This window comes from Ochotona curzoniae, unplaced genomic scaffold (genome assembly GCF_017591425.1).
Source record: "Ochotona curzoniae isolate NIBS_2020 unplaced genomic scaffold, NIBS_Ocur_1.0 scaffold_4701, whole genome shotgun sequence".
NCBI classification, from domain to species: Eukaryota; Metazoa; Chordata; class Mammalia; order Lagomorpha; family Ochotonidae; genus Ochotona; species Ochotona curzoniae.
In genome coordinates this window covers 33,180,754-33,324,932 of record NW_024467122.1, presented here as the reverse complement: position 1 = coordinate 33,324,932, position 144,179 = coordinate 33,180,754, and the positions used below count along the sequence as shown (strand labels likewise).

The 144,179-nt window shown below is 39.2% G+C and overlaps 1 protein-coding gene and 1 pseudogene across 3 annotated transcripts; one reads left to right on the top strand and one right to left on the bottom strand.

Moving 5' to 3' along the window:
* Positions 1-68,479: 68,479 nt before the first annotated feature.
* ARHGAP5 (Rho GTPase activating protein 5) lies at positions 68,480-142,588 on the top strand. 3 transcript variants are annotated; one of them, XM_040970288.1, is made up of 7 exons: positions 68,480-68,534; positions 86,974-90,859; positions 108,796-108,943; positions 129,151-129,228; positions 130,907-131,038; positions 132,949-133,054; positions 138,055-142,588. In XM_040970288.1, exons 2-7 carry the CDS (start codon positions 87,143-87,145, stop codon positions 138,380-138,382), a joined length of 4,509 nt encoding a protein of 1,502 aa, XP_040826222.1. In that variant the 5' UTR covers positions 68,480-68,534; positions 86,974-87,142; the 3' UTR covers positions 138,383-142,588. The 3 variants fall into 3 exon arrangements, with proteins under 3 accessions (XP_040826222.1, XP_040826220.1, XP_040826221.1); XM_040970286.1 differs by lacking the exon at positions 68,480-68,534 and adding an exon at positions 68,850-68,919; XM_040970287.1 differs by lacking the exon at positions 68,480-68,534 and adding an exon at positions 80,076-80,156.
* Positions 91,904-92,406, bottom strand: LOC121149500 (annotated as a pseudogene).
* Positions 142,589-144,179: the final 1,591 nt, after the last annotated feature.

Sequence of the window (144,179 nt, the reverse complement as noted above, 5' to 3'; positions counted from 1 at the left end):
CAGAGCTGAGCTGATCCAAATCTAGGATCTGGAAATTTCTTCCTGACCTCCCACATGGGTGCAGGGTCCCAAGGATGTGGGTCTGTCCTCTACTACTTTTCCAGACCACAAGCAGAGAGCTAGATTAGAGGTGGAGAAGAATTAGTGCCATGTGGGTTGCTGCAACCAGCAGGCAGAAGATTAGCATACTACACCACCACACCAGTTCCAAAATGTTACCATTTTAATATGCAAATATACACATGAGAAAGAAAAAAATCTTTTCAGAAAATCCGTTTAATGGATTTCATAGCAGTAGTAGCTGGGTGATAGTGAAGGCCAGCTCTCCTGGATGATGACTGCCTGGAGAAAACAAAGTTTGACAGGGACACAGAGGATGACACAGCAAGACAGGTGTGACTACTTGTCACCGCTTCCATATCTTTGCAGTGATCAATGACAAGGAATGAGAATGGCCTTTACTATAACAGGTTAAAGTAGGAACAGTTTCTGGGTAAGAAGCTGGTATAATGAATCCAGAGAATCTTCTATTAGCTACAAGCTACCAGCCAGCACGTGAATATGTCCATCAAGTGGGAAGTGACTAGTTCGGGAACATATTTCCCAGGAAAGGACTCTGATAAAGAGCTCAACGTAAGTTATGGAAAATGGAGCTGTGAGCTGACTCTGTGTCTTTCCCCCTCTTGGCTGCTGTCTATGGGCCTCTGAGGCAGAGGAAAGCGTCTGGTTTGCTCGGCTGCCCACATGGTGTCTCTACATTGTGTGTTCTCCCTGAGGTGCACTCCTGGGGACCAGCAGTAGAAGGTAAAGTGTGGATTCCTCTACAGAGGAGCCAGATCTGTTTGCTTCTAGATGTCCAGATGTGTTATGTGTAAAAGGAACAAGCTAGAAAACTCAAGTTCTTTTTTAGCCTGTCGAGCACAGGAAATAATTGGTGTGTCTGTTGGAGTGGTGGGGAGAGTGGGAGGGAGAAAAAAAGAAGCAGGAGGAGGGAAGAGAAACTCATGATATTTTTAAGAATGTGGCTTTCAAAAATTTGTTTGGAAACTATGGCAAGAGAGAAAAGAAATCTTGCCCTGCTGGTCCACTACCCCAATGCCTATGACAGCTTGGACTGGGCCAGCTGAAGCCAGAAGTTCAAAACACAGTCCAGATTTTCCACATGGATGGCAAGGATCCAAGTGCTTGTGCCATCACCTGCTGCCTTCAAGAGTGTGTATTATCAGGAGACTGGAATCGAAGTAGAGCCAAGATTTGAATCTATGTACTCTGACATCTAAACTGCTGTACTAAATGTCAGTCCCTGCTATCATTTCTAACCAAATTGTTTCCACAATAATACTGCCTCTCTTGAAATGAGCATAAACGAGTGAATGAAGAGGTGGCTGCTGATGCAGGAATATTTCAGGCAGCAGTGTTTCTACTCATTCATCAGAGTTGTCATGAAGCCAGACACAGCAGCCTTTCTCAAGGAGTCACACTGGCTCACCCCTGAAACAGGGGGCTTCAAAATTAAAGGGAGAGCATGCCTATGACATGCCTAAGCAGGAGTTAGAGAGAGACAATGCCTAGAGGGAGTTAGCCATCTTTGCTCTTGTCCAGAATCTGCAACTAACTAATGTGTGACCTTGGACAAGTCACTTCCTTTCTTCTGACCTCAAGCTGTTACATGCAGCAGATCTCTTCCAGCTCTTGTTGGAATCTACTAAAGCACAGAGATGTGTGGAAATGAAATATCATGTGAATCATAGCTGTCCTGTGCCTTCCTTTGTATGTCAGAACTGTGACTCCACATTAGTCTATCTTCATCCGGGTCTAGACAAATATTTAGAAGGGTTCTATAGACATTCTCTTTCCATAAAAGCTTCCTACAAGGAAAATTGCTCCATCATTTTGAAACATACACACATCAGTTGATGGCATCTACTTCAAATGAGGAATTTTACAATGAATACCTTCAGCCAGTGATTTAATAATCCTATTTAATGTTAACCATATGCCTAGTGCTGTCCAAAGGAAGATAGCAACAAGACCACTGGACTTAGGAAACCACCGCAAAGTGACAACCCCATAAAACAATATTAGTGGCATCTTGGACTCTGTCCCGGGACCTGACGTGTGCATTCAGTCTGAGGTGGGCATTTACATGATTATTTCAGTTCCAGGCAGCCAGGCCAGAGTGTGCAGCATCATAGAAAGCGCTTTTTTCAGTACCGTGTCAGCAGAATTTGTATTAACTAACCTGAATCGTGGCTTGCACCAAATGTCACACCATTTGTCCAGGGGACACTGGAAATATATAGGGAAGATCCCACCTAACAAAGATAGGACCTGGGACCTGTGAACACTTTTCAGGGATGATGATGAGCTACCACTTGAGTTGGGACCATTTGTTCACTGTATTTTTGCCTGTAGATATTTCCCTGTTTCTGTGGGGCTGTCATCAGGCCTATTGGTGTCTATGTATTATGAAGATCCAAATGATTAACCTTGAGGGATACAACAAACAAATGAAACAGTAGTCCTCACAGTGTCCAGAGTGAGAAGGGATGGTGTGTGGCTACAAACTTGGCAAACATTACAGAGCAATTCTTTTTTTAATGGCTTTGTAACTTAAACTGCTAAGTCACTAACCTCACAATAAGTGAGTGAGTTTTTGTGTGTATACATGTGTGTGTAAGAATGATTTTCTCTGTTCTTGCCTCCTGAGGTTTAGGGAGCCCTGTGGTTGGCTCCGAGCTGAGTGTCAGAAGTGTTAACACTGCAGCCCTCAGCAGTCATTTTATGTTTTCAGGAACTTACTGGATGAAGAATTTGTACTAGGTTCTCCAGCAAACTGGACGAGTCTTAAGAGAGAAAGATCTATACAATACTGAATTGCAAGATCTGTGTGGTCTCTCTGGTGGGAAATTTATCTACAGGGGAAGAAATATTCTGGCACAGTGAGCTGGCTTAGCAGTAACACTTAAGGATCACAAGGAGTAGGGAGACTTGGTTCAGCACAGAGGCTGTTATTAGAACCTGTTCTAGTCTGCTTGTCTTGGTGTTGCATACCAGTCCTAGGAAGAAGAATAAAGAATGTGGAAAAGCAGTGTCACCGAAGTCTGTAGCTCCATTGGACCACAGCCACTCCACTGCAGGCTGAGACTTATGCCCCAGCCGAGCACAACACAGGAAGAATGACATGGCCTTTCTTTGCCATGGTTTTTATGTAACCAGGGCACTTCTTGGTAAGGCTCTGCCTCTGGAGCTAACCATTAGCACAGGTAGGGTCCACATACTGCAGAAGCAGAGGCTGTAAGTATGGGAAACAGGATGCCTACAGAAACCTTGTCACAGTGAGCACACAGAAATCTTAATGACTTTTGAGACACTCCCAGGACTTCCAAAGCTGCCCATAGCAGGAGAAATCATGGAGGGAATCAGGCACATGGAGTCTTTTGAATCAATGAAATTCCATAGAAAGGACCAAATGGCTTCACTTTCTCCTTTGGCCTGGAGACAGCTGACAGCTAGGTCATACTTCCTTGGCAATGTGCCGCCTCATACAGTCTCATCCTCCCTGTCCTATTTAGACCGTGGCAATGATTGACTCTACTTAAAACCAAGGAACTTAACAGAGGTGCAGACTGATATGAGCTAGTCCACAGCTACACTGTGATCCTTCATCTACTTCCAAAGGCTTCCTTGTTAAAATAAAGGCAGAAAACTGGAACAGCATTGTGGCACAGGGCCAACATGCTGTATGAGTGCTAGTTTGAGTCTTGGCTGCTCTACTTCCAATCCAGCTCCCTGCTAATGCAACTTGAAAAACTGTAGAAGTTGGGGCCATCATTGTGATATACTAGTTAAGCCTTGGCCTGTGATGCCAGTATCACATATGAGTGCTCCTCTGGGCATGCACTATATATTTTGAGCTATAACCAATGTCTGGTTTTAAATGCCCAGAAGTATAGCTCAATGTATTCTAACATGGGTCTGAGAAGCAGGCATGGCCTTCCTCTTCATTACTGCCAAAGATCTTATGGAATTTGTGTCTTCTATCCTCAGAAACAGAATTTTCTAGATCTAGAAGCTCTGGTTTTCAGACATCTGTAATGTTTCTATGAACTTGAAACTGTAATTGCTTCTGGGTCAATTTGGGCTCCTCATGCTGATGGATCAGCAAGCAGGAGTTACTAAGGGGCTCTGATTGCTCTGCAGAATCAGAGCAGGAAAAGTACTGTAACCCTCATTGGATTTGTGAAGATGTATTTTGGTACATCCTTAGATAATATGTAATTATGGCAATCACACCTCAAAGGGCAATCACATCCAGACCCTTTGATGGTATGAGTCTTGATCACCCTCCTAGACAAGTAGTGCAAATGAATAGCAGGGAGCTTGCCAAAGAAATGGCAATCTAAAAAGTGGGCATGGTAAATGTCATTCGTGGCGTCAAGACCAGCTACAACTGTAGAGCCACATAGTTTTACACTAATCCTTCTGGCTTGGATCTTTTAGGAAATTTAGCTGCCACAACCTTAAGGGGCACTGTAGTGACTATAATCACTACACAGAGATTTGACTTTTCCATTCAAGATAAAAGTGAGGGTATCTTGTTTTAAGGGGAAAGAATAGAGGTTCCAGAGTATACCCAATGAATCAGATAGCAAAGGGTATAAGCTGGATGTGTGTTCAAGGACTGGATCCCATTTCACTGCACATGTCTACCACTGTGGCTTTCTCAGTCATTCTCTCTTGTTCTGGTGTCTCTAGAGCCAACAGCTTCCCAAGGGCACAGCCAAGTAGTGCTCTGCCTCATGCCTAATCTGTGTGTTTCTCATTTGTGGTTATCCTAGGATTGCTATGTTTCTTACCAAGACATGGAAACTCTCAGCAATGCCTACACAGTACACACTGGGTGTGTAAGACTTTGAACCCTGTAAAGTTATGGGAGCAGCGAATACATTCTTTCACTTTCCTCCCCTTGAAAGTCATTCTTGAGACATTGTTTACGTGGCTTCCTGGAAGATGGCTCTGTGATATCATACCATCAGTTTTGCTATAGCTTAGCCAGGTCAGTACATTTCCTTCTGTTGATTTTATCTCCCTTCCCTTATCCTTCTCTCCTGATTGCTAGTGGGTTCCTTCTAATAAAACAATGGCACATAAACCCTTGCTTTAAGGTCTGTTTTAGAAAGAAACCAGCCTAAGGAAAGGAGAAGAAAAAGAGTGAGATGTACAAAAATGAAAATATTCTGCTTTGAGGAAAGCAAATCAAGCTTTAAACCTAGACAGAGATGAATAGCACATGGCACCAAGTGTTTCCTACACAGATAAGTTTTGGGCTTACGTCTTTAGTATTAAGTGGAAATAGTCATATAAATGCAGTTAAAAAGCACCTTTTAAATGGTTAAAGACCATTTCCATTTTTCATATTAAATTCAAGAGTGGCAAACACTCAGATTAGGATTTGGGTTGGCTCATGGTAACCTTGCAAAGAAGATAAGGTTGATCATTAATGTGTCCCCAGATAGTTTTACAATGTCTCCACTCCTCCCCTAAGATGTTCAGTGCTTATGTTCTCTTTTCTCTCCCCCATATTCCAATCCTTTTAGCAACATATTATTTGGAAGTGGTCACTTAAACTGATTTGCAGTTGAGTGGTAATGACTAATGGAATTTAATCTGGTAGTTCTCCAAGAATCTCCAGAGATTTTAGAAGAATAGCCATTTAACTTAAAAGTCTATATGTCTCATCATGGAATTTCTGGCATCAACAGTTGATTAGTGGGGCTATATGTAAGGGTTCCTCAGAAAAAATCACATACACAATTATACTTTTCATTTACATCTATGACTTAGCCTAAGTTATTTCATTTCTGTGTTTCAGATAATGATCTTGAACTGGTAGAAGAAAGGACAAAATAAACCCTTGATTTATTTTTTCCCATCATATTACGGAAAACTTAATTGCAAAATTGAGAATTGAAATGACTTTATACGGATACTTCTATAACAAGATGATCTCATTAATATTTTACTGTACTTGCCTTATTGCATCTGTGTATCCTTTTAAAACAAGACTTATTTATTCATTTATTTGAAAGGCAGAGTGACAGAGACATTTTCTATTTTCTGATTTACTGCCCAGATGGCTGCAACAACAGGTCTGGGTCAGGCTAAGGCCAGAAGTCTGAAACTCAGTCCACATCTCCCATGTTGGTGGCAACTGTCTAAGAATTTGGGCCATCTTAGTGCTGCCTTCTGAGGTGCAACAGCACGAAGCTGTGTCAGAAGCAGAGTGGACAGGATTCCAACTGACACTAGGATAGAGGATGCTGGATCACAATGCTGTGCTACAGTGCAGGGCTATATCTGTATATCTCCACCATCCTGTCCACACAAATTAATCTTTTTAAATAACTATTTTTTAATTATTATTTTTAATTTTAATTGTTCATGATGCAATTTCTTAGGTTCAGCATTCCAAACCAAACTGCAGCCATCAGTATTTTCCCATCTAAATTCTTCCTAGACCTGATTTTCCTCTGAAATAGTCTGCATGTCAGGACAAAGCAGGAAAGAATCCAGCGACTGCTGCTTGAAAACTCATCCATCACTCTGGGAATCAAAACAATGTGAAGTACATAGCTATAGTGAATTCAGTCTTTCCTTCCAATTGTTTTCTCTAGCAAAGTGACCAAAGCTATAAATGTTTGTTTCCTAGAAACTAAAGTCCTAACTTGTCATGTCTATAGTGAAAAAAGATCCATCAAACATATTAGTTTTTATATGGTCACCTGCTTTGGTAAAATCAACTCTCAACTGTTCAAAGATTCAAAGTGTTCAGCACTGTCTTTGACACCATAAATCATACCCTGAACCAGACCTTGAGTCAGACCAACCAGAGCTGTCTGATTGCATTCCTGATCCACACAGATACCCCATATGGGTAAAACAAGTTCCTCCATTTTGATCCTTTCTAATTAGTGACTTGCCTGACAGGGCATCAGCCACTGGGGTTGTGTTTTCTCCACCAAGTATCACTTGACAACTTCAGTCTCAGTGCTCTCTCATGCCTTTGTGGCACCCTCAACTTACACTAAGGGGTTAGCACTTGGGTTTCTTGCATATGGTAATCTTGTCTCCTTCCTGGAGTCCAAGTCCTTACAGATCTTAAAGCTTTCCTAAATATTCTTGCCTTTAAATTTAGAGTATGGTCAGTTGTTTGGCTGGCTACTTACCACACCACCCCCCCCCCCACCACCACCAAAAGCAGTTCTGGGTACTTCTAAAATATTTCTCCTGGGGTACATAATCATGGCAGTTAACATCAGTCAGAATACTTTTCCAGCAAGTCCCCAGGCAATCATCATGAACAAGGACTTAGAGACAGGGCTTTTCTGTGTGAGAGCCAGAATTCAGAACTGCTCTGCTTTTCTTGGTTAGGAGACCAAGGGGTTTTTCTTTTCAACACCCATTTATGCTGACCTCTTTTTCTAGTTTCTGTTAAAGGATTAAGGACTCAGGAAGCTTGGACCAGGGAGAATGGTTTGTTTAGCCGAGGAAGGGGCTCAGTCAGGTCTGACACTGTGAAGTAGAAAATGCACACAGCAATTGTCATTGCTGTTTCTGGGCATTCTATAACCCAAGTCACTGTCCAACCCTGAGTCAACCTCCAAGTGAAAATGTGTGGCATAAAATCTATTGTGTGGATTGAGTCAAATGGTTGCCTCAAGGAAGCGAATCCTGGGAGTCAGCAGGACATAGGGTGCTGATGCCTGGAGCATTCATTAATCAACACCCTGATGACCTAATCATTTATGCAGGCTTCCAGAAGGGTCCAGTCTCTTGTGAAAATGTAGCCCATGGCAATATGCTGATCCTCATGTGTGACATGTTGGGGGTCTTCAGCTGAAATGCTTTAAAAATGGAACAGATTCAGGCAGTAAATGAATGTGCCTTTCTTCTGCATTTCCCTAGAGATGCTGTCTTTGCATTCTGAATTTTATGTGATGGAAAAAAATCATCTGCAAGTGCACCTGAAATATTGAAAATAATTTCAATGAGTTCTGATTATAGGTGACAGTAGATGGGTCTTGTGGCTTATACCCGACCTGAGCTGGATTTAATTCCAGAACCTGAGTTGACTATGAAGTTGTGCAGTTCTCATTAACTGCCCCCCCTTTTTTATTGGAAGTTTACAATGGTTTCATGGAAGAACAGAAAGAAAGATGAGGAACCTCAGTGTTTTCTGCTTTTGTGATTTCTGCCTTATTTGCCTGGCTGGTGGGACTGTTTGAATGCAAGGCCTGACAGTCTATATGACACCTGACAGGTCACACAGGCAGAGCACTCTTCAGGAAGGAGGCCCCTCATGTGCTTTTTAGATAAGACTTGCTCACTACCCCACAGTTTGTACTATTTGAAAGTTGCTTGCTTCAAACCCACCTGCCAACTTGCTCTTTTTCAAAGTTAACAGTGAAGCTGACCAGTCATGACTGTGGAATTGTGTGGAATTGGCCTAAAATGTATATAACCCTGTGCTGTCCAATCTTGCTCTTTCTGCTGCTTCTACTGCCTCCCCCCACCCCCCTTTTTTTTTTGCTGCTGATGCTGCTTTAGCTGCTGCTGTTCCCCCTGTCCTGATGGGCTGGGGTGATGGCTAGGATCCTCAGCTTGTCTGAATAAACCACCCTTGTACATTTACATCAACTTCAGACTCCTGATGATTTTCTAGGGATCTCAAAATCTGGGTACAACAAAGAAATCCCTGGAGATCTATCATAAAAGTTAGAGAAGTAAATAAAAATATAAGACATGCAACAAACGTCTAAAGAGTGAATCCCACCAATGCTCTACTTTTGTATTTTTTTTTCTTCCTTTTCTCATTTCACAAACTCATGATTTGTAACATTTTTAGGAGAATTCTGCTCAGGAGTGATGTGGATAACAAAGAAGCGTGGAGAACACACATACCAGAAGAAGCAGATATGCACTGGATTTAGCAGAAATAGGGCAGCTCTGCAATGTTCTTGGCAAAGAAGCACATGTGATCTTTAGGGGGCATTTGAATCTGACCCTCCACATTCATGCATGGATGCTCATTGATTCCCAGCAGAGCCATCTTGCAGTGGCTCCTGGAGGTTAAAGAGACCCCTGTGAGACACCTACAGTTACCTTAAATGGTGGTAACCGGCTTGCCAGATTAGGATTCTTGTGGCCCATTAACATGTTTGAATACTGTAGCCAGGCTTCCAGACCTATTCTGCAGCTAGACTCTCTGCTCAGTTTAAGTAGGAGAGAGGAGTTTAAGCCCTGATTCCTACACAGGAGGTTGTTAGTAAGTCCACGATTGCTCAAACAGGACTTCTGGAGAAAATGAAAGAAAATCATTCTCAGAGCTTTGAGAGTGAGCCTGCCTTCCCTACCAGAAGAGAGGGCAGTACGTGGTGAGCAAGCCAGCAGCAGCTGGACACGCAAGTGGCAGGGCTGAAGCCCTACTTCCATACTGACAGGTTTAGATGAGATTGTTCAGCAGTTAGTAATAACAAATCTTCCTCAAGAATGCCTGCTGTTTACTTAGGATTATCTTAAGCTAGGTAGTCCCAGGGTTGGGCCAGCAGCACCACAATGCAAAGATGCTGAGTCAGAGTATTTGCAATTCTCTTGACTTTCAGTTTACAGTCACAAAATGGTTGCTATAATTCCAGGCTCCTGGACCTCACAAGCTTTTCAGGACAGGAAGCAGAAATGCTCATCACATACCTTCCCCCTTATAATTAATTACAATGGTAGCTTTTCAAAGCCTCTCCTGTATGTCAGGTATTGTCCTACGTATTTTGTCTGTATTGGTTCATTCAATTCAAAGCAAATATGGAAAATGAGAGCACAAAGAACAGGATTTTTGCAACATCACATTGAATACAGATGGTAGATCTGAGTCATAAGCTCTGGTAGTTTAATTCTGATATCAAAACATAGTCAATCGGGAAAGAAGTTGCTTTCCAGAATGCCCTACATGGACCCTAATTTGTGCTTCATTATTTAGCCAAAAATCACATGACCAAACGCTACCCTCCATGCAAAAGAAGCCATGAGGGTGCTTAGAAAAGATCATGGCAATCTTGAATTAAAAGTTAAGTGTAGTTTGGTCCAAAAGTTATTTTTAATACATGCATATTTAAATTTAATATAAATGCATATTCTGAAAAAACTATATATAAATTTTTTGCACCAAAATAAACTTTTTTTAAACTCAAGATTTATTTTACTTGAGTTACAGAGAGAGAGAGAGAATCTTTTATCCATTGGCTCATTCCCAAATGGCCGCAATGACCAGAGCTAGGCCAGTCTGAAACCAGGAGCCAGGAGCTTCTGAGTGTCCCATGTGAGTTCAGGGACCCAAGGATTTGGATCATCTTTGCTGCTTTCCCTGGTCCTTTTAGCAGGGTGCTGGATGGAAAGTGGAACAACCTGGACTCGAACCAGTGCCCATATGGGATGCCAGTGCCACAGGCTAAGGAATATTTTTATAAAGATTTTAAAGTACTTTCAGCCTCAAGGAAAATGAAGGCTGGCAAGGTCAGTTGAGTAGTCAGCTACCAGTGTTTGCCATCCTTACAAGAGAAACAATGGCCTTTGTTACCAGGAAAGGATCTGCACACAAAGGGCTTAGGTGAGAGTCCAAGGTCATTGGGTTATTTGCTTAGTGCCATTGGGGCAGAAATCCGCACTTGGCTCAAAACCAGACAGAGGTACTGAAAATGCCAGCAGGCTGACAGTTTCATCTTCTAGCCAGTAACTGGAGTGTCTACATAAGCAGTTCCTATTCAATTATTCATCATGATTTAATGGGCAGGAAATCAACTGCAACAGGTATGGCCCTTCCTGCTTGTTGAATGGCTTTAAAACAAGCTTTCAAATACCAATAGCCTCAAGGAAAGCAGCAGGAGGGCAAATCAACTATATTTTAGGCTAATTACTGAAATGCTACAATACCTATCAGATGGGGACATTTAATTCTAGTGTCAGTGGTCATAGAATAGAATTCTGGGAAGGAAAGGAAAGGGTTTCATAGGCAATTTGCTTTATATATATACCAGAAAAACCTTTCAGATGCAAGACATGGTAACATTCCAAGTGTTATAATACTAGCATAGGAACTCTGGTAGAATCTCATTTTTACAAGCTTGAAGAGACTTCCCAATTGCTACATTCGACTCAAAGCTCATTAAACTTGAAGCCTATTGCTATAATATAATAAAATATATTAGGTTGTTTCTTCGGTTTAAAATTCACTGTGCAACATAAATGTTACGTGTACAGTTCATTTGCAAATGACATGTGGGGAGAGGTAGAGAAGTTGTAGGTGCCAAAGGAGGCACTTGGCTTATTGTAAAGCATCAGTGCCAGAGAGAGAGAATGATGCTGCATCTTTTGGCAATGATTGCATTCGAATGCAACAAAATATCCGAATGAAATCTGACATGTTTTTTAAATGCTAACTGATTATGTTGTAGAGTTTTATAAAGTGCATGATTGGTTGTTTTGCCCTGATATCTCTTTCTTTTTTTGGTAAGAAGTTCATTGTATTAGTATTAACAGCTCAAGAGCACTATATTTCAATCAGTGTTTTGAATTGCTGTACTCTGTTCTGAAAATAATTAGAGTTAAACCAATGATAGTCTGTAGCTAGAAGACACTGAGCATTCACAAGACAAACCTAAAAATCTACAAAATTATGTTTTATTCCTTAAAGAACCATTCTTTTCACTGTGTCTAATCTTTATTTTTTTCAAGATGTATTTTTTATTTTTGTTGGAAAAGCAGATTTACAGAGAAATCATCTGCTGGCTCACTCCTCAAATGGCCACAATAGCTGAAGCTGAGCTGGTCCAAAGTCAGGAGCCAGGAATCAATAATCAAGAGCTTCTTCACAGTCTCCCACATGGGTACAGGGTCCCAAGGCTTTGGGCCATCCTCTGCTGCTTTCCCAGGCTACAGGCAGAGGGATGGATGGGAAGTGGAGCAGCTGGGACACAAGCCAACACCCATATGGAATCCCGGCACTTGAAGGGGGAGGATTAGCCAATTTAGCCTAATCTTTCTAAACCTTAGTTATCTCAACTGCAATGCAATGAACTACAGAGTCCCTCACATCTGAAACCTGTGGTTTCCAGGGCCTCTGAAGTTCCATGATTCTGTGCACTGTGAGTCAGGATTTAGCAAAATCCCCAATTTTATAAATGCCTTTAAGTCACATACTGACAGGCTTTTCTATACGATGCTGATTTTTAACAAAACAGATAAAGTGCTATGTGAAAAGGAAAAATATCTTCCTTCAAAAGATGGACTTTACAAGGACAAATGCTTTGTGTGACTGGGATGGGATTCTTTTGTAGACTGTTTCCTACGTCCACACTGACAAATAATGTTAATATGTGAAACTCTGTTAAGTCATGGAAATAACCTTATTCAGTTGGATGCTAAAATGGCATTCTCCCTCCATTATGCTTTATGAATGGGAGGTTAATGAAATTGTGCATGTCTCAGTTTTCACCCTGCAGTTTATTTTGTAATAGGGATGAGACTTTCCTACCTTTAATTTGGTATTTTATTAAATTAAATGCATTTCAAAGGAAAGATCATTTTATTCCGCTATTCTGTCTTTTATTCATGAGCAAAATGGCATTCTAGATGCTTTCTTTTGTTGATTCTCTTAAGAGTCTCCTGTTTCCAAGGAATTTAATATAAGAACATATTTTGCACACAGAAGACAAAATTGTGAATTTCTTTGAATCAAATATCTTTGAACTGAGACCCGGGCTTCCTTTTAGATTCCCTCAATGGGCTCTCATCTCATAAATGTATATATATATATATATAGGAAGAGAGACAAGATTTGAAGTGTCTCTCCAACTCACCGGCTTTCAAATACAGGTTAGTTAATTGTTTCAACTAGGGTGTTTTTGGCATGGTGTGGGACAATACTCAGTTTCATGATTATCCCATCTGTTTCAAGCTATTTGCATCCTGGGTTCGTACCCACTATATGCCATAAACACTCCTTAATCATTTGACAGCCATACCAACCCCATACTTATTTTTGCAAATGCTGACTTCTCTAAGAGCAGAAATGTCCCAAAAAAGTTGATTTGCAAAAACCCAGTGATACTCTTAGTCTGTGGAGAAATGGAATCAATCCTCCCAGCCCAGGTCTCTGATCAATGCACCTTGGCAATGTCATCGCCTGCTAGATGATGCCACTTAACACTAAGACAGGAGAAAAGCACGAGAAAGGGCATTTGAGAATCGTGTGACTTATTCCAAAAAGTGTGTATTTTCCCCAGACTTTAAGAAAGGATTAAATCTTTCATCATGATATTCTATACAAAATGTAGACCCTTGCTCTTTCCTGGCCTGTAGAATCAGTTAAGTGTAGTCCACCATAAAATGAACCTTCAGAAGGAAAGATCCTGCCTCGGAAACATGTGCTGGAGAGTAAGGAGATTTTGTTTTCATGTTTCAGATTGCTCTGTGGTATCAGAGTTTTGAATTCCAATACAATTCAACATTCATGTATTGCATGCTAAATGCAGCAGATGTTCTCCTGGGCCCTGGGATTGTAAAACATGAATAAGATGTGTTCCCGTGCCTGGAGACTCACAGCTGAGCCTCAGAGACCAACTTTGAGATAACGAGGATGTAAACTAACATACACTGCCACGGAGGTTTGCTTATATGCTTTGGCAGTCTGGGAGAGGGGCAGGTAATTTCACCCACGCATAGGGAAGGAGATGAGGAAGACAAGGGACCAGCTGAAGGCTCAGTGGGACCTGGAAGCATAAATGGACAGTTTGCTTCTTGGGAGTTGGGTGAGGAAAGGCATTCTAATCAGATAGCAGCATATTCAGTCTCAAAAGTGTGAGGGAGTGGAAACATCTAGAGGTGTATTGGTGGAAGAGTGCTGGAGAGGAAGGTGGATGAGGAGTCAGGGTCAGCAGACAAAGTCAGAGCTGACCTGACTTATTTATTTATTGTAGATAAATGGACTTTTAAGAAACAAACTAGAATATCATAATAAGATTTATTTGAGAAGAACTCTGATGGCAGTAAGGAGATGGGAAGGCATAGACAAACTTGAGTAAGGGTTATCAGTTAAGTGACAGTGAAAGAGAGGTATACTGTGTAGCTAGGTGGACAAGGACCAGGGAGCCCTTCACCACCATAAGACATGAGAAAGGGGCTCAGCACAATAGTGTAGTGGTTAAAGTCCTCACCTTGCACGTGCTGGGATCCCATATGAGCGCCAGTTCTAATCCCGGCGGCCCTGTTTCCCATCCAGCTCCCTGCTTGTGGCCTAAGGACAGCCCAAAGCCTTGAGACCCTGTACCCGTGTGGGAGATGCAGAAGAGCTCCTGGCTCCCGGCTCCTGGCTCCTGGCTCCTGGCTTTGGATCGGCACAGCCCTGGCCATTGTGGTCACGTGGAGTGAATCATCAGATGGAAGATGTTCCTCCCTGTCTCTCCCCCTCTCTGTATATCTGCCTTTCCAATAAAAATAAATAAATCTTTATATATATATATATATAGATATATATATATATATATAAGAAAAATCAAGTAGCTGGCTCTGTCAAGTACTTCTGCAACCAGGGACTAAAACTCTTACCCAATAAAAACCAATCAAAGCCATCACTGTGGCTCAGCATTGTGGCACAGCACATTAATGTACCTGCAGCACTAGCAATTCATGTGGGTGCCAGTTTGTGTCCCAGATGCTCCTCTTCCAGTCCAGCTCCCTACTAATGTACCTGGGAGAGCAGTGGAAAGTGGCCCAGTTGCTTGGGCTGCTGCTACCCATGTGTGAGACTCAGAAGAAGCGTCTAGCTCCTGGCTTCAACCTATCCCAACTCTAGCCATTATGACCATCTGGAAAATGAATGAACAGATGAAAGCCCTCTCTCTTCCACTATTTATTTATTTATCCCTCTCTCCTTGTAATTTTGCCTTTCAAATAAATAAATAAATAAATAATCTTTAGAAAGAATCACTTTTTAATGCTTCTCCTGAACCAATCACAGTTGTGGCACTCTAGACAGGCAGCTCTCAATGGCTACTTCCCTCAGCAACCCTCCCAACTGTCTGAAGCTTTCTTGGCTTTTTTTTTTTTCAAAGAAATCTTCTTCACTTTGTTCATGTTAATGCCTGTGCCCCTCATTATTCATGAATAAGAGACAAAGAATCCAGCATAGGAAAAGAATTGTAATTTAAGAGAGCTATAGTAATTCAAAACCTAGTGGGAAGAAAAACCTGCAACGTACTTCACTCTTTTGTGTACAATTTTGTTTGAAAGGCATGGAGATTGAGGAGAGTTGGAGTTTCCAAGGACTCTCATTCCTTGGAAAGCCAGAGTTGGGCCAGGACAAGAACAAAGCAGGAACCAAGAACTCTACCGAGGTCTCCCAGATGGGTGGTAGAGACTCATGCACTGGAGTCCTCACCTGCTGCTGCTTATGGTGCACACTAGCTGGAAGCTGGATCAGTGTGGAGCAGCTTGGACTTTAACCACTCACTCAGATATTGGATGTGAGCATTTGAATCAGCAACTAAATGACTTTCCTGGGAATCTTGTTTTTCAGTATTATTTGATGTAAAAGTTCCATAGACTCTTGGATTTCCCTCCCCACCCCCAAATTTTCATCCCCCCACCACTGATTTCTCCTATATCATTTCAATAATATAGTCTTTCATAAACAGTCATAAGATATTCCAAGGTAATAGAAGGTAAAAACAAGCTGGAATAGCTATTCTTATATTAGATAATATAGACTTTGACATGAAAAACATTAAAGGAAATGATGGACACCAAATAATAAAGGATTCATCAGCAAGAAGAGCTCACCGTAATAAATGTATATATGCCCCCAAATGCCAGGGCACCTAGCTACATGAAACAAATATTAATGGATTTAAGGGGAGAAGTAGACTCCAATACAGTAATAGTGGGGGAACTTAATGCCCCCATTAACACGAATGGACAGATCAACAGGATTAGAAGCTCAGCAAGGAAGCAGCAGAGCTCATCCAGTTACTAGAGCAAATGGACTTAATTGATATCCACAAAACCTTTCATCCTACAGACAGAAAATATATTTTCTTTTTTCATCAATATGTGGAAATTTCTCCAGCATTGGCCATGTTATAGGCTAAAAAACAAACCTTAGCAAATTTTTAAAAATCAAGATTATACCATCTATCTTCTCAGTCCATCATGCAGTGAAACTAGAGATGAATAGGGTGTTGCTCTTAAGCAATATTTCACAAGCAGATGTAGAAAGCCAAGTGAAGCCATAGAAAATGAAAGTCCGATAATAAATCTGAACATTGAAGATTTCACTGAAAAAAAAATATTTTTTAAAGGCTTATTTGTTGGGGCCAATGCCATGGCTTAATAGGTTAACCCTCCATCTGTACACCAGCATCCCATATGGGCACCAGTTTATGTCCCAGCTGCTCTACTTCTAACCTAGCTCTCTGCTTATAGACTGAGAAAACAGCTTTGGGTGTCTTAAGTCCTTGCACCCCTGTACCACATAGGAGGCCTGGAGGAGGCTCCTGGCTCCTGGCTTTAAATCAGCTCAGCTCTGACTATTGTGGCATTTTGCAGGTTGAAACAGAAGATAAATGATACCTTTCTCTCCTCTTTGTGTAACTCTGATTTTCAAATAAAAATAAAATTAATCTCTTTTTAATCTTTTTTTTTTTAAAGAAGATTTATTTACTTGAAAGGCAGAGTTACACAGAGAGGGAGAGAACACTTCCATCTGCTGATTCATTTCCTAAATGACAACAATGGCCACCCTGGCTGGGCCAGGCTGAAGTCAGGGAGCAGGAGCTTCTTCTGAGCTTCTTACATGGGTGGCAGGGTCCAAGCCCGCATTTCCTGCTGCTTTCCCCTGGCTAATAGCAGGGAGATGGATCGGAAGTGGAGCAGCTGGGACAGAACTAGTACTGACATAAATGCTGATGTCATTGGTATCAGCTTTACCAGTTATACCCCATGCCACCTGCTCAATGAAATTTGTAGTCATGGGCTTTGTTCCTCATAGTCTGGGTGCCAGTTCCAACCACTTTTCCTTTCTGAACAAGGAAGCACGTAGCTATTCCTTAAAGCAGCTCACCATGTTGGCACGATGTATTCCTCCTACCACAGTCACAGTTGGTTGAGTCACAGATTCACACTAGACTGAAAAACGGCCTCTAGTATCTGGAGAAGTCTGGTTCTGGGTTCTGGCCAATAGTGGGTGCTCCTTATTGGATAAAGTCTGTCCTCCTAGGGTAGCTGAGCAGAAGGCAGAAACAGTGATGTGTGGAAAACACAAAGCAGAGCTCCTACCAGCCAGGAGTAGGGAAGGACCAGGAGGTGCTAAGCAGAGTGAGAGGCAGCAGCAAAGAGGGATGTGGAGGCAGGCAGGGGCCGAGTCCTGTGGATGAGGCCATCAGTGCCTCCCCTGACAGGGGTTCCTGAGCATCCAGGACAGTTGTCCCACAGATATAGCCCTCCTCATCACCTTGGCAAGACTCTAGTTTCCAAGAAATTGGCTGGAGTGCTTGCTCAGATTTCCACCCTTCTCCCCACCTCTTTCAAACAACTTTATCTCAAAAAAAAAAAAAACACATTCAAATTAACTGAGATTGATTTATTTACCATTTCTGGCAAACTGAAGGAAACTGACACATCTTACCCAATGTGCTGGTGGCGTTGCTTCATAGTGATGAAAGCAGCTATGATTTACTGAGAGTTCATGATGTGTCAAGCGCTGTAAAAAGATTGACATTTGTATGATCACATTGAAACCCCACAATGACCCTACGAAGTGGATTCTTCCATTCTCCCCATTTTAACAGATGAGAGAGGGGGGAAAGGTTAGAGAAATGAAATTATGTGCCTGAGTTTATTTGCTAGGAGTGGAAAACTGGGGTGTGAACACAGGACCTCTGGGCTGGAGAATTGACCTGGTTGAAGATTGTCCCATTGTAGCAAAGATGACAGCTGCTCCCTGTTGGCACTCCAGCCTGTAGGGCACAGTCATTGTTTTAGGAAGTCACTACCTGGCCACTTCTCACTTGATGTCCCAACCTTCCTGGCTTTAACTGGTTCTTGCCAGTAGAATATGAGCTTTGGTTCTGAGTCACTGTCAGCCTGGAGTGCTTTCTTCATCCACTCCTCTTCTGCCAGCTGATTCCTGATGATCACACAACAACCCCACAGTGTGGAGGAGCCCATGACCCTGAGCTATACCTGGCAGGTTAACTGCTGAATTGCTACTGTGCTGAGTGTTTGCATAGTGTTATTGCATAAGCAAGAAATAAGCAGAGATCAAGCAGTGTATTCATTTCCAGTCTAATACAGCCACACTCCCTTCCTGTCTTGATTTGGAGGCCAAGAGCAACCCAGCAAGGTTAGGCTGAGAGTTGTGCTACTCTTTTTTTTTTTTTTTCATTTTATGACACAGTTTCATAGAGTTGTGCTACTCTTGCATGCTATCCAAGGACTCGCTAGACAATTGTGGGGAACTCAGATGGCACGGGTTTCCCGCATCAAGAGTGGCTTTCTTTCTTTTTTTTTTTTTTAATTCAACATAACAGTAAAACCAAAAGGTGTCATAAACACAGAGAATGTTTGTAAACACATTATTCTCGTGCCTTCCCCCAAATCCTCACAAACTCATCAAAGAAAAAAGCAGCAGTGCATTGAGCTTAGTAGCACCTCTCATCTGTTAGAAGCCTCCATTTGAATTCAACTTATATTTAGATGTTGTTTTCTATTTTACACCTCTGCCTGCTAAATCGCAGCCACCTTGGGTGTGAAACACAACACCTGTTTAATGGGTTTACAAGAGAGGACACAGATGTTTTCAATAGCAAGCAAATGAGTAACACACCTGGGAAAAGACAGCATGACTGCAAAGGAGAAAAGTTAAGGATTCCGTTTGCCTAGACAGCTACCCAGTTCTGAACTACGTGACTGATGTGGATAGATGGAATTGTTCCCCCCTGGAACACTGAAAGGATATAGAATGCATTGTAGAATTATCTGCTTCAGGGGTAGAAAGGGCATATATTTACCCATTAGATGTTATCTCCTACTAACCAAGGATTGCCCTCTGGGGGCATGTAGACCCTTGCATTTCCAAGTTCCACATCCAGTAGAGTTCGTTCCAGTTAGTTACTCTGCCCTACATGGGAAGGAGGGGACATGAGGTTAGCATCTGGAGTGTCTGGTAGAGATTTCAGTGCTAAAAAATTCAGGTGGATTTAAATGTGATATCTCCCAATGCCAAAGGACATGTTTGTTGCCCACACAGTGCTGCTTGCCCAGCCTTAGGGAAAGATGTGGGTATCAAAGATGGGATATTTGCCATGTAGTTCTGGAAATGCTGTTGCTGGATCCATTTAATATCTAGGACTCAATTTCCTTAACACTGAAAACATACAGATATTAGACTAGTTAATTATCTCTCAAACAATAGTCCTATACTATCATTGCAGATTATTAAGTAATAGGTAAAGTTGAAAAAAAGAAAGATTTGTGACTAAAGGTTGGTAAAGGAAGGTTTAAAAAGTTGCACAAATTACTTCCCTGAAAGATATCTCAGAGTCTTTGATATTTATTGCACAAGATCACAAGATCCTTTATTGAAACATATCCCACAGAATTTAGTTTTTAAAAATAGTTTGTAGAACACTGACTGTTTTGCTGGACATTATGTTAAGAACTTTCCGTGTGTTCTTCTGTTCATTCATTTTAAGATATTTGTTGAGCTCTTCCAGGTGTACAACTCTGTGCCTGGCACTGGGGACATGTGCATGGAAAAGGCCAAGTCTTTGATTTTTACTTTAGGGGTGAGGTAGAGGGAAGCAAACTAAACAAGAGATACATGAACAACAACAACAAAAAATGGACATGCAGCATCTTGTCTTATTCTCACAAAACCAGTAAGACAGAGACTGCTTTTATCATGTCTGTTTTATGAACAATGAGACAGGGTTTGCAAGGATGACTTACTTATCCCACAGAGGTGGCTGATCTTGACATCGTGTGCACAGAATTCATCAGGACCTTTGGTCCATTGCATAGCCTGCTGCTCTGGTCTTTTCTCTCTTCCCTCATTCTGAAGGATAGTGCTCTGAGGAACTCCAGTTTGAGAAACAAGGCCCCCGGTCCAATGGAGGAAGAATCTTCTAGCTCTGATGAAATAAGCAGCAAGAAAATATTTCATTCACGTGGGTGAGAGTCAGAACTTGAATGATTGAGAGCTGACAGTATTGTGCAGTACTGCATAATGTCTTGTAAATTATGCCTCTCAACACTTCTGAGCAAACTCACGTTCTTCTCTTCTTACCATAGTAATTAAATTTCTCTCTATAAAAAATGAGTGATGTTTGTGGAACTGCTTGTGACTTTAATGATCTAAGGAGTTATTTGTCAGTGATAAGCTGATTTTAAAAGTATGCACTTCATCTTGACGTTTTTCTTTGAAGGAAAGAAAAAAAATCCAGGTTCAATTTCGGTGATTCGTTCTTCTGTAATATCGCTATTAGAAAAAATAAAGCAGAGAAATTATTCTATTTCTGTGGCTGGCCTATTGAATTGGTCAGGATTGGTGGGTGTTAGCAAGAGCAAAATATCCTTTGAAGTTATGAACTATTTTTATGCAGATAATGCTTTCTTAGATGGTTTGCATTGTTAAAAACTTTTTTTGCTTGCTTTTTTTTTAGCCAATGAAAGATTCCTCTTAAAATTCAAGCTAGTTCAAATCTGGCTTTAAGCTTTCTCAACTAAAAAGTACTTGAGAGAGTTACGGCGTATGTAAAATCCCTACAGAAGATGGAAATATAATATACATACATACACATGCACGCATATGCATACACATCATTATTTTTAAATAACAAAGTATCCAAATTTGAAATACAGAAAAAAGAAGCAATGCCCTTCTAGAAAAATCTATCAACAGAAAGTAATTTTAGGAAAATAAGAACTGCATCATTTGAGGCCTTTGGGACCCACATTAAATTGAATTTAAGTTGAAATTTAGGACAGGACGTCAGGAAATTGCAGCAGAACTGTCCCTTGTAACTCCAGGGCTTGACTTCCAGTTGGGTTCTATTCTATAGGAATGCATTAGAGAAAAGAGTGAAAACTGGAAAAGGAACTAACAGGTATATGGCCCACTAACCATTTTTTAAAGATTTATTTATTTTTATTGGAAAGTCAGGTATACAGAGAGGAGGAGAGACAGAAAGGAAGATCTTCTGTTCGATGGTTCACTCCCCAAGTGACTGCAATGGCCAAAAGCTGTGCTGATCCGAAGCCAGGGGACAGGAGCTTCTTCTGGGTCTCCCATGTGGGTGCAGGGTCACAAGGCTTTGGGCTGTCCTTGACTGCTTTCCCAGGCCACAAGCAGGGAGCTGGATGGGAAGTGGAGCTGCCAGGATTAGAACTGGCGCCCATATGGGATCCTGGCATGTGCAAGGTAAAGATTTTAACCACTATGCTATCGTGCTGGGCCCTGGACTGCATATTTTAAATGCATCATGTTTGATAGGGCTGATGCATGTCTGCTGATTTCTCACTGGGAGACTATTACGGTGACTTATGATGTATTGGAAACTTTGGTGGGAGAATGTGGAAAACCCCAACATTTTTGTATCTTGTCTCTAACTTTTGATGCAAGTTTCAAAAATTAATTCCCTGTTTCCCTGCAAGAAAAGCATAAGAAAGATCTGTTCTCACTCAATCATTTAATAACCTTGATTTAATCAAACACAAAGTAATTATACAGTATTAAGGTAGCTGGTCAAGTGGAATGCACCCCTGCTTTAAACAGAACATTAAAATAATAGTTGCAGGGGATTACAAAAAGAAAATGTCTAGGTGAATAGTGAGACAGGAAAACACGTGGTAAAGCAAAGACTGTTCCATTGTTCTTTGAAATTGTCGATTCAGAATTCCTAGAACCTGGTGAAGGGAACTAGATGTTAAACTGGTAATTTTTATCTGGAATAAGGAGAAGACCATTTACTACTTAGAGAAAATTGTTTGAATCCTCATTGAAGATCAGAAAGAAGGGGACAAACCCTTCAAATGAATTATTTGCCTATCCTGCTGGAATAAAACCAGAACCACAATTGCAGCCTAGTAATGACTGGGATAGAGAGGATATGCTGTTCTCTGTTTCAGAGGGGAGTTAGTCTATGATTCTTACATGTCGATGCTTTTGACCTCATGGCTGCCAATTTGGACATCCCAGAGTCAAAAGCCTCCTCTCGTCTGACTCTACTTTTTAATCTGGATGACACAAACAGAACACCCCTACCTACCTCTGAAAGTTCCATTTGGTTATTAAAAGTAATGAACTTTGATAGGTGCAGATAGTTCATTTTTCCCTGCATTAGTTCATCAAGCATACATTGAGCCTCTTACATGTCTCTACTTGACCTTGGGAACATCAAAATAAGTCATACCTGGGGTTCCTAGAATTTCAGTTGCATGTGAGTGACAGAATCTAAAGAAATCACAGCATGGTAGCAGAGGAGGTGGGGGAGTACGGAGGAGAACTGCTCAAGAAGTCCTTAGGAGTCATGAAATGGTGCCACAAGTTGCCAAGCAACAATAAGTTATGAAAGGAAGATTCATAATGAGTTTAAATTCTCCTTTGTGTATGCTGTCCGCTTGGTGTCTAAACCCCTTCTGGAAGCCCATCATAGTTCCTTGCCTGATAATGGCAGTGCTGTGCTGTGGTGTACAGGATAGCTCTGACTGGGAGGACTCGTTGGTGACTGCTTGCTTACTTTGCCTCGTTTTGCAGGTCATGCGGATTACTTGCTTTCTGGTTTCTGTTTCAGGCTTTTATAAAGGCAGTGCTGGGCACAGGTCCAGTTGAAGAACTGAGCCTTCATTGTATTTTTTTTTTTTTAGTAAAAACACAGTATCAGTTTTGTATCTTTTGCTGTGCCTGTAGTGTGCACTAGTCAAATTTAACATTTTTACTCTTCTACTTGTTTTGTCTTTTTTGTTAAACCTTTTTTTTAAATTTTATTTGAAATGAAGAGCAGGAGAACAAAAGAGAAACTACCATCTACTGAATCACTTTCAAAATGGCCACAACCACCAGCACTGGACCAGGAACTCTATTTTGGTTTCCCATGAGGGTGGCAGGGGCACAAGTGCTTGGGCTATCACTTGCTACCCCTCAGGTGAATTAGAAGGAAGTTTGATTAGAGGCAGAGCAACCTGGCACTGAACCATCACTTCAGTATGGGATGCTAGTGTCTCAGTGACAGCTTAAACTCCTGGGCCTCAACACAAGCCTCCTCTCATTCCATTGTTAGCTATTACTCCTTTGCTACTATATTACTTACTTTTTCAGAAAATAATAGTGTTTTCTTTTTAAAAAGATCTATTTATTATTTTTGTTGAAAAGGCAGATTTTAAAAAGATATATATTTATGTTTATTGGAAAGTCAGATTTACAGAGAGAAGGAGAGACAGAGAGGAAGGATCTTCCATCTACTGATTCACTCCCCAAGCAGCCTCGATGGCTCCATATGGGATCCCGACAGATGTAAGGCAAGGACTTTTAGCTACTAGACTACTGCACCGGGCCCAGAAAAGGCAGATTTACAAAGAGAAGATTTACACAGAGAAAGATCCTCTGTCTGCTGGTTTACTCCTCAAGTAGCTGCAATGGCCAAAGCTGAGATGGTCCAAAGCCAGGAGCCAGGAGCTTCTTCTGGGACTCCCATGTGGGTGCAGGGTCCCAAGGCTTTGAGCCATACTCTTACTGCTTTCCCAGGCCACAAACAGGGGACTGGATGGGAAGTGGAGAAGCCAGGACACAAATCCATATGGGATCCCGGTGTTTGCAAAGCGAGGATTCAGCCACTAGGCCATTGCATTAGGCCCCAGAAGAAATAGTTTTACACAAGGTGGCAGAAGTGTGGTGGAAAAAAAGCTAATTACAAAAGATTAAACAAAGATGAATATAAAGGCATTTATTATTGTTTCACCAATAAGTTGAAAGTATTATGTGCTAATTATAGGCAACTTAAATTCTAGATATATAATGATGTGTGCAAATCAATAAATGGATGTTTAGATGGATTGATATGTTGGAAGAGCAGTGAAACTGTTTAGGCAGGTGCCGTTTCACTCTGAAATCTCAGCAAAAGGAAAATAAATCACACCCTCATGGGATAAATGCTTCAACTGCAATTAACATGTGGTCTGAAGGGTTCCACATACCCTCATGCTTCTGTGGGTGACCTGACGGAACATCTGAAGCTGAGATTTCCAAAGAGGTAGGACTGAAGTTCCACCCTTCCTAGAACCCGAAACAAAATATTACAGCGTAAATTAGTTCTGACCAGAGAAAGAGTGTTGCCTTCACAAAAGGGGTTGGCATGTGGGTTTCCTGGGTTATTCTGTGCTACATCCATACGAAGCAGAGCCCTGAAACAGATTCTGTGAACAACAGCAACCTTCTGCGTGGGAGATGTCTGCCCTGTAGTGCTGGCCAAGCGAGCTTGAGATAAGGATGGGACTGATCTTCAAGGAGATTTTCCCTGCAGAAAATAAGGAGTCATAGGTAAAGTGGCAATTAAATCTAAAATGGGAAGGGGGCAAGGCAATCTAGCGCCGTCATCTGCAGCTCTTTATTTCTGTCTCTCTCCTTTCTTTTCCCTCTTTCTCCCTCTCTTCCGGGATCTTTCTATAAACTCTGCCTTTCAGGTAACTAAATCTTAAAAAAAAAAAAAAGGAAGAAGGCAGCAGCCCTGGACCAAACCAGGAGAGAGGAAACTATGTGACCAATCAGAGGCAAGAGCTGCTACATGGAGAGCTATCACACAATGAGCTTTAAGGCAAAGAACTGTAGCACAAGAGCTGTGCTGTTCCTGAAGAAGTGGAGGAGCAAAAGCAATCTGCCACTTCTCTCTGAGATAAAACACAGACCCCTCAGCTTGCCGCTGTTCCTGTAACTCCAATGCTAGCGCTCTCACATCAGCAAGCCCCACCCTTTCCCAAGCAGTGGAAATTGAAAATACAAAGTTGAGAACTTGAACCAGTGCTACTTGGAAATATCCAACATGGCTACAGGGTGTGTGCGCCCTCCTTTAGGTCATTATAATGTCATTGTAACAATATTACCCCAAGGCATGCCCACTCCCGCGGTGTACTTGATACCATGACATTTCTAGTATTTCCTGCAAAGGTCTCAGAAATGTAATGTTCGAGCCCCATCCCAAACTCCACCACCATTTAAGTAACCATTGAGGCTTCACCCCAGTCATTATCCCTACACCTCTGAGGCGTGTAAAGCAAAGGGAGGCTTAATTTTGTTGAAGAGACTTTTTTTTTTCAAAGTTGGGAGCCTTTTCCTTTGGGGAGGAGTTTTTCATTGTTGTATGGTTTTCTTCAGTGCGATGTTTTCTTGGGAGGGAGGGTGCTTTTTGCATTTTTGGCTGTGGTACTTTGTTCTTGGTTTCGCACTTTTGTTTTGCTCTGTGTAAATGCTCTTTTCCTGTATTTCTTTGGGCTTTTAGTGCATGAGGGAAGAATCTGCAATAAATGCTGCTAGGAGCCCCCAATCTTAAACACAAGCTGGTAGATCCCCTGAGTCCCCTGGAGTGTTTTCAAAAGCTATAACTTTCTTGACCAGTCTGAGACCAACTGCATCAAGTTATTGGGAAATGGATTGATTCCTACAGGGCCCTGACAATGGAAAGAGGGATTAGAAATAAAAGTCCCCGGGCCTGGCATGGTGGCCTTGGCAGCTAAAGTCCTCGCCTTGAACATGCCAGGATCCCATATGGGCTCCAGTTTTAATCCTGGCAGCTCCACTTCCCATCCAGCTCCCTGCTTGTGGCCTGGGAAAGCAGTCGAGGACGGCCCAAAGCCTTGGGACTCTGTACCCATGTGGGAGACCCAGAAGAGGCTCCTGGCTTCGGATCAGCACAGCTTTTGGCCATTGCAGTCACTTGGGGAATGAATCATCGGACAGAAGATCTTCCTCTCTGTCTCTCCTCTTCTCTGTATATCTGACTTTGCAATAAAAATAAAGTAAAATAAAATAAAAGTCCCTATTTACTAGTATTCAAACTCTTTTCATTAGGACAGGGAGTTGTTTTCCAATTCTTAAAGTGTAGGTGTAGGTGCAAGAGCTCGTGGTAGTGGAAGGGCTATGGCACATAATGCTAAGATCCCAAGAGAAACAGATGTCTGTATTCCAAAGGAAATGGCCAGCATGGTGACACGAGGGTTGGACTGCTGTTTGCGATGCTGGTATTCCACAAGAGAGCACAGATTCCTGGTTGCTCTGCTTTTGGTCCAGATTCCTGTTGATGCAATCAGGAAAGCAGCAGGTGATGATTGTGGTGCTTGGACCTGTGCCACCCATGTAGGAGACGGATGGAATTCTGGGTCCCTGGTTTTAGCCTGCTCCAAGCCTGGCTTTTGCAGTAACTTGGGGAATGAACAACAGATAGAGAATCTCTCTTGCACTTGCTTTAAAAGTAATAAATGCTAACCAAAAAAAAGGGGAGAGATTTGGAGGTAAGATTGGAAAGTGGGGCATTGATTATTGGTGTAAATGATTAATTATGCCCAGTTTTTCACATGTATTTGCATATCTGTTAATACAACATATGCAAATACATCTTTAATGGTGTAATTTGTTTGCCAATGTTGAATGTTAATTGTAAATAGTTTCTATTTTCTGTAGTGTTAGGAAACTTCAATATGGCACTTGCTGGCAGACAGTTTCTGTTTCCTGGATTTAGCAGCAAATTAAATAATTATTACAAAGATGTTTTTCACTTACTATTAACAAAAGAAGTCTGGACAACAATTTCTTGCATATAGAAACAGAAAATAGGGCATAAATAAATTTACAAAAGAAATTTATTTCCATCTTTTTTGTAGAGTTTTTGTTAAAGAGTAGCAAAACAAATCATTTGAAGTCTCAGTCCTTCTTCGAGAATCTTTACCTTTTCTGATAATATTATCAACAGCCAACAAAAGATCGGCAGTTGGTACAGGTGTTTGGCCTAATATTTAAGCCACTGTTTGGGATCTCCACATCCAGAGCCCAGTGTCTTTGGTTCTCAGTCCTGGCTCTTGCTTCCTTCCAACTTGATGGTAATGCAGACCCTGTGAGAACAGCAATGAAGGCTCAAGTTCCTCCCATGACAGAACTGAATTGAGTGCCCAGTTCTTGGCTTTGGCCTTGGCCTAACCACAGGTGTTGTGGGATTTGGAACATAAACAAGTAGATAGAAATTTGTTTTCTCTCTTTCTACATCTCCAATAGAATTAAAAATTCTTTTTTGTAGAAAGCACTGGTCTACAGGAGGAATCTTTTTTCCTCCAATGAATGGACTTACCTATTTTTTCCATAATATTACCTTCGCAAAATACCTAAGGTTGCGTAAATTTGTGGTTCTCAAGGCGGAATTCTAGGACTACTGAGTCCCACTAAGACTCTCAGGGGAGTCCCTCTGCCCCACCACATGTTATCTAACATCCTCCAGCCCAGGTGATTCTGGTGTATGTTGACATTAGGGAATCTTTGGCATATGTTATGTTTCTGGCATGCATTTTAAAATAAACTTCACCCTTGTATTTTGGTATGTATACAAATAGGCCAGTGTCACCAGATGTTAAACAAATGACATGGACCCTAGGTCTTTATTGTCAGCTCCCCAGAATCAATCAGTCCACAATATCTCCAGGTCCTGCTTCACTGGCGAAGAAGATTCTTTGACTAAACGCCAAGTGTCAGAGGTGTGATCATTAGTGAAATGCCGCAAACCGAGAGCAACCTGGGCAGCCAGGCTGTGGAATGGTGTCAGGGGATGAGTAATGCAGACAGATGACTTTCAAATGCAAAAATAACTTTCAAATACCCTGGAGGCTATAAATTAGTATTCTTCACCCTCTGGAGACTGACCTGAGCAGAACAATGTGAGTGAATATTCTAAGATTGGCTGGTGCTGGAAGGCAGTCCCTGAGTGTGAACTAAGGGTTCAGTGTCATGTGATATAAAGGTGCAGGAAAATACGACTGGATCATTGAGCAAAAACCTGTTTCAGGCGAGTACATCTACCTTTTCCTTCCCTCTTGCCTGGCCTTTGCAATAGATTGCTAGACTCAGTGCCTATCTCAGCACCTGCCAGCTCTGTACTAGAAGTTTCTATTTCCCCTTTGCCCCTCTTTCCATGTCATCTGTCTTGAGCTTTCTGTGCTGCTCTCTCTTCCATGTCTGTGTCTTTTCCTACCTGTGTATCTCTTCATCACACTGGATGCCCTTCTACATTTGTTTCTTCCTCCATTTTCATTCCAATCAATCTCTTCAGTGAAAAATCTCAACCACCTTTGAGGGGTGTTGGGGAAGGGGTGGATTTCAATATGGACGAAAGAAAGAGGCTATCGATAAGTCTTGATTGGTGCTGCTGTTTATTTTTTCTGACACTGGAGAGTTCTGTTATCCAGCCATCTCTCTTGTTTTATTTTTAATTTGCAAGTGTTTGCCATAGATTCTTATCATGCTTTTTCTCAATGGAACCAGAGTACTAGTTTATCAAAATGTCACCATAAAGACCAAAAGTCAAGCAAATTTGCTGCAATAAGGAAAGGTTGTAAATTTACAGTCAGTTAAGAAATCCTCTTAAATTCATAGTATGATCCCAGTTGAGAGCATTTTTATTAAAGGAGTACACACACACACACACACACACACACACATATAACCAATATATTTATACACACACACGTATATACCCAACATATGTACACACACACACACACACACACACATATATATCTAATACATATGCATTTTAATCTTGTGCCTGGTTAAATTTCTGTTTTAATTGCTGGCATCATTCTATGTGCTGATTCCAGAAACTATTAGGGAATACCGAAACACAAAGTCAGGATCACTTTACTAATTTCCTTTGTTGAAGCTCACATAAGTCCCCCTTTTATGCTCTTTGAAAATAAATGATGCTATATTGTGAAATAGTTTTCTATTTTAAGTCTTAACTATAGTTTGGTTGAAAAATTGAATCATCTTATACATTGAATATATTTGGCAAATAAGCCTAGTAAGAGAAAATTTTTAAAATAAATGTCTGTTTATGGTGTCTGGGATATAAATATGAGGAGGAAATATGTCAAGAAAGACCTTTACATCTTTGCAATATACTAAATAATGGAGTCAGAGAAGACAAAAAAATTCTTAAATCTAATTACCAAAAAGTAATTCATCTTGTTTGAGTATCTCAATCAACATATCCCTAAAGCCACTTGCTCAATTCACCCTCCTATCTCGTATATGAATTTTTGGGTGTATGTTACCGTTTGGAGAAACCTCTTGGCATATGGCAGGGAGAGTACTCTTTTGCTAATTTTACGTTTTATTTCTTAATGACCTACTTCTCTGCCACAGCTTTGGTGGAATGATTTCAACTTGGTCTGGTTGTCTGTGGATTCTTCACTCTGTGGCTGGCAGTGACTCAGCTGGGATAGAGACGTTTACATGGTGGTGAAGCAGGGCTTTGCATCAGCCTCAGCTTCTGCTGATTTTGTAGAGTGCTTACAAATTGTAGGCACTGAGAATAAGTGGCATTATTAGTGGGTGTAAAATGCCCTAACAGTTTGGGAGTGATTCAGAATTCAGAGATTCAGTGAAGAGAGAATAAGATGGGGGTAGGGGAAGGGGACTCAGGTGTCCAAGGGAATTGAATCTACTAATAGTTTTGAAATATGACCTTGAATAAATCACTTGACCCTAATTCTTCACCTTTAAAATAAGGTGAATACATACATTTGATTTTCATTGAAATGCTGCAAGGTTTCAGAGTAGTATTTGCCAAACACATGGAACTGTTTTCACTTTAAGAGAATTATTTCGGGAAAAGCTTTGCAAAAAGGCTATTTAATATAGGCAGCTTCACATCTAAGATTCTGTATAAATTGTGCGTGTCATAGATGACATCAGCTCCTAACTGAGGGGATCATTGGCAGAATAATTATTTCACTTCCCTAGAAAGGGAAGGTGGGCTTGGCTCTTTAGAAATGTGGTCTTTTGAAAATAAAATAAAATCGCATGAATAATTTAGTCAATTGACATTTTGTAACCTAGGTCAAATGATCATGCCCACATTAGTATTCCCATCAAATGTGAATCTCCCTGGTGAATCAATAAATCAAAACTCAACGGAATTGCTCCTAAGTAAGCACTTTATTAGGTTCTGCTGAGTTCCACAGACTTGTGTGTTGGCCTTGCCGTCCAGGGATTTACATTTTAGACTAACGGTTTTTTCTTTATAATTTTTATGTATGTTATTTCACTTATTTGAAAGGCTCAGAGATCTCCCAACCGCTAGTTCACTCTACAAATGCTGGCAATATTGTAGACAGGAACTCAGATCTGGCTCTCCCACATAGGTGTCATGGCACATTAGTAGGATGCTGGACTTAGGAGTAGAACCGGGACTCAAAACTAGATGCTCCAATATGGCATACAAACATCTCAAGTGATGTCTTAACTGCTTGAGAATATTTATGTCTAATCTTGCACTTTTCAATAGAAATATCTATGGTGAAGGAAATTGTATTGGTGCCATCCAATACTCTTAGCACCAGCCGCTTGGAATGTACTACTGTAAGTAGAAAACATTTTAAATTTTATTCCATTTTAATCAATTTCAATTTGAATAACCATTTTTAAGTACCAGGCACTTCACATGCATGATAGAAATTAATCCTCACAACCAACTGCTGAACTATGTTATCTTTATTTTATTCTCAGAGAACTTTAATAATTTCCCCAAAATCGCACAGCTAAGAAAGCAATGAGCCAAGCATTAGAACCTAGATGCCATGGATATCTCATTTTAACTGCGGTAGTTAAACACTTGGGCCCCAGTATCTCCAATTTCTGTCTCTAATAGCTTGTTACCATAGATGTCTACAAATTAACAACAGTAACCGTGCAACATTTAAATTGCTATTCTAGAAATACGTAAGATATTACACATAGAAAACCTAGCACCTGATAAAAGCTCCATACATCACTGCATAATCTTACTGTTAGGCCAGAAATAGACTCAAAAGACAACAAAGCAAATTGGGCCTTGCCGGAGTAGGCACTAGGCAAATCCGGGCAGCTGCCTAAACTGGGTGAAGATTGACAGTGAGATTGTTAGAAAGTTCAATGGACAGAAAGAAAGAAGAGGAGGGAGTCAGAAGCAAGCTGACTTTCAAGAGGCTATTGTAGTCTTAACGAGGTGTGGGATTCACATTTAGCAGAGAACACTGCAACTTTGTTTTCTCCTAGAAACTGAAGTAATACCCATTGATTGGAGATCATTTGAAAATTTTAGAAAAGAACAAGAAAGATTAAAGTCATCCATAATCCTGCATTTAACTGTTTATTACCATCGACATTCGGTGTATGTCCTTTCAAGTCTTAATATTTACATCAGTGTGTGCTTAATTCCCTTTTGAAGTTGTCCTATTTACCTACTTTATGTAAGAAATCCTGATTTTTTTTAAGAACTGCTCTTTTTAATGACTTCAGTAGAACTTTTCTCCCTATGTTTTCTCTGGTATGAGAGTAATTATATATATTTTGTTTCAAATTCATTAAGCTCACAGACTTGAGGTGGTGGTGGTCTATGAGTTACACACTGTCCTGTAACCACCAGTGCACTCAAGATACAAAACAGTTTCAGTATTCTTTTTTTTTAAGATTAATTAATTTATTTTTATTGGAAAGGTACATGTGCAGAGAGGAGGAGAGACAGAGGGAAAAATCTTCTGTCTGCTGGTTCACTTTGGAGTGGCTATAATGGCCGGAGCCGAGCCAATCTGAAACCAGGAGTTTCATCCAGGTCTCACACGTGGATGCAGGGTCCCAAGGCCTTGGGCTGTCCTTGACAGCTTTCCCAGGCCACAAGCAGGGAGCTGGGTGGGAAGTGGAGCTGCCGGGATTAGAACTGGCACCCATAAGGGATCCTGGCACATGCAAGGTAAAGACTAGCTGCCAAGTCACTGCGCTGGGCCCCATATAGCACTGGACCAAATTTCATCATTATTAAGAATTAATTTTGCTGCTCTCATTGTAAGTTTCTCCTTGCATTCCTTTTGCTAGGCCCACTTGGCCACTGATCTACTTTCTGTTTCCAGAATTTTCTTGGATGTTGGGTAGAATCATATATGATGTAGCCTCAGGAATCTCGTTTCTTCCACTTGTCATAAGGCATTTGAGATTCATCCATGTTGTTATAAACTAGATGATTCATTTTTTTCATTGCTGAATAATATTTTTGAATGAGGATGCTGCATCATATGTTCAATACACTTTAAACTTTGCAAGAAAATATTAAGTATTTCCAGAGTGGCTATACTATTTTATTTTTTAAATGGTTATTTGCTTATTTTTATCTGCTTGAAAGAGCAACAGAGACAAAGAGATATTCCATCCTGTGATTCACTCCTCAAATGGTGACAACTGGCTGAACTGAGCCAGGCAAAAGGCAGAAAAGTCAGGAACCCATCTAGGCTTCCCATGTGGGTGGCGGGGACCCATGCACTTGAACCTTCATCAACTCTATCTAAGGATGCATTAGCAGGACACTATACTGGAAGCAAAGTAGTAGTTTTGGTATGAGGGTAGTTAAGTCTTATACATACTTTTTCAGGTTTACTAAATTCAAACCTGGCATGAAAGATACACAGCCCCCCCCCCCCACATACACACACACAAAACCTCATCTAATTAGCTTATCGATTCAGGAAGATTTGCCTGTTGACTCAATGCTCTCAGAGTTTAATGTCTATGAATGCTAAGAGCAAAGGGATGAGCATAAATCCTGAGATCTATACACTCGTCACAGGTCAGGGGAGTCTCAAATTGTGTGTCTTACGCTAGTGCCTTAAATAAGCATCAGAGAACTTGACATATTTAAGGAAAGTGTTTGCTCTTCCATTAAAAAACACTTATGTGGACAATATACATGTAGATACAGACATATGTAGACTTAGTTTTGGAGAGAATCTAATGATAGATTTTATTTTGAGGCATTTAAAATTTTTGAGATTTTTCCTCCCTGGGTAGATGAGTCTTTTCATAAAAAATAACAGAGAAATCCGAGTGTTCCCAAGCCCCAGGAATATTCATTTGTGAGTGACAACTTTCCAGGTACCCACTTCAGTCTAATTTTAATAATTCCAAGAGTCTGATATTAATATTTTCCTGTTTGATTTTAGAAAAATATAGTTGAGTTTGCATCCGCATGAAGAAGATGGTTTTGCTTTATTTTGTGTGTGAGTCAGAGTTCTGGATAATGATGAACCTTGCCAGAGGCCTTAAGGATACAAAGCATAGACTCTGAGAGGACCTAGGCAACGGCGTGCATCCCTCATTTCCCATCTTGAGTTAAGATGATTCTGGGTCTCCAAATGTTTGTGCGAGACAAGAAACTTCCATGTTTGTGCTGTTTCCCCTGTTTGATACGCTCCTCGCATAGACCACAGCTGAGAGTTTGAGAGAAAAGGCGCTCTGGGCAAGTGCAAAGTGGTATTGTCATGTTGCTACTGAAGCTGTCTGTGAGAGCCAAGAAAATAGGACAGAATAAAAAGAAAGTAAAATAGTCATAGTGAAACCTTCTGCCTTGGAGGAAGGAAAGCAAACATTGAAATATTGCTTTTTCCTGGCTGCTTATTAAAGGGAAATTTGCCTACTGTGCTGGATTAGTCCTCTATTCAAAATCCTGTTGATGCAAAGCATCCAGCTTGATGTTTGTTTTTGTATGCATAACCCGTTTTGTTTCTTAAGGTGGACCTAGTGGCTGTGAGTATTGGACAGATTTAGCATTTCCCTGCTTAGAAAAATGTTGTTTAACCATTTGGTGATTTAAACCAGATTCAATTCTCTGCAACAGTTCAGCTTTAATGCAAAGTCCATTCACATTGCTAAAATCTATGAAGTTATTACTTACATAAGTCTTATCTTTAGTATAAACAGTTTATTTCAAATTAATACTATTTGCATGCTTTTTTCACTTTTAGGAATGTTTAAGTTCAAGGCATTGCAAATTAATCAACTCATATAAAAACCTCAAGTTTATAGGCATAGAATTGTAGTGCCACACTATGTGATTAACTACCCCACATTCCTATTTTCATAAGCGCAAGGTCATTGATCTCAATTACAATTATATAATTTCTGTTATGACTGTTAGTGATTGGTATAATTTGACTAATTATTGCCTAAACAATAGAAACTGGCTGAGACTCAAACTGAAACCAATGCTTTTTTATGTAAGAAGAAGAAAATTCAATGCTTTTTTCTTTATTCATTCACTTAGAGGGGCTACAATTAATCAGAAATATTACACTGGGGGTATAAAAGTTTTCTTTATTTTCCAGCATTATCTTTCATAGAATCTGATAGAAGGTGGCCCTCCAGAGAAAAATAAATGATTGTGTTTAGAGAAACATCACTTTGACTGACTAATTTGGAAGATAATAGAAAAATCCCGCAGCAAAGGTCTGAAGCCTGTGACTTCTATATTCAATACTCTTCTTATGCAAAGCAAACATTTTTTTTTTTATTATTGGAAAGGCGGATATACAGAGAGGAGAGACAGAGAGGAAGATCTTCCACTTAATGATTCACTCCCCAAGTGAGCGCAATGGCAGATGCTATGCTGATCCGAAGCCAGGAGCCTCTTCTGGGTCTCCCGCACAGGTGCAGGGTCCCAAAGCTTTGGGCTGTCCTCAACTGCTTTCCCAGGCCACAGGCAGGGAGCTGGAAGGGAAGCAGGGCTGCCGGGATTAGAACCGGCGCCCATATGGGATCCCGGGCATGCAAGGTGAGGACCTTAACCACTTGCACCACTGCGCCGGGCCCAAATATTTCTTTTAAAGGTATAAAAATCTATTTAGATTGAAAATGCCATCTGCCCAAGCTTCTTCTGACCACAGGTTCAAGAATAACTATTGCCAGATAAGAAAATAATACAAAGTGCCATGAAGTAGAAGATGAACTTCTATCCAGATAACAATAATATGCTGGGATGAAGATGATGTCTTTTGAAATAGCATTTTAAATATTTTTATGTATTTTATAGTATACTAGAACATTCTTAACTTTTCTCAGTAATGTCTTTGCTTTGACCATAAACTTAACAATAGAACTTGATGAATGTCATTCAAACGAATGAGGCCTGTGTGTTGAGTAGATAACACAGAACCCCATAATTGGAACTAGAAATGATAGTGAAGAAAATAGTGTGAAACATTCAGCAATTCCTCTAAGATGTCAGGAATTACAAAGAGTTCCTAGGACATCTTAGCATCTCTATTGGAACTGAGAAATCTTCAGGTCCTTAAAGGTGAGGCATGACCTCCCAGAGTCCCACCAATGATGAGGTACTCCTGAGACATCCCGAGCTCTCTGGTTCGCTAACAACGTGGTTCTCTGGGCACCTCAAGACAATGAGGTTATCCCAGTCAAGTGAGCTGAGTGAGACTTATGTCTTTGTTCTGGCCATCTCCCACAGATTCCAGGTAGAAAGTTGCAATACCTTCTCATGGTCTCGCAAGAAACTTTATGACATAGTTGTACTAGAGGCTGTGATTCCATATTCTCAATACTAGAGAAATTCCAGTTGAAAATAAATAATGGCTTGAGCATGGTATGTCTTCCATTACCAGTGCCACATTTCAACATTAATGGTACGGCCTCAGAAGCACTGAATGAAATGGATCACTTTTGGTACAACACTATGTCGCATAAATAGAAGTATAAGTTCCTTATTTAAATCCTATTTGGACATTTTATGATGCTTACCTTACTTCCTTAACAACCAATCATGGGTAGACAGATATAAGCTGTATTTATGAAAACCGAAGAGGAGTTTCCTTTCTAGTCTTCCCTTCTAAGAGGTATTATAGCAGAGTGTTTAAACATGTCCTATCTGGAATCAGATGTGTGGGTTAAATTCTTTTTCTGCCATTACTGGCCATGAGTCATTGGTAAGTTGTTTAACCTCAGGGGGCCTCTGTTTCCTTATCAAAGGATTACCATGAGGATTCACCCACAATATTCACATCAAACCTCAGACATCTTTGAGTTGCTGTTAAAATGAACTTAATTCACTTACATTGATATTTCCTGTTCTGGCCTTTCAGACACCAGAATTGTTATTACTTACAATTATTTAGTCTGCCAAAGCTCTGAATGCCTAGAGAATTCTAGAAAAAGAATTTATTTAGACTTTAGGTTCAAACTAGACACATTTCTAATAGAGACATATCTCTGTGCTCAGTGTTGGTAAGATATACTTAGACCGTAATTATACCCAGAGTTATTTAAGTGGGCCAGAGCCTCCAGAAATTAGGCAATTAAATGCAAATTTCACAGGCCATGCCGCATTCCAGTGATTTCTGAGAGTTGTGATTATAGAAGTCTCTGGTCCACCGGGCATACTCTGCTCGGTTGTCTTGCTAGAGAGCTCCATTGTTCATCAGCTACTTTCAGGTTCGCACAACTTTTTTTCCCCTTAATTTTACTACTTTTTATTAGTATTATTTCTTTAGATTTATTTATTTTTATTGCAAAGTCAGATATACAGAGAGGAGGAGAGACAGAAAGATCTTCCTTCTGATGATTCACTTCCCAAGTGAGCGCAACAGCCGATGCTGTGCCGGTCCAAAGCCAGGATCTAGGAACTTCTTCCAGGTGTCCCACACGGGTGCAGAGTCCCAAAGCTTTGGGCCGTCCTCAACTGCTTTCCCAGACCACAAACAGGGAGCTGGATGGGAAGTGGGGCCGCCGGGATTAGAATGGGCAACCATATGGTATCCTGGCGTGTGCAAGGTGAGGACTTTAACCACTACACTATCGCACTGGGCCCATTCAGTTGCTATTTTACTGGGATGTTCTTCACATTTGCCTTTGGTTTTGGTGAGTGCTATTCCTTTTCTCTGTCCAGAGAACCTCTTTAAGTATCCTTTGTAGGGCAGGTTTGGAAGAGGCATATACTTTTAATTATTCTTTTCTGTGGAAGAATTTTATTTCATTTTCAAAGACAAAAGAAAGCTTTGCTGGATATGTTATCCTGGGCTGAAAATTTTTTTGCTTTTTATAATCTGGAATATGTTACTCCATTCTCTTCTGGCCTGTAGAGTTTCCTGTGAGAAGTCTCCTGTGAGTTTAATTGGCATTCCCTTATATGTCAATTGTTTTTTTTCATGTGCGCATTTAAGGATCTTTTCCTTATGTTTGACTGAAGAGAGCTTGATGATCATGTGTCATGGTGAAAAGTGCTTTTGGTCAAGCCTGTTGGGAGTTCTGTGCTCCTCCTGGATGTTGTTTCCCAATTCTTTCTCTAGATTAGGGAAATTTTCCTTTATGATCTCATTAAATACATTTTTAAACCCAGCTTCTCTTTCTGCACCTTCTGGGACTCTTATATTTGGCCTTTTAATGGTGTCTTTCAATTCTTGAATACTTCCTTTGTCTGATCCAGCTCTGTTTCAGCTTTTTGTTTGTTTCCTCCTGGTGACAGGAAATATCTTCTAATTCTGAGATTCTTTCTTCTGCCTCCTTTATTCTATTTTGGAGACTCTCCACTGTCCTTTTGATTTGCTCCACCGTATTCTTCATTTCTAATATATTAGCTTTCATTTGATTCATTTCCTTGAATTCCTTGATTGTCTGCTCTACATGCTTCTCATTGTTGATACAAAATTTTATAACAAGTGTTTTGAATTCTGTATCCCCCATTTTCTTGATGTCTTCCTCAGTGAACTCTTAAGTTGGCAAAGTGTTTTGCTCCTTTGCAGGGGAGTCTTTAGGAATATTCATTGTGCCTTTGTCTCTTCTTTTGCTCTTGGTCATTGTACTTCTGGTTTTCAGATTCTTTTCTTTGGAGCTGGTTTCTAAGCTGTGTTACTCACAGATCCACAGTTTTATTTTACTTATTACAGTTGGTACATGACTTTTTGTTTGCAGTCATTTGTGCCACTCCCTCTAGTGAGTTCCAGGACTGAGTTCTTATGTCAGATTTCCACCACGGTCTCCTTAGCCCCAGCTCCTGGCTCACTAGTCTCTACCTCCTGTGTTATCGTGCTGAGGCTGCACCGTTGTCTGTACAACCTTTCTCCCACTTCCAGTTGGAGCAGGTCCCAGGATTAGGGAGACACCCAGAGTTCTATATAGCTAAGTTATTGTTGGTGGTAATCTTGTAGGAACCTGTTGGTTGTTAGGTCAGAGGACCACATGGACCTATTTTGACTTGTACAATGCCATAGTTGGTATTATTTTCCTGTGGGACCAGTGCAATCCACTGAGCTCGTTGAGTTCCTGCCAAACTCAGCACATGTACTGTTGTCCCCTGCAATCTTAAATTCCTTGCCATGCTGTAAGAAATGGTGCCTGATATGCCACTACTAGAGTTCTTGATCTGCTGGCTGTCAGGTCTGAGGGCTACCTGGACCTGTCTTGGGTCGAACCTGTAGGATGCACGTTGTTGCAGTTCACTGAGCCAGAAATGAGTTCACTCCCAGCTCCTTGCATGAGCGTTCCTGCCCTATAGCCCTTGCCTCCTTAAACAAAATGCTGGCTGATTTGGCTCTAGGCAGTGACCTGGGCTGTGAAATCTACCCTGTTCCCACACCGCCTGTCTGGAACCTGCCACTCTGTCTCTGTTCCTGGTAAAATCAAACAGACCAGCAGGATGTGCAGTTCTTTGTCTGGGTTCACCTCTGGAGTTCCTGGTGAAAGTTTCTTCCCACTTTGTTGCTGGTGGAGTTCCTTCTGCCAATGAAGTTCAGATCACTCTTTGTTGAATGCAGCTGGGGTGTCAGTCACTGCAACACCACACCGTTGCTTTCTCTGCTTTCCTGTGTCTGTCAGTCTCCAGGTACCCCTCTGCTGTTGTTCTGTCCTCTGCTGTTTCCTGGAATGTGCCTTCTCTGCTTCACACTGGCTAATAATTTTTCATGCATTTAAGTGTGTCTTTACCCTATTCTGCCATCTTGATTCTGGCTACACAACTTTTTATTTTCACTTGAGAAGATGCAGGGAAATATGAAGAGGAAAGGTATTTGAGAGCCCCTATAGCTTGGTTCCCAAGTGTCTCTCATGGTTCATCAGAGGTTCAGTTCTGAAGTATGTGTTGAATTATAGGTTATTGATTGGAAATTTTGTACAAGTCAAAAAAAAGTTACTTGTGTTTTTTTAAGTCATAGAATTCATGAATGTTATTAAAGATTAGTGTGACATATTTCTTGAAATTTGTTTTCCTTAGAATTTTTGACCTAAAAATAACTCTTATCATTTTAAGTCTGAACTTACTTTATGATGTAAGTGGATAGACTCTAGCAATATTGTACTGCTTAGCTGTGGAAGAAACATTTTATCTTTCCTGCATACTATAAAATCATAAACTAAAGAAGTCAATTTATGAACTCTTCATGATCTCACAAAGGAAATGGTTAGAAAATACATAGAAATAGTATATTTCTCCTTGTGATACATGCAAAAAAATCTCAGTAGCTTCCCAAAGTGCCTCTTCTATATGATATAAGCTATGTAAGATGAATGCACTGTTTTACGTAGTATGGTGCTTTGGGGAATTTGGTGTAATTGAAAGCTTTGGAAATAAAACTGGCATCATTTGAACTGAAAAGTTCCCTTTTAAATAAGAGTTGTTAAATTATACTGCAAAATGCTGGAGAAAATATTACATACAATCTAAATGTGAAATTAATGTCTCCCTTAACATTGCTATAAGTGGTGCATCTCAACTTCATTCATAATTGAGTGAATTGTTTCTTTTATTTCTAGTGATTCAATTTTCCCATATAATAAATCTTTTCTTTTTCTCTTTCTACAACTAAATTTGGTAGCTAGATGATTATGTTTGAACAAGCGAATGAGTGCCTCCTCGGAAGATGTTGAAAGGCCCACCCAGCAAAGGGAGTGTTTCACGGGAGGTAGACACATGAACAATTTTTTGAAGGTACAAGCTCATATGATTTTCCTCATTGAGTGATATTACAGAGCTCTTCCATCAGTGGTCTTCCTTCTCTTTTAGAACTTGTGACTTCATTCGTGTGACTCATCTCACTTGTTAACCTTGTCTTCATAGGCACTAATCATTAATATGCCATACTGTGGGCATTTTTATCTCAAGACATAAATCAACAATTTTTAACCTTTTATTTTTGATAGCCAGAGGTGTGCTAATGTAAGTCAGGAAGTATCACTTGCTCTTTAGCAACAAACTCAAATAGCTTTGAGCTTCAGGATGATATAGAAAGTCAGAAGTAATGATTATACAATAACTTGATTTCCAAGATGTGACATATTATATACATGAATCATTCTTCATTACCAATGCAGCTACCTAATGAGAAGCCTGGTTATTATGCATTAAAGCCCTAATGATACATCTTAATTTGTATCTTCTTGTTTTTTTGGATTCCCATTCTCCATTCTCCAACCCATGTTCCTTGAGGGCTCAATTTTTAGAGAAAATAAACTCTAATTCTTAATATTGCCATTGAAATGCTTGGACCTAGCAGAATAACATCACTTCAATATTTGGATTTAACTCTTTAAATAAAATCATAGAGGTTTGATTTTAGAAGTTCTTCATTTTACATACAAGAAGACAAAACCCACACAATTTAAAGAAGTTATTTGAGTTTTCTTAAGTTGTTATCAACAGAGTTTTCCTTAGAATCCAAGTCTCTCCACAGTGTTGTGGTCCCCTTACAAAGCCCCCAGCCTCCTGAAGACACCAGAGTATCTTACATACATTCATATGTCTGGTGTAGTGGTATAAGTTAAGCTTCCACCTATAATGCCACCATGCTGTTTGGGCACTGGTTCCAGTACTGGCTTCTCCACTTCCCATACAGCTCCCTCTTTATGCATCTGAGAAAGCAGCAGCAGATCTCCCAAGTCCTTGGGTACCTGCACTCACGTGGGAGACCAGATGAAGCTCCTGGCTCCCAGTTTTGGCCTAGTCCATCCCCAGTGACTGCAGCCATTTGAAGAGTGAACTAATAGGTGAAAGATCTCTGTCTTTTTCTTCATCTCTGCCTCTTTCTGTAATTCTGCTTTTCAAATAAATAAAAGCAATCTTTAAAGAGAAAGAGAGAGAAATAAGTTATAAGGCCAGAGAAAGGAAGACTGAGAATTGCAATTTGGTGTAAGGTCCATGTTTCTCCAAGTGTTAACTGGGATCATCCACATTAACTACTTGAATGCCTGCTACAATGTAGATCTCCAAATCCTCCCCCAGATTAATGGAATACCAACCTCTAGGAATGGGATACAGGAATAACGAATATTACACAGAGATTTGCATTCCATAAAACAGTGTTATCCTGCATGGTTCACTAGAATGCTATTTAATATATTTTAAATCAACATGATAATATAATCCCATTCAAGGAATATGATGTTTTGCAATGGATTTTGAGGAGTGGTAGAGAGGATATCTGTAACCAAAGGGCATGTGCATTGAGTGAATTCCAATCCAGCCTTTGTCATGTGGGTTTGGGCAAGTTCCTAAAGTTTCCAGACCTACAATTTTTCATCTTTAAAATAAAAATAATGCCACCCTGGCAGGATTGCTGAGAGATAATGAGTATAAAATACCTGGCAGACACTGGGTTTGGCATAGAAAAAGGCCTTCAACTATTAATTACTGTGATTATCCAAGCTAATTCAGCTATTACTTCCCATGCCTCTTCCCTTACTTTGAAAAGTGGCAGTGAACTGAATTCTACATTGTTCCAGTCCTGGTTTCCCTGTGTGGGATTGCTGGTGCCTTTTGCTCCTCCTCCTCTTCTCTGCCTAACTCTTGGTCATTTTCACTATTCATTAGTCACCTCCACGAGAAGTAGGGAAGGGAAAAGAAATGCAACTAGAAGCATCCATTTTCCTCATCTGTTATTTCTTCCAGTAGAAGGTTTGGATTGAGGGAGAGATTGAGTCAAAGTAGCATTGTTGAATTATCTAACAGTTTAAATTACCTGTTTTTTAGGTAGTTTCTATTCCTGCTCTTAAAATGGATGAGTAGTAACCATGTACTTGAAATGCTCTTATCTGAAAATAGCGATTTTAATCAGCATCATATGATAAAGAATATTTCTAAATGAATCACTTTAAGCCTTGTTTTCTTCTTTTCTTTTTATGGAAACTGAGAAGACCCGGTTTAAAGAAACTCATTAAGATCCTACAGAGAAAGAGCCAGGGCATGAAGTAGGTCAAATTCAATCTCCCTGGCCATGCCCTTCAGGCATTGCTGACATATGCTTCCAGCTCAGCTGAGACAGCTCGTGTGTGTGTGTGTGTGTGTGTGTGTGTGTGTGTGTGTGTGTGCATGTTCCTGTAAATGGCTCCCAGTTACTTCAGCAATTCCAATTTTTTTCATGAAAAACTGTCTCCCACACATCTGCTGGCAGGAAAGGAGGGCTGTGACTGTGGCTGCATAAACTGTGAGACTCCAGAGGTGGGAACAACTCAAAACAGAACACAAAGGGGTGCATGGTGAGAGAGCTTTTTCTTCACCCTGTGGGTGGGTAGCTGGATCATGGCCGAGGGCTCCCATGGCAGGTGGCAGCTTCTGAAGTCCTGCTCTTGTCTTCTTCTTGCCCTTCACCTCTTCTCTGTCTTGCGACCTAGCAAGATGTCTCATCCAGGTGGTTAGACAGACTGACAGTCCCCCTGACCTGTGTGGCATGACCACCCAAGTAGAGTGGCAACTCACTCAGAACCGGGCTTCGTGTCTGCTTTGTTGACTGCACCTGAAATTCCGTCCAGCCTGGCAAATGCCCAACACCTATTTGTGAAGGAAAGGATACATTAGGGATCAAGGTTAAGACAGTGTTTGTTGAAAGAAAGGAAGAAGAGAAGAACATGTTCTTTCCAGGTAACCGAAGATAATTTTTTGGTCAAAGGCGTATAAGATTCCAGCTCCTGATAGACCCTGCAAGCAAGGTTTCAGTCTACCCCTGGTGGTACTAAATACTAAAGACCGGTTGGATTGGGAAAGTAACATTTGTAGAGTACGCACACAGCATGTGCATTATCTTTTCCAATTCATTTGCAAAACTTAGTGAATGATAATAAAATGATCATGGCACTTGGCCACAGCAAAGGGAAGCTTGACATCATATGGTATCAAGGATGTTGAGTCATAGAATGTGATCTTACAAACAGGTCCTGAGGGCAGCTGCCTTGCCTGGCTTCACAAAGTAGACACTGTGTATATTTGTGTACATGTACATTCCTTTGTGTGTATGTATGTGCGTTCATCTAAATGCTCAAAGACTACTCAGAAGCTTTTGGGTGATTACATTAGTTCTGTGAGTTGGAATGTAGGGTAAAGGTACAAGTAATATTTCCTTAATAACACATCCTCTTATCAGGATCAGTTTTCTGCAAAATTTCCAAAATCACAAATGTAAATGACATACACATCTTTAGAAATCACCCCTTTTAAGAGAATGGCACCAGGCCAACAAAAGTGAAGTTATAACACTTATTTTTCCAAGCAATCCTAGCTAGTTGTGCATTTTATATATCTGCTGTGTCACCTTTATTCTATCCTGTTTGGTGGCTGTTTTAACACTTTGGCTTTTGAAAATACTTTATGTAAATGCAGTGAAGGCAAACTGAGATGTAGGGAACCCTTACCCTGAAGTGTCCTTGAGCGTGACCTCTGCGGAAAAGGCCATGGAACTTGGAGGAAGGCTGACTTAGGTGGTTTGCAATCCAGCTCTGTTAATGAGCATCTGCATGACTTTCAGTGACTTTTGTACAATTAGGGTTCTCTCTAAAAAGCTGAGAAAGGAATAACCTCTCAAGAATGACATGGGACTAAACTGAGGTAATGTGTATAAAATGCTTAGCACAATAACATGGCATGAATGATATATATATAATTAAGTTCCTTATTTTCTGGTCTTATCTTCCCCTCAAAGTCCTGTGCACTCTCTCTTTCTCTCTCTCTCTCTCTCTCTCTCTCACACACACACACACACACACTCACTCACCTTACTTTTTAGTTCTCTGCAGCCTGGAGGTTAAGCTGCTTGTAAGAACGTGTGCAATTTGCTCATCTAGCTTTAACTTTGTTGACTGATTTCTTGCTGATCCCAAACTGTTCTCTTCAACCTTGTCATGTCCTTCTGCACCTCTGAGCCTTTGCATTTTCTTTTGTCAGCCTAGAGTGCTCTTCCACTCTTTTCCACCCATCACTTCTTCCAAGATAAAACTCAAGCATTATCGCCTCAATAAAGAGACTCTAGACAGCCTGAAGTGAAGTCAGTCTCCCTGCTTTACGCCTTTTTGGCTCCCATAGGTCTATGTTTATATCTCTATAATAGCAGTACCGTGTGGCAATTAAAATGCAACCACACTAAGCAATGCCACTTTCTAGTTGCATGACCTTGGGCAAGTAGCCTCTTTTGAAGATAAAGCAATGCATGTGCCTACCCAACAGCATTGCTTGAAGTGTTGATAATCCATGTCAGGTACACTGTGCGGTGTCCAGCACTGGGTGAGCGTGGTGACTACTGAATAATAGCTGGGGTTATAACAGTTATTTTCTCATGGATGTATTTTTGTTAGTGTGGAACTACATTTTAAAAAGAAATGTTTGTTTGCAAGGTAAATAGATACACACGCACGGGGAGAAAGAGAGAGAGAATTTCCATCTTTCCATCTACTGGCTCACTTCCCAAATGCCCTTAATAAACCTAAACTGAGGTGCAAGCCAGAAATCAGGAACTCTGCAGGTTTCACATGTGAGTGGTGGAGACTGACCAGCGGAGGTGTTGCTGCTGCCTTCCAGGGTTTGCATTGGCAGGAAGCTAAAAGTTGAAGTCATCCTAATTGGTAGGCCAGATACCTACCCCTCCTTCATTTCTCTATCCATAGCATTGAGCACAAAGCCCAGAACATGATTTGAACAAAAGAGGGAAATAAACAAATTGCATTTAAAAAATGCAATATCTTAAACTATAATGAGAATATCTTAAATCATAATGAGGAAAGCTCTTAACTATCTTTCTACCCTTTGGTCAGGATTCTTAAATATTCAGTTTCACTGCCATAAAATCCCAATGCCTCCAGCCCTCCCACCCCCAAAAAATCTAAGATGCAATATACAAAAAGTATGGGGCTTTGAAACCTATGAATACTTCCTGGCCACGGAAAGCAAAGCAAATTCTGACCACTAAAAAGGAAATAAATATTTCTCCTATTGTAAGGATGTATATAAAATGTGAATTAAAGAAATTTGTTTAAAATGAAGATTAGATAATCCACTCAAGAGTCTTTTTAAAGTCTTCCATTTTCTGTGTATAGTGGCATTGCTTTTGTTTTCAGAGAAGTCCAGTTATTCGGTCATCAATTAGTTCCTATTCTATGTTGTTAATAAAATGATACTGTTCTCATTTTATACTTGTAATTCAAAAATCAGTTATTAGAAATAAGCACTGCATTTTATTGTGCTGAACTGTAGTAACCCTTTTCTATCTGTCCACATTGAGTTTGGGTAATGATTTTCTGGTTCAAGAGCAAGTATTGACAAGTCAATGTTTCTGGCCAAGTTATAATTTACTATCCCAATAGCATTGCTGATCATTATTTACATGCACTGACATTTAAAAAAAACACTGTTTAATTTTCTGGCCACTAAAGTACCTTATTTACAAAAAAAAAGTAAGTACACCTATATGAAGACTAGAAGGTTAAATGAATAATGCATGTAAACCATATCTGTGTGGTGCCTGGCATGTGGTAGATGCTCAATTATTGTTGGTGGTACCGTGTGTCATTTGGATTCATCTGTTTATATGTGGATCTACTCCAGTTAAATGTGAAGTCCTTTAAGGCAGAATTATCTCCTATTTATCTTTGGACTCTTAGCATAATAGCTTTTAATTACACTTTTAATCACATATTTATGGAAGGCAGTCAGGGAGGAAAAAGGAAGGAAGGAGAGAGGGAGAAAAGGTAGAAAGTAAGTGCAAGATGAAGTTGAATACCATGGAACAAAAACCCCTCCAAAGCTCAAGGTATTTGTGGCAGTAAAGTAGAAGATTTAACTATATTTTAGTTATTTATATTTTATCATTTTAATTATAAGAAATGATCAGCATATACCAAATATAGCTGAATAATCCAGTATAGCTTCACTGATACGTGTCTTTTGTTTTGTTTTGTTTTTTATTGTTGTTTTATGCTAGTATAAATGAAAAAACATTGCTAAATGAAAATTACCTCTCAAAAGTATGACAAAGGCAAGATTGTGATGTTGATGGTTGTCATTCATGTCAGCAAAATGTAAAGAGTGTCACTGTGTTTTAGGGCTTTTACATGACACTTAAAACTTTGTAGTCGACAGTCTCCTTGTTTTGTGACTTAGGAAGATTTATCACAGGTAAAATGCATGTGTTTTATGCCATTTGGGTGCTATGTTTGACACATGTTACAAAACAATACAGTCTATGCAGTGAATACCAATCACAGATGTTACACTTTGGGGTTACATAACACAAGTTTTGAAAATACCTTATCCAGTATCAAGAAATAAACAAGGTGTTACAAAGAGAGTTTTCGGCCTTCCCAAACAGTTTTCAGCTTCCTAGTTTTGTATAGATGCTGACTTTATTATAGATGTGATTTCCTTCTTGTTCTTTTCTTCTCATTAGCAACTGAAGTGTAGTGGTATGCTGCATGTTATTCTTGATTTTTTAATTTTAAAAAAAGTTTTGATCAGCAACATATAAGGCAATATTAAAGCCTAAAAAATAACAAATTTCCCTTGAACCTTTTTACCCTATTTAACTTTGTAAAGATTGCCAAATTATAATAGAAACATGGAAAAAAAAAAGAAATAACAAATTTCCTGTTGCCATTGTTCATTCCTTCTCTTGTAGTCCCTTGGCTTTTCTCTGCAAGGATGTATCCTTCCAAACCTTTTCCTGCAGATCAAATTTACACACATTTGTATCCATCTCATATATATACATCTGCCATCATGAATGGTCTCTGGTTAGATACATGATGGAAGAACACAATTTTTTCAGTTAGTAATATGCCTTAGAGATCTTTTTTGTGTTAGTCAATACAAATATGCCTCAACTTTTTCTAACCATTGAATAGTACTCATATTGATTATAACAAATATTAACCATTCTTATTTATTTAGGATAAATTTGATTTGAACTCTTTGCTATTGTAAATAATGCCTCATTGGACATTCTTCTCTGTTTAACATTACACAGCACACAGTGACAGAGATGCAATTGCTGTCTTTCTGGGTAGTCCACTTTGGAGTCCTGCTTAAAACAATCTATTATTATACACCAGGCTTAATTATCATAGCTATTTCTTGTGTCATTTATCTTTATTTTATAGAAGGTTAGAATTCGGGCTTGGCGCAGTGGCCTAGCAGCTAAAATGCTCGCCTTGAACACACCAGGATCCCATATGGGCACTGGTTCTAATCCTGGCAGCTCCACTTCCCATCCAGCTCCCTGCTTGTAGCCTGGGAAAGCAGTCGAGGACAGCCCAAAGCCTTGGAACCCTGTACCCGAGTGGGAGACCTAGAAGAAGTTCCTGTCTCCTGGCTTCAGATTGGCACAGCACCAGCCGTTGCAGTCACTTTGGGGATTGAATCATTGGACAGAAGATCTTCCTCTCTGTGTCTGTTTGTGATAAAAATAAAATAAATCTTATTAAAAAAAAGTTAGAATTCTATTCTGGTTTAGTTTATCCTTCAAATTCATTGAGGTACAATCATAAACAAGCTTTACTTTCTTATACAAATGGTGGACAAGAGAAGTATTATGCTATTTTTATTAATTAATCAAAATTGTTATGATGGCTCAATATTTGGATTTTCACTAAAATAAAATTTGATTTAATGTCGAGTTCAGTTTAAGCTTTTATCGTATCTAGCAGCACATTTAAGGAGAGTTCACTTAAATGGAGTAATAACTTTAGAAAAAAATGATCACATAGCATAAATTTGAACAGGCAGGCAAAAAAGGAGTAATGTACTTCTCAATAGGTTAGATCATCGTAATCCAATTTTTGCTAAGCCTCACAAAAATGAGTCCCTGCTAAATTTAATATATAGTCTGTTAAAAAATTCCCTTCTCCAAAAAAAATGTTTATTCCCCCCCCCCTTGTATTAGGGGAAAAGAGGCATCTAAAAATTTTTATTTTTAAGTGTTGAAAATGAAAAATTTAGGCCATAATCAAAGGAGTCATGTTTTGAATTTTTAAAAAAAGATTTATTTTATGTGTTTGATCAGCAGAGTGCTAGAGAAAGAAGGATACGTAGAGAGAGAAATATCTCCTATCAGTTGGTTCATTCCCCAAAGAGCAGCAATGACCAGGGCTTAGCCAATAAAGCCAGGAACCAGGAACTCCAGCTGAATCTCCCATGTGGATGGTGGGGGTCTCAACATTTGGATCACCTTCTGCTGCTTACCCAGCAGGCAGCTGGATTAGAAGCAGAGTGCCTGGACCTGAATTGGTGCTTTGATATGGGATGTCATTGTCTCAGGCAGGGGCATCACAATGCCAGTCTCATTGAGTTGGGTTTTGAAAAGGTCATGGAGATTTCCAAAAATGGGGGATACAGCACAGGCTCTCACATGGTAAGTTACAAGGCATGTTCTAAGGAAGAAAGGAACCAAGGTAGTAGAGTTTTGAAAAAAATTTGATGACAGTTTAAATTATGAGTCATTTGGTCATGCCTCATGGACTCCTTGCTGTATACTCCCTGTACTGTCCTGTCTGCTGTGGTCACAAATGAAAGCTGACCTTCTTGATCATATTTCTTGTTAAGCCTGTGCTATTGCTCTAAGAATCAGGAAAATTGAGAAGTGGAAGAGAGGTCCTCAGAGACCACTGATGCTTTTCTCTGTCCTAAAGCAATAAAACTGAGCTGCAGTCTGGTATAATCATGGGTCATCCGTCCTTCCAGATTATCCCTATTGAGTTCCTTTCACTTCGGTTTGTACATTTCGAGAAAGTGATATTAAGAACAGAATCAAATGAACTCAAATGAAAACCCCAGCTCCCCTCTTCTCACATCGTCTGCACAGGGGAAATGATTCCTTGGCCCTTCCTGTGTTGTTCATGACAGTCCTTTCTCCAGAGACTGTTGAGTCACCACTTCCTCCATGAAGCCTTCCTGCATACATCTTCTTTCCCAATGAGGGGTGCTCTAGCAGGCTTCTCACTTTAGTTAGAGCCTATTCTGTTTGTCACCTTAAACAGTGAGGAGAGGGGATTTGAATTTATTATGCCAGCTGGAGCATGGAGAACAACATCCAGCCCTCAGTAAATATTGCTTGGCTTAATGAATAACTGAGTGACTAATCCAATCGGTCGGACAGTTCTTTCTTAGATGTCATGGGTTCTTTCAATCTACAGGAAGAAAGAGTCATGTTAAAGATACAGTAACGTTACATGCACTTTTTAAAAGCCATATGTGAATGAAGATAGTGTGCTTTGCAAAATGACTATGCTGTGATTTAATGGTTGATATGACAAAAGGCAGCAGATGTCTGCCCATCATCGTTCATCCAGAGAAACTGTAGGTTTCTCTGCTTAGTGAAACTGGCACAAGTGGATGTATAAAATTTGAATTTTTCTGTGGAATTTGTACTAAGAATTATTCTAAAATGTGTGATGTGTCCAGGATTGATTGTCTTTTTAAAATTTGTTAAGATGTAACTAAGAATGGTAAGACCTAAGTCAGAACTAAATATGCTGTTAAAACTGTTCAACAGGGGCAACTAGAAAACATGGCTTTTGTAAAAGTGTTTAAGCTGAAACAGGATTAACATAAAATTTAGCATTCAAGATTACCATAGAAATTAATTTCTGAACAAGCAGGTTGCCTTGTTTCATTTAGTTGTTTCCTGTGTGATTATGTAAAGCTGAAATTAATTTTGAACTTTTTTTTCCTTTTAGCTTTGAAAGCTGTAACAGTGCTTCTCAGCTTTTTATTTGTGTCTGAAATCCCATTTTTGGTGTCCTTTTCATCATGCAGTGGCTAATCAAACATCTATTTATACTCTTGTGAGTTTCTGACTGGTTACTTCTGACCCTAATTATTTCACCCAGCACTTTCCAGTTTGTATCTTAGCCAATCCCCTTCTCAGGGTATTTTTAGGAGGATCCTTCTCTGCTGACTCTGCTAAGCAATGTTGGGGATGTTTGTTGAGAGGGTTCAGTAGCTTGGAATTTGCAAGTGCTGCATCAGGATGCGCTGGTTGGGAGAGCGTGTCCCAGGCATGCATCAGTCTCCACACAGCCGAGAGGCTGTGAAGGGACACCCCCTCTCCTCAGAGCCTGCATTGTGATTCCATCTCTTGTGTCATTGAGGAATGAAAGAGTTTAAAAGAAGACAGGGCTGAGGGTAGTTCCAATGTCCTAGTCCCTGGTTCTGTGGAACTTCTCTGGCTTTAAATTCTTAGTGTTTTTCCCTTTTCTTTGCAGATTTGTGTCCTGCTTGTCTCATCTTGGCAGGAGTCTTTGGCTTCTCAATCTAACTTTTTTTTCAAAGACTGGTTTATTTTTATTGGAAAGGCAGATTGACAGAGAGAAGGGACAAAGATCTTCCATCCACTGTCTCACTCTCCAAAGGCTGCAATGACCAGAGTTGAGCCAATGTGAAGCCAGATGCTAGAAGCTAGGAGCTTCTTCAGGGTCTCCCACAGGGGTACAGGATCTCAAGGCTTTGGACTATCCTCTGCTGTTTTCCCAGGCCATAAGCAGATTACTGGACCATATATGGAGCAGCTAGGACTAGAACTTGCACCCATAGGGGATCCCAGCACTTGCAAGGTGAGGATTAACCATTGAGCCGTTGCACTGGAGTCCCAGTCTAACTTAAAAAAAAAAATACCTGAGTAAGGGCTCGGCACAGTGGCCTAACAGCTAAAGTCCTCTCCTTGAACACACCGGGATCCCGTATGGGCGTTGGTTCTAATCCAGTCGGCCCCACCTCCCATTCAGCTTTCTGCTTGTGGCCTGGAAAAGCAGTTGAGGATGGCCCAATGCCCTGGGAGCCTGCACCCGTGTGGAAAATGCGGAAGAAGCTCCTGGCTCCTGACTTCGGATTGGCTCAGCTCCAACTGTTGCGGCCACTTCGGGAGTGAACCATCGGACAAAAGATCTTCCTATCTGTCTCTCCTCCTCCCTGTATATCTGACTTGCAATAAAAATTAATAAATCTTAAAAAGAATACCTGGGTGAATTCAAACAAACGAGACCCTTGTTCACCTGGTACAGGTTTATTCTGGACAGTCTTCCTAATTGAAAGCTGCTCTTCTTCATCATGCATTGGTCACTTAATTGCCCTTCAGCTATTAGCTATCCTTCCTTTCTTTTTTTTTACTAAATTTTTTACTACTAGAATCCCAGTATTTTAAAACAAAATGTTTTCCTGGGCCAGTGTGGCGTAGTAGTGAGCTGAAACTCTGCCTGTGGTACCAGCATCCCATGTGGGCCGGTTTCAACTCTTGGCTGCTCTATTTATGGCCTGGGAAAACAGTGAGGGTTGCCTCAAGGAGCTCCTGGCTTCTGGCTTTGAACTGGTTCAACTCGAGATGTTGCAGCTATTTGAGGATTGAACCAGCAGATGGAAGATCTTTCTCTCTCTCTCACACCTTTCTGTGTAACTCTGCCTTTCCAATAAAAATAAATAAGTCTTTAAAAAATAAGCAATTTTTTTCCTTTGGCTAGGCATCAAGATGATGGGACAATCAGGAATAAATGCTACATTCACCTAAAATATCCTCTGAGGTTTTATTTTTTATTTTTTTTTCCTCTGAAGTTTTAAAATGAACAACAAAAAAGAAGATATGTACCTGGAATTTAGATTCTAGACATGTATGTTTGTTTCCAAAATCCTATTTGTCTTATATATAGATTTATTTTAGGGAAAACAAGCAAAATTAAAATAAATGATAATATCTCTAAAATCATGTTATAAAAGAAAGTAAGCATATCAAGTAGGTCTAACAACTTTAAAATGGATTTGCAACTTATTGTTTTTAAGCTAAAGTGCATAGGGCTGGTGTTGTGGAGCAGTGGGTTAAGCCACTAAGTGCAGCACTTCATCCCTGCTGAGTACTGGTTTGAGTCCCAGCTACTCCTCTGCTAATCCAGCTCCCTGCTGGTGTGCCTGGGAAAGCAAAAGATGGTGCGTGGATTTGGGCTCCTGTACCCCTGTGGAGACACAGGCGGAGTTCCATGTTGCTGGATTCACATTGGTCCAGACTGCTGTCATGTTGCTTTGGGGAGTGCACCAGTGGATAGACCCCTCTGTCTCTCTTTGTGTGCAACTCTATCTTGCACATTAAAAAAATAATTATAATTAAAGAGTATGGTAACTTATTGAAGTTTACTGGTAGAATAATTCATTTACTCTACAAAATTCTAGCAGATGTAAATTCCAGAAGATACTGTTTGCATAAGCACTATGAATATTAATATTTTAAGATACAGTGCAGCTTCAACATTTAAAAAATATACAAACTGTTATAGCCATGTCACAATTTTAATTATGATCAAATAACAAACTGCAAAAATGTTGAATTAATAATAGTAATTAGTAATTATGAAAGTGAGCATTTTGGGAAAGAAAATCACCTACAGTTATTATTTTAATAACTTATTCATTGCTAGGAAGAGAGTATAAATATTCTTTTAGTGTAATTTGCCAAAATCTACTCATGAGACTACTCTTCTGAACTCTGTCGCTTGCATGCTGTGTGATTCTTTGCACAGATTCCAGTGTTTCCCTCTCTGGGTCTGGTCTTTATAAAATTATTCAGATTATGATATTTTTGTCTTAGTAGCTGGAATGGACCAAGACATTGTCTATATGAAATATAAGACAAAGTATTATTTAAAAACTGGTATACTGGAAAGGGGCATTTGACTCAGTGGTGAAGATCTTGGTCATGGGGCCAGGTTTAGCGGTGCATATAACAACAAAATCCCATACTAGAGTGTTGTGTTGTAGTCTTGGCTGATCTGCCTGTGATGCAGTTTCCTACTAATACACCTGTGAAAGCAGCAGAAGTTGGCCCAAGTATTTGGACCATAGCCACTACTATATAGGAAACCAGGAAGAAGTTCTTAATCCTTGGTTTTGTCCTGCAGCAGCCCTAGCTGTTGTAGGCATTTGGGTAACAAACCAATGGATGGAAGAGCTCTCTTTCTGTGTGTTATGCTGCCTTTCTAGTGCATAAATCTTAATAAGACCCCAATTGGGATATCCAAATCCTGGCCCTGCTCCCTATTCTAGCATTCCTACAGATGTACAGCCTAGGAGGAAACGATCCTTCAGGCTCACATGGCCGGGTCCCTGCTACCTGCCTGGGAGACCCAGCTTGGGTTCCCAGCTCCTGGCTTCAGGCTACCACACCCCTGGCCAGAAGAGGCATTTGGGGAGTAGACCAGTAGACTGGAACTCTCTCTTTCTAGCTGTGTCTGCTAGTGTGTTGCTGTTTCTCAAATAACTGACTAAAAGTTTTTTTTAAAAGAATAGGCATACTGAATAGTAGTTTGACTATAAATGTTAATATGCAGGAATATTTAAATTTTCATAAGAACAACTTTCCTAGTTGAAAAGGATATTAATATTGCCATAATTGGACATTTACATCCTCATGAGATATTTAAATCTATGTGTGTATGTTTGCTAAATAAGGAACCTGAAATAATCAAAGATGTTTTAGAGCTTCAGTTGATTCTAAAAGAGGAGCCCATCTAATCTCCTTATTTTAGAGGTGAGAAAATTGGGCATCAGAAAGAGGATCTTTTTTTCTCATGCCTGTCTCCCAGCAGTTTCTGTGGAGCCAAGTCTCCTGGACAGAGATGGTTACTTCCACCCCGTGAGTCCAGAGTCCTGAGGGGCCTGACTAGCTGGGGTCCTTTTACTCACTCTGCAGGCCAAGCATCCTCTGAAGATTGGGCCAACAAATGTCCTGCAGGTACTGTTTTTCAAATATTCATAGGTTCCACCAGAATTAACAAAATCACTCATTTTAAAAGAATAAATGCATGGTGAGGTTTTTTTTTTTGTAATTTTGTATTCTGTATTTTATTATAATATGAAATATCACATGGAAACCATTGAAATATTTTGAAATGACTGAAAATTTGGGAAGCTATGGCACAATATCTCTTTTGTTTATTAAAATGCTATGTGATTAGAATATGAAATATTGAAAAAGAATGATGATGTCATCCCCCATGATCATTTATTATAATTATTACTTATAATGGGAGCAGAGGTCCAATAATATTGATTCAAAGTTGAGCCTGAGATCAAGAATTCAGATAAATAATTCAGCAAAACAATATCAAATGGAGAATATTCTGATGATGGTTCTTACATTGTGGCACAGGAGCGTTACCTACCAGGTGCTCATACCAAGTAAAAGGTAATTCCTTCTGTGTGTAAGCCCAGGACATTTGGTTTTAAATGTGTCTTTTCACTTGACAAGGGAAGTCTCCTAGGAACATCCTCCAAGTGTTTTATCCTGGTTTGTCACAGCTGATTCGCTCTAATTTTAAACCCCTCCAAAGAAACCTGCAAAAGCCGACAGAATCTGCTCTTTAAAAGCTGCACTGTCAGGACATTCTTCCTTGTTTGTAACCTTATGGCAACGTAAACTCATTTCCTTTTGTTCATTCTCCACTGCATCCTTCACAGGCTTAGAAATAGTTTTCCTTTTCTCAAGCAAAACAACCCAAATGACTTCAGCTCTTGTGGTGCATATTTGCCATACATTAGTGTACTCAGAGTATTTGTGTTAGATCATGCTGCGTGAGGAGACAGTGAGCAGTACTTCAACAGAGCAAAACATTCTGCCACGAGTCTGCCACTAAGGTAGGATTTGAGAAAACTCTTTTCTTTGGAACCTTTGATAGGGGACCCCAAATACATTCCTTATTACTGCTGAGCAAACCACAGTCAAATTTTACTCAGTCTTTCTTCTGCTATTGTTTTCCCTGGATTCTGCACTCACCTTGATGGATGTGTCTCATCCCCATTAAATTTCATTAATTTTGCCAGCACATCAAAAGGGATTGACCCCTGTCCATGGGGAGTTGCCATTAGCTGTATTGCACAGGAAATGGGAGGCCACAGGAGTAAATGATGCATCAGAATACAGCCACTGATACCTTTTAGGTCTCTTTTTCATAACAGAATCCGTCCCCCAGTTTCTCTATGCAATAAGTTTTGCATTTAAAGGAAAAAAAAGATTTTTAGTGTTTTTTTTACTTCCCAGAAAAATCTAGACTTTTATAAACAACTTGAGCAATAATACACTATGCTAAGAAATTATGAATATGACTATATTGAATTAACTAACATGCATACAAATATTGATATTTTAAATTCTGAAAGTTCCTGAATTCATTTAGAAGCTGCATGTTGTACATGTTTATATTATTTTTATTTTCTATGCCACTATTACTGCTGTTGCTACTACCATTAAGTACAATCAAGAAGACTTTCTATAAAGAATTCAATGTTTTCTTTCTCTTGAAACACCTCCCTTCATCACTTCTCTTGGAATGTCCTGCTAAAAGCTTATTATATTGAAGAAAATGGAAACAGTATATGAAGGAGTGATTGTTTTTATGAAATGGAATTTGTGGAATGCCCTTATTTTGGATGAGTTACAGACTTCCAAATTCCACAAAAACCCAAATAAAAACAGTTATATGCCAATTAAAACAAGATTTTTCTTCGTCTCAGATTGGCCTTTATGTCATTGAGTGGCATGGCACTAACCTAGGGACTATACATAAAAGATAAATAAGCTCAAAGGAAACTACAAATTTGACACTAGGAGGAAAGCACAACCAAATCAATTCAAAGTGTCTCTGATATGCAGAATATAATTATTGAAAGTACCCTAATCACAAAAGTGATGTAAGCAAATAGTTGTTTGATAAAGAAGAAAGTAGTATTGACTCAAACTTGTCTCTCTCCAGAAGACTCTGTCTTTTGAAAAACAAGCCTGTCATGTTTAAAATGAGAAGTTGTAAATGATGTAGTTATTGGTAGCATAATGAAAATTAAAATTTATTTTTGCTTTACTAAAATGGGCTCATTTCTCAGCTAAGCTCCAACCCTAGTTTATGAAAATGAGCTTGTTGCAGACAGGAATCCTGCTTCCTGCCACATACATCTGGCTTGAGTGTAGGATTTGGCACACAGTGAGGGCAAGTGATGGTTGTTAAATGAGAGAATGTCTCAAAGGGAAAGTCCCCATAGGATTCAAAGCTGGTATTGAATGTTTTGAATGAGAAGATATGATTAACATGTGCAACATTAGAAATAGTCCTTGTTTCACATTTTAAAAAATAATGCATGTAAGTGTATGAATTGAGCAAGGCTTAGATTTCCAATCTCATACAGATGTTTAAACCCTGCAGTTTTGTGCTAATGGCTGCTGGATTCAGAGTGGAGACTTGACCTAATTATGGTCTCTGAGCCTGGTGGGAGGTCTTTAGGTCTTTGGGGGCTTGCCCTCAGGAGGTAGTTCTCCAGTGAGGATTTGCTGTATAAGCTGAGTTTATTTCCTGAATGCCTTTCTGTTTCCTGGATCTCCACGTGATCATTTCTCTGCCTCACTTTGCCATTGCCTGCCTCTACCAGCTTCCAGACTAATGGAGCTGTCAGGTTATTTACTGTGAATCTCCAAATGTAAGCCTGAATAAACTTTTTCCTTCCTAAAAAGTGTTTCTTGAGTGTTTTTGTTGAGATAATGAAATACTGACTTATACAGGAGAAAAAAATAAGTAAAATATCAGATGAGGGCCTGACATGGTGTTACAGTGGTTAAATCCTCACTTTGTATGTGCTGGGATCTCATATGGGTGCCAGTTCATGTCCCAGCTGCTTTATTTCCCATCCAGCTCCCTGCTTGTGGTCTGGGAAAGCAATCGAGGACAGCCCAAAGCCTTGGGACCCTGCACCCACGTGGGAGATCCAGAAGACACTTCTAGCTCCTGGTTTTGGATTGGTTCAACTCTGGCCATTGTGGCCACTTGGGGAGTGAACCAGCAGACGGATCTTTCTGTCTCTCCTTCTCTCTGTCAATGCTTTTCCAATAAAAATAAATGAATCTCTTTTTAAAATCAGATGAATGTATGAGAAACCTTATAAGATGACTATATATATATATATATATATATTTAGAAAATTACTGAGGGATAATAACTGCTAATACTTTTATGCATTTCCTTTGAGGCTCCCTTTAACTATTTGTGTGTATTTGCACTATTTGGAAATCATGTTGAGTTTCCAGAATATATAAAACTCAAAAAAAAACCCTCATGTATAAAATAATTCAGAGTAGGCTAGAAATAATTACCTATAGCCTTCTTATACAAAGCACGTGTTTCTTTTAAACAATAGAGATTTCAAAGAACTTAAACTAAAAACAGGACTGAGTGTTTGGAAATGCTATTTCCCTTGGGGTACCCACATCCCATATCAGAAGACCTGTTTCCAACCATAGCTCTGCTTCTGATCCCAGCTTCCTGCTAATGTGTACAGCACCCTGGGAAGTTGCAGGTCCTGACTGAAGTTCTTTAGGGACTTTAAGTGCTTGAGTCCAGCAGGTGGAACAGTCTTTCTCTTTCCCTCTCCTCTCTCTCTTCCTCTTCCCTTTCCCTCCACTTCTCCCTCCCTTTTTGTCTCCCCCTCTGCCTTTCAATTAAAACAGAAAGAAAACAAATAAAATTATTCATGAGTAATAGGGGTCTAGGGAGATTTCCTGGGTCTTTAGGTTATCAATTCCTAAGATGTTTTTATGAAGACTTTTCATTATGAAATGAAGACACTTCCCTTTAGTCACTTACAGAGCATTTTCTGTTTCAGGAGAGTTTGGAAGGTCCATGTTCTAAGTCGCCGATGTATATAATGGCATCTGATCTGGAAAGCACTTTGCAAATATTTATTACTATGATGATTCGGCTAAAAGTGCTTGTCTGAATGGTGGGCTGCTGCAGTCAACTACAGTGAATTAACCGGTGAGATGATTGGGGATGGTGAAAATTTAGCAGCAGGTAAATTCAAAGAATTGTCAGTACCATGTTTCATTACAGGGCAATTGTGCAGAACACTGTCAAAGCCAGAGCTCTTTCATTGGAATTTGGATGACACTTGGGATATGTGCCACAGTAACATGAACCCACAGGCCATTCTGTGCATGTACATATAGTAAATCAGAGGTGAGTATCCAAACCACACTAACCTCTTTTCCTCTTAATCCTTAAGATTTAATCCTTAAATCACTGTGGCACATGGTTTCTTTGGGGCCAAGAACATGCCACGTACTTCAAAATATTAAAAGGCCTGGCAGTATTATGAGGAGTCAAATGATAAGATCACTTTGAACTGTTACAAAAGTGCTTTTCCTTAGCTTCAGAGAACTAATTCACTTTCAAAGATACTGAGAATGAGTCAGACACCCAGGGGGAAGAAGGTTCGTTGTAGTGGTCTTTCCCTTTTGATTGATGTGACTCGCAAGTCCTGTTCAGGCTCATGTGACTGAGCTCAAGGCTGAGATTCTAGTTCTAAGTGGGTCAGGCAGCATGTTGCTTACTGTTTAATAGTCCTTCATTTGGAGTTTGTGATAGAAGGAATGTGCTGCTTCTACAACCAAGTCAACTAGAACAACTAGCAGGAAGCTATCCTGTTTGAGCAAGAAGAAACAGGGAAAGAAAGTCTAAGCAACCACATATTAACTCTAAGAATGCACTGTATGAGTAAGTATTTTACTTAATGATCTTGTATCTTTTAAAAGTATATACATGTTTGGAAAAATAATTGAAAACATATAAGGAAATGATTCCTGGGAAGTGTTGCATTGAAAAAAATATTAAAATAAATTCATCAATACATTAGGGAAAAAATCCAAAGACTTTTCAAAAAATATTTATTTACTTATTTTTATTTGAAAGATGGATTTTTATAGGAGAGAAAGAGGGACAGAGCAAGAAGGTCTTTCATCTGCTGGTTCATGTCCTAACCGGTCACAACAGCTGGAGTTGAACCGATCCAAAGCCAGGAAGTAGGAGTTTTCTCTGAGTTGCCCACATTGCATGCAGAGTCCCAAGGACTTGGGCCATCCTCTGCTGCTTTCCCAGGTTGTAGGCAGAGAGCTGGATCAGAAATGGAACAGCTGGGACACACTCTGGCATAAACATGTCACAGGATTGAGGATTTGCTTGCTGTGCCCCTGCACCAGCCCCTTTTCCCCAAACATTTGTTTTGAAAATTCAGCCCAAAGTTTGAGGTCGAATGAGACTCAATTCAGTGATAAAAATCACAATGCTATTTAAAAACAAGTAAAATATTTTAAAAGATATATTATCAAAGAGGTACTAGGAGATACACATAAAAAGATGTCCAATATCATCTGTTAAATAAAATTAAACTATAGTGAGATCCCACTATATGTCTACTAAGATGGGAAATAAAGCAGACAATTATAAGTTTTGACAAGATTGTGGAGAAACCAGAATACTCACACATTTCTGTGGGAATATAAAATGATCCAGTCACTTTGGAAAATGTTAAGCATTTTCCTAGAGGTTTAAACATAAATTTTACTGTATGATCCATCAATTTACAGACAAATATCTTTCCAAGAGAAATGACAACACTTGTTCATACAAACATTTGTATATGCTTGTTCGTTTCTGCATTATCCACGATAACCAAAACATGGAAATAATGTAAGTGTCAATTAATTGGTGAATGGATAGATGAAAAACGTGGTAAGTTCATGGAATGGGATTCTTTTCAAAAGAAAGAACAACTGAGGCTAGCTGAAACATGTCTGAACCTCAAATCCTTAAGATCACACATCACATGATACTTTCCTATGAAGTGTCTAGAGTAGGCAAATCTCTAGATAGGAAGTTGATTGGTGGTTTTCTGAGTCTAGAAATGGAAACACCACTGACCAAATGCATGCAAATCAGAGAAAAAAATCACGGCATGGCTACATTGCTAGAGTTTTGGGGATCCAGGTTGGGCTACTGAATACTCCAAACTGTATTGGGTAGGAGGCTCGGGGCTGGCGCTGTGGCATAGACTGTGCTCCCACCTGTGTTGTCGGCATCCTGTATGAGCTCCAGTTCATAACCTGGCCATTCCACCTGTGACTGAGCTCACCGCTTAGCGCCTGGGAGAGCAACAAAGAATGGCTCAAATCCTTCAGCTCCTGATTCCCATTTAGGAGACACAGAAAGGTTGCTCTCTCTTTCTCTCTCTTTCTCTCTTCCTTTCAAATAAAAAAAAAATTTACGAAAAAGAACTTTGTGCTGTCTTTTAGCAAAGAAGATGTAGAATGCCTGACCGTGTAACACAATGGGACAAGCTAGTTCTAGGAAACCTTGAAGATCAAAACCTAATGGAATAGATTTGGGGAATTCAGTTTGGATCAGTATGTATTTACTTGGTTTCATCAGGATGAGTTTCCTTTTTAAAAAAATTTTTATCTTCATGGTGAGTAGTGCGGTAGGAGCACCAGATAAGATCACAAAGAGATGCAGGAGGAAACTTCAGCTCAGGCAAGTTCGACAACGTCCAAAGATTACACAGTAACTTAAACCTGAGATGAAATTCGGACATCATAACTTGCCAGCTCAGTGGTTCTTGCACTATAGACTCATTTAAAAAAAAAAATATTTATTGGGCGCTGGTTCTAATCCTGGCAGTTCCACTTCCCATCCAGCTCCCTGCTTGTGACCTGGGAAAGCAGTCGAGGACGGCCCAAAGCCTTGGGACCCTGCACCCGAGTGGGAGACCTGGAAGACCTCCTGGCTCCTGGCTTCGGATTGGCTCAGCTCCAGCCATTGGAGATGCTTGGGGAATGTATCATTGGACGGAAGATCTTCCTCTTTGTATATCTGACTTTGCAATAAAAATAAATAAATCTTTTTTAAAAATACATCTATTGGGCCCAGCGTGGTGGCACAAGTGGTTAAGGTCTTCTCCTTGCACGCCCGGGATCCCATATGGGCGCCGGTTCTAATCCCGGCAGCCCTGCTTCCTTTCCAGCTCCCTACCTGTGGCCCAGGAAAGCAGTCGAGGACAGCCCAAAGCTTTGGGACCCTGCACCCGTGTGGGAGACCCGGAGGAGGCTCCTGGCTTTGAATCGGCATAGTATCGGCCGTTGCGCTCACTTGGGGAGTGAATCATCGGACGGAAGATCTTCGTCTCTCCTCTCTGTATATCCGCCTTTCCACTAAAAAAAAATAAGAAGAATAAATCTTAAAAAAATACATTTATTTATTTTTATTGGGAAGGCATATTACAGAGAGAGGGAGACAGAAAGATCTTTCATTCTCTGGTTCACTCATCAAATGACTTCAATGACCAGAGCCATGCCATTCTGAAGCCAGAAGCCAGGAGCTTCTTCCAAGTTTCCCATATGGGTTTAGGGTCCCAAGCCTTTGCAAAGCTTTCTCATTCTCCACTGCTTTCCCAGGCCACAAGACAGGAGCTGGATGAGAAGTGGAACAGCCAGGACACAAACCAGCACCTGTATGGGATGTTGCTCTTGGACGCGTAGGATTAGCCAGTTGAACCATTGTGTTAGTTTCTACAGACTAATTTGTACAGAATAATTCTTTGCACTGTAGTCAGATGATTTTTACCTTTTCTTTAAATTAGTAACTGCTATGCTGAGAAGAATGCACTTCTACAAGAGAAAAGCCCCAACTTAGGAAAGTAGCTGTCAGTTACGTGGGGTGGTGGAAACCAAAGGTAATCTAAGTGTCAGTAAATTCAGATGAGAAACTATCCAAGTGAAGTATGCTTTTTCACAAATGTTATAGTCTAAGAGGGAAATATTAGAGCATGTGGAAAAAGTCAGCTTGGCTTTATCAAATGAGAGTAAACTTGAGAAGGCATTTGTCCTTCCTAGTAGTTAAATACTGGTTAAGATTCATGTGTCCTGTAAGAATCCCGGAGGCTGAGTCTTGGCTCCACTCCAGATTGCAGTGTTCTGCTAGTGTAGACCCCCAAGAGGCCACAGTGGTACTTCACGTAATTGGATCTTTGCCACCCAAGAGGAAGACCTGAAATGAGTGTCTAGCATCTGGTTTCCTTCCATCCCAGTTGAGGTCATTGTGGATTTTGAAGAGTGAAATAACAGATATGGCAGTCACATTGGCTCAACTGGTTAATCCTGTCCCTTTAAGCGCTGGCATCCCATCTGGACACCAGTTCATGTCCTGGTTGCTCCACTTCTCACCCAGCTTGCTGCTTATGGCCTGGGAAAGTGGTGGAGGATGGGCCAGGGCCTTGGGACCCTGTGCCCACATGGGAAACCTGGAAGACACTCCTGGCTTCAGATCAGATCAGTTCAGCTCTGGCTGTTTGCAGTCATTTAGGGAGTAAATCAGCTGGTGGAAGATCTTTCCATCTCTCCTCTCTGTAAATCAACCTTTTCAAGGAAAATAAATTTTAAATAGCAAATGGGAGCCCTTGTCTTTCTCCTGAGAGAGAAAGAGAGGAAACTATCCATAATGTATATCTGTTTAGAACCTTGAGTCACAGTGTAGAGATAAGACATCATCTGCAATATCTACTATGCTATTAAATTTACAGATTTACATAGTTAAAAATAAAAGGATCATTAAATGTAACAAAATGTATATTTCCTTGTTTGATGTGGTTTGTTCTGAAAGAACTTTTAAAAATGGTTATCAAAGAAAATAAAATGCAGTGGTAGAGATAATGTTTGCCTAGACCATTTCATTCCATTACATCAGAGGTCACTGCAAACTAAACTAAGCAATTCCCAAGGCAGCTTGTAAGAGGCCCAAGAGATAGCTAAGAGGGAAGAAAATGAAGATGGAAAATTAAAAAATAAAAACAAGCCAAGGAAGAAACATCTAAAATAGGGGTTGATGGGAAGAGGAGAGTAAAAGAAAAAATAAAGATGTATGTGATAGACAGTTCAGTTGCTACAATGCCATTTAGTTTAACTTGCTTTACGTGTTCTCTCTCATTCTCTCTCACTCTCTCCTCTTTTTCTTTTCAACTCTACTATAATTCAAACAAGAAATAATATGTTCATTGTAGAAAATTACAAAATATGAAAAAGCAAAAAGAAAATAAATAACAATTCTAATACCATCATCTAGACTAAATCCTTATTAATGTGTTGGTCAATAACATTGTTATCTTGTTTTCAAACATTTTATTTTTATAAAAACCATGCTGCCTTTGTTGCTTTGTAGCCTGAGGTTGCTTTTTTCCACATAAAATATTATGGCTGTTTCTCCATGCCAACAGCTACATATTCCTCAAACATTATTTTAAACAATTGCCTCCATTTAAATATAATTTTACAAGAATTTGATTTATAGAGTGCACATAACTTTTTATAAACTTTTGGCTGTAACACTTTGGTTACCATGTTGATAGATTCTCAGAATTCCTAATATGCGCATGTTTGTGATAAAGAGTAAAATCAGTTATTTCATGTCCATCTCTAAGGGAACTAGAGGTAGTGAGCAGTGGGTATGATACTATCAGGTACAAGCTTATGCTGAAGATGGATTGGAAGCCTAGTTTTTTAGGGGGTGGGGAAAGATGAGTGTCAATTAGAAAAATGACATAATCATTTGAAAAGAATGTGAATATATGGAAGTATGTAATTATTGAACTGGAGGAATAGCAATAGTTTCTGTGGCTTTTTGAAAAAAAACTGCAGAAACATAGACTTGCAAAACAAGTATTTACTGTCATGGTAATATGTAATAGGGAGAATGAGAACAACTTTAATTGTGATTAGTCACCTTGTTGTTGATTTCACAAATTCTTACACCATACCAACTTTAGAATGTTCCCTGATATCTCAGATTCAGTTATTTGTTGTCAAGAGCTTATAGACACCTACTTGAGAGATGTTACATGGAGAAGTGCAGGTCATACTTCAGGAAAGATGTCACCTCAACTTTCATGGGCTAATTCAGCAATTTCCTTACAAGATTTGTGTTTTCTAATGTGATTATCTCAGCTGGTACCTCAAAATACAATCTACAGGCTTCTGTTAGCAATAACTCCACAAAACCTAGAGTGTTTCATATGATCAAACATTTACTGAGCTTTCTACTAATGATCTTCTAGGGACTCTACAGAGGCAGACTTTCCTTTGTGATTCCTGCCTAGAGGGATTCACATTCCACATTTGGTCTAGAGAGTAGGAACAGGGAAATTCACACACAAAAATACGTTTAGGTGGTTAAATAGTTAAACAATGCAAGTTCCTATTTCCCATTGTCATAAGGTAGAAATTACAATCTCAAAGAGAAAATTCAAATCTCTCAGTTAAAAACCCTTGCAACTACCTTTTAGCTTTATGGGGTTAACCTTTATTGAGGTTGATTAAATTCAAGCTGTGATCTTTCATAAAAACTCAATAGAGAGTCCAGATGGCCCAACAATACCTCCTTTTGTGAGAGGAAATAACTTGAAGATTTTTGTCTAATTAAACTATTTGTGCTGGTGGGACCTGAATGAATTGTTATTTCTTTGGAAGGAGTCTGTGTCATAAATACTCTTTATAAAATACTCATTATTTTAAAATAGAAACATGTCTTCACTATTTCAGATATATCCTTGGATTAAGGTGGCATGGACATGACATTTTGAAGCTAGACTGTGAAACCATCTTTGGGATTTTAGTCCAAAAATACAATTCTAGAGAATCAACAGAACAAGGCAGTCTGGAACAAAATACCAGGAAGGTCGAGGCATCACATTCCCCTGTTCTAGTCTCATGCTCACAATTACCTTAACTCTTGTCAAAATATTTTCTCCTGTAACAGCCAAGATATAATTAGCACCCTTTCTTCACGTTGAAAATATCATTGGTCGCCATGAAACAAATTTGAGGAAAACCCTTAAGCTCTTCAATGTAGCGGATAGCTGCTATGGTTACTGGTATATTATGGTTTAACCATTTGCAGGAATAAAAAGCATGTAAGACAGGGAGAAAGAGTGAAGTCCAAGCAGCAGGTGGGGATAGAGTGTTGAAATGAATTGTGAAATGAACTGGGAAAATTGACAATCAACAGTCTTTAAAATGCTTTGCTATAGTTTATTCATATAATTATTCTCCAATTTCCTGATGTATTTTGCTTGCAATCAAAGTAATGATCCGAGATAGTTCATTTTCCAAAAGCATATTATCTATCAAACAGGCAAAAGTATCAGTTTTGTCATGAGTGGAAAGGCCCTTTAATTGACTTTTCATATGTTCTTGTTGAGGCTACAGCAGCTAAAATTGTTATGATCAAAGATTTCCAGCAGGGGGTGTAGCAGCTTCTGTAGGGTAAGTTTTTAGAAGTCCCAATCACATCAAATATTAGAATATTGCCGTTTTGCTGATGGTGGAAGTTAGGATTATGAGAACATATTTGTGTGTGTGTGACTGTCATCTCTTTTGATCCAAAAGGTGACCATGCATATTAAGACTTTATTAGCATATGTTGAAGAACTAGAAGTTTGTGGAGAAGAATCTTTAAATTGAAAAGCTAAAATGCCTGACTGAAACCTTATTCTGCCAATTTTGTCAAAGTAAATGGAGAACAATGCTTCGGGTGATTGTAACTATCCAGTATAGCAGAACAAGTGCTTATATTTTTTTATTCCAGATAAGAAGAATAATTGATCTGAGAGGGCTTAGTAATACTTATTCCATAATCCTTTATACATATATGTATAAAATCAATTTTTATACATATATGTATAAAATACATATACATATGATTGAAGAACAATTTCTGCTTTTGTGTGAGGAAGGAGAGTTATTTTAAAGCTTTGTCGCCACAAGTTTTAAAGATGCCTTCTACTTTTTCACATTTTCTGCTTTTTAATATCTTATATCAAAGTATCATTCACAATAACAATTTGGCCCTCAATTCTCATGTTCAGAATTTTATTGGCATAGAAAACTGTATTTTGTTTTAGATGAGCAAGTACAATGATAAAAATGATAGCTCTCTTGTACTGGTAAGCAGCGTTAGACTACTAGTATTTCCAGATTCCCTAAATCATAGTGGATGATGCAGGACCAAAAACAATGTCAGCTATGAAAAGCATTGTTTGAAAACCATGATTTTATTTTTCCTCTTGAGCCTTTTCCTACCACCATGTCCTCTAAAGATTGCATTTTTATGTTGTTTCTTTGAGAAGCCTTGACTTATGTGACATTGATTTATGTTGATATATGCCCACGGGTATAAAACTTAAGATAACATTTATAATCAGGTTATAGCTTTGACTTGACTGTGTAATTTTTAAGGACTGTTAATACGAAAGATAAAATGGTACATTTAAAAAATATATGAATTTTCCATCTGATATGATATAAATCATGTGGCCATCTATAGCGTTAACACCACAATTTGATGGTTCAGCTCAATCTCTCCAATTTTCTTGTTTTCTTTCTTATGTCCATTACAAGTTTTCTTCCGCATCCTTCTTCCCTGCCTGTAGTTTTTAATTTGAAGAAGTACATACCTACAGTCCTAATTTAGCCAGCTTAGAGTAGGGGATTCTAATTGTGCCTTCTGGAAATTACGGAGTTAAGAGACCCATAAATCAGCTGAAATATCTCTTCTGCTTTTATGTAGTAAGTTTACCTTTCAGGAATACGGAGAGTAGAGGGGTAGGGGGATGGAACCAACGAACAGAACTCTGCTGGAATATTGTGACAGATTTACTGACAAATATTTTCTAACAGATTTTTACCAACATGCAGTTTTTGTTTTCTTTACTGCCAGACCGTCAATGTACTTCTGGTTGGCAGCAGCTGCACCATTATAACGCTAAGAAGCAACCTTGGCTAAGTTCAGTACCTTATGTAATGTAAGAAGTAGCTGAAATCTAAGACTTAGCATATCTTAACTTTACTGATGATAAATTATTTTCAAAGCAGGAAATACATCTTCCGCCTACGAGAAATTCTCCCCAGATTACTTCATTCTTTTTAGATTTAACCACGAATTGGGTGGCAGATTTGTGGTTTTGCTTATTCTTTTATCTGCTGGCAACTATGTTCAGACCTCAGTGCAAGCCCGATTCCGATGACCTTGGGAAAGTCACAAGACTTGGGCTTCTTCAGTGGTAAAAGGCCGTGGTTTCTACCGTTTTTTCCTCATTCTACCACTCAATACCAATGCCCAGATTGCAAGGAAAAAGACTCGAAAGCTCCGTGTATCCCCAAACCCGTGAAAATCTAGAAGTCTCAGGAAATACCAAACACTACATAAAAGCCAGGTGGCCAACAGTTCCTGAAGTTGGGTTGGCAGTCGCGTGGGCAGTCTTTTGGGCGCCCTGAAGCCCACCCAAAGTCTTTTTTTCCCTCCCTCAACTTCCATAAGGGCGGACAGAACCGAGGGCCTCCGTCCCTGCGCCGAGTCGACGGAGACATGGACTCCTCCTCTTGCTCCCGTGGAGTTTCGGCTTCGGGGTGTGGGGCACCGGGTCCCGGGCGGGCGATGTCCGTAGTCGGCGAGCGATCCCCAGGCAGGGAACGGGCTGCACACACGGCAGCCTAGGGGCGAGCACGTCCTTGCGGGCGGGCGGGCAAGGGCGCCTGTTTTCCTGCTTCGCTTTCTTTAGTGCTCAGGGACCACAGAGGGATGGTCGAGAAGCACTCGGTGCCCACGCCACGTTCTGCAACGGCTAACACAGTATCAGGTCTCCTTGCAGTCTCAAGGTTTGCGCTGAGTTACGGCCAAAAAAAAAAAAAAAAAAGCCGGAACAGGAGGAAAAGCGAGAAAGCGGGGAGGTTGCGGGAACGGGCCGAGTCTGCAGCTTGTAGAGCGTGGAGGATGGGACGAAGGAGGAGCGGAACACCGAGAAAGAGGAAAGCTGAGGGAAAAGCACTTTACGCCGACGGGTAAAAGGGAAAAGGTGAGAAGGAATGGAGTAGGAGAGCCGAGCCAATGGGTGGGAGAGGTGGAGGAAGAAGGGGGAGGGGCAGAAGCCAATGGGGGAGCGGGGCCGCGAGCCAGGACGCGGGGCCGCGCGCTCGCCCGCGCCTTCCCCGGCTCCCGGGAGACGCGGGCAGGGGCGGGGCCGAGGCGGGCGCGCGGCGCGGCGCGAGGTGAGGGCGGCGGGGGCGGGGGATTGTGGGACGGGAGACGCGGCCGCGCGCGCGCGCGCTCCTCCACTCCCCCAGCCCCCGCCCCGTCCCGACAGCGCCGCCGCTCCGCCCCCGGCCGGGTGTGTGTGTGTGTGTGTGTGTGTGTGTGTGCGCGCGCGCGCGCGAGTGTGTGTGTATGTGTGGCTACGCGCGCGCGCGCGTGCGTTCCGGCGGTGCGCGCCGGGAGAGATGCTGAGGTAAAGTTCGGGAGAGAGGGAGAGAGATCCGTCAGCGCGAGGGAGCCCGAGTGGCCGCCATTACTGAGCCCGGCGCGGCGGCGGCGGGCGCAGGGGAAGGGGGGGAGGGACGGGGCCGCCGCCGGTGGCGGGGAGGGAGGGAGGGTGGGTTCCTAGGGCAGCGGGAGCCTCGCAGGGCTCAGGGTGTCCGGGGCGTGTGTGCCGGGGAGGGGAGGTGGCTGAAGGGACGCGGCGCTCGGTGAGCGCGCCCGGGAAGAGAGGCTAGCAGAGTGGAGGAGGAGGAGGCGGCGGCGGCGGCGGGAGCGCTCCCCAGGAATGTCGCTGCCGCCGCCACCGCCGGGGCCGCTGCCGTTGAGGAGGCGCCGGAGGAGAGCGACGTTGTTAGGTAGGACCTTGCGACCACCGATCCCCCCACCCCACCCCCAAGACCCTCTGCTCCTTCAGGCCTGCGCGCCCCACAGGGATCCTCCCGCCGGCTGCCCCGCTCGCTCGCCGCCGCCGGTTGTAACCAGTTCAAGGGGTTGGGGGGCCCCCGCGGCCGCGGAGGGGAGCCGGGCGCTGCGCTCGGTCCTCCGCAGGCCGGCTGGGGAGCGGCGGCCGCGGCGGGGAGACGGTCGGCGTGAAGGGCAGCGAGGCCGGGGGAGGGGGCGCTTTCTCCTACAGGTGACGGGGGCCGGGGTCGGCGGAGGCCTGGTAGTGGTCGGGGCTCGCGTCGGGCCCGCCGTCGATCCGCGCTCACCCCGCCGCCCTCGCCTGCCCGGGGCCCGGCGGGGACGTGGGGAAGGGAAGGTGGTGGGGTGTTGCTGGCTGGGTGGCTGCTGCTAACGAGTTCCACCTGGAAGGGGGGCGGCGGGGTGGGCACAGACTGGCGGAAGCGCAGTCTGCGTTGCAAACTTAACACGCCTTTCGAAGAGAGAGAGAGTGGGGGGGGTGCCCTTTCACTTTTCCCATATCTCCCCGGCTCCTCCCTGGCTTCCCTTGACCGGCGTTCCAGCTGCTGCGAAAGCTTGGGCAGGGGTGTGAGAAGTTGCACTGCGCAACGCGCACACATACACACAGACACACACACACACTCTTTCTCTGCTGTCGGTGGACTGCTGGCGGGTTGAGGCTCGGAGACGGGAGTTTTCGTTTCAATCACCTCTAGGTCTCCCCGGGTTCCCACTGAAAAGTATCGGGGTGGGGGGTGGGGAAGGCGCGCGCGTGCACTCCCCCACCAGACACACACACAGATACACACTCACGCAGCTCTCCAGCAGTGCGAGCCCTGCGGCTTAGGGGGGGCGCTGAGGCTGAAAGGTGCTCCAAAGTGGGGACGAACGTGCCCCGAAATTCCCAGAAAGTTGTTGAGGAGACGCTTCTGCTCTGATAAGAGAGCCAGTTTGGGCCAAAGACTTGCTAAATGTGGACTTATTTTAATCTAGACCAGCCAGTGTATTAAGTACGCGGATGGGTGTGTGCGCGCGTTTTTCGAGTTTAAATTCCCACGAGAATTTACTTTATCTTTTGTGATAGGAAATAATGACTTCAAGAAAAAATGTTTGCGTGTGAAACTAAAATGCGCAGCTGTATTTACTAGTCATTGCTAGTGCTGTCTTCTGCAGGTGTGGAGCTAAGGGAGAGGCTGCCGGTTCTGCTTAAACCCAGAACCAGGATTACAGAATAGAAGCTTAGAGAGTTCATTCACTTTATGCAGTGTTTCTCGAAATCTTCATATGAAACGGTTCTGACAGAAATTGCTTCTAGATGTGGCATACACTAATGCAGTGTATTTGGAAATGTTTTGATGTTAGTTTCAGTTTATTTGTTCTGTCATATTGGTAAATAGGTATTGGTATTTTTAGGTTTACATCCTTACTGTATATATAAGCAGCTAACTAGTTTCCACAGCAACTTTTGCTTCCATTTAAAATTCTCTTTTTTTTTTTTTCTGATTGACCCACATTTTTTGTAGTGCTGGTACGTAGAGGAAGAGTGTGGCTGAGTATTTGTAACTAGGAACTTGGAAAGGCACTGAGGTATTTTATGAACTGGACATGCTGAATTGAAAGGCTAGGTGTACACATCCTTAACTTGTCATGAAGCAACAAGATCAGTCAGACCGTGCAGGTGATGGGTAACAGTTGACTGGTTGTCATACAGGCTACAGCGATTGATCCCAGGCCAGCAGTTCTTATTTACCATTCTTTGTACATGAAATATTAAGCACATTGAAGGGTAGCTTGGGTTACAGGTATAAGAACTGTCATACAACTCTGTTGGCTTTTGTATTGATCCTCCACCACTAAAATGAATTTAGCATTTTCTGAAGGTTGAAAATTAGTATTTCAGTTATGCTAACTAAGTCAATGTATGGCTTTTTTGATGAAAAACATGAAATAGTAAACATGAAACTGAAAACATAAAAACTGTCTTTCATTTTTTGTTTAAAGGCAAATTTACTACATTTACACCCTTTTGGAGAAAATGAATGGTTTTGACCTTGAAAGTAATTTTAAATTTGTGTAAGGAATATCTGTGTTTGTATTTAAAGTTATTGTATGGCTTTGAGTAAGTTTTGTAACTTCTTTTAAGTCAAGAAAGTCTCATGAAACCTCTAGTAAACTTTTTCAGCATTTAACAGGACTTAAGGTAAGTATTGCTGTTAGTATTCATTTCTTGTATATGAGATGGCATAATGGAAATTTTAGCTTCCGAAAAAGTTTTGTCATTAGCTCACTTTGTATACTTGCTATTTTAAAACTGCTTTGGGCTAACATCCATAAAAATTTTCTTTATAAACCAAGAAGGTGTGCAGATGAAAACTGGCTCAAGAAGGGTTAAATAGTGTTGTTTTAGTAATGTGTACATTTGTGATATATGTTTCAGAGTACTTCAGGGAAATTTGCTTTCTAAAAGAATGATAGGGAAACTGATAAAGCAACCCATCATTTGTTACGTTAAATAATCAAGATTTTTTAAGTGCAGCTTTTTTGTTGATCATTTTATCCAACTGGGGGAAAATACTAGAAATTAAGGAAAGTAACTTAGTACTTAGAAATTGAAATGTGAACTTTTTCACACTTTGCTTGAATCCCTGTTTAGTTTTTTCTAGAGGTGCTTTGAGCCTTTCTCTGACAATGCAGTGCCCCAAACCAAGGGCAGTTTGTTTTTATATGTTAAAAGTATTTAAACTTTTAAAAGGGAAGTTTACTATGTGCTTTAAAAGATTTTAAAATTTCTAATTGTTATTCATTAAAACTTTGTTAATTCAGATGTTCTCTATTTAATGTTTACCAGTTGCCAGCTCTGGGAATACCAACATAATAAGAGGCAGTGTAAGTCAGACTTTAGTTAGAGGGTTTAACTATCCAGGAGTACATAGATGAAGGTGCATTAAAAGATGCAAAAAGGAAAACAACTGTTTTTGTCAGGGCTTATTTGAAAATCCTTTACAAAGGAAGAAACATTTTTAGATTTTAATAAAGATACTAGACAGGAATTCCCTTCCCCCTCCCTCCCTTGCTTTGGACGCTGACAGCCTACAATGCCTGAGATTCACAGTGAATGAAACACATTGTAAGCTTTCACTCATATCTGTGGGTTTTAATCTATAGAATTAGAACTTGGGAAAAATTTCTGCTAACTTTGTGATCCCATGGCTAACATATGACTGTAGAGTGTCACTGGTTATATTGTCATGCTATTTGTCCTGAAGAGTTAATGGTACTGAATGGGGTTTTGTGTTTCCAGTTTTAAATTAGAATTAGCCTATTTTATTTTCCCTCTGCAGTATTTTATTGAGCAGCTAGGCCATGAATGATACAAGAAAATGTTAAATATTGTTTCCCTTAAAAGAATGTAAAGCTTTGTTGGAAAGATAACAATTTAGGAATAATTACATGCCAGCTCATAACAGAGAAGATGACTCTAAACAAGGCACTAGATGTTGGTGTAAAACTTGGTATGAAGGAACCTAGATGAAGGAAATTTTACTTGGAAGTAGCATAAGATAGGGGGAAAAACACATTTGGGTAGATTAATGAGGATGGGCCATAAAGGGAAATATAGGACAGATTGGCAGGTGAAGAGAAAATGTAAGGTAAAAATGTAAGTTCCTTGATGTGTACCTTATGAGCTAACTTCAAAGATTTGGAGAAGTATTAATGCAAAGCTGATAGTAGGAGTGATGGAGAAATACATGTATAATTATTGTACTTACTGTTTGGCATTTTTTATAAAAAAAAGATTTATATTTATTTTTATTTGAAAGGCAGAGTTACGTAGAAGGTGAAACGGAGAACTTCCATCCACTGTTTCACTCCCCAAATGGCTGCAGTGGCTGGAGCTGAGCCAAGCCAACGCCAGGAGCCAGGAGCTTTTCTTGGGTCTTCCAGAGGGGACAAGGTTCCAAGGCTTATGCTATCCTCTGCTGTCTTCCCAGGCCCCAAGCAGGGAGCTGCATCAGAAGTAGGGCAGCCAGGACTCCAACAGGTACCCATTTGGGATGCTAGTGCCACAGGTGGAGAGAGGTTTGAACTATTATGACATGATGCCAGCCCCACTGTTTGGCATTTTTTAAAGTAGCCTTGGAGAAGTTTTATTTATTCATTTTTTAAAATACTTATTCATTTTGAAAGAGTTGCAGAGAGAAGAGATTACACCAAGAGGGAGAGAGCTTCCATCTGCTGCTGTTCTTTGTTCAAAGTCAGGAGTGTCTACCAAGTCTCCCGTATGTATGGCAGGGGGCCACACACTTGGATCATCTTCTACAGCTTTTCCCAGCCCATTAGCAGGGACCTGGGTCAGAAGTGGAGCTTTTTGCCATACACACAGCTCACCTACGCTATACAACACTGGCAGCCCCTTCACTTAAATTACTGATAAGGTTTGCTTTGTCCGTTTTTCTCCTTTGTACTTGACCACAAATCACACACTTAACTTACATGCTTAGACCTTCAGAGGTAAGACATCAATTTTTCCTCTTTTAAAAAAAGATTTGTTTTTGTTTTAAATGCAGTGTTAATGAGGGAGAGTCAAAGATAGATTTTTCATCTGATTGCTCCCCAGATGCCCACAGTGGTTGGGGCTGGACCAGACCAGTGCCAACACCACGAGCTTCTTGCAGGTATCTCAAGTGGGCACAGGGGCCTAAAGATGGTGGCCGTCTTCTGTTGCTTATCCTGGGCTTTAACAGGGAGTTGGATAGGAAGTGGATCATCTGGGACTAGAACATTCCTGCCCTGCCACAACCATCTCCCCATATGAATTGCTTAATTCCCTATTCAGAGAACTAGTAGAGAATTGAAAAAATTTTTGATAGGGTTTATATTTACCATTTGAAAGGCAGTGTTAAAGCAAGAGACAAAGGTCTTCGATTCACTGGTTCACTCCTAAATGACCGCAATATAGAGCTGCTCCTAGGTCTCCCACTTGATTCAGGGGTCCAGGGACTTGGGCCATCTACAACTGGAACATAGCAGGCAGCCAGGTCCCCGGGTATATGGTGGTGGTTTTATCAGACGTGCCTCAGTACTGGCCCCAGAACTAGCATGCAGGGAATTGAAAGATGCATGTTTCTCTTTATTCACTGTAACACTTGAGAGGTTTATTTATAAAATCAGTATTAAATTAAATACTTTGAGGTGAACTTGTGAAGTTTATGATTTTGAAGTTTGTATTCTTAATCTTGAGGATACTGCATTTCTTTACCAAAATTTCATTTGTCTTTGGACTTAAAAAGCAAAACTCAGGGGATGCCATAATCTTTTGTCAAAGCCTATTTTTAATTAGGTAACACTGACTTTTGTTTTCTTTATTGTGTTTGGTAGTCGGTCACCAAGTTGTCTTTGTCTGAGATTGGTCTTATAAATTCTGTGTTAGTTCAGAGACTTCAAGTCTATGGTTTTTTAATAGTTCTTGGGCTTTTTGCTTTACCAACTTGAATGTAGTATTCAGCTTACAAACTAATCTGTAATGGCGCCTTGTTGCTAGTTGTGAAATCTAATGTCTCTGCTTGTCCTTGAAGGCTAATATACTTTCAACCTTTTTTCTCTAACCTCTGTCATGGCTCCTATGCCCAGTCTTTCCCTCCCTATCGCACACATGGAAGAAATTATCTTCAGAATCTAGATCCAGGTTTTCCTTTAAAGGTTCACATACAAATCAGTGAAACTCAATCTATTTCAAGAATCTGCAGAGTTTAGTTTCTGGGCCAAATCTAACTTTGTGCTTTTGTAGGCATCCTTTAAGATGCTTGGATTTTGGGTGGTTATGGGGAAAATATTGTACGTGAAAATTATATAAAATTGAGTTTCTATGTCTGTAAGTAAAGTGTTACTATGATGTAACAGACATGCATGCTATTGCCCATGTCTTCTTCTGTCTTATGGCAGTAGAGTTGAGTAGTGAGATAGTGTAGAACATCAAAAGCCCAAAATACTTACGCCTGGGCCTTTACAGGAAATTTTACAGTACTTTCAGGTATTCCACCTTGTATTTATCTTTAATTTCTTTTAATTCCTGCTGCTTTTTATCAGTTTCGTGATACAAAGCTGCTTATGCAGAAAGTGCTTTTCACTTATTTTTGGTTACTTATGTTTCCATGTAATTCCCCTTCATGAGATTTCCTGTGTGACCTCTTAATATTCCATCACCAAATGCTGTCTTTTAAAGAGTTTGTCAAACTTCACCTAATGTTTGTGTAATTGAGATGATTGCTGTCTAACTTTACAATGTTAAAGGCATGCTCTGTCCTCCCTTGTTTGCCGGAATGGGGATGGGGATGTTGGAGGGGTCAAGTGAGAGCGCAGGGGGAGGACTCAGACCTTGAAAGGAAGTGAACAAATTTCTAACTTTGGCTTAGTGTACGTCTTTGTACTTATCTTTGTACCTTGACTTTTCACAGAAAGCTTAACAGATAGTAGCTAAGCACAGTACATACATATGGGTTGTTTAGGTAGGTTGCTCTAAATGAGATGACCTTTGGTTCTTCTGTTTATACTACAGAATAAGGAAATGAACTACGAAGAGTTTGGAATAAGTATTGCATCAAGGCCTTGGACACATGTTGTAAGAGAAGGTTGTAAATTCAATGATAGGGTGGACAGTTACCTTGTTTAGGAAATAGTTTATAGTCATTGGTTTAAAAATGTTTCCAACAGTAAGATTTTTCAGTCACTTGAAATGTCAAAAGATAAGAATGAATTATTACTCTTGCTAACTAGGGCCTTTAAGGTGGGAGCTCCCAATGTGTCTTATTTGGACATCCATGGAGAAGCACTTGAATTAAGTCTTCTGTCATACTGATTGTAAGCCCATAATGTGGGTTAGTGATGAGACTGTTGGGAAAAAAAAACCTTGCCTTTTAATGTTTGTGAGTTTTGTTAATTGTGATTACAAATGTGACTTAAAGTATTATAAAAAACATAGGACTCAATCTTCTGAGTCTGGAAATTGATATATCAAGTATTGATTAGTCGCTATATGGCAGGTAGAAACATGGTTTAAGATAAAATAGGATAGCGTTGCTTCCATGTTATTTAGATACTACATTAATTGTTCAGATTTTTGATGAGTTCTTATATTCATTTGATTATAGGTGTGCCTAAAGACCACTTTAAAACGCTGACTCAAAGGTAAAATAAGATGCAGAGTATGGTTGACTCTTCTACAAGTATTACATTATTGAATAGCAGCTCTCTTATGTGTGTTAAAAATGTCATTTCCTCTTATTTTTATAGCACTGACAAATTTGTTTTTGAGAGTTAATTAAAAATAACACCAGTATAATACTATTTTTATTATGCAACTGATCTTTAAATTATACTAGAAAAATTTACCTGAGATTATGGGAAGTATAATAATCTTTGGTTTGGATCTTTGTTTTGTTTTTAAGATTTATTTATTTGAAAGACAGAGTTTGGCTATTGCTAGACCTTTCATCTGGTGGTTCGTTTCACTTCCCAGAAGGTAGCAGTAGCTGGAGCTGTGTCTGGAACTCCATCCATGTCTCCCACATGAATGTCAGGGACCAGAGCCTTTAAGCCATCTTCTGCCTTTCCATGTGCATCAGCTGGGAGCAGGATGGGGAATGGGGCAGTTAGGACGTGAACCTGCACTCAGAAATAAAGGGATGCTGTGTCACTAGCTAGCGGTGGCTTAGTTTGCTGTATTATGACCCCTGACAACAGGATTCTGTCTTTTATGATTATTTGTTTATATATAAGGAATAGTTTATCTGACTTTACAGCAGCTAAATAGAAAATTCCGTCTGTGTAATTAGGTCTTAAATTGTCACTTTTTGCAGTAAATATCTGATTTATAAACATTGTAAGTAGGCAGTATTTTGAACCAACTCTGTTTGGGGTTAACTCACTTTCATTTAATTATTCTGGCTGATTATATAATGTTATGGCTGTCATAGGTAGCTTCACTTTTATTTTTAAAATTCAACTTCTAATTTTTATATATATATATTTGAGAGGGATACATACATACCTGTGTAGGCCTTTGATTAGGCTAGAGAGAGTCAGGCATGGTTTTGTGAAGGTGGGCAGGACATGTATTTCAGTAGGTTTTTTTTTTTTTCTGTGTCCACACGGGAGGAGGAGATGGAGAGGGCTGTTCCCTGCTGTCCATCTACATCAGCACCCAGGGAGGGGGGAACCATCATTTGATGATGCCCTGGCGGCATCGATGTGGGGAAGAGTGAAGGTGTTTCTTGTGGTTCTGATAGCCCTGAGATACTGTCAGTTGTGTTGCTCCAGGTTGAGAAAACCTTGCCAAGGTTTCCTGGTTGACAAAATCCACCTTAGTGCATTAACTCCCACCAGGCCCACGCCCAGCCTTGGTTTTTGTGCATGCCAGCCTCTGCTGCAGCCTAGCCTGGCCCAGTCCACATACCATCCAGTGCATGTGAACACCTGCAGGTGCCACAGTTTAGCTCAGTTTGACCCTTGTGTGCCAACAGGTGCCTCCACCTTGTCCATCCTGGTCCACCTCCAAACCTGATATTTCTGCTCACCAGTAAGAGGTAACAGCTTACCTAGCAGGGGAATGACCACAGTTCTCCTGCCTGGCTTGTTCCAAGCTTCTGGTCTTGTGCCTGCCACTGGATATTGCAGTCCAGCCTGACATGACTTGCACCCAGTCCCCACACTTGCCAGCTGGTGCTGTGGCTTAGTTCTGTTGGCCCACACCCATCCTGGCTCTTGCACACGCCAGCGGATGCAGCAGCAGTTTCATTTTTTATGAAACTTTTAATTTTAATATTTGTTTTTAGTTTATGTGCTGCCAAAGCGAGCACTAGTGTTTGTTTTTAATTGAGTAGCTATTATGTGATTCTGTGAGAAGCACTGCTTAGGCATTTTGGGTATACTGGTAGAATAAAAAAAAAAATTTGTGCCTTTAATTTTATTTTAAAATCTGGAGTGGGCTGGGAAAAAGGATAGAGCTAATAGGAAATAATAAAAAAAAAAAGTTGCATACTAATTTGTTATAAGAATAGGAGGCTATGACTTAAGTGTTTAAAGTAATGATCAGGGTGCTGTGATATGCATAGCCTGGAAAGTGACCATGAATGAAGCAGGAATTAGCTTAAAAACTTTAAAATAATCTTGGACCTGACATGATGGTGGATGGGATCAGAGTTAGAGTAATGAAAGATGTCCAAAACTGCTAAATAGTTTCTTTTGAAGATAGTCCCAATAGCAGTTTCCGGACAGTATAATAATTTTAGTAATAATTACCATAGTTTGGCTAAAGGCACAGAGGTGGTGGTGTTTTTAAGATTTCTTTATTTTTATTTGAAAGGTAAATTTTATAGGCAGAGAAAGAGAGAAACGTGGTCTTTCATCCTCAGGTTTGCTCCTCATAGGCCATAACAGCCAGAGCTGAGCTGATCCAAAGCTGGGAGCCAGGAGTTTATTCCAGGTCTCCCACATGAGTACAGGTTCCCAACGACTTGAGCCATCCTCCTCTGCCCTCACAGGCCATAAATAGGCCATAAGCACAGAGCTGGATTGGAAATAGAGCAACCAGAGCACGAACTGGTGCCTGTTTGGGATGCCTGTGCTAACAGGTGGAAGATTAGCCTACTATGCCATCATGCTGGCCTCCCACTCCTTTTTTTTTTTTTTTCTAAGATTTATTTTTTCCTTATATGAAGGGCAGAGACTTCTTTCAGCTCTCACACATTGGTGTGGGACCCAGGTACCTGGACCATCTGCTGGTTCAGGTGCCATCTGCTGGCACCTGCTACCCACTTGTGAGACCTGGATGGAACTCCTTGGCTGCTGTTAACTCTGGCCCAAACCTGGCTGTTGCTGCCATCTGGGAAGTGAACCAGTGAATAAAGGATCTATTTCTTTCTGTAACTCTTTCAAATACATAAATCTTAAAACCTTTTTTAAAAATAAATCTTAACAAAATGGAACACGGAGAGGCTTTCATACTAACCTTACAACTTTGGTAGTTTTGGTTTTATCCGTAAAAACCAGCATAATACTAGTTTTTATGAGAACAGGTTATTGTCACATGAAAGTAGAAGTTGCATCAAAATTTGAAAAAGTATGATGTTGATAAAAATCAAGTGATACTGTTAAACATGTTTTTTAATTTAATTTTATTTATTTTAATTGGAAAGCCAGAATCTATACAGAGAGGAGGAGAAACGGAAAGATCCTTACTTTGCTGGTTTCCTCCCCAAATGGCCTCAACAGCGAGAGATGAGCTGATCTGAAACCAGGAGCCAGGAGCTTGTTACAGGTCTCCCACAGGGGCACAGGGTCCCAAGGTTTTGGGCCATCTTTTGCCGCTTTCTCAGGTCATAAGCAGGGAGCTGGATTGAAAGTTGAGCAGCCAGGACTCACACTGGTGTCCACATTGCAGTGCTGGCGCTTGCAGGTGTAGGATTAGCCAGAGTAGCCACTCTAAACCCAACTGTTAAACATTAGCTTGAAAGGACTTTTCAAGTTAAACAGCACATATACAGTAGAAGAAATTAATCATTAGTTTATTAATGGGAGGGTCAAAATTGGAAGAGATTCTTTGTTCCCAGCAATGAATACAAAATACCTTATTTGGTTCATAGAGGAACATTTGATTTGGATTTAGAGAACATTGGGGATAATTTATGTACGTGAATAATTCACAAAGTTTGTGGAAAATAGAATTAAAATGCAACTTTATTTTGATGTAGAAATTTTGATGTCCAAGAATATGAAAGGTATATGACAGGGATTTTTTCTTTTTCTTTCTTTTTTTTTTTAGAAAAATGTTTTACGGCATGACTGCGTGGATTTCAAATTTTATTGTGCCAGAATAAACTTAATTTTAGTTGTATTGTTTCTACAAGCTTTTTGAAGTACCTTTTATATGTAAATTGCTACAGTGTTTGAAGTGAAATGTCTTTGTAGTCTGGGAAGTCCAGTTTTGAGACCCTTCTGTCGTGAGATGATAATACTATACTCACCCAAAATAGTAAAATCCTTTTAATGGAATGACAGCCTTTTTTTCCTAGTGTAGTATTTCTCAAACATTTTTTGTTTTTGTTTTGTTTATTTTCCTCCCAGAAAAAAATGCTGAGACCAGCATTGTGTAGCATAGAGGATTAAACTGCTACAAGCAATGCCAGTATGTCATGTGAGCATCACTTTGTTTTGTTTGTTTGCTTGTTTTACTTTTTTAAATTGTATTTTGGACAATCTTTACATAGTTAATTGGGGTAAAAATGTTCAAGGGCTATAGGAAAGTGGGTAAGACTATTATTTCCATATTGTTACCTTCATGTTAAAAAGGGGTTATTAAGAGAGAAGGCCCACCCAATTTCCCACCCTCCCCAGGTCCCGGATGTAGGGCATGCTCTGAGGTTCTTGCTCAAGTGGTTTTGATAGTTCACCAGTTATGAATCGCTGCCAATCTTGCCTCTCCAAGCACTATGAGGTCTTTGAAGAATCCACCGATTGACATAGTCCATCATAGAGTCTCTGCCCTGTATTTCGCTGCCAACATATAGCTGAGATGGTTGGTTGACCTGTTCTGTCTTCTCTCTTTTCTTGGTTAGGGTTCTGAGTCCAGCATTTCAATTGGGGAAATCTCCAAAGAAACTTTGTCTGAGGTGTTCTCGGACCAGATTCTTGTATGTGCCAGCAGGTACAGGGCCCGGCTCAGTCCATGGCCCTGATCAGCTGGTGGTTGAGATCGCTGGATTGGTTCTGTTTTCAGCCCCGCCTTCCACTGGAACCAATGGGTGTTACAGTCCAGCCTGGTTCTGCCCCGCACATATTCAGCCCTCGCATAAACAAGTGGGAGCTGCAGCCTTAGTTGGGCCCCACCAGGCCCGCCCCCTACCCTGGTTTGCCAGTATGTGTAGCAGTAGTGTAGCAGTATGTGTAGCAGTAGTCCAGGCTGTCCCACACCCCAATCCACCCCAGCCCCTGTCCTGGTTTTCGTGCCCTCCCATAGAAGTGGTAACCCAAGAGGGAGGAGCCCACTATTTCCCACCCAGGCCTCTCCCACTCCTGGATTATGCACTCTCCAGGTAGTTCTGTGGTTTGACTTGACAGAACTAGGCCCCCAGTGCCAGCTTCTGCCAGCTGATGCTGTGACTAAACCCAAATAACCCTCACCCACTCTAATTTTGTTTGCACCAGTAGGAATAATCAGCCCAGCCTGGCTTTTCCCGGATCTAGTCCACATGAGGCGTACAGGTGTTGTAGCCCTGCTTAGTCTGTTCTGCCCCCATCCCAGCTCATGCTCTCCAGTGGGAGTAGCTGTCCAGCAAAGGAGCCACTCCTTATTCCCCTGCCAGATCCGCCCCCTCTCTTCCTGGTTTTCACATGTGCTGGTTGAATGCTGCGGTCACATCTGGTACAGGCAACCTCACCTTGGCATTCTGTATTGTGCACTAGTTTTTCTTGCGACAGAACCCGGCTCAACCCACACTGCTTTGGTGCCTGGATTTGCCAGTGGATGATGTGAACAGATTCAACCTGGTCTTCCCCTGATCCATGCCAGATGTATGCCAGTGGGTAGCTTTCCATGGCCTGTTCTGGACTGTTTCCTGTCATGTTTCTTGCGCTTACCTGCCAGGCTCGTGTCCTGCCAGAGGAGTTGCCCAGGCTCCTCCATCAGAACCTCTCCCCATGCCAGATTTCTCGCATACCAGTGGGTCCATGAGCCAGTTCACCTACTCAGTTCACCTCCTGTCATAGCAGGAACAGTGGCTTTTCCTGACTGGTCTTCAACCCAAAATGGTCCTTGCTGTTGGATGCTTCAGCCCAGCCACAGCTGGTCTATACCCACATATGGCTCACACATGGTGAGCATCACTTTGAATTGTGGTTATCCTACTTCCAAACTAGCTGCGAGGTAATGCAACTGGGAAAGCAGTAAGATGGCCAGGTGCAAGGAACTCCATTGGGTTTTCAGGGAATGGTGGGGAGCCAAATACCTAACACCATCATCTACCTCCCAGTGTGCACATTACAGGAAAGTGGCACCAGGAATAGAAGCAGGGTTCAAATCCAGGCATGCAGATATGGGATGCCAGCATCCCAAATAGTACCTAACCACTGCCTTACTTTAATTTAATTTAAATCCTGAGATGACTCCTGTTAATTAGGACGTTTTGAAGCTGTAGTTTAAAATTTAAACTATTTTAAGAATTCTGTTTCTGCTAGATAAAAGCCTTCCAGTTTTCTGACTAGTGATAAGGTGATGACTTCAGCATTGTCATACAATCATTTTAATTTTTATGTTTTCACACTTTTTTGTTTATATTAAATTTTTTTTTTAAATTTGAAAGGCCAAGTTAACATACAAAAGGCAAGACGAAAAGACGGGATAAGAGTTGGAGATCTTCTATGCACTGATTCAATGCTCAGATGGCTGTGACAGCCAGATTATGGTCTGTTCATCGCCGGGAACCTGAAGCTTTTTTTGGATTTCCCATTTGAGTGCAGCATCCCAAGGACTTTCCACTGCCTCCCCAGGCTCTTGGGAAACTATTCCAGAAGTGGGAGCAACCAGAATTTGAACTGGTACCCATGTTAGATCCTGGTGCTAGATGTGGAGACTAAACGTACTATGACACACATTGGTGTCAAGATCCATTTAATTTTAAGATCTAATACTGAAACTTCTGAAATTTAAAAAAAAAATTTCTACTCTGTGTACTTTTTCATATTTTTCATTCTTTTTTTTCTTTTTTTAGTTGAAAAAGTTAGAGATTTTCCGTCTGCTGGTTCACTCACCAAAAGCTACACTGGCTAGAGCTGGGTTGTTTTCTGCCTGGAAGCCAGGAGCTTCTTCCAGGCCCCAAACACTTGGGCCATCCTTACTGCATCCTCCATGCTTTCCAGGGCATGGCGAGCAGGATCAGAAGTGGAGCAGTTTGGACTTCAAGCAGTGTCCCCATGGGATGCCATTGCTGCAAACTGAGTATTTGCATTCTACACCATGGCCCTAGTACCAACTCTTTGAGTTTTAAGATATAGAGTGTATATCGGTATTTTGAGGTTTGTGCTGTGGGAAAGTCTTAAGTGAGTCTTAACCTTTAAAAAAAGATGAGAAGATCAACAGAGTTCCCATCAACTGATTTACTGTCCAAATGCGCATGATAATTGGGCCTGCATGGGAGCCAGAGCCAGGAGCTAGGAACTCAGCCTAGGTCTCATTTATGAGTGACAGAGGCCTAATTTCTTTCTTTCTTTCGTTCTTTTTTTTTTTTTTAAAGATATTTATTTTATTACAAAGATATACAGAGAGGAGGAGAGACAGAGAGGAAGATCCTCCATCTGATGATTCAGTCCCTAAGTGAGTGCAGGGGCCGGTGCTGTGCCAATCCGAAGCCAGGAGCCAGAAACCTCTTCCGGGTCTCCCACCTGGGTACAGAGTCCCAAGGCTTTGGGCTGTCCTCGACTGCTTTCCCAGGCCCAAAGCAGGGAGCTGGATGGGAAGTGGAGCTGCCGGGATTAGAACTGAAGCCCGTATGGGATCCCGGGGCGTTCAAGGCGAGGTCTTTAGCCGCTAGGCCACGCTGCCAGGCCCAGAGGCCCAATTTCATATAAAGTGTCACATGTTGTGCTTTGAGGTCTGCATTGGTGGGAAGCTGGGATTGAGGACCAAATCTGAGTAAAGCCCAACAACCCCAGCATGAAATATGGCCATCTTAACTGCTGGGTCAGATGTCCACTTCTGTGTTGAGTCTTACTAAATAATCAATATTTTAAAATTACAATGTGTTTGAATATGCTTCCTTTGTATCAATATATAAGAAACACTAATAAAGTTGTGATGATTACGTTTTTAGGTTGAAAATGCTTGGTGTTCAGATCCTTGATATGTTGTGCTGTTTTCATTTTAGCCAGTCTTTGTCTCTTAAAGTAGCAGATAATACAGTCTTACACTACTCAATTATTAATTGATAGAATAATTTTTTAAACAACATTTCTTCATGTAGTTTTAGTGTTTGTGTTTATAAACTTTCCCAAGATAGTGAAATTTCTTTTGATGGACTATCTAAAGTATATCTACAGAGTTTTGTTTTCTATCGCAAAGTTTTAAAAAGCTAATAGAATGGGACTGGACTGTCTGACTTCATTTATTTGTTATTGTGTGGTTCTGCTGCCAGATAAGCATTAACAAAGCCACAATTTGATTGCATCATTTTCAGAAATCTTAAATACTTTTTTATGGTTCCAGAAGTCAAATTAAGAAATGGAACTACCATTTATTAATCCTCTTTTGCTTGATAGACACTACATTTTAAGTAAAAAACTGATTTCTTGAATCTGTATAGTTATACAACATATTTTTTCTCATTAAATGATAGGGCTCGGACTCTGAATTCAGTTCATAATTTCTACCAACTTGTGTGCTATCTTTAGTATGATAATTTGTTACAAAACTAAACTTAGTACATATAGTTTATTATTGCTTTTTAAAGATTTTATTTATTATTATTGGAAAGAAAGATTTACAGAGAGAAGGGGAGACAAAGGAGAGATCTTCCTGGTTCTCCCCAAGTAACCGTAAATACTGGAGCTGAGCCAATCCAAAGCCCAGAGCCAGGAGCTTCTTCCAGGTCTCCCACATGGTGCAGGGTCCTAAGGTCTTGGGTCATCCTCTGTTGCTTTCCCAGACGACAAGCAGGATGGGAAGTGGGGCTGCCAGAACACAGACCAACACCCATATGGGATCTCAGCGCATGCAAGGCGAGGATTGGAACCACTGGGCTACTATGCGGGGGTCCAGTTTTTCGTTTTTTTTTTAATTATAATCAGGTCGGTAGTCATTAAAATTTAGTTGAGAATGAGAATAAATTGACATAAGGACAGTGTTATGGCACAGTGGGTTAAACCACTCTACATCATGAGCATCCCTTATTGGGTACCAGTTAGTGTCCTGGCTGTTCCACTTCTAATTAGCTCCCTGCTAATGAATGTGTGTGGTGAAATAGTGAAAGATGATCCAAGTGCTTATGGTTCCACACACCCATGTGTGAGACTTTGATAAAGCTCCTGGCTTCATCCTGGGCTAGTCCTGTTCATTGCAGCTGTCTTAGAGAGTTTCAGGCAGATGGAAGAGCTATGTGTGTTTGTATCTTTGTTTAATTTGGCTACTGAAATAAGGAAATAAATATTTCAGGATTTAAAAAAAATGATTTGGGCCCAACACAGTAGCCTAGTGGCTAACGTCCTCACTTTACAAGCACTGGAATCTGATATGGCTGCTGGTTCTAATCCCAGTGGTTCTGCTTCCCATCTAGCTCCTCTCTGCTTGTGGCCTGGGAAAGCAGATAAGCACAGCCCAAAGCCTTGGGGCTCTGTGCGTGGGAGATTCGAGAAAGCTCCTGGCTCCTGGCTTCAGTTGGACTCAGCTCCGGCCATTGCGGCCTCTTGGAGAGTAAAGCAGCGAACGGAAGATCTTCCTCTCTGTCTCTCCTCCTCTGTGTATCTAATGTTCTAATGAAAATAAAATAAATCTTCAAGGGAGAACGAAAACAATTTACAAAATGAGAATAAATCTAAACATTTTATTTTTTAAAATCAGCAATTTTAGAAATATTAGTCTATTTTGCCTGGATCAGAGATTATTTTCACATATACTGATGATCATTGCTCAGTCTTTGAGATTGCAGCCTCAAGTGGATAAGATTCTCGAGATTAAAATTCTCGAGATTTAATTGAATAGCAGAAATCAGATATTGTGCAGGTTCTAAAAGTTACTTAATACCTCTGATATATTGGGATTCAGAGGCTTTTTTCAGGTTAAAGAATATTTTAACATGTTTAGCTTGATGCTATTAAAATATCATCTTTGAGTTCTTTGTGTCTCTAGTGAGAGGAAATCCAGATACCAGGAGCATTTAAAAAGTTTGATAACTCTATGTCTCTTGGAATCTAATAAAAAATTAAAGGTTGGATTTTAACAAGAAAGGTTTGTTTGACAGGCAGAATGAGAGAGAGACATACAGATATTTTAAGTTTGATCATTTACAAATGCCCTCAATAGCCAGGCTGAGTTCAGGAGCCAGAAACCCCGCCTGGTCTTCACATAGCAGAAACCTAAGTAATCAGTCTATGTGCTGTGCCCGCCAGGTGCATTAGCAGGAAGCTGGATTCGAATTATGGAGTAATTAGGACTCAGTGCTGATGTCTGATAATAGCATGTGGGCATCCCAAGCAACAGCTTCACCTACTGGAACATAATGCCTATATAAGACTTGAATTTTTTTTAAAATTGAGTTTATTCGGACTGTTACTCTGCCTTCCAAATATGTAAATAAAGGTGTTTTTCAAATTATTCCAAATTGAACTTGCTAGATACGAAATATAAAAGTTTTGGTTTTTGTGTTAATAAACAGTTTGAGAAGCAATGATGTACTTAATTGCTTTCATTTTTATTAACTGGCTATTTTTCTTCCTATTTCCTTGATGTAAGTGTTCAAACATTTAGAGACAAAATTTAATACTATTTAAAAACATTTTCTTAAGTTCTAAAAACTTATAAGAAATTCTGTTTAGGGAGAGCATTTTGAGCCACCATGAGGTAGAAAAAAAGTTTTTTATTTTTTAAAAACATGAGAGAGTTGCAAAGACAGCTTGTACATTTTAATTATCTCCAGCATAATCTCTAGTTGGAGAACACAGGAATATTGATGATCTGGAACAGGCTGGTTGATTCTTCAGACTTAGAGGAAGGAATGACTAGAAGCACAATGCACATTTAGCTAATAGGAGTTTATTTTAAATCTTGTAAAATGTTACATTACATTTTGTATTTCTTTGGCTTACCTTAAATTTTTAAATCATCTTGCATTCATGACTGCCATTAATTATGTGGCAACTTGTTAAGACACTTCTAATGTTATAGGTTGATGCCTTGTTACGAGCATCTTTATTATGAATAATATTTATAGTCTGTGAATAAGATTTGTTTTTTTCCTCCTTTCTAGGAAGATGATCGATACAGTCTTGAAGACTTTTCTGCACAGAAATGAGGGATATACAAAGAACCAAATGTAATTACGGAATTTGAGAATCTGTATTTTGAAATGAATTTATTTTCAGAATGAGAAGTATATCTGATTACCTTTATGAATGTAAAGACATGAGAAAAGAGTTATGATGGCAAAAAACAAAGAGCCTCGTCCCCCATCCTATACTATCAGTGTAGTTGGACTCTCTGGGACTGAAAAAGACAAAGGAAACTGTGGAGTTGGGAAGTCTTGTTTGTGCAATAGATTTGTACGCTCAAAGGCAGATGAATATTATCCAGAGCATACGTCTGTGCTCAGCACCATTGACTTTGGAGGACGAGTGGTGAACAATGATCACTTTCTGTACTGGGGAGACATAACACAAAGTGGTGAAGATGGAGTAGAATGCAAAATTCATGTCATTGAACAAACAGAGTTCATTGATGACCAGACTTTCTTGCCTCATCGGAGTACGAATTTGCAACCATATATAAAACGTGCAGCTGCCTCCAAACTGCAGTCAGCAGAAAAACTAATGTACATTTGCACTGATCAGCTAGGCTTGGAGCAAGACTTTGAACAGAAGCAGATGCCTGAAGGGAAGCTCAACGTAGATGGATTTTTGTTGTGCATTGACGTAAGTCAAGGATGTAACAGGAAGTTTGATGATCAACTTAAATTTGTGAATAACCTTTTTGTCCAGCTATCAAAGTCAAAAAAACCTATAATAATAGCAGCAACTAAATGTGATGAATGCGTGGATCATTATCTTAGAGAAGTTCAGGCATTTGCTTCAAACAAAAAGAACCTTCTTGTAGTGGAAACATCAGCCCGATTTAATGTCAACGTTGACACATGCTTCACTGCACTGGTACAAATGTTGGATAAAACTCGTGGCAAACCTAAAATTATTCCCTATCTGGATGCTTACAAAACACAAAGACAGCTTGTTGTTACAGCAACAGATAAGTTTGAAAAACTTGTACAAACTGTGAGAGATTATCATGCGACTTGGAAAACTGTTAGTAATAAATTAAAAAATCATCCTGATTATGAGGAATACATCAACTTGGAGGGAACAAGAAAGGCCAGGAATACATTCTCCAAGCATATAGAACAACTTAAACAGGAACATATAAGAAAAAGGAGAGAAGAATATATAAGTACTTTACCAAGAGCTTTTAATACTCTTTTGCCAAATCTAGAAGAAATTGAACATTTGAATTGGTCAGAAGCTTTGAAGATAATGGAAAAGAGACCAGATTTCCAGTTATGTTTTGTGGTGCTAGAGAAAACACCGTGGGATGAAACTGACCATATTGACAAAATTAATGATAGACGAATCCCATTTGACCTCCTGAGCACTTTAGAAGCTGAAAAAGTCTATCAGAACCATGTACAACATCTAATATCAGAGAAACGGAGAGTAGAAATGAAGGAAAAATTCAAAAAGACTTTAGAAAAAATTCAGTTCATTTCACCTGGGCAGCCATGGGAAGAAGTTATGTGCTTTGTCATGGAGGATGAAGCCTTCAAATATATCACCGAAGCTGATAGCAAAGAGGTGTATAGCAGGCATCAGCGAGAAATAGTTGAAAAAGCCAAAGAAGAGTTTCAGGAAATGCTTTTTGAACACTCAGAACTTTTTTATGATTTAGATCTCAATGCAACACCTAGTTCAGATAAGATGAGTGAAATTCATACTGTCCTGAGTGAAGAACCTAGATATAAAGCTTTACAGAAACTTGCACCTGATAGGGAATCCCTTCTGCTTAAGCATATAGGGTTTGTTTATCATCCCACTAAAGAAACATGCCTTAGTGGCCAGAATTGTACGGACATTAAAGTGGAACAGTTACTTGCCAGTAGTCTTCTGCAGTTGGACCATGGTCGCTTACGGCTGTATCACGATAGTACCAATATAGATAAAGTTAACCTTTTCATTTTAGGGAAGGATGGCCTTGCTCAAGAACTAGCAAATGAGATAAGAACGCAATCCACTGATGATGAATATGCCTTAGATGGAAAAATTTATGAACTTGATATTCGGCCAATTGATGCCAAATCGCCTTATTCTTTGAGTCAGTTATGGACTGCCGCCTTTAAACCACATGGGTGCTTTTGTGTATTTAATTCCATTGAGTCACTGAGTTTTATTGGGGAATTTATTGGAAAAATAAGAACCGAAGCTTCTCAGATCAGAAAAGATAAATATATGGCTAATCTTCCATTTACGTTAATTCTGGCCAACCAGAGGGATTCCATTAGCAAAAATCTCCCAATTCTCAGGCACCAGGGACAACAGCTGGCAAACAAGTTACAGTGTCCTTTTGTAGATGTACCTACTGGCACATATCCTCGTAAATTTAATGAAGCCCAGATCAAGCAAGCTCTAAGAGGAGTATTGGAATCAGTTAAACATAATTTAGATGTGGTAAGCCCAGTTCCCACCAATAAAGATGTATCAGAAGCTGATTTGAGAATTGTCATGTGTGCCATGTGTGGCGATCCATTCAGTGTGGATCTTATCCTCTCACCCTTCCTTGCTTCTCATTCATGCAGTGCTGCTCAAGCTGGACAGAATAATTCCTTAATGCTTGATAAAATCATAGGTGAGAAAAGGAGGCGAATACAGATAACGATATTATCATACCACTCTTCAATTGGAGTCAGAAAAGATGAACTGGTTCATGGGTATATATTAGTGTACTCTGCCAAGAGGAAAGCATCAATGGGCATGCTTCGAGCATTTCTGTCAGAAGTGCAGGACACCATTCCTGTGCAACTGGTGGCAGTGACTGACAGCCAAGCAGATTTTTTTGAAAATGAAGCTATTAAGGAGCTAATGACTGAAGGAGAACACATTGCAACTGAGATCACTGCTAAATTTACAGCACTGTATTCCTTATCTCAATATCATCGGCAAACTGAGGTCTTTACTCTGTTTTTCAGTGATGTTCTAGAGAAAAAAAATATGATAGAAAATTCCTATTTGTCCGATAATACAAGGGAATCAACCCATCAGAGTGAGGATGTTTTTCTGCCATCTCCCCGAGACTGTTTTCCATATAGCAACTACCCTGATTCAGACGATGACACAGAAGCACCACCTCCCTACAGCCCAATTGGAGATGATGTACAGTTGCTTCCAACACCTAGTGACCGTTCCAGATACAGGTTAGATTTGGAAGGAAATGAATATCCTATTCATAGCACCCCAAACTGTCATGATCATGAACGCAACCATAAAGTGCCTCCACCTATTAAACCTAAACCAGTTGTACCTAAGACAAATGTGAAAAAACTAGATCCAAATCTTCTAAAAACAATTGAAGCTGGTATTGGTAAAAATCCAAGGAAACAGACTTGTCGGGTGCCTTTGGCACATCCGGAAGATATGGATTCTTCAGATAATTATGCGGAACCCATTGACACTATTTTCAAGAAGGGCTATTCTGATGATATTTATGTTGTCCCAGATGATAGTCAGAATCGAATTACTAAGATTCGGAATTCATTTGTAAGTAACACCCAAGGAGATGAAGAAAATGGATTTTCTGATAGGACCTCAAAAAGTCATGGTGAACGGAGACCTTCAAAATACAAATACAAATCTAAAACTTTATTTAGTAAAGCTAAATCATACTATAGGAGAACACATTCAGATGCAAGTGATGATGAGGCTTTTCCAACTTCCAAAAAGAAGGGCAAAGGAAGGCACCGTGGAAGTGAGGAAGATCCGCTTCTTTCTCCTGTTGAAACTTGGAAAGGTGGTATTGATAATCCTGCAATCACTTCTGACCAGGAGGTGGATGATAAGAAGATGAAAAAGAAAATTCACAAAGTAAAAGAAGACAAAAAAGTAAGTTTGAGATATGTATGGTCAGTAATCTTTGTGAAGGTGCTTGGTTTTGCCTTTTAAAATAAATATACATGTATTTTTTTTATAGAATAGAGTTGAGATTTTAATGGTAACGTGTGACTGCTTTCAGTAAATATTAGCTCAGGCTTCTGAATGATTTTGTGGGTAGGGCATTTTTACTTTGTTTTAGTGCATTTTTTTTTGTGGTTTATTTGAGGTAATGTTTGATTTCATATTCAGTATACAAAATCTGGGTGAATATGTTTACTTTTATAGAAACCTTCATTTTCCTCTTTTGTTTAAGCCTATTTGTTTTCCCTTTTCTGTTAGCTGTTTGTCGCCACAATGAAATGCTTGATACAAACTGCTTAGCAAAATAAGAGGTTCACTTGGTTCCTAGTTCTGTAAGTTCAAAGTCCAAAGGAAATAGGGCAGGCTTTGGCAGGTAAATGTCCCTGGGGGAAGTAGAGAGGAGGGAGAAACCATGCTTGTTAATGTTTGTAACAGCCCTCTCAGAAGAGCTACCATGCAGTCCGCAGGGGAGCTGTCTGGTACCCCCAAGTGATTTAAGTAGCTTTGGCTAGTGGCCATCTATTAAAGGTTCCACAGCACCTTAAAATACTGCTATCCTGGGGACCAGTGCTTCAGTGCCGTGAACATTTATGAAGGGCATACAGAAACCATATCAAAACTATTGTACTTTCCTTACCTGCCAGTTTTACAATAATTTGATAGACCTGTCTCACTTAAAAAGTTGCTCAAAAAGTAAAATTGCAATAACGTATACTCTGGCAAGTTTGTTTGCTTTTTTTTTTTTTTAAACTGAAAGAGTTGACAATTTTGTCTTCACATTTCACAGTACAAACAAAAATTGCAGTTTTAAAAATCCCACTTCTACCCTCTAAAACTACTTTCTTAGTAGTAGCAAAGGGGAGCAAAACGTCTTTTTTCATGCTGTTAAAAAATGCCCAGAGTCACAGCACCATGATTTGGTGAAGCAGAACAAGTGATGTGGACTGCTGTGAAGAGGCTTCCCCTCTATCCTTATCTGTCTGGCCAAGTCATTCCTGGACAAGTAGGCACCATCAGGGCACGGGCAGGAGGTCTCATCATTGGGGGCTCTGACATCATTGGCATATGGCCTCCTCCCATGGTTGGCCTCATTCCAGGACAACTCCCACTGGCATCATCCCAGGGAGAGGAGGATCCACCATTAGTATCCTGGGAGGGCCTTGCATATGGGGTTACTGGCATCATACCAGGAGGAGGAGGACCCCACAGACTCAGGGGGAGCTGGGTTATCACCCCTGCAGGAGGAGAAATAGAGAATGGAATAGGAGGTATCTTTTTTTTTTTTTTTTTTTTTTTTTTTTGCTGAAACAGCCATCGTTTTTGTCTTTCAGGCTCTGAGCCTGCTCTTCCATCCATTTCCGATAGTAGTCTTTCACATACTCTTTGTGTTTCTTACCACTGCAATGTGCCTTTCTCACAGATGGAGAGTCATGGGTGAGGTACCTGTTGCAGTAGTCATGGTAAAACTCGGACATGTTGCTGACCAAGCTAGAATCCACTCTATTCCTGCCTTCCAGAAATTTGTCCACTTTTCTAAGAAGCTTCTTCATAGATATAGTTCCTAAATGGATGCAAATAGGTTTCTAAATTATACGAGATCAAATACCAGAGTATTATTTATGTTTTAGTAGATACTAATTCTTATGGTATTATTAAACATTGGAAATAAAAATTTAGGGTTTTTTTCAAGATTTATTAATTTTTATTGCAAAGTCAGATACACCGAGAGGAGAGACAAAGATCTTTCATCTGCTAATTCACTCCCCAAGTGGCCGCAATAGCTGGAGCTGAGCCATTCTGATGCCAGGACCTTCTTGGTCTCCCACGCAGGGGTCCAAGTCTTTGGGCCATCCTCTACTGCTTTCCCGGGCTGCAAGCATGGAACTGGATGGGAAGTGGAGCTGCTGGGATTAGAACCAGTGTCGATATGGGATTCAAGGCAGGGACTTTAGCCACTAGGTGTTTTTTGTTTTTTTTTTTAAATTTTATTCTTTGAAAGGCTGATCCACAGAGAGAGAGGTATTGCATCTGCTAGTTTACTCCCCAGTTGTCCGCAATGGCCAGAACTAGGGTGATCTGAAGCCAGGAGCTGCTTTTGGCTCTCCCATGTGGGTGGATGAGCCCAAGGACTTGGGCCATCCTTTGCTGCCTTCCCAGACAGAGTGCCAGATGGGAAGTGAAGCAGCTGGGACTAGCTTGCTGTGCCACAGTGCTGGCTCCAGTATGTGTAGTATTAAAGGTGTATTCAGGATTTTTTTTCACAGTGGTATTTTAGCAACTTTAGGTTTTGCTTTGTTGCTTTATCTATATATATATATATATATAAAATAGAGAATGATTCAGAAATCAGGAGACAGAGAAATAAATATGGCAGTTGTTGATTTACTCCACAAATGACCACAGTGGTTGGCACTGGGCTGTTCTGAAACCAGGAACTCAGGACTCTTGTCCATGTCTCCTTGTGAGTGGCAGGGTCAGAGCACATGGGCTGTCTTACACTGCCTTCCCAGGTGAATCAACAGGAAATTAGGTGGATGCAAATGTTGCCTCACCTTGCCACTCCACAATGAAGGTCCTGCAACTTGACTTCTAATATTAGTACATAAATAGATTTGATTGTACACAGACATTTACTTAAGGACTTTAAGATCTTGAAATAACATTCAGTAGGTTTTTAGGTAACATTCAACAGACTGTTATCCAATGTTTTGATAATTTCTTCATTATTAGATCCATAGGCATATAAATTATACGTGTTTACTACACCTAACATTTTAATCAGGCCCAATTATTTAGATTAAATTACTCTAGTTTTCCTGCATGCACTGATCTGTCTATCCATGATAGTTGGGAAGATTCCATGTTAGCTTCCAACTATAAGCTACAGTATTTTCCTAGTTGATCATAAACTATTCTCTAGTCAGATGAACTACTTTTAAATGAAATTCATCTAGACTTACAGCACATATTAACTAACAACACACACTACCAGTCAGTAGCTGGCATCTTTTCACTTTCAATTTATTATCAATAGTCCTGGGTACACATTTTATTACTTTTAGTATGCTGGGTTGGTGCAAAGGCAGGAGCCAGCTCTCCCGCATGGGTGCCAGGGCCTACACACTAGGACCATATGCCACTGCTGTCCTAGATGCATTAGCTGGGAGCTGGATCAAAAGTGAAGCAACCAGGACTTGAACTATTGCCCACATAGGTTCTGGTGCTGCAGACAACAGCACTAGACTGTTTACTATCAGGCAGTAATACATTCATGTTGCTTCTTGTTGCTACAGGGCTTTTTAGATTATAATCTTATTACGTTATTTTCCTTTTAACAGATATGTCAAAACTGGTGTTAGTCTTGAGGTTTTTGTTTTGCTTTTTTTTTTTTTTTTAATTTGAAAGACAGTGTTAAGGAGAGAAGACAGATCTTTATCTGTTGGTTGACTTTTTAAATGGCTGTGGTGATGTTGGCCCTAGCACTTGGGATATCTTGGGTGCAGTAACAGGGAACTGGTTCAGAAATGGTGCATCCAGGACTTGAAGCAGGGCTCACATGGAATGCCTGTGTTCATTCACTATGCACAATTCTGTTCCAAAGGTGTTCTTTTGATAAAGCACACATTTATTTAAAAACCAAAGAGAGAGATCTGATTGACAAGTTTGCTCTGAATACCTACTACAGGCAAGCTTAAGCCAGAATGAAGCCAGAAACTTGGCAGTTAGTCATGGTCTCCCCCATGGATGAGAGAGCACCCAGCTACTTGGGCTACCAGAGACCAGGAACTCCAGTATGGGATGCAGATTTACTTTGTGGCATTTTATTCAACACCACACCTAATTCTGACCTCAGCAGTTTGTTTCTTTTGGATAATTATGCAACAATGCAGGACTAGTGCTGTGGTGTAGTAGACTAATCCTCTGCCTGTTTTAGTGGCATTTCTTATGGGTGTTTGTGTTAATCTTGTCTGCTCTGCCTCCAGTCCAGCTCCCTGCAGATGTATCTGGGAGGAGTGCAGTGGAGGATGGCTGAAGGAAGCTCTTGGCCCATGCACCCTCTTGGGAGACACAGAGGAAGCACATGGCTCCTGGCTTCAGCCAGTCCAGCTCTGGCCATTGCAGCCATTTAGACAGAGGGCCAGTTTCTAGTATTTTTATTGGTTTTGGAGAAGGAGAAAAAGATAACATAGCTGAGGAAAATCAGTAGTAGAGGCATTAAATTGTGGTTAAGTAAGATAAATTATGATAAGGAAACTGTCCTAAACCATAGGTGTTTACTGAACTGAAGTGCTGTTTTAGATCTAGAAATAGACAGGCAGAACCTGAACACTCTAAGGAAAGTTCTATTGGATTTCAGCATGCAAGTGGGGAAGAGAGAGACACATCAAATAGTTTAGATGGACAAGGGACAGACGGAGACATTCATTTCTAACATGTTAGAGATACACAGACCACAGGAGAAATAAGCAAAATTAAAAATTGACTTAGCTTTGGAGTAATTTGAAACTGGAGGGTGAATGGATTTGTTTCTTGAGATCCCATATAGGAGTATGGAAAATGGGTTGAGTGAAGGCTCAATAGAGTGAAGAGGAGCAGTTGGTATATTTACAGTAGTCTAAGCAGACAGTGATGAAGGCTTGGAGCAATTGAAGTGAGCAGGGAGAATAGTAGTAAGAATGGATTTGAGAGATAATTCAAGTCCACAGGATCTGATAAAATGTTGCATATGTAGCATAGAAGATAATGAAATAGAAAAGGCATGTTTAGATTTGTTTTTCAACTTCATCAGTGACCTATTTATTGTTTATGAGTTAGAGCCTTAGAATTTTGTTAGGTTTGGAATGGTGGGGTTGGAAAGTAAAACTTTGATTGTAGAACAATAAGTGTCAAATAGACAGTATAAATCTTCATGAGACGTCTGGGTTCAATTGATGAATGAATGGAGCTGCTGATTTTAAGTGGCCAAAATAGTAGAGAATGAGTAAGCAACCATTCATTCTTTCTGGTTCCCTCACCTATTTTAGGAATTATGTACACTGCTTCCCTTGGAGTTGTGGTAGATGTTGGAAATGGATTTTTTGAATACTTGGCATGTACTATTGCTCAAGATATATATGTAAGCATCAGGCCTAAAATACCCTAGTATGCTCGATTTTTGTTTGTTTTTCACAACAGTTCTTTGTCTCATTTGTTCATTAGTTTTCTTTTTGATTTTTAAATGCCCTAAAGTTCCTTTACTTTGTCGTGTAAGGGAAGAGATAATTCAATTTGTTTTCAGATTCCTCAACCCCTGAAGCATCATAATTTGGGGGGCACCAGTGGCATCTAAAGAAGGGTATAAGATCTGTTTTTGTTAAACTGGTATTTCTGCCAGGTAGGGAATGTTTGCTGTCTGTGTTACGCTCCAAAATGAGTTCAGTATTTGGGAATAAAACATTTTTGATTGTAACTAGCAGTGAGAATTACATATTATTTTAAAATTATGAGTGAACCTCTGATGTATATTAATATTTCTATATAACTAAAGTGGAATTTCACAAAAGCAACACTTAGCTTTTTAAGTATATGATACTATGATTTTCTAAAAAGGAAACAAAGTGTTGTGACCTGCTAAATTCATTTCATAATCTAATGTTTCAAAAGCATTGCTTGCAGTAAGTGAATGAATTTGAGTTGTTAGTACAAATGCCTGATTTCAGCTCATGTTCAGTGAATTGAAGTTTACTTGTGTTTGAGGGTGTTTTTTTTTGTTAGTATCTTAGAGCAATTTTGATTCAGATAGAGAATAAATAGTAAAATACTTTGAAATTTATGGTGTATTAGTATAACTTGATATTCTGATGGTTTTTCGCCTTGAACTTTTTTATTTCTAAGTCCTTTTTTTATCTTATATGTCTTACTAATAGACAGCTCCTAATTTTATTCTCCAATAATGATTCCAATCCATGTTTTTTACCCCTGCTCTGTATTTTAGTATTCCCTCTTATCTACTGAATAATATTTTGAAAGATTTTTGCTGCCACAGCCATTGTTCTAAGATTTGGAGCCTGTTTGGGAGAAGAAAACCTATGTGGGAGAAGAAAACCTATGTGTGTTTTAGTAAAAGACAGACAGTAAAGGTTTAGGTATGAAAATACATATACATAATGACAAAATACTATTTTGAGGTTAAGTAGTGACTTGATACCATGCCGTTATTGTAGTAGCTCCTACAGTAACTCTTAGGTTTAGAATTTTTTGACTTCTGACTTCTAGAACTTCATGGTCTTTATTGAGTAAAATGCCTTTTTAAAAAATAGATAGTGCTAACCAAGTGATAGCCAGCATTTCTACTTAATCTGCAAATTGTTGATTCCATATATTACAAAATAGGTGAAAATGTCTCTATTGAACTGTTGTTTCTTTCTATCAAAGTGCATAACTTTTGGGGTAAGCATGGTTCTTGTAGCATATATACCCTTTAACCTCTTTTTTAAATTTTTAGTATTAAATTTTGTTTTAATTTGTTTGGAAAGCAGAGTTAACAAATAGATGGAAAGACAGAAAGTCTTTCATCTGCTTGCTCACCCCCAAATGGCTACAACAGCTGAAGCTGGGCCAGACAGAAGCCAGGACATGCGTACAGGGTCCCAAGCACTTGGGCTGTCATTCCCTGGTGCATTAGCAAGAAACTGTATCTAAAGTGGAGCAGCGGAGCAGCAGGGACATAAACCAGCTCCCTTATGGTTTGTGCATACTACAGGCAACAGTTTAATCCACTAAGCCACAATGCCAGCCCCACCTCTTAAACTCTCGACAGTTGTTAACAGTATCCACAGATTCTTATGGAGTTTTAATTAAAGCCAAATAAAAATTAAATGTCAAATAACTTACTGATTTAGAAAGAGCAATACGATACAGTAGGCCTGTACTTTGTTTAATGAGCAAGGACTCTTAAAGTCTTGAACTGCTTGAAAGATTCAACTTTTTTATGTTTCAACTCTTATATGAGGGTGTTGTGTTCAGCAGTTGTCATAGGGTGTACATTATTATTTTGCAGGCAGCTCTTGTGTATGAGGCAAAGTGAAAATCACCTGTATACAGGAAGTATGTTTGAAAGAGTTAAACTAGCACCTTTCCCAGACCGTTTGTCTTGAGTTGGTTCTTAGATCTGATCCTAACCAATACACTCTGGCACATGCAATAGGAGCAGAATTATGTTGCTGAATTTAGAACTGAACCTTTACCCCAAGAGCTCTGGGTGAAGTTGGCTTTTCCCCAAATTGGCATAATGTCTAAGGGATGAAAGCCACAGTGTTGACTGCAGGCAAGGTTTGGGTCCTGTTTGTGGTTGATCTCTGTGGCCTGGTGCAGTATGTTGTAATGTGATCAACTAAAGTCAGTATAAATGCATGGCCCTCTGGAAGCGGTAATAGAAAGGTGGTCATGTGTTTCCTTAATAACTTACACTGTGTTTTCATTCACTGAAATGATCAGTGAATAACATTTTTCTGAATGTCTATTATATCTAAGAAATTAGAAGATAAAACAATGTTGACTTAGTCGTCAACTGTTTTTATATTTTCAAGCTAGTAAATGATTTTTTCTGGAAAATATATTTTTAGCAAAATTTAACAAAACTTTTCTTGCATGTTTCATTACATTTGGAAACTTACTGAAGCTTGCTTTACTAACATTATTTTATTAGAAAAGTGAAGCGAGACCTCTGACCCCATTAGGATGAAGAGACTGCATGGTAGAGGAAAGGCGGGTGGAATTAATTAATGTTCCAATCTCCCCCCTGCCCCTTAAGTGTCTTCAAGGCCCATTACTTTCTTACCATGTAATTGACTAAATTCGTTTGGCTCTGATAGATTAACTAGATCTATTGTATTTTCAGACTTTTTCATAAAGTTAAAATTGGTTGCTTTAATAGCATTTCTGGTTCTGACAACATCAGTTGGTGCTATATACATGTAGTTATGTAATACTGTGTTTCTGCCTGTATTTTGCATTCCTTTATCACACGATTTTTTTCTGTATATCCATTTGAGCATGACTTGTGGCTGCTCAGATTCAGATTGAAAAGTAGTTAGGTGGTTAATTTTTTTTTCAAGATTTATTTATTTTTATTGGGACGTCAGATTTACAGAAAGAAGGAGAGACAGAGGAAGATCTTCCCATCCACTGGTTCACTCTCCAAGTAACCACAATGGCTAGAACTTAGCTGATCTGAAGCCAGGAGCTTCTTCTAGATCTCCTATATGGGTGCAGAGTCCCAGTGATTTGGGCCATTCTCTACTACTTTTCCAGGTTATAAGCAGGGAGCTGGTTGGGAAGTGGAACAGCTGGGATACAAACTGGCATCCATATTAAGCCACTAGGCTACTGTGCCGGGCCCAGTGGTTAATGCTGGAAGTGTAGTTCTGATTCATGAGACTATTTAAAAGGATATATTGATCTCATGCTTATTTTCACTAATTTAAAAGCAATTTAACAAATATAAAAAATTTCTGGCTTTCATTTTTCCTTGGTATTTGTTAATAGCAATCACATTGGGAGCCTGGAAGCAGAGCTGGATTGAGAGCATGCTTGACTTGCAGAATCAACTCTCTCTTCAAAAACTACCTTCCAGTCAGTTTCAGGACCTCTCACCAGATTCATTTCTCATTCACCATAATCAAATCAAATAAACCATGAACCTTCATTATATTTTAATACTTGGGATTTTAAACAGCTCCATGAATTAGAGAGCCACATCATTTCATTTTGAGATAAGGTACAATCACATCCTGTTGTAAGAAATGATTTGAAGAGCTCTTCTATTCATTTCCCAGTTTTTCACAATGTCATCTTGCAAAACTATAGTCTAGTATTGCAACCATAATATTGACTTGAACCCACAGAGCTTTGATTTCCTTGGTTCTGTTTGTACTCGTGTGTGTATGTGTTTATATTCTGTGCTATTCTTCATAGGTAGGTTTGTGTGTCTCCCACCACAGCTAAGATGCAAAACGATTCCATCATTGACAGCTTGTTTTCTTTCATCTGCATTCCCCTCTTTCTTACCCATCCCTATTCTTAACTCCTAGCACTCATTGCTCTTTTCCATTTCTGTAATTCTGTCATTTTAAGAATGTGACAGACTATAGTTTTAGTTACCCTTAATTATTAAAATTATAATATAGGTAAAATTTATATTTTATTTAATTCTTTATAACCTTGTCCCCTTGATCAGATTTTTAAAAGTAAAATTTATATTTTATTTAATTCTTTATAACCTTGTCCCCTTGATCAGATAGATAAATGGGTCATTTGGTATATAATTTCCTGGTATTGAATTTCTTGTTGAGAATAATTCCCTCGATATTTAGTCAAATTTTAGGTATGAATAGTTTCTTCATTTTTATATCTGAGCAATATTCCACAGTATTTCTGTATATCAAAATTTATATCCAAAGGACAAATCAAATTTTGTCCTTTAATTTGTGAAAGGACATCAGACTGTTTCTACTTTTGTTCTGTCATGAAGATTTAGGGACATTTGAATTAAGTTTTTAGATGGAATCCTCATGTTTCTGGGTTAAATAGTGAACAGAGAAACTGCTGACTTGTATGAAAATGTGCCGTATTTTGTTTCACACAAGAAGCTACTGTTTTCTAGAATGGGTGTATCGTTTTGAATTCTTGTCATGAATATATGATGGCTCTACTTTTCCACATCCTTACCAGTATTTATGATGCAATAACTTTTTCTTTTTAAGATTTATTTTTTTATTATTGGAAAGTCAATACACAGATACCGTTGAGCTTCTACTCAACTGTATAGTGGTTTCCATAGAAATGAATAATTCACTGAATGCACTTGTTTATATATTTATTATTTTGAGAATTGGAGATTTTTAGAGATACCATCTGTTTTATGGTTCACTCCACAAATAGCCACAACAAAAAGAGTCAGGCCAGGCTGAAGCCAGGAGGAGGAACTCCATCCCAGTCTCTGACATGAGCGGTAGGGAACCAAGTGTTTGGGCCAGGAACTGCTGCTTTCCCAGACATGTTAGTAGGGAGCTGAATTGGAAGCAGCACTGCTGGGGCTTGAACTGTGCTCCAGTGCAAGCAGTGGTAATCTGAGTCACCACCTCAGTAACGGCTCTATGTATTTATTGACAGAAATCTTTTATAGGGCAAGATTCTTCTGCATGTTATTTATAAAGAGTTATTTAAATATGATGTGTTTACCTCTTATACTCAGATGAGGAGTTAACAGAAAAGAACGTAAAGCTGTGGAATTAGATAAACTAACGTAAGGGTGGACTACAGCTAAGGAAAGGAAAGCTCTGAACTGAGTTGGGATAAAAGAAGATGAGTTGGTCTGAGACTGAAAAGGTATCTCAATGTGAAAAGGGATTCCTGAGTGGAGACATATGAACCAAAAGAACAAGTATTTAAGGAGTAAATTATATTGCTGAGTGCCCAAGAAGGATGGAAACTGAAGTTTCCTTTTTATTTGTTAGAGTGAAGGTGTTTGATTCCCCAAAAGCAGTTTAATAGAGTGATAGGGAAAGCTAGGTGGAAATGGGCTAAAGAATGAAAGGGAGCAGAGGCAGTATATGGGAAAAGGTAAGGTGGGCTTTGTTTATGAGGGCGTCTAAAATAAAATTGAGCGGGACATCATGGTAGGGCTGGACAGTGTTGATCCTCCATATTATATAATGAAGCTATTAGGAAAGATACATGAGACACATAAAGCTATTTAAAAATACCAACCATTCAAAGTCTTAACGAAGTGTTTTATTCAAAGCAGATGAGAGAAGGTTCTATATTGTAGGCTCCTGCTGTTGCAAAGGAATGTTTGAATTCAAGCTGCAACTAAAGTATAAGGTTATCAGTTTTACTTTAGTGAAAGTATCTCTAAAAATAAAGCTGATGAGTCACATCCTAAGAAGATTTTGGTTGATTTTTAAAATTCCCAAAGGTCCACCATAAATGTAATAGTGTTTTAAATGATTATGCTTAATATACATAAATATGGGTTATACAGATAGAAATACTCTAGTAACCAAATAAAAGCACAAAGGTATTAATGCCTAAACTGGAGAAACCTTGAAACCTTCACGTTAATTCTTAAATGTAGGGCCCGGCGCGGTGGCGCAAGTGGTTAAAAGGTCCTCGCCTTGCACGCCCGGGATCCCATATGGGCGCCGGTTCTAATCCCGGCAGCCCCGCTTCCCTTCCAGCTCCCTGCCTGTGGCCCGGGAAAGCAGTCGAGGACGGCCCAAAGCTTTGGGACCCTGCACCCGCGTGGGAGACCCAGAAGAGGCTCCTGGCTTCGGATCGGCATAGTATCGGCCCGTTGCGCTCACTTGGGGAGTGAATCATCGGACGGAAGATCTTCCTCTCTGTCTCTCCTCTCTGTATATCCGCCTTTCCAATGAAAAAATAATAAAAATAAATCTTTAAAAAAAAAATAAATAAAATAAAAAATAAATAAATAAAAAAAAATTCTTAAATGTAGTATTTCTAACATTTGGCAGATTTGGTAGGCAGCCATTTTTTGTGTGTCTTAAAATAATTGGGCAATTCATCAGGAATTGCTGCTATTAAGTGTTACAGGTGAAATATTATTTTTAGCTAATTTGAAATGGCTACTGAATGGGAGGGAAGAGGGAAATACATACTTGAAATTTTCAAGACCCTAGACCTTTTGGTAAGAAATTGTAATTTTCACTTAATTTTTTTTAAAGAATATAAAGGTTTATAATTGGTTAAATTGAGCCAAAACTACTGGTGATCATTGAGCAAATAATTATAGCCTGCAAAAAAGTTATACTCTAAGAATTTAAAAAAGAGGGCCCAGCGTGGTAGCCTAGGGCCTATAAGTCCTTGCCTTGCACACTTGGGATCCCATATGAGCACCAGTTCATATTCAGGCTGTTCCACTTCCCTTACAACTCCCTGCTTGTGGCCTGGGAAAGCAGTAGAGGATGGTCCAAGGCCTTGGAACCCTGCACCCACGTGGGAGACTTGGAGTAATCTCCTGGCTCCTTGCTTCAGATCTGCCCAGATGCAGCTGTTGCAACTACTTGGGGAGTGAATTCATGTATGGAAGTCTTTGTCTCTCCTCTCTGTAAATTTGACTCTCCAGTGAAAATAAATAAATCCTAAAAAGTAATTGAAAAAAAATGACATTTTTAATTGCATTAATTTCTGTGTCTGTGTGAACTTATAAGCAGTAAGTTCTGAATTAGGTAAATCTTGTCTTATATAAATAAATGAGTCTGATCTTTCCAAACTAAAAAATAGAGTATTCGAGATTGTTCTTTATAGATGTAATACTGGTAGAGCACTAATATGCAGAAAATAAAAGAATTATATAGTGCAAAAAAAGTGAAAAGGGTGTGAAAAAGTTCAGATAGTGAATATAGAAACTGTTAGGCATTTGCCATGGCCTGTTGCTTCCACTTGGCCTGGTGAGCTAGTAGTTCAGGGATGTCTCTCTTGTCTTTAAAGAACATTTTAAGAAGTTTTTCTGTAGAGGCTGATGTTGGTATAGTGTGTTGAGCTGCCACCTGCAACATTGGCATACCACATGGGCATCAGTACAAGTCCTGGCTGCTTCACTTCTAATCCAGCTCACTGCAAATGTACCTGGGAAAGCCCCAGAGGATGGCCCAACTGCTTGGGGCCCAAGCACCCGCATGAGAGATCTGGATGAAGCCACCTGGCTTTTGTCTGGCCCAGCTTCAGCTGTTGTGTCCCTTTGACGAATGATACAGAAGGTGGAATATTTATTTCTCTGCCTCATCCTTTCTCTGTAACTCTCCCTTTCAAATAAATAATTCAAAAAAGTTTTCTGTGAGACAGAGTAAAAGTTGGGGCAGTAAATAGAAAGCACAGTGATAAGATTAAATGATGGCTGTTGTATTTCGAAATATTTATTTCTTTTGTTTTGGAAGAGTTACTCAGAGAGTGGGTGGCTATTGCCCAAGTACTTGGGTTATTGTTTACTGCTTTCCCATCCGTTAGCAGTAATATGGATTGGAAGTGGAGCAACTGGCACACGAGCTGCTCCCCTTAGGAATGCTGCCATTGGCAGCGGTGGCTTACCCACTATGCCATAACACTCCTCTTGTGTTTGCTTTTAAAGATGACAGAAATTAGAGAATTTGTGTATTTGTAAAAGTGAAACAGGGAGGGAGCAAATTAATTGTATAGGAGAGTGGGCAATAAGAATATGAAGATGAGGGAGTCAAGGATTGAGGTTGTTTGGGAGGGCAGTAACTTAAATTCACTCAAATTGCAGGAAGGAAAATAAAGCAGTTGTACATTGGTTGTAGTCACGTGAGGGAAAGTTCCTGTCTATTGCTCAGTTAAATGAAAACAACTTTAGGAATGGAGAAAGGGAAGGTTAGGGTCTCTAATAGCTGAATGTGCTGTAATAAATTGAGAATCTTTTGAATGAGACCAAGTACCACAGAAAACTCGATTTGGAGGCCCTGGATGAATAGCTGGTTAAGCCAGCCTGGCATGCCCACATCATAAATCACAGTGCCTAGGATTGAGTGCCACCTCTGCTTTCTGTTCGGCTTCCCACTGATGGTGTGTGAAGCAGCAGATGGTGTCTTCTCAAGTGCTTGGATGCTTGCTGCTGACTTGGAAGCTGTGGCTCTTAGTCTGGTTCAGCTGAGGCGTGAAACATCAGCTGAAAACGCTGTCTCTTGTCTTTCACTCTGCCTTTCGACTAAATAAAACATCTTAAAATATTGTCTGGCTTCATTTTTTAAAAAAAAATAATTTGGAAGTTACGATGACAGGAAAAACACAAAGATGGTCTTTCTGCTGCCTCACTCCTCAAATGGATGTGATGGCCAGTGCTGGGCCAGGCTGATGCCAAGAGCCAAGGGCTTAATCTGGCCTTCCTAGTGCATACAGGAGCCCAAGTAATTGAACCTCTTCTGCCATTTCCCCTGGTCGTTAGCAGGGAAGTGGATAAATGAAACAGAAGTTGAAATAGTGGGCCCGGCGCGATAGCGTAGTGGTTAAGGTCCTCTCCTTGCATGTGCCGGGATTCCATATGGGTGCTGCTTCTAATCCCAGCAGCCCTACTTCCCATCCAGCTCCATTCTTGTGGCCTGGGAAAGCAGTCGAGGACGACCCAAAGCTTTAGGACCGTGCACCCATGTGGAAGACCCAGAAGAAGCTCCTGACCCCTGGCTTTGGATTGGCTCAGCTCCAGCCGTTGTGGCCACTTGGGGAGTGAATCATTGGGTGGAAGATCTTCCTCTCTGTCTCTCCTCCTCTGTGTATATCTGCCTTTCCAATAAAAAGAAATAAATCTTTAAATAATTTTTTAAATGTTGCCTGTATCTGCTGGCATTGCAGTCACTTAACTGTAAGTCACAGTGTCATCACCACCACCCAGCCTTTACTTTTAGAAGATTTCTGATCTCTTTATTTTTTACGTATACTAGGAATGATTTTTTTTTTTATAAGTCTTCTGGTTACACAAGTAATACCATCTCCAAGAATATGTGGCATATCATGAAAATTCCACCGGTTTTTCTCCCTTCATCTATACGCCCACTCTAAACCTAGAGGATCATTGTGGGCAATGTTGTTTGTATTTGTTATTTAATTTCTGCTAAACTTAGATTAACAGTATATTTATTTTTACAGAAATATTTGCACTGAAACGGAGATCAATGTTTATGAGTCTATTAAAATCTTAATTTAAGGTTATATTTTGGCATATTTGATCTGACAAACACTTAAGGATATCATTTAAAAGTTTGTTACTCTGTTTCTGAGGATGTTTATACTTCTGCTGTCAGTGCTTAGATGACTGAAGTCTGGATACTTGTCAGATGAGTTTGTATGTGGTTAAACTTTTTTGTTTTGAAGACAAGTCTTTAAAAAACAAAACCTGAATCATTGCTTTTGCCCATCCTTTAGCTTTCAGCTCTTTAAAGTTTCTGTTTTGGTGTTTCTTAGTGGTAGTTGTGTTTAGTTTTGTGTCAAGTCAGAGCTGTTTTTAATAGCTGAGCTTGTTTTCATTGATACTTTCTAGGTTTTGTTTGTTTGGTTGGTTGGTTGGTTTTAAGATTTATTTATTTGAAAGGCAGTTAGAAAAGGAGAGGTTGACCCAGGCACGGTGGCCTAGTGGCTGAAGTCCTTACCTTGCACGTGCCGGGATCCCATATGGGTGCCGGTTCTCATCCCGGCAGCTCTACTTCCCATCCAGCTCCCTGCTTGTGGCCTGGGAAAGCAGTCAAGGACGGCCCAAAGCCTTGGGTCCCTGCACCCGTGTGGGAGACCTGGAGGAAGTTCCTGGCTTCGGATTGGCTCAATTCCAACCATTGCAGATACTTCAGGAGTAAACTAATGAATGGAAGATCTTCCTCTCTGCAAAGAAATCAGTATTATTCATATATATATGAATATTTATTTGAAAGGAATTGTGATAAGTGTCTACAACAGCGAGGGCTGGGCCAGGTAGAAGCCGGGAACTGTGTAGTTTGTGTTCACAAAAGCTGACATAGATGTGTTTAATCCAAAACTGATTTTCTGCATAGAATATTCCTTTGTAACAGAGTCATTAATTAGTAAAAAAAAAAAATTAGCAGATCACGTAGCTGTCTCTTCATCCCCACATGTAAGATTATAACTGAACTATCAGAGCTGTTCTGTTAGTATTCTTTTAGAATTGCCAGAAATCCCTTGCTATAAGCTAGTTAGCTTTTTGTTGTTGGTTTATTAGTGAATCTTTTTGTAATTGCAAAATTAAATGATTTGCTGTTAAAATTTTATGCACCTTGAGGAATATTTTTGAGTATAAGCCAGATATCCTATTGTATTACCAAGTCTCACTTCTCCCATTTTAATTAAGTATTCAGGCTGCCCTAATACATGTCAGGCTATTTCCTTTTCAGTCATGTGAAAGTATTGCTGGTTCCTTTTAAAAGGCCAGTGTAATAGGAACAACAAAAATTTCTTGAGTTGATTGGCACTGCGAGGTCTAGCTAGTTTACTTTCCTTATGAGTTTGTGTTCCTCTGTTGTTAGGGCGAGTTGCTACGAAGATCTGTCTATTCATCCCCGTTGCTCCTGCTGTAGTCTGGGCTTTGTTGTTTTCATTAAGTATAATCTCTCACCATTGTGCTCCATCTGTAAACAAATTGGTTTGGCACAGATTTTGGTTTCTAATACAGCGATAATGCATTTGTAGTTTGCAGTTGCAAAGCTATTTAGTGCTCCTCAGGAAAACTGACTCACTGTACCCATGTTTAAGCTTAGGTTATAGCCTATTCATTTTCATTTCGTTACACATTGTTCTGTTTTGGTGGTGCTGATGGTAGTAGAGAGATTGTATAAGGAGTAAGGATCCATACAGTTTGAGTTGGATCAGGACCTTGAGCCAGATCAACTAGTCACTTCATGGATAATCTGTGTCACTGTAGAGTGAGAGTAGTGAGGGCTTGAGAGTTATATTGTGTAGGTCTGGCAATTTGCTGGGTGGAACAAGCTGAAATTGTATTCAAGATTCCAGAGACTTGGAAGAATCAGGGGATTCATCCAAAGATTCTATCCCTAAAAGCATAGAAACTAGCCTAGAGGACTTGTTAGTCACTGACACATGCTTGTGTCTCTCTTCCCCTCTTTTCAGGTAACACGTGCTTCGGGTTTTGTTCTGTTCATAAGCCAATAATGATACTTGAGAAATATGACTAGAATTATGACATAGCAGAGAAAGTGTCATAAGTAGTAGTAGACTGAAAAGCAAACAGTTGTCAGTGTAAGTGCTCTGACATTCTCTTAATTTGTAAAATCTTGCTCTCCTATACTTCAGAGACACTCAGCTGAAGATGCACAGTAAAGCCCATGGAAATACTTGCTCCATCTTATTCAACAGGGAAAATCAAAATCTCTAACGGTTCAGTTCCAGACAGTATTTCCTTTGATCTTTGAGATATTGCCTTTCTGGTTTAGGACCATTTTATCTCTAATGTCAGATTAAAGAAGTAGAGCCTATTAAAAGGAAGAAATTAGAAATATAGTAGGATGCCATGTTGTTGCAGTTCACAGAGCCAGAAATGAGTTCACTCCCAGCTCAGTACATGTGCAGTGCTGCCCACATAGTCCTTGCCTCCTTAAACGAAATGGCAGCTAATTCGGCTGTAGGGCCTGCACTGGGATATGAAATCCACCCTGTTCCCGCACGGCCCTTCTGGGACCTGTTGCTTTGTCTCTGCTCCTGGTCCAATGAAGCAGACCAGCAGGATGGGCAGTTCTTTGGGTTCACCTCCTGAGCTCCTGGTGAATGCCCCTTCCCACCTTGTTGCTGGTGGAGTTCCAGCTGCCAACGGAGTTCAGCTCACTGCTTGCTGAGTGCTGCTGGGATATCAGTTACTGCAACACCACACCGTCGTGTCGGCTGCTTTCCTGTGGTGTCAGTCTCCAGGACCCTCTCTGCTGTCGTCCAGTCCTCTCCTATTTCCTGAAATGTGCCTTCTCTGCTTCACAGTGGTTAATGTTTCTTTGTTTGTTTAAACGTGTCCTTTACCTATTCTGCCATTTTGATTCTAGTTGTATTATATTCTTACACAAATAGGCATATATGAAAACCTCTTTTAGATCTGTTCCAAAGAAAAAATAAAAATAACAGAGCAAATGAATAAAATAGACCACATTTAAATGGAGTCGGTTATTACTTTCCATCACTGTTGCTGCTTCTAGTGGAATTTAGTGAGTCCCGTAATGGTGGATATTAGGTTGGATATGTCCTTAAATAGTCCTTTTGATTCATAGTGTGTTTTTACATCATTTTATCCTTTTGTTCTAAATGATATTATTATATGGTTTTAACTTCCATATGTTTTCTTACAGCAGAAAAAGAAAACTAAGAACTTCAATCCACCAACACGTAGAAACTGGGAAAGTAATTACTTTGGGATGCCCCTCCAGGATCTGGTTACAGCTGAGAAGCCTATACCACTATTTGTTGAAAAGTGTGTGGAATTTATTGAAGATACAGGTAGGATAAAATATTAATGCAGATATTTTATTTGTGGATACTCTTTTGCTAGGCCAACAGTTTATCAAATGTTTGTAATTTGTCAAAATTAAATTTTGAAAGAGATATAGTAAGATTGATTGTTGTCACTGTTTGATTGATACTTGAGTAAAGTTTTCATGTTGACTAATGGAAAATATGCTTTTGTTGAACTTTTTAACCTTACAAGTAGCCAAGTTGAGTGCTAACGTGGTAACTCCTGTTCTACAGTTTGAAATAGCTTGATTATTATATTTATGATTTGAGTCATTATTTTTACAATTTTCAGTGTTTTTAAATCCAGAGCTATTTGTAGTACTTATTTATACACACATTTTGCTTTGAAAACTTGCAGTACTAGTATGAAAATCATTTTATTCTATGAAAGCACTTCTAAAAGTTATGGAAATAACGAGATTGCGAAATGTTTGTTTTGATGTAGCAAAATATGCAAATCCATGCAGTTTTCCATGAACTTTTAAGCATTTTTATAGTTGCAGCAGCCATTATTATCCAGTTATAACTTGACATTTCTGTGGTTAAAGTTGTATTTTTAAAGAAGGTATAGATAACTTTGCTGTTTTAAAACATTTCAGTTTTGTAAGTTTATTTTGTCTGTTGTAAAATGTTAAAACCAGAAGTCAGATCAGTGGGAGGTTGGGCAATAGAGGCCGATTTTGAGTATATTCAAAATTTTGAGTATATTCAAAATGCTCACAATTATAAATGGAGCTTTGAAAACATGAGCAAAACTATAGCCATACTTTTTCTTAATGATGCCATCTGATATTCAAGCATTATTTGGATAAGAGAATTTTGATGCCCATATGCCTGCTTACTTTTACTTATGTAAATTTTACTATGGAGTCTGATTATTAACTAAGTTCTTGACGTGTGGAGTTGTCCAGGGAAGAATGTTAATTTTGAAGAGTTAGGATGTCAAAATGCCATATATACTAGTATTACAGTTGTAATTGCGTGTGTCTTTCCAGCCTAAGTCATAAGTGATCATTTATACTACCTATATTTGGAAATGTATTTAATTTTTTTATTCAAGAAATTATTGAGACATATTTATTAGCAGAGTTTTTCCAGTATTCATATTTGTAAGTTTAACATCAGAAATTCCAAGGTTCTTTTAATTATATACCTCCTTAAAGAGTTCTTTTTTAAATTTTATTTTTATTTTTATTTTTATCCCAAAGTCAGATAAACAGAAAAAAGTAGAGACAGAGAGAAAGATCTTTCATCCATTGATTCACTCCGTAAGTGACAACAATGGCCGGATCTGAGCCAATCCAAAGTCGGGAACCAGGAGCCTCTTCCAGATCTCCCATGTAGATGCAGGGTCCCAAGGCTGAGCTATCCTTGACTGCTTTCCCTGCAACAAGCAGGGAGCTGAGTGGGAAGCAGGGCCTCCAAGATTAGAACCGGCATACATACGGGATCTTGGCTTGTGCAAGGTGAGAACTTTAGCCTCTAGGGCCATAAAGAATTCTTTTAAAAAAATTTTTTTATTTTTAATTCAGGCCCAGCAACATAATATAGAAGGCTAAACCTGCCACTGAAGTGCTGGCATTCCATATGGGTTCCTGTCCCAGCTCAGCTTCCAATCCACATCACTGCCAATGGCCTAGGAAAGCAGCAAAAGACGGGTCAGGGCCTCTGCAGCCATGTGAGAGACCCAGAATAAGCTCCCCGCTTCAGATAGCTCAGTTCTGGCTGCTAATGGCCATTTGGGGAGTAGCCAGTGGATAGATCTTTGTTGCTCCTTCTCTCTGTAATTCTGTATTTGCAATAAACATACAGCTGAGGGTTAGGGTTAGGGTTATATATATATATAGAGAGAGAGAGAGTGTTAAGGTTAGGGTTAGGGTCATATATATATGATTTTATTTTATATATATATATATGGAAGTTACAGTTACAGAAGCACAGGGAGAAACAGAGGGAACGAGGACTTCCATCTGCTGGTTCACTCTGCACATGGACACTGTGGCTGGAGCTTGGTCAGGCTAAAGGCAGGAGCAAGAAGCTTCTTCCTGGTCTTGAAAATGGCAGAGACCTAAGTATTTGGGTCCTCTTCCACTGCTTTCCTAGATGCATTAGCAGGAAGTGAGATCAGAAGTAAAACATCCCATATAGGATGCTTGCATTGCGGGCAGAGACTTTACTCACTAGCCACAATGTTGGTTCCTGAAATATTCATTTCTTCAATTTTTTTTTATTATTTGATGAAAATGCCTATGTTTCAAGTGTAAGATAATCATGTAATCCTAGCCCAAACTTTCTCAAAAATTATCCCTTTATTTGAAAAATATAGTAACAGTGGGAGTCAGACAGAGAGAGAGAATTGTCCATCCACTGGTTCCCTCTCTAAATGGCTGCAGCAGCCAGATCTGGCTCAGACCAAAACTAGAAGCCCAGAATGCCATCCAGGTCTCCTGTATTGATGACTAGGAGGCCAAGTACTTGGGCAGTTTTGTGTTGCTTTCCTAGGAGCATTAGAGAAAACTGGATCAGAAGCAAAGCAGTGGGTTCTCAAATTGGCCCTTGAATATGGAATACTCTGTCAGTAGCAGCTGCCTAATCTGTGCAATGCTAGTCCCTTTATCCCAGTGCTTAACACAACTTCATTAGTTCAGGCTAATAGATATTTTGTGTATGCTTTGTAAAAATACAAAAAAACCATATGACCACAAGAATGGAATAATTTATGTTATTATAGTATATTGCTTCCCTCCTCAAAACACCTTTTTGAATGTATAGTAATCGTACAGCTATATGATGTGTTACATTTAGATATATGTATATGATGCATGTGTAATTGTTAGAGTAACTGGTATGTCTGTCACTTAGATATAATTTCTTTCTCTTTGGAGCATTCAGAACCTCTCTACTAGATATCTTTAACTGTTTCAGTTAATTATTGTTACCCGTGGTTTCCCTGCCGTGCTGTAGAATATTAAATAATTTCTTCTATCCAGTTGTACCACCATACCCATTAAACACCCTCTCTGTATCCATTTCTCCAGCATATCCTCCTTATATTATCTTAATAAGTGTTCTATATCTACTTTGACATGGATGTCTTAGTGAAAACATGTGGTTATTTTTCCATGCTTGACTTGTTAAATATGATGTTCTCCAGTTCCATCTAAATTGCTGCCAATGATGGAATTTCATTTATGTTTGTGGAAAATGTATTGAATATGTATACACCACATTTTCTTTTCTTTTGTCTGTTAATGGGCGCTAGGCTGAGTTGATAGTTTCGTTGTAGTGGGTAGTGCTGCAATTAACATGAGTATAAATGTCTCTTCATTATAATGATTTCACTTCCTTTGGATATAGATGTAGGATTGTTTTTCCTAGGTTTTCAAGAAATTTCTGTACGATTTCTCAAAATGATGATGTTGATTTACATTCCCACCAGTGGTGAATGAATTACACTTTCACTATATATTCACCAGCATTTGTTACGTTTTGTTTGTGATAATAGCTATTCTAAGAGGAGTGAAAAGATACTTGTGGTTCATAACATACCTTTGACAGTGATGTTAAAACAGTTTTTATATTCTTGTTGACCATTGTATGTTTTAAAAGAACTGTTCTCATTTGTTCATTTACAATTTTTTCCTGTCTTTTTTTTTTCAGTATCTTATTATACAAGAATTCTATAAATCCCTTGTTGGATGAACAATTTCCAAATATTTGCTATGGCTCTGTAGGTTATATCTTTACTTGATGGGTGATTTCTTTGCTGTAAAGAAGTACTTTCAGTTAGTGTAATCCCATTGGTCAAGTTTTTGTTTTTATTATGTGTTCTTTGATGATTGTATTATAAGAAATATTTGCCCAGAACAATGTTGTGAAGCCTTTCCTTCTCTTTTTCTAGATGCTTCATGGTTTCAGCTCTTAGGTCTTTGACCCATGTTATATTGATTTGTATATAGCTGTGAGTCTGCTTTCACTGTTTTGCATGTCAGTGTCCAGTTTTCCCAGCTCCATTCTGTCTCCAGTGTGTATACTTGGTGTCTTAGATAGAAATGGGTTGATTATGGATAACATTTATTTCCTTCTGAATTCCTTATTGTCTTCTGTTAGTCTGTGTCTTTCCTAATGATATGCCCCTGACTTGCTGTTTCGGTTATTATTTTTATTGTGTTTTGAAGTCAGATATTTTGATGCCTTCAGGTTTTCTGTTTTCTGAGAATTTAAGATCACTTGTAGTTTCACACAAATTTTAGGAATTTAAAAAAATTTTTTGGAGAATATCATTGTGGTTTTAATAGGAATAATGTTGAATGTGTAGATAGCTTTGGGTAGTAGAGAAATGTTTGCTATATTTTTATTTATTTTTTGATTTTATTTTTGATAATATTTACATAGTTAATTAGGGTAGGAAAGGTCGAGGATTGGGGAAAGTGGCTGAGACCATCATTTCCAAAATTTCCCTTTCCTATTTCTGTATCTGGGAGAAGAGAAGAGACAAGGGGAGAAGCCACACCCAGCCTCACAACTGCCTTCAGTACCTGGGGATGGGGAGTGGCCACTCGATGTCATCCCAGGTCCCTGATGTGGAGCATGCTTTGAGGGCTGCACCCAGGCAGTTTCACTAGTTCTGAAATGCTTTTGATCCTGCCACTCCAAGGAGGAAATCCTTCCAATGTCTGTTGGCTGACATAGTCAACCTCAAGAGTCTCCATTCACCCAAATATTTGCTATCAATGCATGGCTGGGTTCGTTTACCCATTTGTTCTGCTTTTCCTCTGCTGTAGTACCAGATATCTTCTGCAAACCCAAAAGGATTTCATATTCTCCATGTGCATCTGGGTATGCCATCCACTACTCCACCTAAGCCACTAAGGAGCCCCCAGTTTTGACACATACACTCCACTGTCCCCAGAGCCTGTAATTCTCCCCATGGTTGGATTTCTCAGTCCATCAGTTCAGTTGAGGGATCCCCAAAGAAACCTCATCTGAGGTGATCCCAGACGTGACTGTTGTGTGTGCTTGCCAATATGGGATCAGGTTTAGTCTGTCACATGGCATCAGCCTGTGCAAACACTGGTAACTGCAATTATTGGGACAATTCTGTCTCTAGCCCCGTCTCTTACTTAAACAATTGATGCTGCATCCCAGCTCAGCCCTGCCCAAAATACCCTTGACCCTCACACCAGTGGGAGCTGCAGCCTAGTCAGAATGACCCAAATAAACCTCCTCCAGGCTTGTCCCCAGCCCTGATTCCTGTGCTTGCCAATATGTGCAGCTGATTGATCTAATTGGTCCCACACCTATTTAGTTCTCATGCATAACAACCGGCATCAAAGCCTAGATCAGCCCAACCAGCCCCACTATCTGGGCCACACTCATGCCAGTGGGTGCCACTGCCTCTCTAGTCATGCCTGCCCCTAGCCCTGGTTCTCATGCTCACCAGTGGGAGTTGCAGCCCATCAAAGAGGTACTCACAGTTTCCCTACTGTACCCACTCCCGGCCCCTGCCCTGAATCTTGTACTTTCCAGGTAGTTCCGCAGTCTGGCTTGGCAGGATTTGCACCCAGTCCCAACACGTGCCAGCAGAGGCTGCTACAAAGCCCAACCAGCTTACACTTAACTCTGGCTCATATATGCACTAGTAGATCAGTTAGTCCAGCCTGGCTCTCCCCCTAACCTGGTTCTCATGCAGGCCAGCAGGTGTTGTAGCTCTGCCTAGCCTGGTCTGCCTTCAGTCCCAGTTCTCATGCTCAGCAGGGGCCCAGTAGGGAAACCCCCCATACTCTCTCACACACCCCCTGCCCCAGGACTTGCTTGTGCTGGAGGGTGCTGTGGCTAAGACTGACATGGCCTGCTTTACCTAGGTATTTGCCAGCAGGTGCTGTAGTCTGGCTCTGGCCTGTCTGCCCCTGGTTGCAGCTTGTGCTATTGGGTGCTACAGCCTAGTTCAGCCCATCCAGTCCCCAGTCCCAGCCCTAATGTGAACTGGCTGATGTTGCGGTTTGGCCAGTTCTGGCCTGCACCCAATCCTGGTTCTCAGATCTTCAGTGGGTGTTATGAACTAGCTCAGCCTGGCCTGCTCCAGACCTGACCCCCACGTGCACCGCCAGGTACCATAACCTGGCCTGGTTTGGGCTGTCCCAGTCTTGGTTTTTGTGCTCACCTGCAGGGACTGCACCCTGACAAAGGAATCCTCCAAGCTCCTCTATCAGGTCTCTTCCCAGTGGCCCATTTTGATTATGCCAAATGAATTTAGTAACTATATCCAGTATAACCACTACCAAACACATATAGTCTTTGATCATTTGATTGTTAAATATATTTTTAGCTGTTGAGATTTTTTTGGCACTGTTCCATATTGACCTGAGAAGATAGTTTGATACTCCTGTTTGAGGAGAGTTTTTAATCTAAAATATATACTGATTTTGTCACATGTTTCTGATTTTATTAAAGAGAACATATTGTTTATAATGGTAATTCATTTTCAGATACAACCTTGTATTTCTCAGTCACACACCACTTGGCAAGAGTTTTTATCCTTTTCTTATGTGTTAGTTGATTTGCTACAACATTAAACATTTCTGTATTCTGAAGGATATTGTGTAGTTACTTGAAATGTCTCTGGTAAGCAGAATAAAGCTAGTATCATGTTAAGTTCATTTTTCTGAGAGGTTTTTGCAGAATTGCTAATATTTCTTCCCTAAATTTTGGTAGAATTCAGCAAAGAAACTGTTTGGACTGGAACTCTGTTGAGGCTTTAAACTATAAAATATTTGAATAGATGATTCAAAGATTACAAATTTGTTCTTGAGTAAGCATTGGTTGTATCTTTTGAGAAATACTGTCTTTCATCTAAATTAGCATACACTTAGAAAATTCCTGATTATCTTTTTAATGCCTGTAGCTTCTGTAGTGATAACTTTAGTTCCTAATAATAGTAAATTGTGTTCCTTTGTTGCCATTACAGTTTTATCAATTTTAGTAATAATTTCAGAGAACCAGCGTTTGCTTCTGTTAATTTTTTTCCTTTGATTGTTTTTTAATTCATTTAGTTCTACATTTTGTTTCCTTGTCACTGCTTTTGTTTTTCTAGAAGCCTGGTCATTGATTTAAAGCAATCTTCTGTGTTTAAAGTTTCATTTTTTCCTTTAAGCCTTGTTATAGCTGCATTTCACAGATAGTGATACATTGTATTCCATTTAAAAGTTTTTTAAGTTATTTTTAATAGCTTATTTTAATGTTGTTTGAAAGGCATAGAGAGCTCCTATCCATTTGTTTATTCAACAAATGCCAGCAACAGCCTTGCCTGGCCAAATTAAAGTCAGAGCCCAGAACTCAATCCAAGTATTTACGCTGTTTGCAGGTACCAGTTGCTCCAACCGTTACTCCTGGGTTGCATGTTAGCAGAAAGCTGGGATCAGAGGGGGAGCCCAGACCCAAACCAGACACTTCAGTATTGGATGCAGTTGTCCCAAGGACTTAACTGTTGTGCCATATTCCTGCCTCTGTTAAGTTCCATTTTCATCCAACTAGAATATTTTGTGATGTGTCTCCTTTGATTTATTTAATTTGTTGATTGTTCAACCTCTAAATATTTGATTAATTTCCCACTTACCTTTGTTACTAATTTCTAATTTAATTCTGTTACTGTTGGAAAGCATTTTAATCTGTTTGATTTCCTTTACTTGAAATTTGTGTTATAGCCCAGAATATGCTTTATTTTGAAGGATGTTCATTGTACCTTAAACAAAATGTTTACCATCCTGTTGTGAAGGGTTCTGCAAGTCTTACTTCGAATTGTTTGAGTGAATATCATGTCTTAGAGATTGTTTTTTTGTTCATTTATTTCATTATGTAAGCAGTACTATCAAAATCTGCAGTTGTACTTGTAGATTTGTGTATTTCTCCTTTCAGTTCCAGATTTTACCTTGTATTTTGGAGTCATTTAAATTTCATAAAAATTATCTTTATTTCTAACGTGAATTTGGTCTTACAGTCTACTTCAGTAAAGAGTTTATTTAAATCAGGGACTGGTATATGGTACAGCAGTTAACTCACTATTTGAGAGTGAATGCATCTGTGTCAGTGTCTGGTTTAGTCCGGTCTGCTTTGCTTCCATTTCATCTTCCTGCAGGTGATTGGATCCTTGTTGCCTACATGGGCAAACCAGGAGAACCCATAGTGAGTTCTGTGCTGCTGGTTTCAGCCTAACCCAGCACTTGGTGTTGTAGGTGTCTGGAGACTAAACAACAGCTGTCTGATCTGTGTCTGTCACACTTCAAATATAAAATTTCTTTTAGAAAGCTACATCTCACTTTAAAACGTGTTTAGGCTGTTACCTTTTAATGTAATTATGAATATGATTGTTTTAAACCTGCCATCATGTTTTTCTTTACCACATATAATTTCCCTTTTCTTTCCTTCCTTTTTTTTAAAGTTTACCAAAGTGTGTTTACATCATAACAGCTTTATAACTATTTCCAATACAAAATAAACTGAGATTATATTAATCTTTACATTTTCACCTCGATGACATACATATATACTAAAAATATCCAGATTATCTGGCTCATTCTTGAAAAAATACATAACAAATACACAAGCCAAGTACAACTTCCTTACCCACTTGAGACCGAATCTGTTGTCATAGAACAGTGATACAGAGCCCTGAGTATTTTTAAAAATTGTAATGTATTTACAAAGTGAGAAAGTTACAAGAATACATGGGTCATGTTTGGGAATGGCATAGTCAGTTGGGAGGGAAAAGATGGGAGAGAAGTTAATGTTTGCCTTCCAGACTGTGTCTGCAGAAAGAGAAAGATCACCCCTCTACTATGCCAGTCATCTCGACATTTTTTGTATGATCTTGGGAAGGGGGTTGACCCATGATACCAGCCCAGGTCCTTGGTGAGGGGAAGTACTTCCTGGAGGAGGGGTCATTAATTAATAGGTAGACAGGTGGCACTTACAAAGATGGGGGCAAGGGTTGTGTCTTCTATTCTAGCTCATGATCCTACTCTAGCTACTTGTCCTATTTGATTCCCTGCTCAGAGATTTCTCACTGTTAGTCTGAGGGTTGCTGGAAGGTGCAGATCCCTTTCTACGGTCTAGTTATTTCGTACCAGTTGCTGGCTTTAGGATTTGCTTATCCTGGGTTTGAAACTCTGTATGTCATCTAATGAATCCCTCTCTTGAGCCAGAGTTATTCTGTTCAGTGCCAGTGGCTATGTCCCTCTCATCACCATCACTCTAAAATATTGTTGGCTTCTTTGCACAGGAGTCAACAGCATAAGTGGCCTAATGAAGCAATGTGTGCACTGAAGCCAGACCACACACTCATGAGTTCTGGTCTAAGGCCAACATGAAAGTGGGCAACTTACCAAATCTGAAGCCATTGAGAAGTCTACTGTTATTCTTATCTGTTCTTAATATGATATATTCTTTCTCCCTCACCCCATTACTGCTTCTCAAAGATTATTCTCTCTGGTTTTCAGCAATTTCATTTAAAATAATGGAAATAAAATAATTTTAATAATCTTGGAAAGTATGTGCATTTTTAATACTCTGCTTGAGGTTCTGAGCTTCTGGTTTCTAATTTTTAGATTTGGAAAATTTAGGGCTTTTAGTTCTTGGAGCACTTTTTCCTATTCTCTAACTTACCGCTTCCTGCTCCTCTGCTTTGGTTCCTTCCCCATTATGCCTTTGTCAGGCCTCTTGGAATTGTTGCACAGCTGAGCCTTTATTTACTTATTTTAAGATATGTTCATTTTTATTGGAGAGGCAGATCTACAGAGAGCCTGGAAGACAGATCTTATATCCTCTGGCTTGCTCCCCAAATGACCACAACATCTGGAGCTAAACTAATCTGAAGCCAGGAGCCAGGAGTCTCTTCTGGGTCTCCCATGCAGGTGAAGGGTCCCAAGGATTTGGGCCATTCTCCACTGAATTCCCAGGCCATAAGTAGAGAGCTGGATGGAAGTGGAGCAGCCTAGACATGAATTGGCACCATATGAGAGACTGGCACTTGGAGATGGAGGATTCCAGTTGAACTCTGGCACAGGCCCTGGAGTTATTTTTTTTAAGTATTTATGTACTTTGTTTTGATTAGATTGTATCTGTATGACTGTATCATCACTGATTTGTTTTCTCTATGATAAAATACAAAAATTCCATTTGCATCCTTATCTGGCTCTCATTTTTGTATACATTAACATTTTCATACATATATATATTTGGGTGTATTTGCAACAGTTGTTTTAGATCTTTGTTTTTTCATAGATGTTTAGTACATTTTTCTGTTTAGATTATAGATGATTTCTTTTACTTCAGAGTTTTCATATCAGACATTTTGAATTTCACATTGTTGGTCAGTTTTCTGGTTTTCCTGTGAAGAATGTTAGATTTGTTTTGTCAGATATAAAACATTGTGAATTAGCCTGATCTTTTTGGGCTTTTCAGCCAGACACTCCAGGTACTTGTGCATGTGCCTAAGGCTGTTTCTCTGTGTACCTCACTATTTGGCCTATAATACTTTTATTTTGTTGCATTTTTCTTTCTCTGTCTCACACAATGGAAGACTTAGGTTTTGTTTAATAAATAAACTTACATTGTTTGATATAATGTGATCTTGTTTCTTTCATTCAACTGACATTTCTTGACAAATCTTACTTGGTTGTGGACTTGATTTGCTAGTATTCTGTGGATGGTCTTAGCATCTAAATTTGTAAGGGATACTTTGCATCTTTAGCTGTGGTGTGTTGCTTGCATTATAGTAGCGTTTCACTAAAGCAGTCTCTGATTTTAAAAAGTTGGACTTTGTGACCTATTGAGGTATTCCTGTACTGGAAACTTCTACCATCCATACTGTTTTTCTTCATTTTATACTTCTCAACTTCCTGGTTATTGTGAATGTACCTCCTGTTGTTGCTAATCTCGTTTTGCTTTTCTAATTTTCATTTTCTCATCTGTGAATCCAGAAAATGTATTGCAGCATTAGCATAGCTTAAATTGACTTTTTGATTAAGGTAAATGGAATAATAAATAGATAAAAAGCAAAAGAAAAAATAAGACTGTGGGGAAATCTGAGATGTTTTCTTGTGAATGAAATAATATGTTTTAGTGGAAGGGCTGTTGATAGTGTGTAGTTCTGTAGCTTCTGCATGTGAGGTTCTTCTGGTGCAGACAAGTGTTGCTGGTCTTTTTTGTATGTTAGTCTGAAAATTAAGTACCAAAATGCCAGTGATAAGTGAAATAACTGAGGTGAAATGGATAATTCAGTCTTTGCTTTACTGTCAATGTAAATAAAACTCATTTAAATGAAGCCTATTTGTTTAGACTTGGGCTTTCTCACTTGGTGTTTTAAAAGAACTCCCTTTTTTTCATCACTCAGATACACTTTCATTGACATGAGACCTATTTATCTATTCTTGTTTTAGAACCGAGGAATTATAGAGTAACCTTTGAAATTTGCTTTTTGGGTTGTTTCAGTAGCCTGTCACTAATAGCAGTTTCTTGAGGAGTTTTGGTTTCTTAATGTTACATTTTGTGGTTTCTAGCTTTGAAGCATATGTTTATCTGTAAGTAAAACATTGTCTTGGAGTAGCTGGTCATTTATATGATCAGAAATACAAAGCTTTTTGTTTTACTCCACGGCCCTTAAGACATGATATTCATAAGTGTAGGGAAAGGAGGACAGACTCCCGATTAAACTGCTGCATTATATACATCTTGGCAATAGGATGCTGGACTTTCTACCATTGTCTATACCTACAAGGTCATGATACAGTTAAGTAGCAGAATGATGGACTTGTGACTATTGCTGAAGGACTATCCTATTACTATAATATGAGGGAAAGGGGAGCTGAAAGGGGGAATATTATGCCTATGGAACCATGTCATGAAAAATCTTTCAAGAAAAAACACAGATTACAGATTTCTGACTCCTAAAAGAGTGTCTGATTCAAAATATTATGTGCTGAATAAATTTTTAAACCTGTGCGTGTCCATATAACATTAATTATATGGTAGCAGTGCTTATTTTGAGTATTTTCCACCATGGAATTACTGTTACTTTTGTTTAAGATGTATTTATTTATTCACTCTTCGTTTATTCGGAAGGCAAAGTTAGAGGCAGGGAGGAACAAAAAGAGTTCATCTGCTGATTCACTACCCAAATGGTTATGATGGCTGAAGCTGGGTAGGTCTGAATCCAGAAGCTAGAAGGTTCTCCCAATCTCCCACATGGGAGCCAGGGGCATTACACAAACCCAGATTTTCATTTGTCTTACACATTACTGATGGTGGATGATAAAGGTAATCCGGTGTACAGGATGCTCTGTGTTACAGGAAAAGAAGACCATTCCTAAGTAAAAACACACCCAAAAGCTTTGTTTAAGTTAGGTTAAGTCATATGACAGTGCCATTTTTACAGTTGATAGCCAGACAGTGATGCTTAAGAGTATCATTAAGAGTAAGCATTTAAGAATAATGTTTTGCAAGTTGGAAGAAACAATGTAACCCGTTCCCTTTTCATTTTCCCCTCCCATGTGAAATAGAATCTCTGATAATAAAACAACTGATTTCTACTGAATGCTTTCTTTTTTTACACAGTGTGCTGTGAAGCAAGAATGTTATTAACTTACTTGATAATCACACCACAGTGGAATTATTCAGAAACTGAGAACTAGAGAAATTGGCTTGGCTGCAGTTACACTATTCACTATTAGCCCAAACCCAATTAACATTACTGCTTACAGATGATTTTTAACTAACTAGAGATTTTTAAGGAAAGCATCTACCTAATTCAACATAAAATATAGATAAGGACATGAAATTTTTCAAAAGGAAAAAGCTCACTATTGCATAACATTTTAATATTTGGTTTCATTTCATGTGTGATAATCCTTAGAAATACTTAAAAAAAAATGTTTTTAATTGGAAAGTCAGATTTACAGAGAGAAGAAGAGACAGAAAGGAAAGATCTTCCATCAGTTGATTTACTCCCCGAGAGGCTGCAATGGCTGGGGCTTAGCCAGTCCGAAGCCAGGAGTTTCTTCCAGGTCTCCCTCGTGGGTGCAGGGTCCCAAGGCTTTGGGCTGTCCTCGACTGCTTTCCCAGGCCACAGGCAGGGAGCTGGATGGGAAGCAGGGCTGTTCAAATTAGAACTGGCTTGCATATGGGATCCCAGCATGTGCAAGGCGAGGACTTCAGCTGCTATGGTACCTCACTGGGTCCAGAAATACTTTTCTTTAAAAAATTTACTTATTTGACTGCATTAGTCAATAAGAAGGCAAAGAGAGAGAAAAAAAATCTTTCATCCACTGATTTATTCCCTAACTGGGCTACAACGGCCAACAGTCCAGGCAAAAGCCAGGAGCTTCATCCAAATCTGCCATGTGGGTGGCAGGGTCCCAAATGTTTGTGCAGTCTTCCACTGCTTTTGCCAGATCATTAGAATTGAACTAGACTGAAAGTGGAGCAGCCTGGACATGACCCAGGGCTCATGTGGGATGTAGACCTCGCAGGAGGCAGGTTCACACGCTATGGTACAATGCCAAACCCTCAGAATTACTTTTTAATGTAATTCAGAAGACATTTAAAAGATATATACGTTCTATTAGTTGGGCCAAACTAATAACCCTATTCATTATATGATATTGAGGTTGCTTCACAGTTTTGTAAGTTAGCTTCCTTTTAATAAAGCATCTTTTTTGTTATTTTGAAGATGTTGTAAGAGTATTTACTTCATGAATTTTTAATCATATAATAAAAATAATGAAATATTGGAAGATTATTGTATTTCAGCTATAATGATGTGTTTTAGCTCAGTTACAGTATTATATTGTACCCTTAAGACCCTGTGAAGGTTAAAATTTATTTTTAAAAGAAAGAACTCCCTGGGCTTCACAATATCTGTAATGATTTTGCACCTGAAATGTCATGTGTTACTACTAAAAATTTTTGTTCCGATGATATTGTCATTTCATCTGTGTCTCTAGTGAAGTTCCCTTAATAGTACATCATTAGAAATACCATGAGCATACTTACTTCAGCCACTGCTTTAAAAGTTGAAATGGCTGGCCTGTTGAATATAAATGGTGTAACAAAAGATGCAGTACTCATGTTATTATGTCTTATGTCATTCGTGTATGTATTTTTTAAAGATTTATTTTATTAAGTTGAAAGCATAGTTGCAGAGAGCGAATAGAAGTGCAGAGGCCATCCATCTGTTCACTTCCAAAATGGACACAGTGGCTGGGGGAGGGCCAAGCCAAAGGTAAGAGCCAGAGAATTCTTCTGTCTGTGAGTGTACACACATATATATGTAAATATTTGTTTAATCTGACTTTCTTATCCATTCTGCCTACATACCATTAATAGTAATTCTTAAATATTGTCTTAAATCTGTTTCACTGGGTCTCTGACACATTAAAAGCTTTTCCATTTTCAATTTATGTTCTTTGCAGACCAATTGTCAAATGTGTCTCCTGCTTGAAAATACTGTGTATGTTAAGAAAGTACTGAATTTCATAGCTTAGAACTTGAAGCTTTTTTTTTTGTCTAAAATATTTTATTGCAATCAACAAAAACAAAAAGCAAAAACATTTACCTGAAATAAAGATTATTTTATGGAATCTAGTTCCAACTTGTCTTAGGAAGCTAAACAGGAGTAGTGTTTGTTACTCTTACTTTTTAGACCCATTTGTCTGTTCATGGCAGCTAGATTTTTAGGTCCAAGGTGTTTTTTTGTTGTTGTTTTGTTTTGTTTTTTAAGTTTGCTTCATGTTTGTTTGAAAGGCAGAGTGAAGGGGGGTGGAGGGAGAGCCCCCCCCCCAACAGATTTTAATATCTACTGGTATATCAAGTTAAGCTGCTGACTGTGGTGCCGACATCCCATATGGGTACCTGTAGGTGTCTAGGCTGCTCCTCCACTTCCTATCCATTTCCATGCTAATGTCCTGGGAAGACAGCAGAGATTTAGCTAGGTACTTGAGTCTCTGCACCCATGGGTGAGACCCAGAGGAGGCTCCTGGCTCTTGGCTTCGTACCTTGCCAGCTAGCCTTTGACAGCTGTTTGGGGGAGTGAACTGGTGGATGGAAAATTAATCATTTTCCTGGTGACTAATGATGTTAAACATCTTTTCATTTCCCTGTTGGCTGTTTATACATCCTGTACATCCTTGGAATAATTTCAAGGTTTCTGCCTTTTAAAAATTGAATTCCCTGTCCTTTTAGTTCTAAGAGTTTGTTAAGTTTCCTGAGTACTAGAACTTTATCAAGCAAATGATTGGCAAATATTGTTCCCCTTTTTGTATAATCTTCAAATTCTTTTTGTTGATATGCTTAAATGCAAGAAAGTTTTAAAGTTTAATGAGATCCAGTTCATATTTTGTTGTACTGATTATGCCATTGTGTATGATAAAAGAATTTGCTAAATCCAAGGTCATTTTTTTTCATGATGTTGTTCCATGAACACAGTGGTTCCCCTTCCACTCGTCTATGCCCCTCCCTGTTTTCCTCTATATTATTACAACAGTATAGTCCTTCAGCAACAGGTGAAAGTCCGGCATTCTGCTATTTAAATGTATCATGGCATTGTAGCTATAGACAATGGTAGATAGTACAGTATCAAATTACCAAGGTAATTTTATTCAGGAGTAGATACATACTGCAACATATCTGTGTTTCCTGGTATACTAGCCTCCATTCTAAAGTTTGTTTGTTAAAATATATACATGTAATCCTATATATATATTTGCCTTGTATTTTACATGAAGCTTGCCTTATGCAACAGAGAGTACATACGATATTTATCCTTTGGGGATTGGCTTGTTTTTAATATATTTTGAGTTCATTGTATATGGTGTGAAGTGGGGACCTCCAATCATTCTTAAGCATGAGGATGTTAATGGCTTAGAGCAAGTTTTGGAGAAGACTCTTTCTCATCAAATGGACTTGACACCATTATGAGAATCAGTTGGCCATAAGTATTGTTTAGGTTTTTATTTTTTTTTCTGAACTTTCAGTTATATTCTATAGAACAGTGTGTATTATGCTTTTCCAGGTACAGATTTCATATCCCTTATATAAAATATTTGCGACTAGAAGTATTTAAATTTTAGTCTAGAAAATTGGTAGGTATTTTGAGAACGTTTGAGAGACTTTGAGGCATCAAGTTGTTTATCCATATATCTGTAAAGTCTTTTTCCTTAAAGATAAGAATATTCTTAGACAAAAACACAGTAATCAAAATCATAAAAACAGACAGACGCAATTATTTATCTAATCTACAGTATGTCCAAGTCTTTATACTTTTATCACATGAATCCTTTGATGTTAAGCTTTTGTGTGATACAAGGTGAAGAGGAAGCCCCAAATCTAAACTTCAGTGTATGTATTGCACTTAGTCACCATGTCTTTTTGATGCCCTCAATTTGAAAGAATTCTTCCATCTCTTTTGTCTTTGTAAACATTGACAGTTTTGAATATAAGCTGATTTACTAAAATCGTGTTTGGTGTTTCCTGATTAGATTCAAGTCACATTTTTGTGTGTGCGGTTTCTGCAAAGTGGTTTTGTCCTTTATGCCTCATATGTGGAGATCGTAATAATATCATTGATGGTAATTTTGACATTTGACAATATCTTTACTAAATTTCTTCATCAAATTTTGGATTCCTTATTTACTTGTTTAGATTATGTTGTTAGGTTTATTGGAATAGAACCCATTGTTCTGCCTGTCTTTTTGTGTTGTCTGAGCTAAGAGCCTTTCATTGCTTCTGTGTTGTTGTAATTATACGCCTCCATATTTCTGCAAGAAAAGTTGTTTACTCTCTGGTATGCAGTGTACCAAGCTTGATTATACTTTTGCTTTCCAGCTTTGATTGACTCTTTTTCCTAAGACCTGGTTTTGTCTTGGGGAAGAAATGCATGCAGACACCAAAATAAGGAGGCTGGCGCCTGTTACACCTGCATTGTCTATGAGAATGCCAGTTGTAGTACTGGCTTCTCTGTCTCCAATCTAGCTCCCTACTAATGCACCTGAGAAAACAAAAGAAGATGAACTAAGTTTTTGCACTCTGGCTACCCACATGGGAGACCAATATAGAGTTCCAATAAGTTCTTGGCTTTGGCATAGCTGGGCCTTGGACTTGTGACCACTTAGGGATTGAGCCAGGGGGTAGAAGATACTTTTCACTTTCTGCCTTTGAAAGTAAATCCTTTAAAAAAAAAAAACTGAAATGAATGAATAATGCGTGTTGATTGCCATGCTTGTATACCTGTCTATATTTGTATCCATATTTTTATTAAAAGACACATCATGCTACTTTTTAAAAGATGTATTTATTTTTATAGGAAAATCAGATATATAGGTTCACTCCCCAACAGGCCACAGCAGCTGGAGCTGAGCCAATCCTAAGCCAGGAACCAGGAGCTTCTTCCAGGTCTCCCAGATGGGTGCAGGGTCCCAAGACTTTGGGCCATCCTTGACGGCTTTTTGGGATCCTGGCACATGCAAGGCGAGGATTTAGCCACTGAGCCATCTTGCCAGGTCCCCAAATACATTATTCTGTGTCTGATTCTTTGTTCACATCCACAAGTATCTGATAAAGTAGTGTGTGTTAGCTTTGTCTGTAAAACACTATAGCTTTGATATTTCCTCCCCATGAAATTTTGCCTTTTTTATTATCTTTACAGATTTCTGTAAATTGACTTTGATTCCATTTGATAGCCTTAACATTTCTCTGTAAAGAATGAAATAGAGGTGCATCATTGAGGTACAGCATGTTAAGTTACTGCTTGAGAAGCCTGCATCCCATGTCATAGTGCCCAGATACTGTGGGCATTTGGACAGTAAACCAACAATTGGAAAATCTCACCCAATGTCTGTCTCTGTCTCTCTCTGTTTCTCTCTCTTCCTCTTCCTACTTCCCTCTTTTCTCCCCTCCTCAAACAAGCAATCAAAATAGAACAAAAGTTGACCGAGTAATTTTAGTCAGAGATAAATGGGGCGGGATTATGTTACTACACGCAAATGCTTTAACATTGGCCCAGGTATAAGATAGAATCTGCCTTTCTGTTGCTGTTCTTTTCTTGTTTGTCTAATTAAGGGAATACAATGCTCTATCAGATTCCCACACCAGTGAACATAGATAGTCTACACTTTTGGCCAACAGCAAAGAAGTTAGATTTCTTACTGTAATCCACTATGGTTCTGAAGGTGTCTTCATTATTTTAATCTATTTATTTTTGTTACTTTGCAACGTTTTGTTGATACATCTTCAAGTTCACTTAGTCTTTGAAATCTGTTTCATTTGGGGATTTTGTTTTGTTTTTCTATTTGAGTTGTTTCAGGTATGTTTGTAGTTGCTCACTGATATTTTATAGAATTGGCTTAGAAATACTTCAGGAGCCACCTGCAGCAGCAGCATCCCTTGTGGGTGTCAGTTTGGTTATGAGTCTTGGCTACTCCAGTTTGACCCTCCGTGCTGATATACCTAGGGAAGCAGCAGAAGCTGGCCCAAGTGCATAGGACCCTGCTCCCACGTAGGCGAGCCTGGCCCTGAGCCCTGCAGCTATATAGGAAGTGACTACGTATCAGTTTCTTTTTCACTCTTAACTCTGCCTTTTAAATAAATAAATCTTTTTTTAAAAAACCTTATTTCATATATATATATATATATATATATATGCTTGACCCAATAGATATGGGTTTTTGAACCCAGCTGTGTTGCTGTGTTCAAGTTCCACCTCCTCCACTTGTGATTCAGCTCCCTGCTGATGACCTGAGAAGGTGGCAGAGGATGGCTCAAATCCTTACATCCACATGGGAGACCCTGAAAAAAGCTCCAGAGGGGCTAAGTTCCCATTGTTGTGACTATTTTGAAAATCTCTCTGTGAAAATCTGCCTTTTAAATAAAAATAAGTAGATCTTTTAAAAATCAAATACTCAGTCCCAGCGTGGTAGCCTAGTGGCTCTGGGATCCCAGCACCGATTCTAATCCTAGCTGCCCCACTTCATATCCAGCTTCCTGCTTGTGGCCTGGGAAAGCAGTCGAAGACAGCACAAAGCCTTGGGACCCTGTACCCACATTGGAAACCTGGAAGAGACTCCTGGCTCCTAGCTTCTGATAGGCGCAGCTCCAACCATTACAGCCACTTGGGGAATAAATCATCAGATTGAAGATCTTCCTCTCTGTCTCTCGTCCTCCTCTCTGTATATCTGCCTTTCCAATAAAAATAAATAAGTCTTTTTTTTTTAACTTTGAAGTAAATTTGTTGTTGAAATGTTTGCAGAATTTCTGAGAATAATCTTAGTTTTAATGGGTTGAATGGGGTTTTTTTTGTTTTACACAAATGATTTTCCATTTTTTTGATTCTTTTGAATCATTAATGTTTGCCTGTTTTTACATTTAATTTCTAAAGAATCTTCTACATTATTTGTTGTTTCCATTCCTTTGCTAATTACTATACTATTTTATACATTAAAGGTTTATTTTATTTTATTTCATTTTGTGACACAGTTTCATAGGCTCTGAGATTCCCACAACATCAACAACAATTTACAACATTACAGAGTTCATTGATATGTTATTGAGGGACCAGCATGTTAGAAAATGCAAGTTCTTAACCACATCCTGTGACTACTTCATTAACATTTCAAGTTTAGTTTATACACAACAGGCTGCTCTACACCTTAAAATGGTTATAGGGTATTATTCAGCTGTCTCGTCTATTTTAATTTCTGTATTTAGCAGTTTATAGTATTGAAGCATAATTTTTACTGAACTTGCTGAAATTAGGATAGTCCAAACAGGCTTATAACTCTAACGAGGCATATGTTAATGATTGGGGCACAGAACAGTTTTAGGAGTGGTGTGCAGCGATATCTTCAATACCTTGGTGAGGAGTAACTAATTTTTGTGTCCTACCTAGTAAGATATATGTGTGTCCAAGCTGAACGCTTCCTGTCTGTTCTAAGCTTTTCTTATGGGTCTCTGTCTATCTGATCTAATTTGGGGGGAGGGGTGTGCCTCTGGAGTGACCCTGATGGTCATTGCAAGAGAGGGTAGGGATCTTCTATATTTTGCTATAATGTTTTTGTAAGTCCCTAGGTTATTTGTTTAATTAGATATTTTATTATTATTTCTTAATGTATATGTGCTTATAAAAGCGTGCATGTTTATTTTCTTAGGGTTATGTACTGAAGGTCTATACCGTGTCAGTGGGAATAAAACTGATCAAGATAATATTCAAAAGCAGTTTGATCAAGGTAAGAAGATGATTACTCAAAATGAATTTGTTTTTCTGATTGGAATCTCACGATGGGAGGATTGATTTTTTCATTCGAAAATCTCACAGATGTATGGATATTGAGGGGAGAGTACTTCCAAGTGGGATTAAATACTACAGTAAGGGTACAGAGGAGCTAGGAAATGAGTGTTTTATGTTAGCAAGAATTCTATTGATTACTCTAGGGCTGGGGGTGCTGTTTTGGTTTATTTTGATTATTTGCTTATTTAAGGCACTGGTCTGGAGAATTATAAGGGAATAGATAATGCAAAACTTCAGGTACATTTGTAATGAAAGATTGAAGATGGTCATAAAGAATACCTGGGTGAAAAAATACAAGTGTGTATGTGGGTATCTATTTCCATTGAATGTTTTCTAATTAGAATGAAGTCTCTCATCCACTGGTTCATTTCCCGAGTGTCTGAAAAACTAGCGTTATTCCAGGAAGATACCAAAAGCTGAGAACTTGGTCCAGATTTTGCACATGTAATATAGGCACCCCAACCACTTAAGCCATCATTGGCAGCTATCCGGGTACACCTTGGTAGGAAGCTGGAGTCAGAAGTGGACCCAACACTTGGATCCAAACACTAATCAAGAATACAGTGTCCCAAGTGGTATTTAACTGCCACACTGAGTGCCCATCTCTCCATTCCTAACTTTGTAAGAACATCACTGTCAGTTTCTTTCTTTTTTAAAAAAACATTTTTTTTTAATTGGAAAGTCAGATTTACATAGAGAAGGAGATACAAAGAGAATGATTTTCTATATGCTGGTTCACTCCCCAAGTGGCTGCAATAAGCACAACTGAGCCAGTCTGAAGCCAGGAGCTTCTTCCAGGTCTCCCTTGGGAGGTGCAGGGTCCCAGGCTTTGGGCCGTCCTCGACTGCCTTCCCAGGCCACAAGCAGGGAGCTGGAAGGGAAGTGGTGTAGTAAGGATAGAACTGGCACACATATGGGATCCCAGCGCATGCAAGGCGAGGATTTAGGCCACTAGGCTACTGCGCCAAGCCTAATTACTTACTTTAAAACTGTTTTATTATAAAACTTGAAAAGTCGAGATTAGTATTTAGATGTATATCTACCTTTTTTTATAGCATCTTTGGAAGAACTATAAACAAAATGAATTAAAGAAATAAGTCTTGGAATTCTTCAGTGTACTAATAAGCCTTACAACACTTTAAATATATTTATTATTTCGAGGCCAAAAGGCAGTCTTTTTTTTTTTTTTAATCCAACCATTTACTGCTTAAACTGCTGTAACAGCTTTAGACTGAACAGTATCAGAGGCTCTGACCAAGAGCTCAGTTTAGGTTTCTCATGTTGGTAGAGTGACCCAAATATTTGAGCCACCATCTACTGTTTCCCAAGGTATGCATTAGCATTAGCAGGAAGCCAGAATGTGAAGTGGAGTCAGTGTTTGAACCTAGGCACTCCCAAGATGAGAGGGAGGTATGTTACTGCTGTATCACAGTTTTGATTATAACCTGAAGTACTTACTCTACTTGCTTCTCTTTCCCATGATCTACATGGCTTGTTAATGTATAAATAATAAGACAACTTCAGTATCTTTCCATCTAGAAGTACTTGTGTATTAGCTTATTTCTCCTGTGATAAATTAAAACTTTGTAAATTAATTTTTTAATTTTGCCTTGTAGATCATAATATCAATCTAGTATCAATGGAAGTAACAGTAAATGCTGTGGCTGGAGCTCTTAAAGCTTTCTTTGCAGATCTGCCAGATCCTTTAATTCCATATTCTCTTCATCCAGAGTTATTGGAAGCTGCCAGTAAGTATAACCCTCCCTTTTTTGAGAGAGGTGATATCAGGATTTTAGTTCTTTGGGTATTTTGTAGTTTTGTTGGTTAGTGTTATTTGCTAGGTATTAAAATCAGCCATACTTGGAGTATATGTAACAACAAAAATTAAACTAACTAGAACTGTGTTTATTTAAGTATTTTCCTTTAATCCAAATACAAGTCAGAATGTCTGGGAGAGACTCTTGGGAATATTCAGTTTTTAAAAGCTTCTCAGGTAATTGAAATGCTCCTAGAAATACTTGAAGTTTGAGTTAGTGATTTTCATTCAAACTGAAAAGGCATTATTGGAAAACTAAACTGTTCTAATGAATGTGTCAGTAATTTCAGTGAAATACTAATATGTGAGTGGTGATTACCTGTGGTTTTTTTCAGAAAATTTTAAGTCAGAATTTACTTTAGCTTCATATCTTAAGTAATTTTTGATGCAAGAACTTAATACTTCTTTGGATATTTATTCCTGTTTAGACATCTCTAATTCCGGTATTTCTATGCCAGGTACTTTTGTATGTTTAATATGAGACCTAAGGCTTATTTGGGTAACAAGTAACCCACTGTGTAACCCATGTTGCCCTTCAATAACTAAATTAAATATGGTTTCCAGATATTTATCTTTAATATTTCTTTTTAAAGTTGTTTTAAATGAAATTACTTTACTATAGGTTTAATTGTGTTGAAATTTTAGGTTTGTTTTGTTCAGTTAAAAACAATTTCAGTATATTATCAGAAGATAGAGTTGCTTTATTCATGCTCCCGTGTGTAAATTGGATTTTGTTTTTATTTATTAGAAAAGCAAAATTAGAGGAAGACAGTAGAGGGGAATCGTGGTGGAGAGAAGTTTTCCATCCACTGTGTGACTCCCCAAATGGCCACAGTGCCAAAGACTGGTGGCTGGAGTAGCTTTTGGGTCTCCAACATGGATGCAGGCACCCAAGCACCTGGGCCGTCATCCACTGCTTGCCCAGGTGCATTACTGTGGGACAGATCAGAAGGGGGGCGGCTGGTTCTGAAAACAGCACAGCTGTTATGGATACCTGTCACAGCAGAAGCTGTGCTGTACCACAACACCAGCCTCAGATTTTATTCCTTGACCAGCCTAGAGAGTGATGGACTGATGTCGAAGTTCCAGATTACAAGATAACCTTGAGAGTGTTGTTAACGTGCACCTCCAAATGAAATGGAAGAGTAAGAAAACACTGCCTGCTTGCTTCAAGAACACATCTCAGTTACCATGCTTTGTAATTTGAATAAACCTGGAGAGTAATAAGTGCTTAGGCTTAGTAGAAAGGATAACTTTCACAAGCGAAGTAAATCACAAGTGCATGTGGTATGAAAACTGACCCAAGGTCCATGTGCTGCCTGTCATTAGTTTTTAGGAAGGCTTTTTGCACTATCAAAATTATACAAAATTCAAATTTTGAAAGTTTTGTTGGATCACAGCCTTAGCTAAATAATGTTGGTTATTCCTGTGTTGCTGTAATTACTTGGTTTAATATATTTGAGCCCATGAAGCCTGAATTTGTACCATCTGTAGCATGAATATTAAGAGCCTAAAGGATCTATTAGTAAGTAACTGCTTAATTCTAAATCAATGCTTGCTATTTAAATTGGATGAGATTTTCTAGCATATTCTGTTTTACCAGTCCTGAGTTGCTTTGATCTTCACTAATTTCCTTTACTTAAAAAGGCTAAAAGATAAATAATAAAGTTAATAAGCTGTTAGTTGATTGATTTCTTAATTTAAATTGCTTATCACATTCTTTGAAACACTGTTTTTTATTTTGTTTACCAGTCCTAATGTGCTTCAAACCCATTCTTACTTGCAGGAAGCTTTATCAAATTTAAATATGTGAGTTTCACACAAAGTGTTGTACTTTTGCAGAAATCCTGGATAAAACAGAGCGTCTTCATGCACTGAAAGAGATTGTTAAGAAATTTCATCCTGTAAACTACGATGTATTCAGATATGTGATAACACATCTAAACAGGTATTTTTGTTTAGCAAACAAAATGTTACTGTATGTTTCAAACTTTAAAATGTTTTATAAACTTAGTATATGATTTTATATAAAAATCATACAAATATTTTATATTTTAATCATTTTGAAAAATTATAGTATATGATTACAAACTAAGTATAGAGTTGTTTTGACTAATAGTTCTCTAATTATTATCTTAATGTGGTGAAGTGACCTGAAAAACAAATTTGTATATGTAATAATTATATAAACAGTATGGTAAACCTTTTTCTTTAAGATTTATTTATTCAAGGTCGGAGTGAGGGATTGAGAGATTTTTCATGCATTAATTCATTCTTCAATGATAAGAAGTTCAGCTTTGGGTTCAACCTGTTTGAAATATTGCTAATTCTGCAACATTGGCTAAATCTCTTACCCTAGCCACATTTTTATTTGCCTAACCATGGAAATGAGAGTAATAGTTCACAAAGGCTGTTCTGAGGCCTAAATGAGATTGTTACTATTTATTACTAATATTTACAAAACAGTGCTTTGCATAATATCTGCTAACATTTTTAATTACTTGCCATTTGTTTTGTTGACTAATATCAAATCCAAACCAAATACCTTTAAGTCAGTCCTTTTAAATGATAGTATTAACCACTTTTATTTGTGATCTGTATAGTTGTGTTAACATTTCTTATGCCCTTGTATGAAAATTCTAGCATATATAATATTATAATATATTTACTGGAGTGTCAACATGCAATACCATACAAGTGGTTGGTGGTGTGGTAATAGACATGTATGGGGTTCTGTAGGAGATTTTACTGTTTGGCTGGAATGAAAATGAGACCTCAGTAAAACAGATATAAGGAAAGGGAGCAAAGGTCAGTAATAATCAGAATCACAGTGCTTGCCCATTGTCAGTTATTTTGCACACTGTGTCCCAAAATTGCTTGTGGCAGTAAAATAGCAGCCAAAAGTTAATACCTTGCTTTGAGAAACAATGAAGAAACCTAATTTTTAGTCATAATGAAAAATGAAATTAAAGAGGGAGGAGGGACAGGACTAGATCTTGTAGAATAGTACTAGTCAAAAGATAGCCTGTGTACTGACTTTAGTCTTTTAAATGTTTTACTGACAAGATAAGGAGGTTTTAAAATCTTAAGCTCACATTATGAGGTGCATTGTTCAGTTGACAGTTTTTGTTAGGGAGGGGCATACTTAGTGAAAGAAGCATTGCATGACTTAAATTAGCTCTGAGCAGTGTGGGATCTGGTGGAGAATACAGCAAAGCAATAGTATAATTGCATTCAAATTTTAGAAGCAATGATCAATTGCATGAAATTGTTGAAAGCCCTGAATACTGTATGTGCCAGGCACATAGTTGTGAACAGAACAGTCCACTCAGTTCTTGGAGCTTACTGCTCATAGAGGAGGAACATAAATAAATAAGTATGTAACAGATGACTGACAAATTGCAAAGGTTGCCAGAATTCATCTGTGGAGTTACCTTTTGTTTATATTCTCTTTCACTCTACATATCCATTCAGTGACTGTCAACTTTTTTTTCTCATGATTATTTTTACATTGCCTTTTTCTTTATAATTGCTTTAAATGGGGCTGATCGGTTTTCATTTTAGAACCTCTGATTTCATTGTAATTGAGCTTTTTCCCTGCCAACTTTTCCTTCCTTGATGTTGATGCAAGAGTGATCTTTCTAAAACATTTCTATAAAGATTACTTAAGCATGTATCCTGTTACCTTGAGATGAAATTCAAACTTCAGCACATAGTGAATGGATTGTAAGATTACTTATACTTAAATGATTCCTGTTCCTTAAGGGAGCATTCAAGTGTAACTAAACTGAAGGTATTGGTTCTGCTTTCTTGTTACATCCTGCTCCCTTTTCTCCTGTGCATGTACGAGGCTTTGTAATACTAAAACTATATAATAGCAGTTAACCAAAATATCATCCTGTGCCATAGTACCTCATCAACAGCAGTTGTTCTTAAAATGTGGTCCTCAAAACAGCACAGTTAACATCACCTGGGAACCGATTAGGAATCCAGATGACCAGGTTGCACCCCAGACAGAACAAATCATATTACTTCCCCAGCAATCTATGTCAACAAGCCTGCTAGCAATTACAACAAAAGCTAAAGAACCAGATCTTTCCAGTTCATATCCTGGGTGCTATACTTCCCATCCAACTCAACTTGTGGCCTGGGAAAGGCGTGGAGGATGGCTTAAGGAGACCCCGCACCCATGTGGGAGATGCAGAGGAACCTCTAGCTCCCAGCTTTGGATCGACTCAGTCATTTGGAAGGTCAGCCAGCGATGGAAGACCTCGTCTCTTTAGAATCTGCCTTTCAAATAAATAAATAAATCTTTAAAGAAACAACAAGAAGAAAAAGTTCCAGAACTTTTAACTGATTTTCTATTCCTACCATATTCAAATAATACCTCTTGCAGAAAACTTTCTCTAGTTATTCCCCTCTTCTTCTTCCCCTCCTTCCTTCATTTATATATTTATTTGTTTGTTTGAAAAACACACATGGGGAGGCAAGAGGGACAGATTCAGATCAGTCTTTCATCTGCTGGTTTATTCTCCAAATAATGGCAATAACCTGATCTGGCCAGGCTAAGGCCAGGACACTGGAACTCCCATCTGTACTCCACATGTGTGGCAGGATCCCAGTTGCCCAAACCATCATTCATTGCCTTCCATCAGGCACATTGGAGGAAGCTGAATTAGAAGGCAGGTCCAGGCATCTGGGGCTCTGATAATGGGAGCTGGTATCATGGGATGCCTGCTTAACTTGCTGTGCTATAATGTCAGCTCCTCCCTTTCGTTTCTAACCTAGTTAGTACCTATTCTCTGTACTTAAGACTTTTTTTTAGACCTGATTCCTATCCATATGCCTTCCAGTTTTATAAGTGTTTGCAGAACCTAGCTCTTAACTATGGCAATACTTGGCACCAAACTCAGGGTGAAAGTTCCATTCCTCCTTGTGCAGGGGAGGGGAATGTCCTACTGTGTTAGGTCCTTGAAATCATTTAGTCAGCCAATTTCAAGATAACCACAGGAAGGACCTAAAGTTTCAGTGAATGTATAGCAGCTTAATGACTAAGTTGACAATTTTATTTGGCACTCAATTTGTGATATAAATATCTAAATGCTCCATAGCAGGAAAAAGGTCCCCCACTCCTAAAAAAGATTGATTTAATGTTATTATTCTGTGTATTCAAATTTATTCTCTTTACAAATGTTACCGATGGGCCTTGTGAACTAAGTTCTCACCTTGTATCCCCTGGTATCCTATGTAGATACCAGTTCATGTTCTGGCTGCTCTACTTCTCATCCAACTCCCTGTTTGTGGCCTGGAAAAGCAGTTGAGGATGGCCCAAGGCCTTGGAACCCTGCACCTATGCGGGGGACCCAAAAGAAACTCCTGGCTTTGAATTGCTAAGCTGCAACTATTGTGGCCACTTAGGGAAGTGATGGAAGATCTTTCTGTCTCTCCTCTCCTTGAATTTGCCTTCCCAGGAAAAATAATCTTAGAAAAATAAAAATACTACTGGTTTTTTGCACAGGTAGCATACTGCCATTTCATTTTAAAAATATATAGAATTTATTTCAAAGTCTAATTAAAGAGAGAGAAGAGAGTTGGATAGATCTTCCATCCACTGCTGCTTTCTCCCAGATGACCACAATGGCCCACAGTTGGGCCAGGCTAAAGCCAGGATACTGGAACATCATCTGGATCTTCTACACAGTGCTGGGACCCAAGCACTTGCATCCTCCCATGTTCTCCAAGGCACAATAGCAGGAAGCTGGATATAATGTGGAGCAGCCAGGACTCATATCAGCGCCTATATGCCCCCAAAACATGTTTTTAAATCATATATATTACCTCAAGGAGCAACTTATCTACTTGGAGGGGACTTTCCTTTGTTTACAACACAAAAATGTTTGATCTGTAAATTTAAGATTTCCCTGCAGTTGACATGCCCACTTATAGACTGTTTTCTCCCATGTGTGTAAACTCCCTCCAGTGTAATCAATTTGAGTTGATACTTAAGATTTAACTCCCATAGTTCTTGCTTATTGGAAATTATTATAGAATTGCTTGCTCACATACTTAAAGAACTAGGTGAAAATCAGTTAATATGTGACTGACCACTTATAAATTATTAAGTCTTGGGGCAGGTGTGGTGTAGCAGGCTAATCCGCCTGGCATTGGCATCCCGTATAGGTACCAATTTGAGTTCTGGCTGCCCCACTTATGATCCAGCTCTCTGACAATGCCCTGGGAAAGCAAAAAAGAATGGTACAATTTCTTTGGGCCACTGCACGCACATGAGAGACCGGATGAAGACCATGGTGCCCAGCTTCGAACTGGCCCACCTAAGGCCATAGTGGCCATTTGTGGAATGAACCAGTTGATGGAAGATCTACTTCTCCCCCAACCTCCCTGTGGCATTATGACTTTCTAGTAAAATAGATACTTTTCAAACAGTTAAGTCTTGAGAATTTTAAGATAGGCAGTGTTACAAGCTAAATGTAGCCCTTCAAATGAGTTTTGTAAAAATGTGCAACATGGTTAATGATTTTTACCAACTACCAAAATTTAAGTTACAAGTTACTCTGGTTGGATGATGGTAAAATAACTTTCCAAAGTTTTCTGAGATAGAATACCCTGCTTTTTATCTCAAAGAATTCTAGGAATTTGGATATGCAGTTAGATTTTCTTAATTATATTATGAAAACTGACTAAAATTAATCATAAGCTGCTCATTTTAAGAGAAAAGAATAAGAAGGCTCACAAATATACATTTTTAGCCCAGGTAAGAAGTCACTTTTTACTACTGTCTTCTGTTTTTAGGATATAGTTGAATATTGCATAATAGCTTTTTTATTTAAAGTTAAGATTAAAGGTGAAAAAATAATCTGAGATATCTTTAACTTAGGATTCAGTAATTATAATGAATTTTGATTGCTATTTTTTCTTTCATGATTTCAGGGTTAGTCAGCAAAATAAAATCAACCTGATGACAGCAGACAACTTATCCATCTGTTTTTGGCCAACCTTGATGAGACCAGATTTTGAAAATCGAGAATTTCTGTCTACCACTAAGATCCATCAATCTGTTGTTGAAACGTTTATTCAACAGTGTCAGTTTTTTTTTTACAATGGAGAAATTATAGAAACTGTGAACACTGTGGCTCCTCCACCATCTTCAAACCCAGGACAGTTGGTGGAGTCGATGGTACCTCTTCAATTACCACCCCCATTACAACCTCAGCTGATACAACCACAGTTACAGACGGACCCTCTTGGTATTATATAAGTAGGAAGTGATTGCAGACAGCTTGAAATTGAACAAAAGCAAATCTAGACATGCATGTTTCAGGGTTCAGTAGTGTACTTCATGTTTCATACAGATAACTGATTCAAAATGATGGGACATTTTCTCTTTGAACTGTATGATATTCTTTATTCATTCACTTACATTACAAAAATCTAAGACCATGTGATAAGCATGACTGGAGAGGTTTAATTTTTATAAACAAAAATAGCTATAAAATACAAAGCTGCTGCTGCATGCAACCTTATTGCAATCAGTATATCATTTCTGTGGCAATTTCTGTCACATTATATTGTGAATAAAATTTTTCTATAGAAATTAAATGATTTAAAAACTCATATGAAAACATTTAATCCTTTCAGCCTGCTTTATGGCTGGTTTTGTTATTTGATGTGCTAATTTGGACAACCTAATTTACATTCTAGAGTTGTAGATAACTAAAAGCCCAGTGAAGTATTTTATAATTTCAGGCTACTTAGACAATGCTTGGGAAGTTATTTGAAAGAAAGAAGAAATACGTTTAACATATTCCACATTTCTGCACCTTCATCTGAATCAACCTTTGGATGATTTGATGAGGAGTAAATGAATCTGTTTCTTTCACACTCAAGAGCAAGCTATGGCTAAAGTTAGTTGATAATGTTGTGCAAAGGATACTTGCCACCAAGTTGTTTCTTTGTGGTCCAAAAAGAAATAAACATTTTGTACACGGTTAATTCTGTAAACAGATGCATGTTCAGAAGATCTATGATGGTCTTGTAATCTTAATCTAATATATTTTAGATATTTTAATTTATTCCCTCTTGGGGAATACATTTAGTATAGTGTAGAAAATAATTCATGACAGTTTCATATAAGTTTCTATAACTTTTCATACATAAACATGAAATTTGTTGTAGAAAATTCTTTAAACCAAGCATTTTAATCTAGGACTTCAGTTTAATCTGTTCCTTGAATCTATTTTTCTGTGGCCCTTAAAAACATATCCAGAAAAATTCATTGCTAATATAGCAATAAAAATACTTTGGGTACTGACAAACTCTTTGGAGTGTGTATATATATAAAATCACAAAATTGTATGCATATTCTTGTGATGTGTTGTATTACCATTTTTTAACTAGCTTTTTCCTTTGTTATTGGTACCAGATTTGCTCTAAATGACCACTACTTTGGGGGTTAAACTTTTTATTGATGAAAATGTGACCAGAATACTAACATGAACAGAATTTTCAGAGTAGATGGCGCAGATAAATTTTGTTAGGCTTCAATTATTTTTCTTTTAAATGTCAAGCCATGCCATTTTTTGTTGGAAAGGGAAATAATTGGTTTGTTTTCCATTTATAGATTATATTTGGAGCACTAAAGACAAAAATTCTTTGGTTGATGTTGTAGTCTTCATTCATACTGAAGTTTTCAGATTATTATGTGTATTGTATAGTAAATAGATAATTTTGAGGTTCAAGGCTCTTAAGAGTTTGATTTACTCCATTTTTTCCTAAAATATTCTTTCCCAACTGTTAAGTCCTAGGTGTTACACTTCCATTCTTAACTTGAGAGGCAAGATGTCGACATGAACCAGGCTGCTGTTGAAGTACATGTATATTATAAATTATCTTATTTGTGTTATACTCTTACATGTTATTATCTTTTCTAAGAAAATAAAATCCCTATTATTCCTATTGCAAAGCACACAGGAATTAAGAAAGTACAGTGATTTAAAAAAAAAAAACCTGGTAAAGTAGTATTCTTAACTTGTTCTATATTGCTTAAACCTATTGTCTGTATAGCTTTAATTTATAGCTGTCAGTTTAACATTGGCATGTCTGGTAAAGAAAATTAAACTTTAAGAGTTTTATAAACTGTTTCTAGGTTGCTAAAGAATTTATTTTTCTACTATATATGGTATAGACAAAGCATCAAACTATGTACAGGAAAAAAGCCTGACTATTTCTGTTGGAAGTAGACTGAAAAGACAATTTTCAGAATTGTTCGTGTCTTCAGTTCATTCTGTCATAACTTTGCTATTGTAATATGTGAATCCCAGTTTATTTAAACTGTTCTCTTTTATACTGTGTTAATTTAACATTCATATGCATTTATTACCATTTCTGTTATTAAAACTAGCATTTACCATTTTCCACATCAACCGCCTTGCACTGTCCTCAAAATTTAACTCTACTTTCTATGCATTTTATCAGTGATTTGACTCACTCTATAGTGAGTCATCTAAATATTCTTAATTTGGTTCAGTTAACCAGTAGGTTAGTTACTGACAATTAAAGTACGGCTTAAAGCTCAGTCGGTTATACCAAATTGTTTTTCTTTTGTTTTGTTTTTGTTAAGGGATTAGGCATGCTTTGAAATGTTAGGAAAATTCTGAAAACAGAGTGATTGTTTTTTCCTGGTTAGTTACTGGAAGAGGAGTGTGTATGAGACTTCTTAAAAGATTAAAAGAGTACTAAATAGTCTCATAAGTATGAGTAAAACATTAAGGCATATTTTATAATGTTAAAATTCCATCCTCACACGTTCCATTGTTTTCCTTAAGGTCAGTGCTTAAAGGAATTACAATATTGGACTTACAGTGTCTAAATTAGCAATATAAAGAAGCATAGTACTGAATTTGTTAGAAAGTAAAATTCTATTTAATACTTGTTAGAATACACAATTATGAGTGAAATTCCCAGCACCATGTAATTTCATTTGAAATGGTATTTGTTAGTAATTTCCCCGCTGACATTTACAATGTAAATACTGTAGGTAACTGCAATTTAACTTAGCCAAAAAGCAGCTTTTATTTTCCATACTGTATGTAAATAATGTAGACTTTTTTTTAAGGTACTGGAATCTAATTTCTAATATCTCTTAGATATAAACAAAGGGAATAATTGGAAAAAGAACTTAGGCCTTAGCTTCCATGGTGATTTTTAGTTTTTTATACAGTAATAATTGTGATGCTATTTGTCAACTGGATATAAATATATATATAACTTTAAAAAGTCAAAAGTGCTTTGTTTTCCTTGTTTATAATTAATGTAATTTTTGTGCTTCACCCACAGGATGCTGCAGTAAATATCAGTGGAGCTTCTAATGTATAAATGTTATAAATAAAACATTAAGAAGCTGTGTAATTTTAAGTTAATAGATGCCTCTGTTTTTACCACTTCATGGTAAAAATCAGGGGTTTTTTTCCTCAAGTAAAATATTTAAAATAAAATTAAAATTTATGTTAATACAAAAGTTCAATTAAGGAGATGTATTTTATTGAGCTTTCCCTTTACCACAAAAGAAGAGCCAAATTTTACTCTGGTTGTATATAGATGAAAACTGGATTCTTTACAAAAAATGGTGAGTAGAAGTAAGATAGTGCACAGACTTCTAAGACTCAGGTTTTGTCTGGACCTGAATTTCGAAGAATGGTTACACATTGCTTTAAGCCACTGGAAATGTTTTTGAGCCTATCCTACTTACAGCAGAGATGCTAACATCAAAGAGCATAATACCTTTGTTTTTTCTTCAATACATTGTGAATATTAAGCCGAACTTTATGGGTGTATGTTACCAAGTTATTTGATTACCAGTGAGTTCTCTTTGACTTCAATCTTTGTGTATCTTGGATTTAATTATTTTTCATTAAGTTAGCTAATTCGTAGGGTGAACAGTTTGTTTTGATGTGTATGGGACATGTTTTTTTTTTAATTTTTAATTGAACTCTTTAAGTTCCTTCAGCTTTTTCAGTTTATCAAAGTACTTGAAAATAAAATTTTCTAAGATTTAATAAAGGAAGGGGAGTATTTTTTAGAATCATATTCTTATGACAGCATCTGTTGTTCTTCAAAGCCTAAACATTAATGTCAGTTATATCCCATCATTTGATGTGATGCACATACCATGGTATTTATGAAGTACTACTTGAACTTTGGGGGAATGAATCTTTGCCATCCTTTTGAACTTCATGCATGTTTCCATATTTCCCCATAGAATATTGGTTTTATCTCCATGTCTGAAGGAAGATGGTGGGGAAAGCCACTGAATCTTATGTTGTTCTTATCCTAATTAAGTCCTGTGATGTTTGCCTAGTTAACTGGTATCACTAACTATATACAATTAGAAACCTTCAAATTACTGTTGATGCAGTTATAGGTTAGTCATTTTTAATAGTTTGTAGACCTGCACTGTATGCACTTTGTAACAAACTGTCAGAATTTGTACTTCATAATTATTCCCACCATCTAGATTTTTTTTGCCCCTGGAGATAAAAGTTACTGAGAAGGTAAGAACAAATAGAATTTAAGTCACATTTGGTGATAACAAGTTTTGTGGTAAAATCACAGTTCCCCAAGCATCTTTATCCTTCTCAAACTTGCTATATTTCTTAGAAAACCCAGTTCCTACATACTTAATTTAGATGAGTTCAGATAATAAGCATTTCACACTGAGAATAACATAAGGTGATTTTTACCAACCCTCTAACTGAGGATATCTAGAAAAAATAATACTGTGTACAAGAACCAATTTAAAAGACCATCAGATAAGTGAGGCTATCTTGGCTCCACTTGCCTCTAGGGTTTCTTTTCTTTTCTTTTTTTTTTTTTTTTTTTTTTTTTGCAAAATTCTGGAGGAGTTGTCAAGGAGAGTGACTGTGCTTATGTGCACATGTAGGTGGACAAGAACCAAAACATCTGTAAAAAAAAAATGAGATCTTGTCACCTCTGTTACGAGACTTGATTCAGAAATGCTTAATTCCACACAAAAAGAAAAGCATATCAAAAACAAAACTAAACAACCAGGAGAGAATTACCTTCTCAGAAGTCTGACCTAAAGCTGCTTTCTTAAATCATAGGGAATAAGAAGCAGTGAAATGGACCTTAAAATAGAATTCAGTGTCTGAAAGAATCTTTCAAATGCAAAGTAGTTAGTAACTACAGAAGTTTTCAAGATAATCATACCATGATAAAACAGCAATGGGGGTCAGCAGTAAGGATTGGTATGGGAAAATAGAAATTTTTTTTAAGCAAAAGAAAACTATTCCCAGATGCAATCCTGATAGGTATGAGTGAAAAGCAACAAATTTTAAGTATGTGGGTAAATTACATTCTAATGTGAAAATATTGTGTGGGTTTGAATATGAGTTGAAGGCCTGTGGGCTGGAAATAATGTAATTAGAGTTAATACTGGTAAGTCCTTACCCAAGAAGAAAGTTAGATTGCTTAGTGAGAAACAATTTTGGTATAGCTGCTACACTAATAGTAAAAGCCAGTAGAAAAAGAAAACAATTAATAAATGAAATGCTTAGTCAAGAGAAAGAACAGAAAGAATAGTACAAAAATTTGGTAGGGTGCATTTCAACCCAAACAGTGACATTGATTTTTTCTAGATTTAATAGACCATAGCAAAATGAAATTACAGAGACCACTTCAAAAATAAGCTTACAAAAAAGCTAAAGGGAAGTGTTAGAAACTTGATGCCAATATATTTGAAAGTGTGGAGGGAAGTAAAAAAATCCCCCCCAAAAGCATAACATTAAAACTTGTGAAGAGTAGGAACTACAAATATATCTGAGTTCTGCTGCTGGACTTGTAATTTCAAAGTTCACACATGTAGGGTCACATAATTTTGCAGATGATAGTAAAAAAAAAAATAGTGTTATATGGGGTCTTCAGTAGAAGAAAAATAGAGAAAAAGTTCTAAATGAATTTTATCTAGCATAATCTTAATAAGCAAACTTAGCAATGTTATGGGGAAATTTTACTAACGAATATAAAAATCAAGCTTTTTA

Excerpts from the sequence above, each read along its gene's own strand:
- ARHGAP5 (XM_040970288.1), top strand. The coding sequence starts at position 87,143 with ATGATGGCAAAAAACAAAGAGCCTCGTCCCCCATCCTATACTATCAGT. Across the intron at positions 108,944-129,150 it reads GGAATTTATTGAAGATACAG|GGTTATGTACTGAAGGTCTA; the intron begins GTAGGATAAAAT and ends TTATTTTCTTAG. Across the intron at positions 131,039-132,948 it reads AGAGTTATTGGAAGCTGCCA|AAATCCTGGATAAAACAGAG; the intron begins GTAAGTATAACC and ends GTACTTTTGCAG.